Source organism: Sabethes cyaneus, chromosome 1, assembly GCF_943734655.1.
Source record: "Sabethes cyaneus chromosome 1, idSabCyanKW18_F2, whole genome shotgun sequence".
NCBI classification, from domain to species: domain Eukaryota; kingdom Metazoa; phylum Arthropoda; class Insecta; order Diptera; family Culicidae; genus Sabethes; species Sabethes cyaneus.
Genome location: NC_071353.1, coordinates 98,573,352 through 98,697,035, shown reverse-complemented (window position 1 = coordinate 98,697,035; position 123,684 = coordinate 98,573,352). Strand labels below are relative to the sequence as shown.

Here is a 123,684-nt window from a genome sequence, read left to right as displayed (position 1 = left end):
TACTCCCCTGCAGGTTGTGGGAGTGAGCCTTGGTATGTTGACGCTAGGTGCCTGTCTTAACTGTCCTATTACATTTTCAATTATTGATACTGAAATTTCGAATTGACTTACGTCAATAAGATGTAAAAGTCTGTCATGTCCGGTCATTATTCTCTCTTCTCCCCTTTGCAGAAGCAACGCTCCTGTGTTATTGGTAATGTCGCGAGTTAACAATTTAGGGGCGTGATACCCTTTTTAAAAAAGACTATTCGTCTTCGCTGTCGAATTAAAACTAACTTTATTTCTCTTCAATTATTAAATCGAACCCTAGCTATAGTTCAAACTGCTGGCTCTGCAGTCCTCCCGGTGGTGCCATCGTTCAATTTCCAGTCGTTGCTGTCACCAAAGGTGCCGTACGTAGCATTCTTGTTGCTACCTGTTTTTTGTCACCGGATATATGAATGCTGAAATAAGCATGCCAGCCGTGTGGCTTCGTTGTTAATTCGCGTAGTATAGTCTTAAGCACTCTTTGATTGCCTCCCACTCAATGGGAGTATTATTGGCAACTAGCACGTCGCTAGCCTCATTTTTGATTTTTCTTCGCATTATTTTTATGATCAGATGATACTGGAATGTATCTTTGCCATCGTCAAACAATTCGAGGATGTCTTCGACATCCAGAATCCACTGGGCAAGATTTCTTGCGTTACCGGTGAACTCGGGTAAGTCTGCGACGATCGCAGGAATTCTTCCTCTTTCGTGAAAGCTATAAGGTTCGTGTCGATGGCGAACCTTCTATTAGGGATTGGTGCTGGGACTGCAATCGGGTTTGGTGTTCGAGGTGTTGGTTGTGCCATTTTCAAAGATAATTTATTGAAGATTTTCGTTAATTCTTCAATTTTTTGAATTAAAATTATGTTTTGAATTAATTTTTTTTAAATTTGTTACGGGACTTTATGTTCGTTTAATATGCTGTCTATCGCATATGCCTGTCTTAAACACTTGTTTCACTTTCACTTCACTTACTTAAATTTCTGGTTAATTTTCTCTTCACTTAAAATTAATTGTTATTATATTTTTTCTTTTGAAATTTACTTACAATGCTACTACAAGTAGGAGACTATTCATCGTCGCGGGGCAACGCCAAATCCTGTAAGCCCTATTTATTGTCGGGTGAGCGGGTGTCCTTTTTGCTTCCTTTGATAGTGCAATCCTTCGTCTAATTTGGAACCGCAAGTCAACCGGTCGGACGGCTGATGGAGCTGTTTCCGGATATCCAAACTCCTTGGTGATGGAAACTCAGATTGGCTTCACTTGTTGGTCTTCTGACGATGCACCAACAAACTTATACAATTGCTATCACTTCGCGATTAGGGTCCCGATTTCGGGCGCCAGTTACGAACACAAGTCGTTCGGAAGGTTTTTAAAAAATTAAACCGATTCATTCGGAAGTCAAGACTGAACTGATTTATTTTATTGCTATCAAATAATTTCTACCTACCGAAAAACCTATTTTGCTAACTAAGCGAACTGGCGGAAGCACAGTTCTTGCTATGGGAATTTGGTCACCTCGTGGCAGCTGATTCAGCATACAACGTGCGCCTTGGTGCACAGGTTCGACCGTGCCCGGCTTCGGTGATGTGCTGTGGTACTTCCAGGTGTAACTTGTATTTACTTGAAAACATTGTTCATTAATCAAGTTCGTGCTATTTGGTGAATAATTTGTTTTGGTATTTCGATGTGAGGTTGTTGATTGATCTGAGGTTGGCCATGGCACTGTTTTTGGCCCCCAACTTGGCTCGGTTGTGGAGCCGGCTAGTTTCCCGACTGTGCCACGAAAACGCGTGTAAGTTTGGTTTTATAACCATTTCTGTTATGTGCGCTCATGTAAGCCGAATGTGATCTGGGGTGACATTGCGCATCTCGTTTCAAGTGATTTTGGTTCGTTTCGAGCACGTTAAACAAATGGGCGTCTCGAACGAAAGTCACTCGAAACGAGTTGCGCAATGTCACCCCTGGACTGGTTACGACCGTAGATGTTGCTGCGGTTAGAATTTCCACGATTTCTGTTCTGAAAAATTTCAGAAAAATCGCGATATCGATTATCATGCAAGGGAGCGAAACAATTCCTCCGAAAAAGACCATGTGGGCCACTTGATACTGTCGGTAGATAAACGAATAGCGTCTAATTCTTTTCTTGTCTCCATGTGCAGGTTATATAAGTGCTCCATGCTGAGATTAAGAATTTCGTGGTGTTTCTTTACTTCGATTCCTTCTAAGTGTAAATTGATCGTGTTTCCTGGTAACGTTCTGGTTCTTGAGGTGTATAAGACGTCATTTATGTATAATTGACAATTTCTGAAAAATATGACATATGCTCCAGAAAGATTTTATTGTGATAAGTCAGTTCTCGTTTTACCTTTGTTATATTACCTTTGTTATACTATAACAAAGGTTTAAAAATTGGTCGAAAAACACGAAATGGATCCGAGGCCCGGAGGGCCAAGTCACATATACCAATCGATAGAGTTCGACGATTTGAGCAATGTCTGTGTGTGTGTGTGTGTGTATGTATGTAATGATTTTTTCTATCGCCTGTTTCTCAGAGATGGCTGAACCGAATCGTTCGCTATTACTTTTGTTTAAAAGGTATTATTGTCTAGTAGATCACTATTGAGTTGTTTCGTGACACGACGTTTCGTTTAAAAGTTATAGACAAAAATGTGAAAAATACATGACACGGGTTTCTCCAGAACTACACGACCGATTACAACGATCTTAGTATCAAATGAAAGCCCTTATTAAAGCTAAATTATTCAGGATTTTTTAATTGAAAACAAACAAGTAGTTTAAAAGTTATGCTTAAAAAATCTGTTTTGACAAGGTAATAATTATCGCCTGTTTCTCAGAGATGGCCAAACCGATTTATGCGCTATTAGTCTCATTTGAAAGATAATATATCCTAATAGATCACTATTGAATGATTTTTTGATTGGATGTTTAATTTGAAAGTTATGAGCAACCGTATACATCACACCAAAATTAACAATAATTTATAATGATTTTAACCAAGATAATTTACCTAATTTCAATTATTTTAATATCAAACGAGAGGTTTTGACACTACGAATATATATGCAAAATTTCATTAGAATTGGTGGTACCGGTCAAAAGATATTAACCCTCGAACACTCGCGCCTACTTTTGTAACACAGTTACTCGCGCGCACAATAGCCTCAAACCAAAGAAAACGTGCGTACTAGAGTTTTGACTGGGAAAACTTGGTTTTAGGTTTATCCAACCTTTAGAAGAGTTTCTTGAAATTAAAAGCTCTATCGTCTGGTGGAATCTAAATTTTGATTAATCCCCCTAAAAGTGAAATAAATAAATTTATTTTTCTTCACTGTCAATATAACACATTGATGTGTTCTGCAAAGTTATAGAGCATATTATTACAAGAAATTTTACTAAAAACTGTAACCTTCTATCTCTGCAGTGAAGATAGAAAAATCTTATTTATTGTATATGAATATGTAAAATCAGGTTTTATATTTTTGCTCTTTTTGTAATTGTTGTATGACTTTTTCATGTATTACAAAGTTGTACAAATGATAAAAATAAACAACTTTGCTGAATATAGTATACCTCTATGTTTGCTTGTTTAGGAACTGTAGAACTTTGATTATAAAAAATACCTTAATTTTGACTACGAATTACTCGACTACCAGCAGACGGATACATTTTAAACATTTTACATTGGCTAGTTTTGCTGCATACAGACACCATTTTTCCGTATAAAGAAACGAGAGAAAATTCCAGTTGGGGTCAATTGCGGTACACCTCGCATGCTGATTCTGCTTCGATTCTGTGATTTCCCAACAATTTAAATTATTAATGCATTGAATAATTATGATATTTTGCTCAGAATAAGTTTATTGAACAATATACGTTAGTTAAACAACGATTTGTAATCTTATAGCAATATGGCGTTGGAAAACCTACACGTGTTGTACAAAATACAACAGCGTGAGTAACCGAAGGTTAATAAAAATTGACGAAAATTATTCAAGAAAACTCTATTGATGTGAATCAAATAGAATGGCATTACAGGAAATTATTTATAGTCCAAAAACCTATACACTAGACCTTTACAAGGCAATGGATATGTTAAATAATAAGATTTCCTCTTACAACTTACTTTTATTTTCACTTCTCAGATTAATAACAACTTACTTCTCCTTACTCAGCAATTTCATGAAAAAAGGATCTATCAAAATTTAAAAGTGTTCCTATTTTGTTCAAATTTTGTAAACGTATTCAATTTTCAAAAATTTTATGTAAACCGACGCATTACGCAACGTTAACCAATAGATGAATTATGTTCTGAAAACGTGTCGATTTCTAAATCAAATAGCACGTAAGACCGTATAACAAAGGTTCCTTTCACCACTAGGTGGATTAAATCGGGTTTTGTTTTTCATTTAAATTTTTGAACGTCTTTTCAATCAATTTCTGGTGTTCTTGCGGAAGGGAGAATGATTTCATAAGGACTGTGTTTAGTGGAACTATGAATTGAAGAGTTATATTTGTGAAGCGACATGAATAATAAATCGATTACCGAGGCCGTGGGATTTTCATGTTTTGTTATGCGATAAATCTCTAAAATAGTTGAATGAAACCTTTCAACGATTCCATTCATCTCGCTTCTACCCGTCGCCGTTATGTACGGTTGAATATTGGTAAATTGTAAAATTTCGTTAATTCACCGGTCGCGAATGATCTCTCACCATCCATGACAAGTATATCTGGTTTTTTATATTTTAGGAGAATTTCTTTTACAGCTGAGGTTATGTCAACAGCTGCACTAGATTCGAACGGTCTAATCTGGGAAAAATTTAGAAAATTTATCTACGTAGGTGAGAAAATGACAGTTTTCGAGAAACATGATATCGATGTGTGCAATTTTGAATGGGGCATCTGGAATGGGGGTTTCCTGTAGTGAAAACTTTATCGGGTTTCTGTCGTATTTGTTTTTTTATTACATACTTGACAGTTTACGATAAAATCTCTGATCATTTGGGTAGCTTTGGGGGAAATAGAATATGCGGAACAATTGTTGCTTATTTTCATCAAGTGCTCTATGTGCACGCTGGTGATTTTGTCGGATGACATTCCATTGCTCGTCTTGATCAGTGACATCTTCCAATAATTTTTGAGTAAAACGGACTTTTAACATCTTTGTTCTGCCACAATGCTTCCTGTAAACTTTTTGAAGTTTGCCCATGATTTCTTCAGATGTTAAAAGACCGTTTACCTTAGAAATACCAATATTATTATTTAGAACCTGTAAAAGAGAATCATCATTAATGTTTGATAAAGTAATTTCCACTCGAGTGTAGTTCTGAAACGGATTTGTGGTAATTGTTTGGTCTGGACCTTGCTTAATAATAACTTGCTGACGGAAACCATTTAATGGAGCTTCTGTTGAAATAATAAAAAAATCATCAGAGTCGTGAGCTGAGTATTGTGTACCTGCCAAAGAAAGAACGACCCGACTCAAGGCATCTGCGACTACGTTTGCTTTTCCGGGTTTATATACAATCTTGTAGTTGTGTTCTTCCAAATATGCCTTCCACCTTTTCAGTTTTGCATTCGTATTTTTTGGCGAAAGAGCAAAGGTTAATGGTGATCGGTTAGGATTTTTATTTTCGCTCCATATAAATAATTCCTGAATGTTATCAAAGACCAAAATATAGCCAGCATTTCGTTCTCTAGTACTGAATACTTTTCTTCAGTTTTAGATAATGTTCGGGACGCAAAATGTATTGGTTTGTCTCGACCGATTTCTCCTTGCGAAAGGACAGTACCAATAGCAAAGTCCGATGCGTCAGTCGTTAGTACGAACGGTTTACTAAAATCGGGGTATATTAAAATATCCGAAGATGAGTAGACATTTTTTCAAAGCACAATTTTTCTTTCTGTGTTATATCAATTTTTCTGTTTGACTTAGGGTTTCCTTCCCCTCGCAAAAGGTATGTTAATGGTTTTGCGATTTTATCAAAACCCTTAACAAATTTTCGGTAGTAACTAAACATTCCAAGCAAGGAATGCAGCTCCTTGAAGGTACGTGGCTCTGGATATTTCCTAATTACATCGATTTTGTTGCCATTAGGTTTTACTCCGTCAGAACAAATTATGTATCCTAAAAACTCCACTTCCTGACGCAAAAACTCTGACTTGTCTATCTGTATCCTAAGCTTTGCATCACTTAACGTTTTTAGAACTATATTTAAATTTCTCAAGTGTTCTTCTAAATTTCGCCCCAAGACGATGACGTCGTCGATATAGTCATAGCCAATTTTGCCTATGTGATCTCTCAAGACATCATCAACTGCCCTCTGAAAAATGGCTGGTGCATTTTTCAGTCCAAACGGCATACGAGTGAATTCGTACTTGCCGTTGTTTATTGAGCTAGAATAGGAAAAGAGAAAAAAACTTGGCTATTCAAGAACAATCAAATAATGACACTTACCAATAGAAGCGGCAGCGATGAAGCTCCAAAAAGAACTGAACGAGCCGCACCGACAGAACATGTGGTGTACCCGAAAAGTTCCAATAAAATTAATTTCCAAAATTGGCTATATCGCCCGACACAGCTGTGCCACAAAACGAGCCGAAATTTAGCATCAAATAATTTATGAATTGACATAATGAAGAAAGTGAAAATACCGAGAGGCAACAGAAAGACTAATTAGCAATTCACTATTGCTATATTACAGGTGCCTGCTGGTGTGGATCACGGCAGCAACAGTGAGTGACCTGATGATCCGTTTCACACCACTGCGAGATACGCACGTAACGAAAGGACGTTACGTGCTAAAACTGGTGCTTTCAACGAAACCCATAAACTCAGAGGAGGCTTTTCTGAGAGATGCAGGGGAGCGGTTCATCAACACAGAACGAAAAAATGATCTCACATTCGACGTGAATTGAAATTCGATACATTTTTCCATTAAATAAAACGTAAACAGCCTAACCCGTTTTTAAAGATATATTTTTACATCAATTTACACGTAATAAACAAGCCTTTAAGTGGAATAACACGTAATTTTATATGCTTTGTGATGTTCCATTTATGTGCAGGTCAGAAGACGTAAAATTACAAGATTTTTTCGAAGTGTGAAGGTATGATAAACCCGCTTCATTGTACACAATCCACACAACATTTACAATCAAAAATTCAGCAAGAACAGATTGCTAAAAAACGTGTACAAACGGAGATCGCGCAGAGGCGTATAGTCCGCGCTAGGCGCAATGGACTCCGCCGACCGACAAAGAATCGATGGTGACATGGGCCATCTACGATCAAATCAAGAACTAGAAAAAAACACGATCCAACATCAGACGGATGTGATGAACGCAACTTATGCATTCGTCAACCGTTCGATGTTGGATATGAATTCAAACCTGGTTCGAATACATGACAACTTTATGGCCCTTGAGAAGGCCGTAAGGAAGTCAGAAAACTTTACAAACAATTTCAAACGCATAGCGGCGCTAGAAGCAAAACTTCTAGAGATGAATTGGGATCCCATTGGCAGCCGTTGCTTGTACGATATTGACGGCGGCTGCTTCGTCGGGGAATGTCCCCTGCGAAACATGAGCTCCAACGAGCTTGCTGGCTAGCTTCTCCATTTTCTCTCCGAAATCCGAGATACCCAGTGCTCCTTGCTTGAGGGCAGTCATCTCTCTCTGGACGGCTTTTGGTGTCAGCTTCACTGCAAATGTTTGCTTTAGGACAGCCGTTGCCTGTTGTATCGTTTCCGCCGAGTTGATAGTACCATGCGCAGACCCCGTTAGCCTGGTTCTAGCGAATGTTAGTATCTCATTCTCTGGCACATTCGAGAGTAATTTTTCAGTAACTCTAATGTCTCAATGAAATTCAAAAGTTTTGATGGTGCTCCATCGTATTTGTCAACTAATTTTAGGGCAGTGTCCAAGTCTAACTTCGCGGTCATTTTAATCGGATTGTTTTCCGTACAATTTTTATTTTTCGCCTTTAATGTTTTTCACTTTGCTGCTAACGCCGCCTGTCGACGTGTCAGCATACTTTCCTAAAATCGTGACATTAATTGAGTTATAAATTCACTTATTTATAATTGTAAATACTTCCCCCTCTCTCTTTTATTTTGTATTTGAGGTATGTTGTCTTCTTGTTCCTGGATGATTCTATTGGTAGCTTAGTTTTCGATTAGTTGGTTGCTCTCCGACGCCGAAAACAGCAACGAACTTCCTCCTTGGCGTCCATCCGATCCTGCACGATGCCGACGTTCCGCAGCTTACGAAGAATTCGGCAGACATTCGTATGTTTCTTCAACTGTTGTTTTTCGTTCAATCGATGTAAGTTTTCAGGTTTCACGGCTATTACTTCAGTTAAATTTTTTGGGATAGGAGTTTATCACAGTCTCGAATTTTTATTCACAGACCACAACCAAAAATGTTCCTACGAAAATGCACGTATATAATCCGTTTAAATCAAAAACGTACTTTTGCCACTTTTCAATTGAATTTTTTTTTTGTCTAAATTTTTCGGGACGATCCAGACTGGAGAATTCCAAAACGATCTTGAGAGCCTCCAGATTCAATTAACTTTTTTATCTGTTTATCTACCTCGTCCTTGTAAGCCATAGGGTATGGGTATATCTTTTGGTAGATTGGTAAATCATCGGTGGTACGAGTGTCACATTTAACATTCGTAACACATAAAAGGGTAATATCGGGGTTGTGAAAAATTTCTTTGAATTCTTTTAGAATAGGCCTAAGTGTTGATTTTTCTCTGTTATTGCCGAATTAATATTTCTAGGCTTGAGAAGTGTATGGAAATGAATTGGAATGTTCATTGTATCATTATAGGTACTTTCAAAAAACGTGTGGAAATCAATTTTTTTGCTCTCTAATATGCTATAAATACAAAAATGCCACAGTGACCTGACACCCCCTTTCCCCCCACCCCCCATTTTTTGATGGCGGGACCGACCGGCCGGCTTTTGTAATTTTCAGACTTGACAACCCTATTGCCACAACATCCTTTTGATTAGTTAGTTTGTTAAAGATCTCGGTAATTTTATTGGCTTCCATAATTAAGTTCTTAGTTTTGATCAACTTATTGTCGTTGGACAGTTATTACGTTGTTCTGCTATTGACAAACAAAAACATTTTAACTGTTGTTGCGCTACCTACGTTGAGAAAAGAATAATAAACGCGACCATGCGCGTTTTGGTGACTTAAACAAAATGACAAGCTAGGTCAATGTTGTGCGATTCGGAAAAGACTACCGGTCAATATCTTCCGGGACTTAAACCCGGGGTATGTGCTGATTCAGCGATCTAGCTTGTGTCGATCGCGCCATGGAATTTTCAAAGTAATTAGTCATCAAAAAATGTATCGCTGCACTTCGCGTGACTGTGTGCCATGGTGCTGCTTCGAGTGTCACGATTACTGCACCCCCTTTAAGTGTTGGACCTCCTGGTTGCAATTTCCTGAACGTCAAAACTGCCCTCGTAGTTGATAATAATGAATATTGTTACTGGAAGCTCAGCGTGTGCTTTTTGTGGTTCTCCGCTTAATATTTGAACCGAAGCTTCTCGATGCTTTGCCTAAGGCCTAAAAACGTAAAGTGACAAAATGATGATTGCAGATGTGGTAAGAGAAATTTCTCCCATTCCTTGACATTAATTGTTGTTTGTTTGTTGTTTAATTGTTGTTGGATTTGAACCCACAACACCCGCCAGGGCGTATAGCTCGCTGGTACCCGTGTACCTTTGAACCATAGAGGCGCTGGACAAAAGGAGACTGCGCAACCCGCCTTATTAATGTAGCGACGTATCTGGTTTTTGGGTTAATTTTAGACACAAACCAAGACACAAAAACCAGATACGTCGAAGTCCGGGGGGGTTAAATCAGGTGATCTGGGTGGCCAGTCAATATCTCCTCTTTTTGACACCAGACGTCCCGGAAATTTTCGTTGCAGAAATTAAATTGCTGAATTCGCAGTGTGGCATGGTGCACCGTCCTGTTGAAACCAGTTACCTTCTAGACCTTGTTCGCGCATTCGTGGGCAGACATAATGAGCCAACATTCACCGATATCGATTTCCATCGATAGTTTCATTTTCTTTGAAAAAATATGGACCAACGATGGTTTTGGCGCAAATCCCATCCCACACAGTTATTTTTCAGTTCTTTCGGTGTGAAGCGATACATGGCGAAATTGTACTGAAATGGTGTTTCCAAAACATATCTAATGAAAGAAATCGGTTGGTAAATGTGAAAGTTATACAGCGTTTACATACCGACATAAAAGGTGGAGCACCCTGTACTTTACAGCAATTAAATTTAAAAGCTTGTGAAGAATTCCAGGGCTAGTCTTTAAATAAACACTAAAAATTTGTGCCACATGCTAGAATATTCCATCTACCACGTTTTTATTCAAGACTTCAGTTTAGAATATACTTTTATACTAGGGTACCGGCACCAGTTTTCGTCACCCTAGGGGTTCAAAAGTGTTTTATTTCTATTTGGAATGCCATAATTAGCATAACATATTGTATTCAATAATTTAGACATAGTTATGTACTGAACCAATATAATATGACTCCAAACCCTTAATGGTTAGGTTATAACTCAATTTAGCATTATTGTTAGTTGGTGTCGTCATATTGAAATGATTTAAACATGATCCACTTTTCGCCATTGGCGAATTTCAGTGGACCGTTCCTAAGCACATCGCGGGAACCAGTGATGCGGTTGTTTCACAATGGATATCGATTCGTTTTCACTATTCAACTTAAAAATTATTTCTATTTTTCGATAAAATATAAATATAAATCAATTTTCAGACTAGAACAAGATACAAACGATGCTTCTGGGAGTGGCGAAAACTGGAGCACAGAAATAGCGAAAACAGGTGCTATATCATAAATTTTACATTTACAACTTTTTCAAATAACTTAGGTTTTATGCTGAAAACGTAGCGAAAATGTTTCTGTTTAATGTAGGCTAAACAATTCTCATCGATATGGAACTATATGACAAAGAATCTAGGTTTTCTTGATTGCTGTCTGAAAGAGTGGCGATTTCTGGTGTCGTTACCCTCTGTCGATATAATCGGTTGAAGAGGAGAGGTAGGTGCGTTCTTTTCTTCAGCGGTTTACTTTCAGGACATCAACTTTGTCTAAATTTAATGTTCAAATGAAGATCGATCGAAAGGTAGGGATCATTGAAGGATAGTATTACGCTTTTACACACTTGTTTACTTTCAGGACATCGAATTCATCTAGGTCCAATGTTTAAATAATAAGAGCAAGAGTAGTTTCGAATCTTTCCAAAAACTGTTTACCTTCAGGACTTTGTCCAGGTTTGCTGGTAATGAGTAATTCCTGTCCTGTTGGAAATCAAGATTATCGTACCGAGCCTGGGAAGCAAAAGTGTGCTTCCATGTGATTGGCTGATTCGTTCGTTTTTGACAATGCCTACTGTTTATCGTTTTTTCAATAGTGATTTGACAAATTATTTTTATATTTGCTCTAATAATCAATTTTTAGACAAATTTATCGATTGATTCAAATAACCCAACAAACATTTTTGTTTAAGAGTAGTTTATTCAACTATTGTATAGCTAAATCCAATGGAACAAGCGCTTGATAAGCTGCTATACAATAAAAATGTTCCTTGGGTATCTCTAAAATCCATTGAAAAATGGCTGAGTTATAAGCGTGCAAATCATAACCACTTTTCGTTACATGCTCATTTCTCGAATTTCTAAAGTGCACCCCCAATATAGAAAACAAAAACGTAGTTCTGCGTTAAAATTGATTAAATCCTCAATTGTTTCTTAGTTTATATTTTCCACACTCAGAGCCGAAATTGATTATTTCTTCGTAATACAAATTTCCAATTTCACTCGCGCACTTTATTCTACTTTTCTAGCTATTATATTTTTTTGTTTCAATGATATATTTGATTTCACTTTGTTTAAAATTATGTTACGTCACTCGCGCACTTTTTAATTTTAATTGTTGGTATTGTGGTTTGTAATACTTGCAGCAGCAGAGTTGTATACCTCTATCGGGGCTTCGATTTAACTCCAGATAGCATCTTTGAGTTGATTGGGTAAATCATATGGGGTATCCTTCTCGGCTTCTCGCAAATCTTCGATCCTGGTCGAAGACAGTGTTAGAACCGGATTAGTCCTTCAGTGCTTTAATCTACTTTATACTATTAGCGATGAAAGGTCCGAACTTCGCGCGCCGGTTACAGCCGTCGTCGTGTTTCGGTGTTTTTAAACAATACAATTCGCAGCTGGAGAGTCTAATTGAATTTGATTTTATTTCACATGATTGAACTTACTGCTACATGTTTTTACTACATGTCTGCTGATTTAGCGATCGAGCTTATGTAGCCCCCTTCTGGCTAAGTGGCTGTCATGGGAGGAGTAAATGTATTTCCTTCAAGTTCTTTGATTTCCTTTCTCATTCTTCACAAAAGTATATTTACTCCCCTAATAAGTAAGTAGGCGTGCTGAATTGTTTTTAAGTATGGTATGTTGCTACATCGTCATAATTGCGTTTTCCCGTCCTATCCAACACAAATTATTAAAAATATCAGCATTTTTATGACACACAATGCAAAACTAGTTATTCTCTACTATTTTAGTTAGTTGTCTATCATACGCGATCAATCAAAGCGAGCTGAGATCTATTTAAATCACCCCATCGACATCTCTATATCGAGCTGCAGTAAACGTCAGCGACAGCATGTCCGGGGCTCAAAATTTGACAGCGGGCCCAAATCAGACTGCTAGCAGTTGAGTGAAACGCAGTGCTGAATTGCTATCTCATTTTCGCACACACGAGATGTTGGCGGCGAGAACATGGTTGTCTGCCATGGGCTTGATTTAAATGCTTTTTTTCATTAAAGATGTCCTACCAGCCAAATTCCCTACGTTTTTTCGTGTGACGAAGAAGACAATCCCGACTAATCGTTTTAATTTCCGTCATTCATAGATGAAAATAACTCACGCAAGGCATTGTTGTTATTCTACAGCCTGGAAATCTTGCCTGATCTGCAGAAATTTTGTAGAATAACATTTGTCATGCCGTCCTACACAAATACATGCGCGTTAGCTTCGTAAACATTGTTGTGATTTTTTAGTTCGGACGATGAAAAATTTTGATGGACGGATTTTAAAACGGTACGACGAATTTTAGAAATAAAATCAGTTGCGTAATTTCAATGGTATGCTTTAATAGTCGCTTTTCAGTGATTTCAAAGTTCACGGATCGGAAGGTAAGTGTGTTTTAGTCAAATCAGCACAAGAACTTTTGGAGTATTCATTGAATCCATCCAACAAATGATGAAAATTAGAATGGCTTTACTTATTACGACGGGAATTAGAAAAAAACCCTAATTGTGTTTTTTAGGAAATATTGAAGATGGAAGATTTTCATTTCCGCTTCCACAAGTGGCATCATCTGTCTCTTTCTCGCATATGCAGGAAATTTTAATAATCGTGATTACCATTATATATCCGTAAATCAACAAAAAAGGCTCACTTATATTGGTAATAGTTGTTTTTCAAAAACTTAAAACAAATGCGTTTGATGCACATAAAAATATGAAATCTGCAAAATAAATGAAAATATATATGAAAAGATAACGCTATTGATGTGATCCACAGAAACTAAAAAGTATTGATTGGAATCAAATTTAATTTGTTGTTGAAGCATAAAACAATGGTAAACGCAGTAAAATTTATAAGTGTACATATTAATAAACAAAATAGACCATTTTCCTAGATGACTAGTTAAGGCAATAGGATAAAAATATCATCGGACTATTTGCCATGTTACAAATTAGTTAGATAGCAATTAGTATTGTGGCCACGCGTACACTAAAACAGGTTTCATAGGCCATTACGCGCAACATGTTTTTGCTTAACACTGTTTTGGTAAAAATTTCTAAAAGTGGTATTTGTAATGCAAAACTGTCACTTATTATAACAGTTCAAAACTAATGTATAAAAAAAAATCATATAAATAACATAATTTATACGGTATACATACTCATCGCTGAGAATAATCGTGTTGTGCACACTAAAAATGAAGACAAAAAGGAAAAATTCTCGGGGCATTTAAAACTAATAAACGAAAGATGCAGAGATGGTAGAGAGTCCTATATATTTTCTCCTGTAAAATGCAAGTCAAACTACGTGCCTTTTTGAAAACAAAAGTTTTTATTTTCTCAAAGAATGAACCGCGTTAGTACTTTGGTACCGTAAACCATATGCCTTTTTATATTATTAAAGAGATGAAATACCAAACCACATAATAGATTGGCAATCTAGCTCACAACAACACAGTCACAAGAACAAGTCCATGTTTGGCAAATTGCATTACTGTTTGTACTGAAATGTATGATGTATGTGAATGATATAGTATCAAGTATTTTATTATTACTAGCGTAATTAAGAAGAACGAACGAAGTGTGAAAAAGTACTGTAACAATGATTGTCGAGAGATTTTGTTTGGTGATTTTATGCACAAAAACCTGGCAGTGTGTAGAAATCTAAGCTTTGTTGTAAATCAATGTCAATCTGGTTGAAAAACAAATAAATACTGACTATTACAATTATATACTTTTGTATATGATTATTTAAGGTAAGCGTATGTTATCTTTAGTCTTCTTAAGAATAGGTCAAACAAATTATTAAATTTTCTTTTTAAATAAGTGTTTCACACTTTCCGTTGAATTTTATTCGTTTATTTGTTGAACTTTGTTTAAAAACTGGATGAAATTCCACCCTCAATAATGGTGGATTTAGTTACTGCTATACACCAATGATTCGCTAATTGACGGTTCGTTGATTGGGTGGTTCGTTAGTTGGGTGTTTGCTAGTTGGGCCATGCTCCAACTAAAAAGCACTTGCAATGCAAAATGGTAAGCAATTTTCGAGTTTAGACATCTCTATCAACTGTCAGTGACTTAATTAACGAATTCAGGCTGTATATTCGCACATCCGCGTAAAATCCGGAAATCGCGTAAAAATAGTCGCATAAAAAACAAACCGCGTAAAAAGCTACTTCAGTGTACTATTGTTATGGCTTTTTATTTTTCTCTTCAATCAGGACGAACAGTGGGACCATTCTGAAAAAAGACGGTCAAAAGTTTTTTTCTATCCTGACGGTTTCAAGTTTAGGGGTCTTTGAAGACATTTCTCAAAATTTTCTTTTGCATCCTATGTTTTTGACGTAGGACTACATCTTTCAGGAAGGTAGCTGGTATAGGGGGTCATTCCAGAAAACCGAAACCGTCACGAAACATGAAAGATTTTGAGCGCTTAGCTTAGCGGGTTTCCGATCAATTTTCTATATTTTTGCACCAATCGATCGGAAATAGTGATATCCGTTAATCGTTCGATTAATTCAACTAATTAAATAACACAAGAAATATTCGAATAATTTTTAATCGAATACTGCCAGCACGAGCAGTTGAATCCCAAGTAGCCGCTAAGCACTGAATTAAGCTTGAAAACTGCTCTGTATTTGCAAGTTGCATGCTGCCAGATATAATTCAGCATTGTCAATGCGTAGCAGCTTTAAAATAACATTCTCAATGCTGAATTAAAAGTTAGTTGAAGTACTATAAAATGCTGATTAGATGCTCTAAGCGAGCTTTAGTGCCATTACCGGCAACAAAAGAGATTTTGAACGCTGCTCACTCTTGCTGTTCTCATTGCTGCTCTCATTGCGAACAGTGAACGAATGTGTGATGATAGAAGGAAAAATGCTTCCATCTCTTTTTATCTCACGTAAAATCCAGCACCGCTGTTAGAACAAACATCATCATGAATATATATATGGAATTTGCATGCGGATAACGTGCAATCAACATTTCTGTTAAATATATGTATGCCACCACATAAAAACAAAATAAAAGGTAGGGAATCCCCTCAAAATTGGATCTATAGAAGAAATGGGAAAAATAGAATCTTTCCCTACATTTCACCTTGCTATGCAAATCAAACATCCTAGTGAAGAATTTCGGTAGTTTAAGTGGAGCTATTGGCAGCTGACTCTCAACTACTGTTTACAGTTCAACTGGAAAAGGCGTTGCACTAGTCCTGCAAAGTCACATATGGGAGTGTAATTGACAGATTGGCGGTTCAATTCTCACCAAAGAAAAAACAATCACAGAAAAGCAATCTTGAAACATCAACAGAGGATAAGGATAACAGAGAGGGGAGATAAAAAAGGACGAACATAAATTTTTTCCATTTTTTATACTCAGCGATTAATCGTTACGCAACAAGCGTAACGTTTTATGACATTTGTAAATCTCCAAGCTCTAATGCGGCTCTATATTTCGCCAAAACCGGCTTTTTAATAGCGTTTTATATATGTATGTATGCATGTATGGGAACTACCACCTATCTTAGCAGAACAACTGTTCATAGCAATGGGCATATCTTGACAAGGGGAATCGTACAGACATAACGATTGGTCACGTTTACCAGCTCCTGTATGAAGGGCCAAAAGGGAATCGGTCGGCAAGCAACATCACTTGCACGTACCAAGGGTATTTAAGAATCTCCTTCCAGAAACTAGATCACGTGAGTCAATCGTTGAGTAAGCCCTCCCAATGCAGAATGGCCCCAATAGGTGGGGTGAAGGGCCCGCTCATTATCCACAATGTGTTGTTAGCCGGGTTAAGGTTAACCTTAGGAAGTTGAACACTTCACTCTCCCTAAGCTAAAGTTACCAGATTTTTTTGGATGAATGCGGGACATATTGGATGGCTTATTTGCTAAATCAGTTCGGTAGTAAAGATGGGATCATTTAGAAATTGGGCACTTCATGTTGGCTCCCAGTGGCCGTGGAAGCTAGCTTTTGGTAGCGTTGTATTATTTTTTCGCAGCTTTAAGGTAACATGGCTTTGAATATTCATCATGTAGGAGAAGAAATAAAAGTAATTATGTGCGGACACCTGCAGGATTGTCGAGCTAATGGGGATCCCAAAAAAAGCCTCAAACAATAAACAAAGGCTAGAATCCGGTCTCGTGGGCCGGGCGGCCAGGTGGTGCCGAAATGCGATGCATGGGTCTGACCTGATGATGAATAAGTTTCAGAGAAGGCCGATTTCAGCCAAAACCCAGGGGTTCAATTCTTCATGCTCTGGCTCGCGGTAGGGTTTGTAGCAGTTTCGAGATTGGTTTTTGGGATCGGTTCGAAATAAAAGGTCATGACTTGGCACGGAATCTGTTTCATTGGCATCCGTGTGAAAACCAGTACTTTATGACGGATAAGAATTCGGAGATACACAGGGCTAGGTGCCTTCAAGTCTTTATGCTACAATGGACAATGGACTTCAGTTCATCTCAAAAGAGCTGAGTGCATCAAATGATCCCCGGGTTCGTCCCGTTGAAATATTGGGGGATAATGAAATGAAAGTTCAAGATGAAGAGAACAGTCACCAGCGACATTGGTCAGATGAGGAACTCGACGTGCCGGCTGGGCGGGCCGTGACTGGGGAGGGTGTGCACCGGCTGATGAGCGGTGTCAGCAGTAGTTTTTTTCATGCAATGTAACATAATTTCCTATGTTTCATCTTTAGAAACTTTTTCGATTAAAAAATTAATCAATGCGGGACATTTTCCGGTACACTTAGTAATCCGGGACAAGCCATCCAAATCCCGCATAATCCGGGACGTCTGGTCAGCCTACCCTAAGAACACTGCTTTAAACAAGTACCCTGATGGACCCTCCCATTCATTGATGTTATTGTTTTTGTGTACTTTAAAGATATGATTTTTAAGTGATTTTCTTTAATTACTTATGTCCTTGCACTTATTTCTTGTCTTTGGGTTATAGGTCATAGTTGAATGCTTGCTTAGATTGTGGATATATTCAATATAAATATTTTCAATGTGAGTGCTTTGGTTCTTACAACCCGTTTTCTGTCATGTAGGTACTATTATTTATTCTTTTTTATGATTTTTTTGTGTTATAATTGTGTTACTGGATCATAATTATGTTTAAACTTTACGATGCTTTCTATTTTGTTTTTTTTTTTTAATATTTGGAGTGATTCCATTATGCTTTTCAATTTTAAACAATTCCGAAATATTGATATAAAAAACTATGAGAAATCAGTTCACCGATACCGAAGGTTATGTGCTATTAACCTATTCGATTTGTCCGAAACAGCGCGAGCAGTTATTAGATACCGATAGATATTTGTTGCTATGCCCGAACGCCGTCCTGAGACAAACGTATCAATTTGGTAATTATATCGAAAACTATGGTTACGTGAGTTACCTTTTGGCATCCTTCGATCATAAAAAAATACTTAAAAACCCTGACTACTTTATCAGGGAGTTGTTCAAAAGCTATCAAGTTTTTGATATTAGATTATCATATAATAATAGTCACGCGCGCGATATTCCTAAGTAATGATTTTACGTATCTAATGCGTTGTTTAAAACGCTTCAATATACGTTCTGGTTTGTAAACACGTCATTATTAAGTGTGCCCAAGTCAATTTAATGATCTTCAAAAACCACCGTTGTCGGAAAAATGCAACGAGCGAGGCACGAAAACGAACAATGCTAAATTGTCATACGAAACGACACTCAGTATGTAATCACCAATTATATGAGACATTCGAAAATTTTCTTGTAAAGTCATAATTACGAAAATTAAGATATAAAATGTACCTTTTTTATAAATTGGCCATAAGCCGTAATTCAATTTGTATCGAAAAATAATGTGCACATGCAAGAGTTACTGAACCACGTGAAAAACTTGAATTTATTATATCTGAAAATAAAAATCAGGCATTATGAAACGAATCAATACAGTCCCTAAGTTGATAAGCATTTCCTCTTACCAACGCTAATATGCAGAGATATAGCGCCCTACACGCTTAATAGCTTTTTAACCCCTCTAAGGTCTACATCATTTTGGCACTGCAAAATTCACTAAAATGGCCGTAACTTTTTTATATTTCAATATTTTCCACCAAGTTTGGGAATTTTCCCGAAAATATTTTCTATTTTCATAATATCTACAGATAATGGCCATATGTCATATTGTCCCGTAGTAATTCCGGAGTTCCTTGGGGGACCGTGACATGGCTTTTTTAGATAAAGTTGCCAAATATGAAAATTTGTTTGAAATCTGTTGATTTTTGTAAACATATCATCGACTGTGAACATACCAATTGCTTTGTCGCAGTTACGAGCCATGGTGCCCGTCATCCGGATCCGGGGGAACACTATGGTCCCGGAACCGGTTCCCATAAAGGGACATTTCAGCATCAGTGAAGTATGTCGTGTCGCATATCAAAAAACATCAGCACTCGACAAAATAGCGATTGGTAATCATCTCATGTCTTTCAGAGGTCATATGACCGGCTTCGGGCCCGGGGAGGGTTTCTTTTCTAATTCAAGCACGGAGTGGATTTCGAAGGAACTTGTCGGGGTTTAGAATCGACCAGCTGCGACAAAGTAATTGGTATGTCCCCAGTCGATGATATGTTTACAAAAATCAACAGATTTCAAACAAATTTTATATATTTGCCAACTTTATCTAAAAAAGTCATGTCATATTTTAGGGAAAATTCCCAAATTTGGTGAAAAAATATTGAAAGATCAAAAAGTTACGGCCATTTTAGTGAATTTTGCGGTGCTAAAAATGATGTAGACCTTAGAGGGGTTAATAGCGTTTTATAAGCCTATATCGGTCGCACTAAAAAATCAGAATATTTTCTGCCCAAACATGCGGATGAAAATTTAGATTCGACAAACCAACTAATTTAACCCCCTTCCACCTCTGTTTACGCTACAGAAGGTGCAAGCCTTACAAGCAGGGATGCCACATATAATTCTGTGTTTTTTCTTGAAAAAATCTGACAATCTGTACGGCGAGGAAAAATATCTGTGCAAAAATCTGTCCAATGCAAAACAATGAGAGTGAAAGAGATAGAGAGTCATTTTACTGACTATTTCCGCCTCTTTCACTCTCATGTAAAAGCTTAAAAATCTGTTTAATCTGTGTAATTTGGCAAAAATCTGTATTCTATGCATACAGATTCTGTACAGGCGATTTCTTTCAAATATCTGTTAAACACAGAATAATCTGTGCATGTGGCATCCCTGCTTACAAGGCTGGACAAATATGATGACCGTGAGAATGTACTGTGGTGATTTCCGAATTGGCGGACATTTTGTTAAATGCGAACTGCGAATAAACAAACGTCTTTACGCGACACAAGACTGAGTTTATTTATCCTTTCTCCCTTCCACATCCACATCCACATTCCCTCTCTTAGTGCGGAGAGTGCGTGACCCTATCTCTATACTGTTTCTTAGTTCTCAACCACAGACAAACAAACAATATTTTTGTCTTAACGCCCCGCTCGATCCCTACATCTTCCTCTAACTCTACTCTTTAGTGCGGACTTGATATAAGATCATATCCTTGATTTTTTCAGGTTTCCGGGTTTCTCTCTGTGGTCTCTTCGGGATGAGATTTCCGTTACTAGCTAGTCCCAGTGGTATAGTGGTCGTAGCGCAACTAGTAGAAGTAGTATCCCTTTGGTCAGCGTTAATTGTCGGAATTATCTTATATATAAAAATGGATTTCTGTCTGTCTGTCTGTCGGGATGTAGATAGAATCAAAAACTACTGAACCAATCGGCGTGAAAATTTGCATGTAGAGGTTTTTGGGGCAAGGAAAGGTTTAAGTGATGGTTAGAGACCCCTCTCCTCACTAAGAGGGGGGGCTCCCATACAAATGAAACACAAATTTCTGCATAACTCGAGAACTAATCAAGCAAATAGAACAAAATTTGGCATGTGGGTGTTTTTGGTGCCGAAAATTTATTCTACGGTAAATTGAGACCCCTCCCCTCTTTAGAAGGGGAATTATAACTTCTCTCCCCTTTAAAAGGGGAGCTTCCATACAAATGAAATACAAATTTCCTCATAACTCGAGAATTATTCAATCAAATGGAACCAAATTTGACATGTAAGTGATTTTGGAGGCAATATTTTTTTCTATGGTGAACTGAGACCCTCTCCCCTTTAGAAAGCGAGTTATGACCCATCTCCCCTTTAAGAGGGTGGGCTTCCATACAAATGAAATGCAAATTTCCTCTTATCTCGAGAACTAATCAAGCAAATGGAACCAAATTTGGCATGTGGAAGTTTTAGATGGCAGAAATTTTTTCTATGGTGAATTACGACCCATTCTCCTTTTAAGAGGAGGGGCTTCCATACAAATGAAATTCAAATTTCTTTATAACTTGAGTACTAATTAAGCAAATGGAACCAAATTTGGCATGTGGGGCTTTAGGAGGAAGAAATATTTCTATGATGAATTAAGACTCCTCCCCTGTTTAGGATGGGGGGCTCCCATACAAATGAAATTCAAATTTCCTTTTAACTTGAGAACCAATCAAGCAAATGGAACCAAATTTGGCATGTGGGAGATTTTGGAGTCTTGAATTTATTTTATGATAGTTAGAGACCTCTCATCCCTTCCCTGTGGTAGGGGGATATGGACTCTCATACAAATAAAACAGAAATTTTTGCGAAACTCAAAAACTAATCGAACTCGAGAAATTGGAGACTCTTCCATAAAACATTAGTCAATAACAAGACCACAAAAACTATCTATAGTAACACTAGATCATTCAGGACGAGACGGCCGCGAGTATTGCCGGCGACCCGCCTTCGGAAGCGCCGCCCATTGGGGGGAGGCAACTTCCCGCAGAAATCATTACTGTCTAGGTTTATTTGTTTTCCTAGGTCTACCCGGGTTTCCTGGAACGAGCGACTGCGAGTAAGGAGAGGATCGCGAAATGGTACTTTCCACAAAAAAGTTTTCCGTGAAATGGTACATTCCGCTTAAGGTTTTTCGCAAAATGATATTCGGCGAAATGTTGTACAATCATGGCGAATATTACTATCCGCTTTCTGGTTCTGCTCTGAAGGGACAGGGGAGTTGTTTTCTACTTTACTGTGAGGAAAAATGGCAAATTTGTATATTAAACTACCCATGCCAGGTAACTAACTAATAAGCATGAACATAAGCAGCAAATCAGCGTATCTGGCATTTTACACTGCACTTTGTTGTATGTTAGCTTTTTGATTGCATAGGTGTTGTAAATTGGCATCCAAAATTGTATTAAAATTCTTCATATCGGTAATTAGCTGTAAATTAGCATTGTCAGCACTATAAGAAGGTTATCAGTAAAGTAGCTGTATATTTTGCCAAAATAGCAAGTAGCGTTTAAGGCGACTTAAATGCTTATTGGCCTATATTTGAATAGAATTGGTGATGCTTATTGGTTACCTGGAATGCTTTCATAGTTACGTAACTGTCAAAATGAATCATCTAAGGTTGAACTCCTCAGAAACTTGCAAAACTCGAGATGGTGACAAAGATCATCCGAGATTCATGATTTATGTACAACACAGGTTAATTTGTGGCAATACGAAGTTTGTCGGGTCAGCTAGAATCTGAAATAAAAGATAAGTTGATAAACTAGTACATTAATATGCTAAAATAACAGCAAAAACCGAAATAGCGTCATACTTAAGGTTTGTTGAGAAATATCTTTTTGTAATGACGATTTTATACCAGTATCTCAAGGTGACTCATCTGGAAAACGCTTGACATCTTGTATATTCCGAACCAATCTGGCACCAGTCTCCCCAATGATGACTACTTTAGCCCTTTCTCTTGTTAAAACAGTAAACTTTTCCATAGAAAATGTAGGATCAGTCTTAGTTCTCTACGGAATAGCAACAACTACTCTATCATCTGCAGCAATGTGACATTCTTTTGCTTCTCGGCGACTATCAGCGAACTTTTTACTGGTTAACTTGGCCACTGCATCGTCCTCACGAACAGCATTCCTGTCCAATGTTTCATTGCGACTCCAAAGGCTTGGAAAAGTCTCGCGATACTTCCCAGCAACTAGCAACTCAAATGGGGTGATCCCTGCCTAAACGGGAATGATGCTTCTGTGTGTTGTGGACGTGTGCATACTCATCTAGAGCTTCTTTCCAACTTCTATGCTCCTTTTTTTGCTGCAGCCAAAGCTTTGATTACACCTTGGTTTTGTCGCTCGATAGCCCCATTGGACTGTGCACTCAAAGGAATTGACTTCCGAACTCTTACCCCTTTTGCTTCCCAATAATCGATAAATTCAGCGCTTTGAAACGGAGGGTCATTATCGCTCTGTATAATTAATGGTAATCCCCACACCATAAACATCTTACATAAAGCTGCGTTTGTACTTCGGGCATCCGTGTGCCTCATTTCGACTACGTGCAAATAACGAGAATAGATGTCGACACTCAAAGGAAACTGGCCACTGCCACAACCCTGTATAGACAAAAATCTAATTGTAAAATTTCCCAGGGACCATTGGGAAGTTCACGGCTAGAAAGTCGGATTAGAGGATTTTTTCTGGAAATTGTTAGACAAGTCTCACATTTGCTCACGAAATCCGTTGCTTCTTTAGCCATATTGGGCCACCAGAAAAATTCTCTAGGACTCGTTTTGTTGCTCCGCAACCGATGTGTCTCTGATGCGCAGTCGCTAACGCCTTTTTTCGAAGTTCCTTGGGAAGAACAATCAAATCATCTTTGAAAACTAGCGAATGAAGCGTTTTCAAGCATTTCGCCTGAATCTCGTAGCGCCGAAGTCGATCAGACCACTTGCCTGTACGAATACCCATACTAACTTCCTTTAACTCCTTGTCAGTTTCAGATGCGTTTTGAATTTCCATCCACGAAATACTCATGGTCGCTGCATCTAAGGCATACAGCATATGTTTATTATTCATCGTCGAATGGCTCATCCACTTGTGACTTGCTTGTTAACCGGGACAGCGCATCGGCAACGTTAAGATGCCCAGGAACCCGTTCTATACGGAAATCATAAGGAAGAAGCCGTAATGCCCAAGCTTCAGCGCGTGAAATAACCCGTCTACTAGTTCGATGAAATCCTCCGAAAATAAACCCGTTTGCCTCCGAATCGGTCCTTATAGTAAAGTGAATGTTGATCAAATATATAGCGAACCTTTCAACACTCCAAACAATCGCAAGCGCCTCCTTTTGGGTCTGAGGATAACGTTGCTCTGCAACAGTGAGAGCCTTAGATGCGCAAGCAATTATACGTGGATTTCCTGCCGAATCAAATTGAGTAAGAACTGCTCCCAGTCCGATTGGCGATGCATTGACATACAATTCAGTTTTGTCCTTATGGTCAAAATAACCAAGTCTAGCTGTCGATTTCAAAGCTTCGTGCCTGAGAAAAATGAATTCCTGTTCTTCCTCCTCCGACCACTAAAAATTATCCGACTTAATAAGTGTTCTAAGCTTTTCAGTTTTCTCAGCTCTGTTGCGAATAAAGCGCTCTGTGAAATTCATTAGCCTGAGAAAACTTTTCACTTCCGATAGAGATTCAGGTCTACGGAAATTCTCGATAGCTCTACGTTTGTCGTCTTCAACTCTCCATCCATCATGGGAAAACAGTAACCTATAAATTTGACCGATTGTTTACCGAATGTACACTTGGTGGCAGCATTCAACTTAACATTATGCTCGCGGAGACGACGAAGAACTATTTCTAAGTTTTTATATATATTTTACTTTAGTTATATATTTTACTGCACCAGGGTAATCAGCCAGCACTACGGTTTGCAGCAACTCCTGAAATATGTCTGGCGAATTACATAGACTGAAAGGAAGTCTTTTAAATCTGAACATTCCATCTCCTGCAAAAAAATTCGTTAAATGTCTGCTATTTTCATGTAGCATAACATGAAAAAATGCACTGGAACGGTCTATTGTGGAAAACCATGACGCTCCGTTGAGATTCGCGTGTAGGTTGGTTGATTCTGAACGGTGTTCTAATAATGCATTTATTCGGACCTCGAAGATCGACAACTAGCCGAATGTCATTTTTCCCTTTGGGAACAACCAAAAGTGAAGAGCAGTGCATTGTCCATGCACTCAGTAACCCGCTCGATAATTCTAGAAGATAGCAAATCTTCCAGCCTTCGTTCAGCCTCCTCTTTATAAGCTGGGGGAATACAAGTGAAAACATTCCTAGATGGCGGCATATTTTTATCATACGAAAGCATAACAGGTAGCACATCGAAAATGTTGGAAATTCGCCTTGATTTGTCAACATAACAATTTCTTCCGGTAGGAGACGTATTCGATTTCCTTCCGGAAATTTTAAAACTGGAACATTTAATCCAAGTTGAAGCACGCTATACCTCAACGCTGTACTTCTGCCAAGCAGGGGTTTAGCATTTCCATTGACGTAAAACGTTTCCATAAGTTTAGGACGATCATCTGAAATATATAGCTCTGCAATTTCATCTGAGTATTTCATCTGAGAAACCATAAACTTTCAACGGTATGTCTCTACCGTTCTTTAAGCTAAAAACCGGACTTCTCACTGGGTCACTACTCATCACACTATCTAAAATGACTTCACGGTGCTCCAAATAGCGTTATTATAAAAAAAATTCTCCATAAAATTCGAGTATACCAGTCGATTTGTATTACTTTCCACCATCTTCAGTCAAAATTTTAAAAAAATCGTAGACACAGTTTTGCAGAAACGGCCATTTGAAGTTAAAAAGGCATAAATCTCGTAGAAAAAGACAAAATACATATACACAGAGGTGGGCACCGCTAGTCAGCTAACCGCTAACCTTTTAGCCAGCGAGTAGTGCGTTCGCTAGGTTTTAAATGTGTTAGCGCATTCATTAGCTTCCAATATGGTAAAGCCCCACTAAATAAACTACTAGCCGCTAATTTTTGAAAATAATAAAAAAAATAAGTGTGCGATTTCTTGCAAATTGATTAAATTGGTCGCTGCTGTTCGCGACGCAAGTAAATATAGTTCATTCATGGATAGTTGTTCTATTTCCGAAAATTGTTTCCAAAAATTAGTGGCTGGTAGTTTATTTAGTAGTACTTATATTTATCGCAAGCTAATAAAAGCGCTAGCCCATTTAAATCTTAGCGAACGCGCTACTCGCTAGCTAAAATGTTAGCGGTTAGCTGATTAGGGGTGCCACCCTTTGCATATACAATTGTGCTTACACGGTGCTCCCCAGACCGTTATTATCAAAAAAAAAAAATCTCCATGAAATCTGAGTACACCAGCCGATTCGTAGCACTTACCACTATATTTGGGTGAAATTTTAAAAAAAGCGTAGCCACGGTTTTGGAGATGTGCCCTTTTAAAATGAAAAGAGCATAAATCATAAGGAAATTGACGCAATAGCTATACAAATACGGTTGTTTAGTACGCACAAGAGTACCAAATATCGGTAGAAGTATTTTAATATTTTTGAGATATGCTGCATGCAGTATAACGGAAATATGAATGATTTAAAGAGTTTTGAACAATAATAATGCGACTTTAACAGATACGTCCGTTTTGGCTAGGACTTGTAGCCTTCTTTAGTGAGTGGCAAGCTTTAGACATAAAATATTGTAGTATTAAAAATTTTGCTTCAATTAACTGCATATTTGTGAATATGTGTAGAGTAAAGAGGGGCAAAACTGTGATTCAATGCTTTATCAGTGCAGATTGCGCGTAATTTGACAACAGTATGAATGGTCGAACATTGAGATAGCTTGAATTTATCGTAAGCATTTGTTGTTCATGAAGCATAATTGCTGAATGTTACTTTGGAGCGGTTTTGATGTAATATTTAATTATATGGCACATACGGCTCCTGTTGATATGGAGGCTAGTGCTTGTTGAAACATTGCAGCAGCGTTTCGCATCACTCAAACACCTTTTGCCTTTCTACTATATGAAAATATAGTATAAAGGTATAGAAATCACTCGGAAAACCGAAAATCGAAAGAACGCCCAGCGGGACGAATGTCAAGTACCATTCGACTCAGTTTCGAAAACTGAGCATTTTCTGTGTGTGTGCATGTGTGTGTGGAACGCTTTTTTTCTAACTCAATTTTCTCAGAGATGGCTGGACCGATTTTGATGATCTTAGTGTCAAATAAAAGGTCTAGTTGTCCCATTTTTCGCCATTGAATTTCATTTTGATCGGACTTTTAGTTCAAAAGTTTTGTATAAAAATACGAAAAATCTAGGATTTCATTATCTCATAGGACCCTTAATCGATTTGAACAAAATTGATTACAAATGAAAGAGTAGCCTTTCAAAACCTTAACTTATAAATTTCATGACGAATGGAGCTGTGGTTTGAAAGTTACATAAAGAAATGTTTAAAAAAAGTGTTGAAAACATATTTTTGTTACATATAAACATTAATTCAATAAGAAAGATTCTACAATTTATTATTATTTGAGAATTACTCTTGAGATCTATCAAATGAAACTGAGTTTTTAAAAATCGGACGATTTATTCAAAAGTTATTCAAACTTAATCATTTGCGTACCTTATATTAAACCGTTCTTTCCCCTACCGTCCCTTTATCAATTGTAGGACCATCGTTTCGAAAAAATATTAATATATGTATGACCACATTTCAAGGTCAAGACTAAAAACTTGAGATTAGTCTATTTCATAGGAACGGGGCCTTCCCTCGAAAACCCGCACCGAGAATCGCGGCTAACACACGCTGACAGACGAACAACGTCACGTACAGTACCTTGCAAGTCGTAAGGGCCTGCATTCGCTATGTAAGCACAAATCGATCTCTTGTACTCTCATGGAACTGCCATATGGAAAGTTTGTGAAGATTTGGTGCAAAGTTTTGTCTATCCTTTTCACTCTTTAACAAACCTGTGCACAGACTTCACAAATAGAACAAACTTGGGAAGGTGGCAGCACCTAGGGTTGCCAAGTGGCCGGTTTTTCACTTGCAAAGCCGGTGGCCGGTCAATCCGGCAAAAAGGCCGGTTTTCCGACGTACGTAGCCGGATTTGTACTTTTTGCCTGGTTTGTTAAATTTTCTGATAAATTTATTAGCAATCCTGAACAGTGGATCATTGACGATAGCTAGTTTTGCAGTGATAATACCTTGTTTCTGGCGGTAATATACATTAAACTGTCCACCAGCGCCAGAAGCAGCTAGTTGTCACTCAAAAACTAGCTATCTTCAATAACTTACACGGGAAACTGTCAAGCGACTCCCACTTTCTCTCTATGCCGGTTACATGCTACCGGCGACTGTAATGCACACATTACAGACAAATCCTCTGAAATGCTGCCACAACAACCCCCCCCCCCCGCCGCATTTTTTGAAGGCAGGACCGACCGGCCGGTTTTTGTAATTATCAGACTTGGCAACCCTAGCAGCACCGTTTCGCGCACATAGCGAATAGTGTCGTCGTCCTGCCAGTAAAAACTAAAAATACTCCGAGGTGAAAGAAACGCGGACGCAGCCATCTTGGGAGCCAATCGAGCAGCGAGAATATTGTCAAAAGGGAGCCAACCGAACACGCACACTGTTTGCTTAAATGTTTGATTAACAAGTATTGAAATAGTTATGAAATCTACTTAAGCTATTGTCACGCACCTTGAATATTATACTCGGACACAGTGTATATAAAGCTTTGCAATGCATTGTTTGCATGAGCAATCGTTCAAACGAACGGGGGTCCACTGTATCGCTCTATAGAGCTTTCTGACAGCTCAACCTCAAGCACCCACACTAGCGAACACGAAATATGCGTGTATATACATGATGTTTACCTCATTTTGGGGAACAGCTGATGCTGGAGGAAAAAAACCGAAAAACAGCGATTACTAGTTGTGTTTCTCCGTCTTACACACTGCAGAGCACATATTTCGGTCAAATTTTCCATCCAAATTCAAATTCAAGCACATATTTTGAAAATTTGCTGGTATTTAAGCCAGCGGAAGACGAAATTCATTCTGTACCTTGGTGACAAAGGAATGCATATCTTTTGTTTACTGTTGTTGTTTGCCTCATTTTCAAGCACCAATACACACATAACTGGAAAGCTCTATTGTGCTAAATTGATGTTTATAAAACAGAAGCGGATCATGTTGAAAACAATCAAGTCACACTGTAACAGCATTTTGCTCCGCATCAAGTGCGGGCAGTTTTTGTACACTGATGCCAAATCGTTGGCTTTAGTTTCCGCGTATCTCTTACTGTGAGTATTTCTAGTAAAAACCAGTTAAGGCCCACATACACGTAAGTACATGTTGGCCGAAAATGTTGGAGAATTCATGTTCGTCCAACACGCTCGCCGGTGTGTGAGTGCCACGAACTAAACTGACAACTGAATGGTCGTGGGTTCGAATCTTAGTAGAATCAGGCCATTCGATGTCAAAATGACTTTAGCATGGGTTTATTCTCTGGCCCCTCATCACCCTTCCTTCATGCTGAGTTCTACATTATCCCGAAGACGCTTCTTATGGTTAGTATACTGCTATTGAGCACCTAATGAGGTAATGGGTTTGAACCTCAGGAGGACTCACCAGTGCTAACTATAACGAGGCGAAACAGGTTTGGTATAGTAGGACATGCATCGAAGCATGGGTAAAACCCTCAACACATAAGCACGCATAAAACAAATAAGCTTATCGTTTACTCAATAACGATAAAGCACAGAAATGCAGTGCAGAATACAGCATACACCCGGGCAACATTACAATAGATCAATAATATTGTGGTCAAAGTGATAAGCCCATACAAAAAAAACTGACAAAAGAAAATGTTCGGCTCTATGGTTCGAAGGTACAAGTACCAGCGAACCACATGCCCTGGCGGGTGTTGGGGGTTCGAATCCGGTTATAATCTCAGATTATAGCTTGGTTCGACTTGGTTCGGATGCGCCTTCCAGCATTGGACAAAAGGTAGGAGTCAAAATGACTACTTGTTAAGCGTAGCTACCAATATCCCCCCTCCTTTCCTTTCCGCTCTTCTCCTCCTTCACCAAAATTTTTTATTTCTTTCCCCTCCGTCCGTTCCGTTCATCAATTGTAGAACCATCGTTTCGAAAAAATATTAATATATATGAATGACCGCATTTCAAGGTCAAGACTAAAAACTTGAGATTAGTCTAAAATAGATTCAATCAATTCATGGATATAACTCCAAAATCGGTTGAGGATTGAACGTATACAATGTTACTACTTTGATAAACGTTGCGTATGTAGGTTGTATACATGAAAAATCGTATTACGTACATGGATACATCCTACTATCGCTACAAAGAGACGTACGTAGTTCTACGTCACCTATGCGGTCGTGTCTTGTGCACAACCCCTCAGAATCTGATGTTTACCGATAAATGCATCTACTGAGCCTGAGTTAGCACTAGTTGAATCTATGTTAATTACAGGTCTGCAACAGCGGAATTACTTCGTAAATGATAATGGCAGGTTGCTCGATTTGGTTTTCACAAGTATAGTGCAGCCTTTGCAGATATATATTTTTGAACCACCGATACCACTGCTGAAAATCGACCGCCATCATATGCCGATTGTGTTAAAATTGTATTGTTGTTGCAGTTGAAAACCGTAGTTATCGTTGTGCAACATTCGGTTTTATTCTTGTTCTGTGTGTCGCAACTACGTCGCACGTGGTGCGCTGTTATCGCACTTTGATGCGCTATACAGCGCACTACCTGCGACGTAGTTGCGACACACAGAACAAGAATAAAACCGAATTCACACGTCGATTATTACGGTTTTCAACTGCAACAACAATATATTGAGCGTAATTACAAAGAAGAAGAAATTGTAAGTTTTAATTTCCATCGATGTGATATGGCACGGCTGAATGAGTTAATTCAACAAGTGAACTGAGATCAATTATTAGCTATTGGATCCATAAATGATGTAGTTGTCCGTTTCTACGAAGAGCTGTTTCGTATCTTTCGAACAAATGTACCGCTGAGAAAAAGGAAACGTGAAATTCGCAAAAATCTGCCGTGGTGGAATGTGAACCTTCGGAATCTTCGTAATCGTCTTCGGAAAGCAAGAAAGCGCTACTTCAAGTGTCGAAGTGAGTCGCGAAAAATTAAAATGCGTGAAATTGAGGCTCAATTCAACTCTTTGAGGGCTTCAAGCTTTCGTGATTACATGTGATCTGAGAGAGATTCGCGGATAGGAAAAAATCGTACGTCAAATGCAGCCAGTTCGAACTGTCAAATGCAGCCAGTTGTTATTATTGGTTAGAAATGGAAAAGTATTGGTGACTCATACAAGTTTTCGCCTTGTAGTTCTTTAGGAAAACACAGATAAGAAATTAAATTGGTATTATTTTTTCGTTGGGAATTAGCTAAAAAACGTTTGATAATATTTTACGCTAAGCATACTTTCGAATTTCTCACAAAAGTACTCATAACGTGTCATTTTACATGCAATTAACTATGCGCTTCCGATTTATCGTATGTTGCATACAGTATTTTTGCAAAAGCTGATGTCCCATAGACCAACTAGCACCAAAAAATGTTACTGCAAGACACGCACTTTTCACGTCCAATGTAGAGTTCACGCACCCGCTTGAACAGTCAGCCCGAAAATGAACATAAACATAATAATAAGAAGAAGAACTGTCAAAGAATAAGAAAAAGAAAACCGTCTTCGCGACTCTCTCTCAGCATGTGATTACATTCGTTGCATTGAATCAAAGTAAATTGATATATACCAGGTATGTGACCATCGAGGGTTGCATTAGTGTGTGTAGAAAGAAGAAGAAATAGTTCTGAAATATGGTGGAACTTGCATGAAAATTAAAACTAAATTAATTGTAATTAATGAATGCAGCTATATTATTCCAGAGAAATATTTGAACATTTACAATGAAATGTAAGGAATATATTTTAAAGTCATTTGCACTTGTAGCCTTCTTTATTATGCGTAAAAAATTTGAGAACATGGGTGACTAACTATTTCGATGTGCAATTGAAAAATGAATTAATGTTTCTAATACTTCACGATCAATACGGTATAAGGTTGCTTAAATTAAAACACGTTCCATCCAACATTTTGCTTGGATGATGCTCTTAAATATGCCTTTGATGTCTTCTTTTAAAAAATAGTTTTATTCGAATAGATGCTTGTGCTACTGCTTGAAAATCCTTAAGTTGAAGTCACTGTTCCAAGATGATACCTTTTTATCATAAATTTACCCGTCTCAACACTACGTAGAAAACCATAAAAAGTAATCTTAGATTGCTACAAAACGGTCTAAGAAGATAATTAACACTTTAAAAGCTTACCAGAAATCAGACGAAAAATATCGCGGGCGGATAACAATGTTGCTCATGCTGCTTATTGAACAATCATGTCCGAGCATTTTAAAAAAAATCTTTTTTGTTTTACTACTTGTAGGAAAGCGATATAACGACATTTCTTTGAGACATCTTGATACCGTTTTGACGAAAAAATTTCCGCTTGCAATTTGGAATGTTGCACTTCATTGTATTCATGAAAATACATACTAGAAATAATGTTCTAAGCATAAACATAAAACTGTGAGAAAAAAAATAGACAAATCTTGCGTATCCAACGATTTTTTAAAAAAATTAACTAATTTTCCATATAAAATGCTCGAAATCTCAGAACTAGTGTAGATGTGTTAGTGCAAAGTGTATATGACAGCTCGCATTGTCATATACCTGGTATATATCAATTTACTTTGGCATTGAATGGAAATGTACAAGCGCATCTAAAATCGTTCTGGAGCTACGTTAAAGACCGTCAATCTACAAAAGGGATACCGGAAAACATGCGTTACCAGGGAATCGATGCGGCCACGCTACTCTCCTGTGTTCAAGTGGAGACCTTTAGCTTGGATGTGTTCTCTGTGCTAATATTTACTAAATAATACCACTAAATGTCTTCTTCTTCCACACCTATTTAAATCTCATTGGGTTGTGATGTGTCTTACAGCTGTCACTGTCATTCATGGACAATCTGGATCTGCCACTGCCACATAACATTTTGGTGAATTTATTAAATAGAATGTTATCATAAAGTTGGTCAATTTTACTTGTTTACTTATTTTTTTTATTACCAGCACAGGCCGTAGATTATGAATAATATGGCTGAAACGCCTAGTGAAATTGGCAGTACTCCTCATGGCCTGCGTTTGGACGAAATCCCAGCTTCAAACGTGAGTCAATCCAAACCATTAGATATATTTAATCTTATAATCTTTATTCAATAAAAAAAGGTGCGTTCCAGCTTGGCAGAACTGGAGGCACAAGCATCTCAAGTTCTTAACCGTTTAGAATATGTAAAAGTTGCTTTAGAAGAGCAACAGCAGCAATTATCGGCGAACCACGGCTCCCTGCAACCGGATAAAAAAACAACTGATGAGGTGCTGACTAGTTTGGAGACATTGATTTCTCATTTCGATGTCGAAGATGAGCCAGAATTTATACTTCCACCATTGGATGATTTTTCGCAGTTAGCAGTAATTACTCATTCAATAAGTGCCTATCTCTCGGCATTAGATAAGCAACATTTAAGTCGCGTTGTTTCTAAAGTGATAGCAGATACTAATCGATGGCTAAGTCATATTTTTCGATTCATGGATTCCAACTCTAGTTACCATCGTGACAACGCAGAGTGCATTCTTCATGCTGTTAGAATGGCAATAGCTAGCCGTCTACCGGAAACAGAAAATCGCTTGGTTCAGCTGCAGAGTACTACGCTGTACGTTTCGGCGTCTGGGTCATTGTTTGCGTTACAAAACGCTTGCCGATTTCTGGGTCTTCCAGTTGGCAATATTCGTGTTATTCCATGCAATTCGATGCTAGAAGCACGCGGAGCTATGGATACTATGGAATTGCAGAAAATACTGTCAGCCGATGTGGAAGCCGGAAAAATTCCCTTATTTCTTATTGCCGACTTGGGTTCTTCTGTTTGTGGAGATGTCGACAATTTAGCTGCAATAAGAAACATTTGTGCGATAAACAATATTTGGCTGCATTGTCAAGGTCATTGTTTGGCAGCTTTGGCCGTCACACGGGGTACACTTGCAGGGGTAAGTACTCTAACTTAACTTCTGAAATCTTACTTCTTATTATTAAACTGAGATTCGATTATTAGTACCGATTTGAAAACAGCAATTAGAGAATAATTTTTTTGCGTTTTGCGTAATTTTGTGCTTGCATTTCGAGTAGAACCATGGTAATTTTTAGTCGGTTGTAAAAGATCGATCTATATTACTATTACTATAAAATTACTATATTACTATTTGTCCAGTAATAAACGATAATTCTATATAAGTAAAAAAATACGAATTCATTGACTTTTTTAAATATATCCCTTCAAGATAAAAGCCATCCCGGATTCAATAACTTTGAATTTGGGAACCTGGTTGGGTATCACTGGAATACCATGTGTGCTGATGTACCGCCAAGTATCAGTAAATATTTTTACACTCTTCGATGTCGATCCTATTTTATCCAACCGTTTAACCGCTCTTGGGTTGTGGACCGTCATACAAGTCATGGGGGTGGACTCCATCAGTGAAAGGATTTACATGGCTTTTGATACGTGTCGACAGTTGTACGAAATGTTGAAAAACGTTGAGGGCCTTAGGATATTAGTAAGTATAGTTATCAAATATGGAGGATTTTACCTAATTATATTTTTTACAGAGCAAAGCACCCCGCCAGGAAGCTGGGAAATCTTACCGAGCTCTTTTAAATAACCCAGTATATTATTCCGTATGTTCACCTCCGTTGCATATTTCAATCCTTGATTTATAAATTCTTTTTTCTCAGGTGCTATTCGAAGCCGCTATTCCTGTTGTTGTATTTCAGTTTGATGGCAGTTATACGAACAATGACACAGCAGAAAAGGCTGACTCGGTATTATCTCCGCCAATTATGTCTGTGCATGCTCTTAATGAAGGCACTTCAACCCATAGTCTTGTTAACGCTGAATCAGATTCTAAAAAGGCAAACCATACAATTGATAGAGCTATTGAAAAAGTGTCCAACTCCTCGTACTATGATCGTTTAAATGGGTGGCTTGGTCAAATTTTGTTGCGCGACTGTGCCCAACTGAATTTAGAAATCGTAAACCATCCAACATTCGGTACTTGCATACGTTACTCTCCATTTTCCGCTGGATACGGGGAAATGTTACCAGCGAACGAAGTTATCGACAATGTAGCGCAATTTATCGAAGCACAAATAGAAATCCTGATGGCTACCGTTAGGCACAAAAGTCGCTTCAATGAACTCGTCGTGGAAAGCCCAGTATTGCGCTTGATTGAGTTAAATGATTGGGCTGGTCTAGGAAGTGTACATTATGTTCCCGAAGGTTGGGAAACATTACTGACGGATCAGGCAAAAACAGAACTTAACAGGCTAAATTCAGCATTAGTAGACATGTTAAAGGCTCATGATAATGCATTCTCGCTGGGCGAGGCTAGTGATGGACTGATTTGTGTTAGGTAAGTATTACAGCAATATTTTTCAACACGCGCATTTGTTTATTTGATTGTACCTCCGCGGCAAAGCTTAATTTGAAAAAATTATGTATGAGACACTCTTAGAACTAGTTACCTTCTAAAATATTGCTAAATTATCAGATAAATGCACCTGACAAGGCACCATATTAGTGTGCGGCGATTTTTACCAACCTGGCATAAATTGGGATCGGATGTAACTCGAAATGTATCTACTACACAGCTGCTTTGTGCTAGTGCGGCTTTGATAGATGGTATAAGTTTTTTGTTTCTATCTCAAATGAATACGCAACGCAACTATCGGGCGATTATTAGATTTGGTTTTCTACACTTCTGGATTCTCGTTCTCGGACAATAGTTGCGTCGCACTACTGCTTCCTATACCGACATGCCTCATCCGCCGCTCATAATATCGCTGCCATTCAGGCTTCATTCTCGGTTTTTTGCTCAGTAGATGCTCATTTGACTACAGCGCCTCAACTAAACAGAATTCGAAAAAGTATCGTAAAGGGCGATTGTAGAGCTAATTATTATCTACATTATTGTTGAAGGAAGCCTCTCAGTTGGTTTCAAGGTATGACGCTGGCCTAATAAGCCAGTCGTCGTTTGTTCGAATCTCGACTGGGAGAGGCCATTAGAGTCAATAAGATCGTAGCAACTGGCCCTGCAATTGACCTGCACTCTAACAGCTGGCTGCGAAGTCTGTCGTATAAAAACAGAAGGGTAAGCTTCGATAACGTAATGTAGCACATAGGCTTTGCTTTGCTTTATTGTTGAAGAAAGTATAGTTCTATCTTTTGTATTTACGGCGCTATGGGGCTGCTACCCCATTGGTAACAAAAAGAGTGCTCATTTGGCTACCAACGGGATAGCAATCGCATAGAGCCGTAAATACAAAAGATAAAACCATACTTTCTTCAATAATAATGTAGATAATAATAAGCTCTACAATCGCCCTTTACACTACTTTTTCGAATTCTGTTTAGTTGAAGCGCTATAGTCAATTGAGCATCTACTGAGCAAAAAACCGAGAATGAAGCCTGCTGCAATTCACCATTCTTTTGCGCACGATTTTTAATGAGTATTTCGAACAAAGTAAATTCCCTAATATTGGAAAGCAGTCATTTACGTTCCCAGTATACAAAACAGGTGACCGTCAAAACTTAAGGGGCTGTCGCGGAACTACGAGCCTTTCTGCTACGTCAAAACTGTTTGAGATAATCGTGAGTGGAGTGATTTTGTCCCGCACTAAGAACTGTATATCTACAGCGCAGCATGGTTTTATGCATGGTCATTCCGTTTGCACGAACTTAATGGAATTGATTTCATTTTACATTTCGAAAACGGAGAACAAGAAGCAAGTTGATGTAATATAGACGGATTTGAAAGCTGCTTTTAATAGAATTGATTTTGCCATATTGTTGCGTAAACCTGCTTTGCCTATGGAACCAGGATTCTTGTATGAGTATCCAAAAGGCGAATCCCCAGGATACCTATAACTCGGTAAAGGAATCTGCTTTACTATGAAATATGTCAAGATTCTGAAATAGGAATCCAGTATGTGTTAGTAAGGGTAAGCTCGTACTTGCGCGGAAAAGTATTGTGTGTGAAGCTTGGTGCCTGTATTTTTTCACAGCTTACGAACAGTACCACAAGGTAGCAATATAGGCCCGATACTCTTATAGCTGTTTTTCAACGATGTCACCATGTCACCTTCCTGTTGGGTACTGGCTACAGACTTGTATATGCTGACAACCTGAAACTGTTTTTGGCTGTTGAAAAATGTATGATTGTCGCCGCCTACAAGCGTTGCCCGATGTATTTGTTAAATGGTGTAAACAAGGGCCCAATTCTCACAGTCACCTCACCTCACCTAAGGGCTCCCCGTTTGATTTGTACAGTTACCTAGGTGAGCGGGGTCACCTAGGTGACTGTGAGAATCGCAAATTGTCACCACGCCTGAAAAATTTAGGTGAGGTGACTGTGAGAATATGGCCCGAGAGCTGCCTTATCGGATTAATGGAATTGAATTGCGCAGAATCGATCATTGACTGACTTAATGAGAGAGTAAATGTGTTTTTTTGTGAAAAATGAACTTTGGATGAACAGGAAAAAATGATATGCAAACTGTCAAAAAAAATTGACTGTCCAGGTGTGATGTATTTTCACCTCACATTTATTTTTTTCTCGTGTGAACTTATCACTGCGACCAAAACTAGATCTATTGTGATATCGTCCGGGTGTTTGTTATAACCTGTGCACTGCATATGCTTACTCTACTCACCTCGCTCCACATGACAATGCTGGCCTCAATTATAGCCATCCCTGGCGCAGCTAATCAGTGTATTTAACTATAAGAGTCATAATAAGAGACAAGCCAACAAATTATCCGTGACATAAATATTGCGCCTCCGGCCGTCTTCTACGACTACGCCCATGCTGATTTTGGGGATATTCTAAATGTTTTAGGCAGCATCAACTGGAGCACAGTTTTAGATAATGACGATATAAACACTGCTGCCACAACCTTCTCCAATATCCTGAACTACGTTATCGATCGTCACGTTCCCAAAAGAACTGCTCCCGCTCAGTACCAGATACCCTGGCTAAACACTATGTTGCGACGTCTCAAATCCGAAAGGAAAGCGGCTCTAAAGAAATTTACGAGGCACAGGACCCTAGCCCTCCGCAACCACTACCTGTCGATTAATATAAGATACAAACGCCTGAGTCGTTCCTGCTTTCGAAACTACCTGAGAAATGTCGAGCGAAGATTGAAGCGTAACCCCAAATCCTTTTGGAAATATGTCAACGAGCAACGGAAAGATGACGGTCTACCCTCGGTTATGTTCCTGGGTGATAAAACGGCAAGCAACTCTCAGCAAATTTCTGAACTGTTCTCGATGAAATTCTCCAGTGTATTTACTGATGCAAGTTTGACGATTGCAGAGATATCCACAGCGACCGAGTGTGTTCCTTTCCTGGGTCATTCATTGAACAACCTCACCATCGACGAAGTGATGGTTACATCGGCCGCCGCGAAGTTGAAACTTTCTCGGGCCGTTGGACCGGACGGTATACCACCTGTGTTCCTGAAAAAATGCATCCACGCTATCGCTGCTCCAATGAGTCATCTTTTCAGCTTATCCGTTAACTCAGGTGTCTTTCCCTCAGCATGGAAATCGGCCTACATGTTCCCTGTGCATAAAAAGGGAAATAGGAAAAACGTAGATAACTATCGAGGAATCTCTGCTCTAAACTCAATTTCGAAACTGTTTGAGCTCGCCCTGTTTGAACCAGTATTTGCATTTTTCAAACCGTACATCTCTGATAACCAACATGGATTTATGCCCAAGCGCTCCACGACTACCAATCTCTTGACTCTCACATCCTACGTGATAAATAGTTTCGATGCTCGGTCGCAAACAGATGTCATTTACACTGATCTTTCCGCGGCTTTCGACAAATTGAACCACCAAATCGCTATTGCTAAATTGGATAAGCTTGGCATAGGTGGTCCGTTGCTGCGTTGGTTCCGTTCATACTTATCCGATCGCCACTTAAAGGTGAACATTGAGGGCAGTCTCTCTAGATCGTTCACTGCTCATTCTGGAATACCACAAGGCAGCCATCTTGGTCCTTTAATATTCCTAATCTACTTTAATGACGTCAACTACCTGCTTAAAGGTCCGCGACTCTTGTTTGCTGACGACCTCAAGTTATACTCAAAAGTTGAAAATCTATCCGACGCCGCTGTCCTTCAGGAGGAACTATCGACCTTTGATAAATGGTGTGTCGACAACCGAATGCTGCTTAACCCCAACAAGTGTGAAGTCATCACATTTTCCAGAAAGCTGAGCCCGTTCGCTTTTGACTACAAGCTGTCAAATACGCCATTACGTCGTGAAAACTGCGTCAAGGATCTGGGGATACTGCTCGACTCTAAACTTACATTCAAACAGCACATCGCGTACATCGTGGACAAAGCCTGCAGAAACCTCGGATTCATTATGCGCATCGGCAAGAACTTCAACGATGTTTACTGCTTGAAAGCTCTTTATTGTGCATTAGTCCGCTCCAACCTTGAATACTGTGCTCCAGTTTGGAGCCCATACTATCAAAATGGAGTTAGCCGAATCGAGTCAGTGCAGCGGAGATTCATTCGTTTTGCTCTTCGGAAACTTCCGTGGAATAACCCTTTCCAGCTGCCAAGCTACGAACAACGCTGTAAGCTCATCGACCTAGACCCCCTTCATGTTCGTCGCGATGTAAATAGAGCAACAATTGTTTCCGATTTATTGACCTCACGGGTGGATTGCCCGTATATATTGCAAAACCTTGATATTCACGTCCGGAGTCGTACATTACGCAATAGCCACTTTTTACACGTGCCGAATCGACGGACTAACTACAGCAGCTTCAGTACGATTACCGGTCTCCAACGCCATTTTAACCGCTTTTACACCAGCTTCGAATTTGACGTCAGCCGTAACGTGCTGAAAAATCGCTTTTTTTCAATAGCGCGTAGTTTTTAGGTTAAATTATCATTTGGGCCACAAGGCCTGTTGATGTACAAATAAATAAACAAACAAATTTTGTTACTGTCAATAGACTTCATCGGGATAATATAGAATTCAGCATAAAGAAAGGCTGATGAATAAACCCATGTTAAAGTCACTTGATGCTACTATATATAGAGGGTGTTACTTTTGCATCTTTTCGGATATATATGACACTAGCTGACCCGACAAACTTCGTATTGCCACAAGTTAAAATGTGTTGTACATAAATCGTGAATCTGTCACAATCTTGAGTTTAGCCAGTTTCTGAGGAGCTCAATCTTAGATAACTCATTTTGGCAGTTACGTCACTATGAAGGCATGGGTAGTTTAATTTACAAATTTTCAATTTTTCCTCACAGTATAGTAGAAAACAATATCCCCGTTACTTAGCCAGATAAAATAAAGCGGATAGCACTTAAATGTTCGCCGTGATTGTATAACATTTCGCTGAATACCATTTCGCGAAAACCCTTATAACATTTCACGGAAAACTTTTTTGTGGAAAGTACCATTTCGATCCTCGGGGTGATACTCTCCCAACCTCATACTGATACTCTTCTGACCCAACCCCAACCGAAGGAAAGTAATAGAGGTCACTATACCTAGGAAAACAAATAAACCTAGACAGAGGTGATTTCTGCGGGGGGCTGCAGATAGTTTTTGGTGGTCTTGTTATTGTCTGTTATGTTTTATGGAAGAGTCTAAAATTTCTCGAGTTCGATTAATTTTTGAGTTATGCAAAAATTTCTGTCATGTTTGTATGAGAGTCCTTATTCCCCTACCACAGCGGTTAGGGGTCTTAAACCATCATAAAAAATCCTGCTTACAAAATCCCCCACATGTAAAATTTGGTTCTATTTGCTTGATTAGTTCTCCAGTTATGAGGGAGTTTGTATTTAATTTGTATGGGAGCCCCCCTCTTATAGGGGGTAGGGGTCATAATTCCCCTCCTAAAGAGGGGAGGGGTCTCAATTCACCGTAGAAAAAAATTGTCACTAAAACACACGCATGCCAAATTTGGTTCCATTTGATTGATTAGTTCTCGAGTTATGAGAAAATTTGTATTTCATTTGTATAAGAGCCCCTCCCCTCCTAAAGTAGGGAGGAGTCCTAATTCACCATAAAAAATTCTTGTCTCTAAAAACCTTCATGTGCCGAATTTGGTTCCATTCGCTTGATTAATTCTGGAGTTATGAAGAAATTTGTATTTCATTTGTATGGGAGCCCTCCCCCCTCCTAAGATGGGGAGGGGTCCAAATTCACCATAAAAAATTCAAATCTCTCAAAATACCCACATGCCAAATTTTGTTCCATTTGCTTGATTAGTACTCGAGTTATGCAGAAATTTGTGTTTCATTTGTATGGAAGCCCCGCCTTTTAGTGGTGGGAGGGTAGTACTGCTCTAATCTGTTATTAAAAATATTATTCCAGGTTTGGCATGGTTACTAGTGAGACCGATGTAGAAGAGTTGTTGGACTTAGTAATTCAAACTGGTCAAAAGATACAAGAGAATTCAAAAATTCTTGACACCATGTCAGAGATACTGAAGAAGGGCATTGAAGCAGCGACGCATGATTTGCAACGAGAAGCTGAAGAAAAACTTTGGCAAGACGGCATACTACGGCAGGTCCCTTTGGTAGGACGAGTTGTAAATTGGTGGTCACCTCCAGCGAAAGAAACGGGAGTTAAGGGAAGAAGTCTAAACTTGACCCAGGGAGTCGTTGAAAGCACAGAAAATATTTACAAGTAAAAAAGGCCCATCGAATAGATAAAGGGATTGGTTTCATTACTTAGTTTTATTTTTTAAGGTATCACATGCAAATGACAGCCAGGCATCATCAGCTACCAGGAAATAAAAACCCACCAACGCCTCTGGTGCAAACTCCGATTAGCGCTGATAGTAAAAGTTTACATTCACGTAGCGCAAGCTCTAGTAGCCAACAGTCCAATATTTTAGCATCTCAACAGCCTTCGCAGCAGCAGCAGCAGCAGCAACAACAACAACAATATAGTAGTCAGCCTAGTACGGAAAATGCGACAACTTGAAGACGTTGAGAGCTACTTGAATGCAACGGTAAGATATTGTCATAATAAAAAAAACTTGTATTTTTACCAAAGGCATTAAAATCCAGTTTCGAAGAAAATCGGATTTATTCCATTGCGATATGCTAGAGCATGCCGTCGATGCAAAAATATCTGTCAAGATACAAAGATTCATTTTAGAATAGAAAACTGTGAAGTGCATTGTTTCTTAAGTTATAAAATCCAATAAATCTATTATGTTTATTTATTATACAAAGCAAATCGTTGTTATTGAAATAATCAAATCAATGTGTTTTTTACGGAGCAAATACGATGTGTTCGTTTGTACATGATTAACCTCAAGTTTGTTCCAAGTTAATACGTTAGCAAAATTAAACTGAAGGCGCATCTTAAGTGAAGCTTTCAAAAATGGGGTTAACCTATAACATAAAAAGCCTATAATACACCAAACCCTTCGAATGTTCACCCGAAAACACTCTGCCATATAGGAAAATACACCAAAAGATGTCCATATAAATTTTTCTCCATTTTAAGATAAGCACGAAAGTAGTTTATTTACATCCTAATATCCTTTTCTGTAATTTAGACGGAGTTTGTTCGCAAAGTTTTCCAAAAATATCAAACCTGAACTGACCCATATTGATATCATTACATTATAAACACCTTTATTACAAGTTGAGGTAACCGGCAGACAATATTACTTGATAAATACAACATTTTCCTTATTTCAGGTATCAAAACAGGAAAATGTTTTCCTATCCTATCCTATTTCAATCCCTGGAGGTTCTATATGATTCTTTTTATTTGTTCTATTGCAAAGTTATCATCACAAATGAGTTGTTTTTTCACAAACAGTGTATACATGAATTTAAGGAACTACCATCATCATTACTTACTACATTACTGCGGTATGTTAAAGCACAGGTGTTCTTTTGACGTAGGACTACGTCTTACGTCAAGGTTTGGTTGGATAGGGTGTCATTCCAGAGAAAAACTTTTTCAAAACGTGGTCAGGCGTTGAACGATAATAGCTTAGCGGTGTCCCGATCGTTTTTAAATATTTTTGCACCAATCGATAGGAACATCTTCTGCGGCTCAAACTATTAATTCGTAAGTGTCACTATTGATAATTGAAAACAATGAAGCATTATCTAAATAGAAATCCTAGCATCCGTATTGGTTGGAAGAAACGTCATCAAAGTTTGAATGCGTTTTTTGCAAACAAGTGACAGAAACTCCCTGCACCAACAGGTCGAAGATTCTTTACGACGTTTAAACCTATACCAATTTGATATCTGTGCTTGGGAAGTACGCCAGAGGTAAAAACCACCACTTTTCATCAACCGACGTTATCGTTTCAACATTCAACCTAATCCAAGTTTTATGATGTCCTGAAAGTAAACAATTTTGTTAAAGTATAAAGTCACCCCTCCAAGCGAGTTTATCTTTAAACATTGAAAATAGTCCAAATTGATGTCCTAAAAGTGAAACGTCACAAAAAAATCTGAGTGGTTGTGCACAAGACACGACGAGGACTACGTAAGTGTCTTTGTAGCAATAGTAGTATGTAATAATACGATTCTTCATGTATACAACCTACATATGCAACGTTTATCCTAGTAGTAACATTGTATACGTTCAATCTTCAACCGTTTTCGGAGTTATTTGCATGAATTGATTGAATCTATTTTATTAAAACGAATCGAAGTCACACTAAACCAAACAGTAAATAAATTTTCATGATCTGTTTCTACGTTGAATAGTGCTTTTCCTCTGGTAATCGGTAGACGGTACGCGCGAGTTTTCAAAAAGCTGAAAAATTTGCGCAAAAATTTTCTGCAATTTACAAAAAAAGAACACTGATAATAAAGCATTTACAAGCTGCAAACGTTTTGGAAGTGGCAGAAAATGTCGCCCGTGACCAGAAAACTTATTCCCGCAATTTGTTGGTCGTCCGCAACGGCAAAAAGAGCAACTTTTCCCTTATTGCCTGTATTATTATGGTATTAACTGGGCAAGAAAATATAATAAACTCTTCGTTGTGTGATCCTTAAAAGAATCGATTGTTTAATTATCATAACTCTAGCTTGCACTAACGCACCTAACGTAATTCTTTTTTCGGTGGATTATATTGGATTGGATAACAATTGGATTGGAGCGTTTGGATTGAATTGAATTCCAGTTAGATTGGATTCGAATTAGATTGGATTCCAATTGGACTATTGGATGGGTCAAGGGATTACTATTAGATTCCTATTCCAAACTGAAACCTATAATTGGAGCGAGTAGCGATTGGATTGGATTGACATTCAGTTAGATTGAATAGATTGGATCCCAATTGTAATGGATTCCAACTGGATTGGATTATGTTGGATTTCAGTTGGATACGTAACTATCGACCTAAAGTTTATTCAAACTGGTTTTTCTAACGGGACAACATAACTGTATCAGTAAATATCAATAAAATAGCAGTTTGCTAATTCTTCCGTAGGACTCTTAAACAAATTCCGTATGACTTTAAATGCATGTGCGAGGTACGTGTATAATCTTTCTAGATATTCCCACGTTTCTCACTTGCATAAGTCTCTGCTAGGTTGTAACTTTTCGGATTTTTACAGGTATAGATCCTGTGTAGCTATATTCAAGATAAAGCATACTAAAACACCAGAGTATCTCTTTAGGGGCCGTCCAGCTACCACGTGGACTGAAAAATACCTATTTTCAACCCCCCGTCTACATCCATGTGAGTCTAATGCATTTTGAGACATCAGTTTTGCATGAATCGGTTGCCGGAGTCACTAGCTAGCCAAATGTTTTGAAAATTTTGTTTTTAATGCATTAGTGTCGCCGTAAACAGCGGAAGAGAGGAGACACGAAGAGAATCTCTCATTTGCAGATACGTCGAAATGAAAAAGTACCCGAGATTTGTGCTTAAAAACAATCACTAATCAATGGTGCTAATATGTATAATCAATTCAACATTTCTGTGAAAAAAAAACTTGTCCACGTGGACATTTGCCATACCCCCTCCCCCCTTCCGTAGACAAGCATGGACATTTCCACCCCCCTCTAAACTGTCCACGTGGTATATGGTTGGCCCCTTAGTAACTTGCAACCGAGAATTTGCGTAGGGTTTATTTCTAATTCCGTCGTAGTAAGTAAAGCCATTCTAATTTTCATCATTTGTTGGATGGATTTAATTAATACTCCAAAAGTTCTTGTGCTGATTTGACTAAAACACACTTACCTTCTGATCCGTAAACTTTGAAATCACTGAAAAGTGATTATTAAAGCATATTATTGAAATTACGCAACTGACTTTATTTCTTAAATTCGTCATACCGTTTTAAAATACGTCCATCAACATTTTTCATCGTCCGAATTAAAAACCACAACAACATTTACGAAGCTAACGCGCATGTATTTGTGTAGGACGGCATGACAAATGTTATTCTGCAAAATTTCTGCAGCTCAGGCAACTTTTCCTGGCTGTAGAATTACGACAATGCCTTGCGTGAGTTATTTTCATTTATGAATGACGGAAATTAAAACGATTAGTCGACATTTTTTTCTTCGTCGCACGGAAAAACGTAGGAAATTTGGCTGGTAGGACTTCTTTAATGATAAAAAGCATTTAAATAGATCTCAGCTCACTTTGATTGATCACGTATGATAGACAACAAACTGAAATATTAGGCAATAACTAGTTTTGCATTGTGTGGCATAAAAATGCCGATATTTTAATTATTTTGTGTTGGATAGGACGAAAATAGGCAATTAAAATGAAACAGCAACATACCCTTCTAGAAACTTTTCCGTGCCGCGTCATAGCACTAGGGACTATAGTTCATCACTGTTTGTTAGAGGCATTGTTCTCTGGAACTTGCTGCTAACATCGGTCAAATTTTGCTCGAATATTATAGTCTTTAAATGACAGTTGCTTGCATGGCTCAATAGCACAAATTAGTATTACTTTTAAGTTTATTAAGAGGAAACACAACAATAAGAAGAATAAATTTAAATCGAAAAAAAAGTATAGTAAACCAACCTGCAGTCTCGTTGTAACATTTTGAAAAGGCTTTGCCTTACGTGTACATGTACAAATAAATAAATAAATAAATAATATTATTGCTTACTGATAACTATCAGTAGTTAATGATAGTTTTCCCATCCCTATAATAAATTCATCGTACCTCATTTCATATGTTAGTATTGTTCACACATGGCATTGGTTTGTGAGCTACAGATTAAAGCAGGAAATAAAGCAATGCATTGTCTAATAAAGATATATTTTACTGCTTCAATTTTTTAGTCAAACAATCACGCTGCATGTGACCATTTCCTTTTTGTGAATCCTGAGTTTTGGGCCGTCAAAGTCTAATACCCCGATTTAGTTCAAACTTTGCGTACTTGTTCCTTTTCTTAAAATTTTATATAATTTTTTATCTTGCGCTTAGGATACCCCCTAATGAGTTAGGGTGGCCCTAAAAATAATTGAGACTATTTTTTTTATAAACTTGTATTGTCAATTGCAAGAAAAATTGTACCATCCAAAGTGCGCAATCGCTCATAAAAGTGCTATTTTAACTTAAATCGTTTCGGTCTCTTCGGCGCACTTATTGCTTGGAAGATAACGAAAAAGTGCACCGAAGATACTGAAAGGATTTAATGCAAAATAGCACTTTTATGAGCGATATCGCACTTTGGATGGTACAATTTTCCTTGCAATTGACAATATCTCCAAAACAAAACAAGATACGTTTTTAAAATTTTGATATGTTATGTAAAAAACTTTCAGAACAAAATATAAAAACTGGGATCTTTTTAGGTATTACAACATGAAAACACTAAAATTCAATGATTTTAAAAGTAAACAAAATTTTGGGCTTCGATCCAATATTTTTCACAGAAAGCTGATTTGGGCTACAATTTTTCTTAAAAGCTCATCATCATATCTTTCATTTGCTATCAAAATTATTAAAATCGGTCAAGTGAATCAAAAGTTATGAATTTTTTTTAAAAAGGTGTCATGGTAAGGGTGATGATTTTTTAAACCACCCTAAGTCAGAACGGGACCCCCGTTCTAAGCGCAAAATAAAAAATATATGCCATAAATTTTCAAAAAACGAACAAACATACAAAATTTGAGCAAAATCGGAGCACTTTTTGTCATGGAATTACTAAGCGGGTACACCTGTACCCGGTTGATCAGATTGCGTTGATTTTTTGATTGATCAATTGAGGTTTAACGATACGATGGGGTGCATGTGCTCATCGATAATGAGGAATCCTATAGGACTGTGTTTTTAGATGTCTGTTTGAACAAAGTCATATTTTTGAGTGCTACGAAGGTGTAGATTTATCACATCAAATTATAAAGAGTAACTATAATTCATGAAAAGCTTTCGACATACGCGAATTGCAGCTGGTTCGTATGTGGAAATTATAAGCTGTTCATTTTGATTGTTTACGTTGAAGAGCTACATCGGACTCACCTCTTTACCTGTCTAATTTATCCAGTTTTCTGTATTTGGTCGCAAATTTCGGAATAAGACAGTGTACGTTATTTTTGTTTATAATTTTATTATCTTTAAATTACGCATGAAGTCTTTGAAATTCTACATAATTATTTTTTATTATGTTTAGATGATTTCCACTGAAATATGCTCTCAATATCATGCGCGAATGGTCATCAACTATATTCTAATGAAAACTTTTGCTAGGCTGCACAAATTCCTTCGTTTACTATCCTTTCATGTAACATTACAAGTAGCATTCAACACACTGCGGTTAGAATGCGTATTGTGGTGTCGATCATTTAGTAACTAAACGTACGTTCAGCCGGGATTCTACATTCAGATGTTTGAACCTCTAGCCGTGGGTAATGTCAGCATACATTTTTATTGATAGTGGCGTGACTTTTTGCTTGCTCTGCCACTGTCGAAGAAGTTGTATATTTGGTATATCTATGATATAGTATGCTGCTTCATTAAAGTATCAATATATTTGGTTTTAATTAGATAAATGATAATCGCAAATAAAAAATAACCATGTACAACAGTTAGTTACCTCTCTACATTTAATATATTTAATTAAATATTTTGTTTAAGTAATTTTTCACAATGCTGTTCATCTGGTTCATCGCTGTTCTACAAAATTTTTATTATCTTTTTCCTAATACGCAGATAATGGCTTTGCTGAAATTCTGTAGGTATGTCTTTTGCTGTTTCTGAGTTACGTTTAATACATTAATATGCATATCAAAAAGAGTTAGTTTGGATTCACTTGGATTTTATCGTTATTTTTGTTCGGCGATAAGTTATTCTTGTTGTTTTGTGTTAGTCTTGTTGTCTAGAGTTAATTTAAAACAGAAAAAAATCACTTTTTAGATGAAAAAGGAAAATTGAGAAGAGATATCTGAAATAACGGGAAATATTCGATTGTTTCAGTAAGAAGATTTTCTACTATTGATTTCTCTTATTCTGTTATTGTTCGTGTGGAAAATGTGTAAAATGTTTCAGCATTTATTTGAGCATTTATTTCTCTTGGACTAGAACAAATCTTTGGCGTAGATCATTACGACGTGATAATATATGGCTCAATGTTATCCGTCCATTCTAACTGGTAACCAATTACAAACGAGATCATTATCTCATGAATGTGTATGAAATAGACACTGATTCATATGGTGCACTTAAAAGAAAATAATGATTGGTGATGACGATAGAGGATACATTCTTTTTTGTTACTGTTACTGAATGTCATTGCATCCTTACAAAATGTCCATGATCATTGTTTTTGATGTTTTTTTGCTAACATTAATATACTGTTTATGGTTCTCAGAGTTACTAAAACTACCCTGAGTAACCTATATATACACATCATATTCTTTTCTGTGGTTGAAAGTCTTGCTTTTCAAGTGGTTTTTTGTCTATTGAGCTAAAACCTAGTTCGATAGTAATGGAAGGGGAGCTCATGTTTTCGATAATACTAGTCAATAATGGTGATGCTCCCGTCATCTTATGTTTATTCAAAATTCCATAAACTTGCTGGCTGCATTTAACTGTTATGTCTATCATTGCTGCCAACATGTTGTTGGTATTCCGCCTGTAACGAATTAACGCTCTGTATCTCAGTCACCCTGTTTCGAAGTCATGCTAATTTAACGAGTTTAAAGTTCAGTAACTGCATAGAAACTACTTTCATCACTATTGTTGTTCGTATTCGTTGGGTTCGTAGCGGCGTTTCCAACCGTTCCGCTGTTGTTGCCATTTGATGCGCCATTTGCATGAGTATTAGTAATTGTTTTAGTAGCGTAGATCACCTCTTTAGTGTCGCCTTTGGTATTGTTCATATTTGTGGAATCATCGTGATCGACGATTTGTCCATCGTGATCAACCGGTGGTGGTGGTGGAGGCAATGGTTCCTCTTCTATTAATTCAGGCGGCGGTAGTGGTAGGGGTAGAGATTGGATTTGGGTTGCGGTCATGGCATTCATGGCTGTTGTCACGGGAGGTGGCGGTAAGTTGTGTTGGGTGCTAGTCGCATCTCCGTTCGCTGTACCAGTGGACTGATGTTGCTGTTGTGCCAGTTGGGCAGTTTTTTTCTTTTGAGCTTCAATTTCAAGTGCCTCTATTTTTGGTAGGGGAATCGCTTTCAATGTTGCAAACTTACTATTTTGGTCTATCAACTTACGTTTAACATAAATTTCGTCTTTTGGGCCCAATGGCTGGGCATTTTTTGGAATAGCCGGTAATGGTGTGTTAATAATCGATGGTAGTGGCTTTGTTGTAGTTGATGGTGTTGAATTGAACGTGGTTTGATTTTTAACGGTATTGGTAGCTGATTTCATTGTACCATATGGGTTGTTCCCATTGTTGTGATTACTGCTAGAGTTTGTGTTTGTTTGACTGTTATTGACGTTACTGCTATTACTGCTATGAGTATTATTGTTCGTTTTGTGATTGTTTGGATTTTTTAAAGTGGAACAAATGTATATTTGCTTATCTCGCTCATTCACGGAACTGTCGTTCAGACTTGGTATTGCTTGAACTGTGTCTAGAGCTTTCTGTGGATTGCGTAGAGGCGGCAGTGGCGGCGGATTATCTTCGCTATAGTGACTTTGCTCAATCATTTTTCGATTCATAGTCATAGTGTGATTTGGATGACTCACTGGATGCTGATGATGTCTTGCATTTGGTGCCAGATGCGGCTGCTGTTGCTGAAGAAGTTGCTGTTGTTGTTGTTGTTGTTGTTGTTGATGCTGCAACTGCATTTGCATTAGCTGTTGTTGTTGCTGATGGCTTAGAGTGTGATAATGTTGTATGTTCGGCGGGTGAAACTTCTTATCGTTACAGGCGGCGTAACTTCAGTAAAAATCGTTAGCATCCAAAGTTTTGCAGTGCTTGCTCAGGGTGGCATATTTGCCATTATTTGGTCCATGCATATGAGTTGGGCTATTGTTATGAGAAGGTAAACGTCCGAGGGTATGAGTTCCACCTGGTCGCATCATAGCTTGATGATGGTGGTGCATATGAGCTTGCTGTTGTGGCGTCATTTCATGCTTAGGATTACGCGCTGGATGCGCTAATGTATGTGAACCGCTGATCACCGGTGGACTGAAATTAAATGTTTTAGTTAATAGTAAGTCAACTATTCAGAAATACGGTCTTATTATACCCTTTATGAATATGTGGCATTGTTCGCGTATTTGCGTTCTGATGGTTTTGTGATTGAAGTTGATGGGCTGATACGTATGATTGTTCTTCTACTTGAGCATAATCGTTCCTATAACAAATGAATTGTATATTTAACATATTTCAGGAAAAGCATCTTAGTCATTGATTAATAAGCATAAGTTAGACAAAACTATAACCATAAACTAACAGACGAAACACTGGAGTCTCGTGCTATTGCCAATAAAAACGATTATTTCAATTTTTCACTGAAGCCGAGACTTAAACAGTCAACTGCATAACCTACCAGTCCATTATTGTAATCACAGGAGTAATCAAACATCGTTCCTTCTTGAGTGAACTGAAGGGCAGTAGCCGAAAGATAACAAACTTTGCTTGACGAACGAATGGTCGTGATTTCAAATCTTAGTATAGTAGATTCAAGGCTACCGTAGCTTCATTATCGTTCGTTACTTCATGCTAAAATTTATATCAGCTTGCGATGACGTATTGCTCAGAGAACCTGTCGAGAAGTCGCCATATTTGAGAATGCAACCGCAAAATGAACTGGCAGCATCATTGGATGTAACGCAGCAAGTCGGTTCGAAATGGCTCAAGGCCATGGGAATGAAGCAAAAAATTGAACTCCCGAAATCCCAAACGCGAAAAATTTCGGGAAAGAACATTTTTCTTCGACGACGATTCGGAGCCAAGCTCAAATTAATCGCTATTTCCGGAAAGTGGCGATTTTAGCCGGTGGCGGAAATAGCGGCTAAAGCGCTTCGAGGGCCCCAAAAATTTAAGAATCATGCTGTACAAAGTAAACCCCGTCGCTTCAAAGATGATAATTTCGACATTGATGACCCTCCACCGCCCGTAGAAAGGTTAAAAACTTCGAGGACGCTGAATTGGAGATATTGCTCGATAAGAATGTAAGAAGAGCTTGTTTTAGCGTTAGGAGTTACCCGCCAAGCTTTGAGCGGTCACATGTGTTCGAAATAATTCATAATCAAGGAACTTGGGTCCCTTATGATTTGAAACTAACGGACGTTGAGCGTCGTTTTTTGTCTGTGAACAACTGATTCCGTGGCAAAATGGATTTCAAGAATTTGGGAGGAGGAGAAACTTCCGGAGGAGTGGATGGAAGATGTGATTTATCCTATCTACAAAAAGGGCGATCGGCTAGATTGCTGTAATTACTGAGGCATTACGCTGGTCAACGCCGCCTACAGGGTACTCTCCCAGATTTTGTCACGTCGTCTGTCCCCAATAGCAAGGAAATTCGTAGGGTAGTACCAGGTGAGTTACTCTCCGATAAATTCTCGATAAATGTCGGGAGTACAACGTGCCCACGCATCATATTTTCGTGGATTTGAGGACAGCATACGACACAGTCGAGCACTAACAGCTATGGCAGATAATGCACGAGAACGGTGTTCTGGACAAGCTACCTTGGAGACAGTGATGTGTTATTTGGGTATTTCGGAGGCACTCTCGAGTCTGTTTGAATCGCGCAGAGGGTTGCGGTAAGCGGGTGTACTGTCCTGTATGTTATATTCAATATCACTATTGAAGGTGTGATCCGGCAAGCGGGGATCAAAACGAGAGGAACGATCGGCAGCAAGAGTAGCCATCTCCTAGCCTTCGCAGATGACCTCGACCTCATTACTTGAAACATTGCAGTGGCGGAGGCAATCTACGCCAGACTAAAAACGGAGACTAGGAGGATTAGGTTACAAAGCAATGCGTCGAAAACCAAATGGTGGGAAGAGGCTCCAGAGAAAACAATGTCGCCTCCCACGGACGGCGTGTTTCGAGACGCTCAACGGATTGGCGACGAGTAACCCAGGACCGACTACGGTGGAGAGGAATTTTTTTACGGAAAGAGCCACGCCGCTCGTCGGAAGGAAAAGGCTACGAAGGTGTCTCGTAAAAAAATCGCAGGGCACTGAAATCGGCACAAGCAAGCATGGATATCCTGCGGGTAAGCCGAGATATCATCGAGCTCCTTAAAAAGCCTTTCTTACTTACTTAATTGGCCTAACGTCTTACGACAAGGCCTGCGCAGTATAATTTCTCCATCTGTTTCGGTCCATGACAACTGGTCTCCAGTTCCGCGGGCACCCAGTGCTCGCCAGATCTCGCTCCACCTGGTCTTGCCACCTCGCTCGCGGTGCCCCTCTTTGTATTTTTCCCACCGGATTCGATGCGAAAACCATTTTTGCAGGATAGTTGGTCCGGCATTCTAGCAACATGTCCTGCCCAACGTATCCGTCCAGCTTTAACCATTTTCTGAATACTTGGTTCGCCGTAGAGACGCGCGAGCTAGTGGTTCATTCTTTTAAGGCCTTTTTTTGGTTCAAGCTTTTCAATATACAAGATTCGCTTTGCGTTGCATGTAGTTGTATTTTGTATGAATATTTTGTTATAGCCTTAAGCTTGGTAAAGTTAAACAAAAACATTCAAAATGCTTAGAAAAAATGGATTGTTCTGATGAATTTCTATTATGTTTACCCAGGGCCAACTTGCCCCGAAGTGGTGTCCATCTTGCCCCACATGTGAAAGCAGTACCCAACATAACTATCAGTTTTTGAATACACTTTTTTGTGTTATTTAATGTTTAATTCTCAAGTTTTCTCCGTTATAACTTTATACACGCAAAATAATCCACACATCCTTTCCACGTGAAAAAACACATAAATTTCTCTACAGGGAGTTAAATAACAGATAACATCTATCTGATTTTCACATAAATGCACGCATACTAATGCAAACTACGCTGAATTCACGTAACTAGTACGGGAAAAGTGGGATGGAAAATATTCACATAAGACACATTTCAGCGTAACGGGACACTATCCCTACTATGCAGATCGGTCGCTGTTTCATCAAATCCCTGGTATTTTAGTGGAAGATAAAGTACTGCATGACTGTACAGCTTGAATGAATTGCTCGGCTAGACTGCTTGAATTGACTGCTGGAATCGACTGTTCGACTCGACTGCTCGACTCAGCTGTTTGATTCGACTGCTTGATTCGACTGTTTGATTCAACTGTTTGACTCGACTGCTATACTCGCCTGCTCGTCTCGATTGCTCGTCGCGATATCAACGTGCCGCTCATTTGAATTGGTTCGCGGCAGAAAATTGACGGCTCAGAGTTACTTACAGAGACTATCGATTACAGAGGCGACAAAGCACTCAAAAACCGCCTAACCCATTATGACCCGGGTATACCTAAATTTGGACCAAATGAAGTGAAACTTTGTAATCTATTATATTATGGCTCGAATGTGTCGGAAAACACAAAATCGTAATTTGGAATGCTTTCAAGGCCAAAATATCGCAGGTTTAATATTTCATAAGCTCAGTTTCAAACAAACAAATCACAAAGTTTTTTACAGATTTCTTATCGAATTTTGTGATAGACTTTACATATAAATACCAATTTACATGTCAGGTAATGTTTCGTCACTAAATGTAGACTTTTTCATGCGTTTTGGAGACAAAGTTTTTTTCGCCATTTTTCAACTTTTTTTCCGCCATTTATCACAAGTTTGCACTGTTGAAAATACAGATGAAATGAAAAAAACTGACAAATTATATCACACACACATCAGATTGATGTCTTATCTCTCTTGTAGTGATATATTAACAATGCTAACTATTGAAATTCAGCAGTAAACAGGTTTTGAAGACGAGGTATGATATATCATACGCTAGGACATAATGGGTTAATTGTGAATATCTGAATTTTGAGTTTTTGTAGAGTCACTCACGCAAGAGGCATTTTGCCAGCACGGTGAACATAATGTTTTTATTCAGTTATTTAAATAAAACCCAATGCGAGCATAAAAACTATTTGTTTCAGTTTCAGGCTATGACTCTTTTGTGTACAATATCTTAAGTGATGGCCTTCGAGACAATTCGTGCGCCCCACAGACTGACCTGAGGGATGATGGACTCATGAGTAATTTTTTAATAGAACAGGAGTCCCTCAGTTTAGTCGTAATGCCTCGTGCATGTTGTGGATCTGAATGCTTTTCGGTTTCAATTTTGTGGTGATTTCTAGAAAATGGTCTTTGCTGCCGCATATTTTACATTTTGGTATGCGTAGGAATCGCCAGAGATTATCGCGACCCGCGGCATTCATGGGGCGGTCTGACTTGACCCGCACCATGCTTGTGCCTGGGCACCACTGTTAGAGCTATATTACTATTATCGTAATATCTTCGCATGCCGTGATGTAAATAAATCTATACGTATGAAAATGGATTTCTGTCTGTCTGTATGTTTCTTATAGACTCGGACACTACTGAACCGATCGGCGTGAAAATTTGCATGCAGGGGTTTTTGGAGCCAGAGAAGGTTCTTATGATAGTTAGAGACACCTCTATCCCCTAGGAGAGGGGGCTCCTATACAAATGAAACACAAATTTCTGCATAACTCGAGATGTACAGTCGAATTTCGCTGGTTGGGCCTCTAATACTTGGGCACTGACGAACTGACATGACACATAGAAGAAAATTCTTCAAAAACCATCGTCCTACACATTTTGCTTGCACACTAGCGCCCTCTGTAATGCATGTTGTGGAGTAGCTTGCATTTGCAGGGTTTTATACTGTAGGTTTTTTACATTTGCGGGGTTTTAACTGTAGGTTTTTTTTACATTTGTATGGTTTTATACTGGAAACTCGAAGCAACACTCGAGCGCCGCGGTGTGGACATGTTGCGAAACATGCTTTTTTTGAAAAATAAGTTGTTTTTGAATGGACGATGGAATTAACGCGAGTGTCTCGTCTGTTTGTCTGTGACTTGGGCTTCGTTTTAGTTGGGCCTTCGCTAGTTGGGCTATGGCCCAACTAAAACGAAACTGGATGTCAAAATTGGTTGTCAAGTTAGAACTGACAATCACTCGTCAATTCTTTCAAGGGGTAAGCAAAAGCGTTTCAACTTGTAATTCGCGTTAATTTTCAATAATTAATTTTTGAAATTTTCAGATTAATTAAAAACATCCGCAAATTATCCATTTCGCTTTACCAAACTTCGATTAGTTCAAAGAATTTAAGTCGCGTAGCTTCCGATACATTGTTCTCAACGTATTGAATGATTAAACTCGGCTAAGTCTACGGCTATGCAAATCCGCTTTAATACATCAGCATACTTAGGTCTTTTTGAAAAAGTAGTTGTTGTATACGGCACGCTTCGCGCAGGTAGAGTACAGAGCTATTGCAGTGTTTCTTAGTGCAATCCTTCTTTAGATATCTGGCGTAGCAATATATTCAACTCAATTATATATATATGTATATTTATGTCCATTTTACACCTGTTTTCAAAACAAACATCTCATTTTATGCTTCAAACAAACAAAAATCCGATATTAGCTCAATATCGATTCGATATTTTACAAAATTGTAACACCAACAAAAAACGATGCATGCACCCCTCATGAAATCTTTCCTTTTTGTCAGTTGGCCCAACTAACGAGTCACTTTCCCTAGTTGGGCCGAGATGGTGGCCCAACCAGCGAAAGACGACTGTAATCAAGCAAATGGAACCAAATTTGGCATGCGGGGGTTTTAGTATGCAGGATTTTTTTCTATGGTGAGTTATGACCCCTCATCCCTTTAAGAGGAGGTGATCCCTTATGAATGAATTACAAATTTCCTCATAACTTGAGAGATCAAGGAAATGGAACCAAATTTAGCGTGTTTGGGTTTTTGGAAGCAGGATTATTTTGGTGAATTAGGACCCCTCACCACTTTAAGAAGAGGGCAGCCCCCCCCGCAGAGATCTTCCGCAAAGTGGTATTCGACACAATGTTATATAATCATGGCGAATATTTAAATACTACCCGCTTTTTATTTTATCAGGCTAAGCAATGGGGGGAGTTGTTTTCTACTAAAGTGGAGGAAAATTTGTATGTTAAACCATCCACGAACTCCTCAGAAACTTGCAAAACTCGAGATTGTGACTAAAGTCATCCGAAATTTACGATTTATGTACAACAAAGTTTGATTTGTCCCAATACGAAGTTTGTCGAGTCAGCTAGTCTAACATAAAGCTCAAAGAACAAATACAAAGGTTAAACATCTTCGCAAACACTGGCAAATGGAATGTATCTGAAGTTTTTTTTGACAGACATTTAAATTTTCCGGATCCGTAAGATCAGGGCCCTAGCCGAAAATGTAAACAAACCGAGTAGGGGGTCATTTTCCTATGCTAATTCAGCAAGAAATAATTCTCACTCGGTTTGTTTACGCTTTGGACTTGGGCCCTTTTCAATTGTTGGTCGAGATTTTGGTATAGAAATCGCTGATAGTTGATCCCAATTTTCCAAATTTTCTTCTTCACTTCACTTGTGATGGATTGACCCATAGATGACTGTCCCAATCGAGATCAGAGGTTGGAATAAAACCAAGGTTAGTAAACTTATCAACATAGTCAACGGTACTCGGATCGGTAACAAATTATGATTCTTATTCCTGGAAAGAAACATCGCCTTGGTTTTTTCTACGTTAATAAGTAATAAGTTATCCTGTGACCAACGATTTATCCTCTATAGATCATGATTCAAGAATCTCACTATCTCTTCAATTATATTTGGACATCATTAGCGTATATGTGTATTGTACCAAATTTCAACATATCCGTTAAATTGTTAATATATAAGGAAAAACATAGTAATGTTAACATAACTGGGAACGTTCCCAGTATAGATCCCCAAGGTACTTTAGATGTTATATTAATTGAGAAGTGGCTAGCCATTAACTTCTCGAAATTCGGAAGCAATTTTTGGGCTCAAAACAAAAGCTTTGGTTTTAGAACTGTAATCACTACATTCTTCTTGCCAATCTGATCCCTGTGCATATATTTTCATGACCTTAATTTTTATTTCAAACAAAAAAACTGCTTTTGAAATTCACAAAACCAATAACGACTAATTTCTCCTTAAAGCAATGGGAATTGTAAAAAACTAATAAAAAAAAATTAATTATTCCTGACCTCATTATAAAGTCAAGACAGCAAAACATGAGTTTGGTCTATTCCATAGGAACGCAGACTTCTCCCGAACACCCACGTTGAAAATCGTGGGTAAAGAACCTACTAACGGACGTACAACGTAGCGAGCAGTGCCTTGTAAGTATAGCAAGTAAACGAATTAGATTACAATTTTTGATTCGGCGATTGACTACAATAGACAAGAGAAGGGCGCAATTTTGTGTCTAATAATAACTCAACCCGCCAATGTTGATGAAAAATGAAATACGACGCAAGCTTAATAACCTAAGTAACATTATTGTTATATAATAGCTTATCAAACTATTTGGAAAAGATTTTTATAACTTTTAATTTTGTACAGAAAACACAACCAGAGAAAAAAGAGAACATTTTATGTTTTCAATCATCTTTTTACCTTTGTTATACTATATAACAAAGGTTTAGAAATTGGTCGAAAAACACGAAATTGATCCGAGGCCCGTAGGGCCGAATCACATATACCAATCGATAGAGCTCGACGAACTGAGCAATGTCTGTGTGTGTGTGTATGTGTGTATGTGTGTATGTGCAGCTCATTTTCTATCGCCTGTTTCTCGAAGATGGCTGAACCGATTTGATCGCTTTTACTTTTGTTTGAAAGGTATTATTGTCTAGTATACCACTATTGAATTGCTTTGCGGTCCGACGTTTCGTTTAAAAGTTATAAGCAAAAATGTGAAAACTACGTGACACGCGTTTCTCCTGAACTACGCAACCAATTTTAACGATCTTACTACCAAACGAAAGCTCTTGCTGTTACTAAACTTTTTACCAAGTTTTATTGAAAACGAACAAGTAGTTTAAAAGTTAGCCTTAAAAAACCATTTTTGATAAGGTTCAAATGATCGCCTGTTTCTCAGAGATGGCCAAACCGATTTATGCGCTATTAGTTTTATTTGGCAGGTAATATAGCCGGATAGATCACTATTGAATGGTTTTTGGATTGGACGTTTAATTTGAAAGTTATAAGCAATTGTATACACCACACCAAAATTAACAATAATTTATAATGATTTTAACCAAGATAATTTACCTAATTTCAATTATTTTAATATCAAACGAGAGGTTTTGACACTACGAATATATATGCAAAATTTCATAAGAATTGGTTTTACCGGTCAAAAGATATTAATCCTCGAACGCTCGCGCCAACTTTTGCAACACAGTTACTCGCGCGCACAATAGCCCAAAACCAAAGAAAACGTGTGCACTAGAGTTTTGACTAGGAAAACTTGGTTTTAAGTTTATCGAACCTTTGAAAGAGTTTCTTGAAATTGAATGCTCTATCATCTGGTAGAATTTAAATTTGGATTAATCCCCCTAAAAGTGAAAAAAACTATTTTTCTTCAGTTTCAATATAACACATTGATGTGTTCTGCAAAGTTTTAGAACATATTATTACAAGAAATTTTGCTGAAGACTGTAACCTTCTATCTCTTCAGCGAAGACAGAGAAATCTTATTTATTGTTTCTGTATTTGTAAAATCAGTTTTTCTATTTTAGCTCTTTTTGCAATTGTTGTATGATTTTTTCATGTGTTACAAAGTTATACAAATAGTAAAAATACACAACTTTGCTGAAAATAGTATACCTCTATGTTTGCTTGTTTTGGAACTGTAGAACTTTGATTATAAAAATACCCTGATTTTAACCCCGAATCACTCGGCTACCAACTGACGGATACATTTTAAACATTTTACATTTGCTGATAGTTTTGCCACATACAGACACCATTTTTCCATATGAAGTAACGTGAAAAAATTCCAGTTGGGGCCAATAGCGGTACACCTCACATGCTGCTTGCTTCGTTTCTGTGCTGTCGGTTTATGCTGATCTATTTTCCTAACAATTTAAAGTATTATTGCATTGAATAATTCAGACATTTTGCTCATAACAAGTTTATTGAAAAATATACGTTAGTTAAACAACGATTGGTAAATATGGCATTCAAAATCCTACACATGTTGTTCAGAATACAACAGCGTGAGTAACCGAAGGTTAATAAAAATTGATGAAATTTTTTCAAGAAAACTTTATTGATGCATAGTTATGCATAGTGCAAAAACCTATAAACTAGACCTTTACTACGCAATGTATATGTTAAAGAATAATATTTCTTCTTACAACTTACTTACTTTGCACTTACCCACATTAGTAACAACTTACTCAGCAATTTCATGAGAAAAAGAACTATCAAAATTTGTAAGTGCTTCTATTTTGTTCAAATTTTGTAAGCTTATTCAATTTCCAAAATTTTTATGTAAACCAACGCACAATGCAACGTTAATTAATAGATGAATTATGTTCCGAAGACGTGTCGATTTCTATCTCAAATAGCAAGTAAGACCGTATAACAAAGGTTCTTTTCACCAATAGGTGGATTAAATCAGGTTTTTTTTGTATTTCTTTGGCTGTGTTTTGTTGAAATGCCCGTTTTTAACGTTATCTTTTTTCTAATACTTAGGACCAGGCAAAATTATTCTTCTTTTTTATTTTGGATAATCCGTTAGTCACACCGGATGAAACGCAATATTCAATGCAAATTATTTATTTTTAGAATGCACCTACAAAGCTCCATCAGCGGCACTGTTGATGTTTTTAAAGTATTTAAAGAGAAATTTATACCTATGTGATATGTTTAATACTTTATCATGACTAGAGCATATAATGTGTCTGATAATAAGGCCATTACAAATATTTAAAAAAGTTTTTGTACCTCCAGTGTTGGGCCACTGAAGGGGGGGGGGGGGGGGGGGGGTGAAAAAAAAGAGAATTTTTTAATCGAGCAAAAAAAATAGACTTTAGGCATTTTTTTTAAGTTTAAACGTGAAAACTAAATCTATTCTTGCTTTTAATATATACGTTGTTAATTTCAATGCAAAAATCTACGAAAAAAAGACAAACACGAAAGATAATTTTTTTGGCCGATTTTCGGAAATTCCGCTGTTTGAATTTCCATTACTATTTCATGCTAGAAGCGTTAACTCAACTCGTATACTCATTTTTCGAGTTTTTCAGGCTGTAGAGCCCACAGACAATTGATTTTATAAAAATATTTAACTCATATCCATTTTTTTGCCCCCCGATTTTTCAAGCCTATTTCCAAGGGTTGGGGGGGGGGGGTGGGGCTCTGACAAAAACTTTCAAAATGATTTGCAATGGTCTAAATGCAAAATATGCTCACAATAAAACATGAATTCCAATCAAATAAGTTTAGATGGTGAAAAATGCAAAAATGTAATGATGCTAAGCGAAGCTATGCTTGGAATTAACACACATTATAAAACGTATATTTTACCAAAAACACACCAGTCTCGTTTTAGTTGTCTCTGATTCTGTCGCGGTTCAACGTAAAATTTTTGGTAAATTGTAGGAGCGTTTTGCGAGAAGAATGGTAAAGAAAAATATATTGAACGACCAATATATTTTTGACCTCATATCGCAATTTCCCAGTTTACCATTCTTCTCACTAAATGCTCCTCCACTTTACAAAAACACCAGCCTCGTTTTACCTTCGGGTGAGCTTAGCCTTAATTTCCTTATTATATTTGACATCTATGTACATACCTCTTTCTGATGTAAATCCATGTGTGCGAATCAACCCAAACCATGACAGTCAGTAATATGGCAGCCATGAAACTGGCAATAAGCATAAGTACAAGCCCTAGGAGTCCTCCTTCACACAATCCGCGTGTTGCATTGAGATAACTGTAGTGTACTGCTTTGCAGTCCACCAGTGCCGTTAGACCCGTCAAGATTCGTTCACACAGTTTAATATCCGCGTTAACAGAACCCAGCTTCGGTCCAAGTCCAGCGTTCTTGAACAGCACTGGAGAGATTCTAAAAAATATTTTGATTAGAATGCACTCGATTTTTTTGAGAAAAGCTTTGGTTACTTAGAGACAATGCTCATTGCGTTTCGGGCATTATTGATTGCATTTTGTGATTCCCGAAGCCGCTGAGTAAAAGGGTTTGAGCGTGCAACATCACATTGAGTGTAATATAATAGGATATCAGATGGCAACTCATTTGGTGCCTGATGAACCAAAAAGTCAGCAGGATCGTTGCATAAATCTCCCACAGCAACTGACGTCGAAAGGTACAAACCAGACATGAGCCATGATCCAGTAACTGCCAACAGTCCGCAAACACTGAATAGGATTAATGCACAACGTGAGTGTCGTGCTACGCCAACAAGCAGTACCGCACAAAGAACGAGCAACAGAGCCAGAATTGCAACTGTACCGGGCCACCTTATTAGCTCCCATTGATCTCCTTTCTGGAATAAAATTATTAATTATGATTAAGAATGTTATTTTCAGGACATTACCGATAAAAAATCCGTTATAGTCAATCCAACCAGTGGCCGACGGATATCATTTGCTGCGTTTTTGGCAATCGTTACATTGCCTTTGGTGATGGCTAGTGCCATCTGGAGCTGTGCCAAAGCTGTTTGGTTATTTGCTTTAGCATCGAATATGTCTTCCAGTTCGGTAAGTTGTTGTTGAATTTTCATAGTCAAAGTGTTCTCCAGAATAAAAGTTTGATTGCGTACTGATGACACAACGTTATCTACCTTTCGACCGGCTTGTAACACTTCCAGTAGACCGTTATGAAGATCATCATTACCGTAAAGACCGAGACCGATAGCCGCACAACACAAGACAGTCACTATCGATAATGTTACTTTGAGACTGGTGATCGAGTGCGCCGGACGGGGTTTACGGTCGCAACATCTGGTTAAAAGATACAGCAGAAGCCCGAAAAGTGACACAATCAACAGCGCAGCCGGTATCGATCCTAGGATTCCCAGACTCTGTAGCAGGATAGGAAACAATATAGTTATTAGTGAAAACAATTACCACGTTAAAGAATAGAAAAAAATAAAATAAAATCAACAAACACGTTTTGAAATTTGTAACAAAACCCACTCTAGGCATATCACAAACATATCAAATTATGATATAATTTGATCTAGTTTATTTCAAGATAAGTTACAAAAACCAGCATTCTGCCCGCTTTTTAACTAAAATGTAACAACGCGTGTTAAGTGTAGCAGAACGCGATTCGCTATGTGCGTGAAACGGTGCTGCCACTTTCCCAAGTTTGTTCTATTTGTGAAGTGTGAAGTGTGCACAGGTTTGTTGAAGAGTGAAAAGGATAGACAAAACTTTGCACCAAATCTTCACAAACTTTCCATATGGCAGTTCCATGAGAGTACAAGATATGTGCTTACATAGCGAATAGAATCTTTGTAAAATATTTCCTGTGTCGCAAGTTTGGCTATCACATTTTTATAGAAATATCAACCGGAGCTACAATAGGACACCGCCTCTAGTTTCTGCTAATAAATAACAGAAGTTGGTGCTAGTGTTTCATCATGCGCCATGCGTGAGAGTATGCTTGAAACTATCAATGTTTCCCTGTTGAATACAACAGGTGTCGTTACTTTGTAACGCATGTTGTACATTTCGGAAACAGCTACATTTTGCGCGACAATAAATTTACTCAACGCAGTAACATTACTTTCTCATGCATCTCAGTTTCTTTTGTGTTTATCGCTAATCGCAATATAACGTTTGACACCTGAACCAATAAATATTTGGAAAACATTGTTTTTATTTATTGCGTTCATGTTGCAAAATTTAATTTTTTCGAATTGAAATGTCGCAATATATTCAGCTCCTGGCTCTCGTACGGTATCAAATCACTTTTCCGGACTCTCGGATGAATGGTAGTAAGATGCTAAACGGAGAGGTATAGGGAAAGTTTGTTTTTTATCAAAATTAGGCAGAAGCCATGAAAATTAAATATAACAGAGTACCTGTACCACAAATAAAATATGATTAGTGATTGTTTTCCAGGTAGGTAAACACAGATAAGTGAGAAATTTTGATTTTACTATCACTAGAAAAACCCCATCTGTTGAAAAACAATGGTTCGTATGGTGTCCTGTAATATTCTTGTTAGAATCATCTGATCGGGTAATGCGTATGAAAATGTACACATTCAGGAAAGAATCATACATTCAAATATTTTTTTTGTGAATTTTTTAACCATTGTTTTGCAATGAAAATGTATACAACTATTTAGAATCGGTGTTGTGTTCCGTCGGTAGATGATGATTAATGTTATTCGATCTTAATCCGTGAAGCAGTATACGGGCAGCTAAAAATTCTCATTCTAACCGTCACTAGATGGCTTCTCACGAGCGGTGTACTGTCGTTGTATTAAAATTTCAACCACTTTGTTCGATTTTCAATTTATCGTTTGCTATGCGTCACTTCCTCTGTATATCGAAAACATTCATGTCAACTGCAAAGCTTTAAAAACTACCGCTGCATTGTAAATCTATCTACCGGTACCATTGTAAATCAGACTTCAGATTGGCATTTCACGTACAGTCAACTTACGTTCGTTGGGCTATCTTTAAGTGGGCTACGCTTTATTCGGGCTCCCGTTAATTGGGGTATGAAATTGTCGTATGAAATTACTCTTTACTTGTTAAACAATCTAGAAATAAATTTCCACAGCGAAAAGATTAAGTTTCACTTGGACTCCGTGTTTAATAAAGGTATATATTTTTATAAACCTTTCTGCGACGATTGCGACAAAAACAATCGATGTAGCCCTCGATTTCGACAGCTCAGCCCAATTAACGAAAGTCTTTCACTAAGTGGGCTAAGAGCTCAGTGCAATTAGCGAAAGTTGACTGTATCCGTAATGCAGTTGTCTCGTATCCAACCCTCAACTTTAAATAAAATTTAGTCGATTTTATACAAGTCCTGAGGATAATTTGCAATAGTAAACGAAATATACATTTACAAATACAAAACATATCTGATTTTTGACGTAGGACTACGTCTTACGGCAAGTTTTGAGATAGGGTGCCATTCCAAAAAATCGAAAAATACGAGCGTCACGAAAAATGATAGGTTTTGAGCGCTAATAGCTAAGTGGTTTTCCGACCGATTTTCAATATTTTTGCACCAATCGATCGAAAAATTTTCTACGCATCCACACCAATCAAGAAACTATTGATTTTTAAGTGTGCACTATTGGAAAATTGGATATAATGGAGCATTGTCCACCTAGAAATTCTCGCTTCGTGATTGGCTGTTGGAAATGACGTCATCAAAAGTAGTAACGCGTTTTCACACTTCGGCTTATAATTCAGTTAATTTTCAATAGACCAAATCAAGGTGACGTCATCTGGCAGTTACTGGTGCCCTTGTTTACAAACAGACTGCAGAGTCCAACAAAGTTTCAGCTGTTTAAATGGCAAGTTTGTTGCTAAACAGCAATATGACTAAATTAGAAAACCCATTATGCCTGTAAAATGTTAAATGCACACGCTACATTCGATATAAACGAAAAGGAAAATTGTCCAAAATGTAAACATGGGCACCAGTATCTGTCAATTGACGGTATGGTGATTTGGTCTATAGATTTCCAAAATATTTACACCCGTCGATCGGAAAATCGAATTGGAAAATATAGAAAACTATTGATTTTCAAGGCGCGTCATTGAAAAATTGAAAATAACTCTTAACTCGGTCTAACTAGAAATTGTCGCTTCGTGATTGGTTGAAATAATTTCCAATTATTTTCGAACAAGTCTTGGTATAATTCAGGAATCGACGAGAAAGTCGATGGAAAATTCCATTTATTCTACTATAACAAAGTTACAAGAGAACTAAATAGAATCCTACCCTTTCTCGTTGATTGCTATTTGCTTTGATAATTCCTTATTTTGCTATACCACCAACGGCAACACGAGCGGTGCCGGTGCCATAGATGCCAGAATCACAGATTTTTTCACACGCATAAATTTGGGACCCACCAATTATGTGAGTTCCTGTGAGTTCTGGTTCTACCAACGTGTCTGATCATTAAAGTACTTTATAAACTATGTATGTTACAGAAAAAAATACGCTAGAAAAATTAAATATTGCGGAGGAAATGATAGGGCCCCAAATTTATGCGTGTGAAAAAATCTGTGAAATGGCATCTATGCCGGTGCCGCAGATATTTTAATTTCAATAATCGTCACATTGAAACATTGTCTGCCGTGAACAAGTGATAGCGATTATACCAAGTTAACCCCAGTTAAACTCCATTGGTATGTCTACGTCTTGAAAATAAGACGATAGATGGTTTGCTCGGATTTACCGAAAGTGCAGTTTCTCGGAACCACGTTTCCACGACGCGTGGTACCTGCTGCATTAAGTCAAATAATGTGCTTATGCACTTTCCAACTACAGTACCACCCCGCTAATCCAACAAATTTATAGCCGGATTAGCGAATTTTGACTCGATAATCCGACAGTCAAACTGACGTCAGCGTGAGTTTGAAATGTGGTTTTGTTTACATCCATACGTAAACAACTCCGGAAATTTTTGAAAATATTTGTCGTAAGTACCATGCGGTATCGAAATCCGTACAGCTTCGAAATCCGTACACCTAATACAATTTGCTTGATTATATGTATTAAAAAGTCTAAATGCAAAATATTAATAATAGGCCTAGACCCGTGGTTTATTAGCATTACGTCAATGTCAAAATATAGGTAGTAGGCCATCAAATACAAGTAATAAAAATTAAAACGTTAATGCCTATCAGATTTCCCTCTAAATTGGCTGTGTTGTTAGCAATTTGCTAAGAAAATAACTTCCAATAAAATGAAGTGTAAAGCGCACTTGAAGTGATTTTCCTATTTAAAATCCCGAAAATCAATTTGAACTAAAGGTGTTTATCGTTCTACAGCTTAATTTCATTCATTATGGCATTGAAATAATATTTATTCATCATAATTAGTACTGTACGGATTTTGATTCAGTTTTCCTAGTTGAATCTAAATCCGTACACCTGTGTAGTATCCTTAGTGATCCAACTCTATTCTATGTTTTGCCAAACAAAATGGAAATAACTAAAACTAAATATATGTCGATAAACTGGAAGATGGCAATTACGATAATACATGGTGGATAATCCCTTAATAAAAGCATCGAGATAGTTTAAGTTCCAGTCACTACGATAAGAGCTACTATATTGTATTGGTACTCTCGAAATACCGGAGTCTTTTGTGCAATTTTTCAGCTTTCCGTATAATTTGCAACAAAAATCAAGAAAAAATGTTATATATTGTTTATAAGTGAAGTTAATTTACTCTAAAATGTTAAAAAAGTTTGTTTCTAAGCCTAATATTTCCTGAGGCATAAGGAAAAGAATGTAAGAACATTTAACACAAACGAGGTTTTGTTACAAGTGGGATGGATAGAGGCAATATTTAATCAGTACCAAACCTGATATTTTAACTTTCCGACCGAAAATAAACAATTACCCATAATTTGGCTTAAAAACAAAAAGATTGATTCCTTGTAGTGTTCCTACTGTGCGTGTGAACGACGCTTAGATGAGCAGGACTAAAATACAATGCGTCAATTATCGAGAAAAGCATATTTTTTAAAGCAATCAGTCAAATAAAGAAAAACAATTTAGCCACAAACTTTAAACTCATTTCGATCAAGCTTACACGGATTTAGATTCAAAATTATGCGGACCTTGATTGATTTTTAACATGGTGTACGGATTTTGAGTCACAGGTGTACGGATTTTGAATCAGGCATAAAAAAGTGTACGGATTTTGAATCAAGAGATGCACATTTTGATCTCGTTTTTGCCTTTCTACTATATAAATATATAGTATAAAGGTATAGAAATCACTTGGAAAACCGAAAATGGAAAGAAGGTCCTGCGGGCCGAATGTTATATACCATTCGACTCAGTTTCGAAAACTGAGCATTTTCTGTGTGTGTGTATGTATGTGTGTGTGTGTGTGTGTGTGTATGTATGTAACGCTTTCAATCTCACTCACTTTTCTCGGAGATGGCTGGACCGATTTTAATGTTCTTAGTGTCAAATGAAAAGTCTAGGTGTCCCATTGGTCGCTATTGAATTTCATACTGATCGGACTTTTAGTTCAAAAGTTATGTATAAAAATACGAAAAATATGGGACTTCATTATCTCATAAATCCCTTAACCGATTTGAACAAAATTGATTGCATATGAAAGAGGAGCCTTACAAACCCTTAACTTCCAAATTTCATGACGATTGGACTTGTAGTTTGAAAGTTACATAAAGAAATGTGAAAAAATAGTATTTAAAACCTATTTTTGTAACATTTAAGAATTAATTCAATGAAAAACATCACACATTTTATTATTATTTGAAAATTACTGCTGAGATCTATCAAACGAAACCGAGTTATTGAAAATCGGACGGTTCATTCAAAAGTTATTCAAACTTTAACACTTAAGCACCGTATATTAAACCGTTAAAACGTGTGAAATCAAAACATATCAATCAAATGTTGATTGTATTCAATGTGTGCAATGTATGTATGTATGTATGTATGTATGTATGTATGTATGTATGTATGTATGTATGTATGTATGTATGTATGTATGTATGTATGTATGTATGTATGTATGTATGTATGTATGTATGTATGTATGTATGTATGTATGTATGTATGTATGTATGTATGTATGTATGTATGTATGTATGTATGTATGTATGTATGTATGTATGTATGTATGTATGTATGTATGTATGTATGTATGTATGTATGTATGTATGTATGTATGTATGTATGTATGTATGTATGTATGTATGTATGTATGTATGTATGTATGTATGTATGTATGTATGTATGTATGTATGTATGTATGTATGTATGTGATGACAATTTGCTATGAAATTCAAGAAAAGTGAGAAACATGTCAATAGTCTGAAGTTTTTGAAGCCTCTTAGTGGAATACGAACTCTGAAATAAAAGAAAAAAAAATTTTAACCTACTAAACTGCCCATGGATGCATAGTTGACGTAAAAACCAAAATGACCAAAAAGGTACTTTTTCGGTCCTACGCACTCTTAACTATGTTGTTCACATGCCCAATACTCAAACAACATATGTTTGTTCGAAAATATTCGAGAAATTTAGGAAAATTGAGTTACTCTGCTATTGGTTTCACGTAATGCTAATGGTTGACGTAATTTCCTGCATAAACAATCAGCATAGTAACCTATTTGTTTTTGTAGCTTGACGCCAAGTTATGGGAATAATCGTTCAAAAACCAGTCTGTTTATTCACATAAACTGGCGTTCGCATTTTTTATACACAATAAATGAGGAATGAATCATGAAACCCCATCAGTCCTCTTTTGATTAATAAACTCTACTAAATAGACAGATTATTCGTTTGAAAAAGTTTATAGCAAAGATTATATGGCTTTATTTCACGATAAAAATGCGTTTTCTCAAAAATCATGGTGCTGGTCGTTACGTCGACTATGCATCCATGGGCAGTAAATCCCACTATTTAATATTTATTCGCGACAGATACGTATACGCTTTGAAATAAGACACTGATGAAGCCTGCACGTCGTAGGCGAACTCCGTATCTGTCGCAAATAAATATTAAATAGTGGGATTCAATCGAAAAGTTTTTTCTTTTCGTTTTTAGATTTCAATAGTCATTTTCTTCACTTGCTGTTACTCACAATTGTACAAGAAAAGCAAAAAGCGGAGAAAAGCAGTTAATTTAAGTATATAAGTACATATAGTGGTGTATAGGATCAAAATACTAGTGAGTTGATTTTTCCAAATAAATTTATACAAATTTCATACAAATTTTGCGCATTAATAGATGCTCTTTTCAATCCATAGATACTAGAGCTTAGAAATGTTATATGAAAAATAGCAAGTAAACGGTGCACGGTAGTAATTTTGTAAGATTTGTTTTCGTTAGTGACATTTTAGAGGACAGATGTCTTATGTCATGTATCATATTTTATTAATAAATCAAAAATGACAAGCACTGGAAATCATATTGATCATATTTCTCATTCTCAAGCATGTTTATGGCGCAGTTTTTGCACTATTTTTCGACCTCATCTTGTTTTCCTAACCCTCTAACATTGTAAAAACGATGTGATCAAGTTAATGACTATCTTTTCATGAAAGTACATTCAAAAGAAGCTTAAGTTTTGATTTTCATGCAAAAATAATTATCTGAAGGAGCGCCAGCTAAGAAAAAAGCGAAGTATAATAATAATTTTTCTGAACTCTTGTTTTTCAAAGATGCTAACTTTCGAACGCATGGTATTAATATCAAAATATCAAAAAAATCTACCCCAAAAACCCACTAAAAAAACCACTCAAAAAAAATATCAAAAAATCTGCTATAAACACATATTTCATATTGTCAGTTCGAAACAAGTTTCGTATGTGGCTCTGAAACCCGAAAGTTAAGGCCAACCGATTATAAAACTAAATAAGGTGTTCATCAAATAACATAAATGACGCTTAAAGTATTTACGCACTCAAGGAAAGAAAATATAATTATTCTGCGCAATACGTTGTGAATTTTTCTGGCAAATAAGGATTTTGAGGAATACGGAACGGATATTTAAAAATATAGTACGGATATTTAAAAGTTAATTATAGATGTTCCTGAGAAATTAAATAATGATTATTGTGGCAGTAGAAAGGCTAGGTCACGCCGCTAGGTGGATTAATTCGGGTTTTTTATAACTAGGATTAATTTTAGCTTCCTGTTATTCCAAATAACGTTAAAATGAGCATTATACTGTCAAAAGAAAACATGACGAATTGCTTATTACAATATCATAATTTTATATTGACCATTTAAAATTGTCTAGCTCTTAGGTGTACGGATTTCGATACGGCACGGTACGCAATAACTATGTTTTATACTCAGTAATGCTCAATTTCGTCAACAAAATACTTTGAAATTCTTAGTTAGTGTCGAAATAAGTGCAAGCACATCAGTCTATTGAGAATAGCAATGGAAATATTATAGCCATAGCAAATGTGAACGTAGTTAGAAGCAGCACCATGTACCATTTCCATTTAGTTAGAAAGAGTACCATTCTGACGCCAAACGAAGGTAGTGTTCGATTGAAAAAAGTCAAGTTCAATGCTTTTTAATTCGGAATTTTCCGGATTAGCGAGATCCGGACTATTGAGTCGTCGGATTATTGGGTGTCGGATTAGCGGGGGGATACTGTACTAGGATGAGATAGTCATAGATAGCCTAGACCATTGAGTTTCCTCAGTAGGCCATCCGCCACAAGGTTCCATAAAAGAGGCGAGAGAACGCCATCTTGTGGACATTCACAAATACTTTGATTCCAAATGCTTGCTTGCCGTAACGATGAAAAAAGCAATCGATTACTAAGCATTTGTTCTATCCACTTTAAGATTATTGAAGGCACATTTTGATAACGAGTAGCCTCCAAAATGGAAGCGAAAGATATGTTATCAAACGCACCTTCAATATCCAAAAAAGTTCCTAAGCAGGATTCCTTCGTGAAAAAGCAACCTCAATTTTATTCACCACAACATGTAATAAACTGGTTGTAGACTTGCCACTTTGATAAGCATGTTGTGCTGAATGAAGAGGAACTTCTACGAAGCTTGTTTCGCGGATGTGGTGGTCAACTATTCGCTCAAGTGATTTAAGCAAGAAAGACGTTATACTGATCGGTCTAAAACTTTTTGCTTGCTCATATGTCGCGCGTTCACCTTTAGGAATAAACTTAATGGTTATTTCACGCCATTGAGTTGGGATGTACCCAATAGCAATACTACACACGAACATCCTTTTCAGAATGTGTTTGAAGTATTTAAATGCTTTTTGCAGTAGAATAGGGCATATTCCAGCTGTTTCAGGAGCTTTGTATGGAGAGAAGTTGTTTACGGCCCACTCAATCGCTTCAGTTGTAACAAGTCTCCGAGCGAAAGCCCATGAGTCTAAGCAACCTAAAACGATTTCTGGATCGTTTCGAACTTCAGGTTCCACACAGCCTGGAAAGTGACTATAAAAGAGACATTCCAAGATTTCATTGTCATTCGAACAGTATACGCCGTTCGAACTTCGAATGTTATTAACTTGATAATCTTTCGATTTTGACAGTATTTTATTAAGTCGACTTGCCTCGCCGAAACTGGAAACGTTGCTGCAGAACCTGTGCCACCTCGTGGGTGCTGAAGATCGTAGAGCCTTTGCATAGGCTTTCCGAGCCTGCTTGAAAGGCTCCACGCCATCCCTACGACGTCTATTCCAGGCTCTCCTGCATCGTTTCTTTAGTTCCGCGAGATGAGAGTTCCACCATGGTATTCCTCTACTCGTTTTAATAGTTTTTACCGGGCAAGCTACTTTAAAAGCTTCCGCAATAAAAGATGTTGTGACATCTACAGCCACATCCAAGTCGATCGATGACTCAATCGTCGGTTCGAATCCTTGAAATTTCGTCGCCAGTTCCTCCTCAAAGAGTGCCCAGTCGGAAATTCTCGGATTGCGAAAAGTTGCAGCGTTCAAGAAGACACCCAAATGATCAAAATATATAAAGCAATGATCAGATATTGGTGTCTCATTTGAAACATGCCATTGTGCCAACTCATGACTGATCCTGTAAGAGCAGAGTGTTATATCTAACACTTCCTCTCTGCCAGTTCGTATGAAAGTTGAACAATTGCCAATGTTGAGTATTCCAAGGTTGGTACCACTCAAATATTCCACCAAATCACAGCCTCTCAGATTGATATCCGAGTTGCCCCAAATGATATGATGGGCATTGACATCACTGTCTACAATGAGCGGAAGCCCATTTGATTAGCAGTATCTCACCACATTTCTGAAATCGTCGCTGGGAGACGGTTCGTCATGTGGTAAGTATGCAGAACAGTAGACATAACGCCTATGGACATCATCCACGACGAGTTCTACTGTGACTGCACAAATATCTCGAGTAGTCAACTCAGAGATAAGGTATGCACTTATTGACCTATGCAACAATATGCATGCCCTGGGCATGAGTTGTCATACGAGTTTTACTGAAAACAGCAAAATTCCAATATCCAATATCCGTCGAATGACTTCTAAATTAATGCGATGGTGACAGAGCCATTAAAAGGTTTTCGCATAAATACAAATTTGCTGCCCGGTTGTGTTGAAGATTTATTTGTGCAACTCTAACTGTTTGACTAGCGGAGTATATACACAAACAATCTCCAACACAGATCAGACAGTAAATTGTAAGCGAAGCCAATTATGTTGGCCAGAACGCACTTGGCGTAATATCCATAAGGGAAATGGGATAGGAGTCCTATGTTGTTCCCACGAGACGCCGTACCAGAGCTCCGCCTGGCACAGTAGGGGCAAGATGCCCAAAGCACTCCGTTCGCGACTAGCATGTTTTCACCCCTCCAGCTATCAAGTCATCGGCACGGAGTTACACCTTGACTTTGAGGCTCCTGATTTGCCGACTTTCAAGGCAGGGTCAGATCCCGTGGCTCAATTTTTGCCTAAATGTACAATTCGGCACCAACCGCCAAAGGGCACAACTGCAGAATGTGTAAACAGACCGATTGAGGGTCTCTCTCTATGCTAATCCAGCAGAGAAAATAACTCTCCCTCGGTGTGCCCACACCCCTCAACCAAAAACCACACCCTCCGAAAAATCGGCGCCGAACTGCATGATTAGGTAGCCGGAAACCACACGGCGATTGTTCCACCCTCTCTGGCTGCGTACGACAACCAAGGTTGTGGCGCTCAACCTTGGCTGCCATACCCCAGCCGGCACCACGTGGAGGCAGAGATAGGAGTTAAGAAACAGAGGTGATATATTTGCACATGTTCACTCATATGCCAGCCCAAAGTTCATGTAAGTTGCTGTACACAAGTTTACACGATTTTTCACGTGAATGCGACGCGTGTATTGTGTGTGTGTGTGTGTGTGTGTGATCATTTTTTATCGCGTACCCAACTTTTTACGAGTCATAATATTTGACATTTCAGTAATATATCGCACGTTTCCTTTCCGTACGTTCTTTTGGTTTTACCGTGAACGTTCGGAAACAAATCGTGCCATGTATTACGTATTACTGAAAATGTCAAATATTATGGCTCGCAAAAAGCTGGATAGATATTGTTCTTGATTGTATTTGAAAGAAATTAAGGTGAAATTAGTGATCATTAAGATATCATCATTTTATATTTGTATTGTTTTGCGAATAGAATAGAAACTGTAAGCGACAAATAACTATACGCATTGTGTGTGTACATGCAGTTTGACGAGCAATGTTATTCGAGAACGGGAGTATTGATGAACATTTCAGCTAAAGTCACGAGAAAGCTTAACACAAAATTCGCTGGTATTCTTTAACCAACGTAATGTTGCCATATCAGCATCTTTGGCTCGAGCAGCACGTTCCTCACAATCATGTGGAAGATTTGTTGCCATATCTTCCGTTAGATTTCTTCGTTACATGACGAAAAAGCAACAATCTTAGTATTTTGTATGGCACCACTGGCTTACTACGAGCAAGAGGTAAAAGAAAGAGTACGAAAATCGCCCTGCCGCATGAAATAGATACTCTGAAAAATCGATACGTTGATTTACCGGAATAATTTTGGAAACATCTGGTTTGCAGTGGGCATTTCGTCTTATTTTAAGAATAAAGGAATTTATTTCCTTGCCAGATTTTTAGATGAAATGACTTATATGAGTAAAAGAAGCTGAAACACAAATTTTAAGTGAAAAGTTCGGTGGATGAAAACTGCGCAAGTTTTTACGCCAGTTGTACGTACTGATTTTTCATAGTGCATGCAGAGTGTCTTTTGCATGCGCAAATGTAGATTAGGTGCTCGTGGGCTTCCATATTTTGTGAATTTCTGCCAACTGCGAAGATATATTGACGGAAAGTGAGCCAGATATTGATGTTCTACAATTAAATGTTTTTAAATCCTGAATTTCAAGTGAAGTGAATGGCCGGTTTAGTTTAAAATATTCAAGTCAAACGCGAAACGCGATGAGGTTAGTGTTGTGTGTGTGTTTTGTGCTTTATGTTTTATGCTGAGATAATTTTGAAGTGCATGTGCTCATAAGCAGTTTTCTCGTCAGACAAAAAACAATTTTGTCGATGGAACTGAGTTGCACATTGAAGATTATCGATAATGTAAGACAAACAATTATTTATCCTAGTGAATCTACTGTACTACATTTGAAAAATTGTAATTAAAGAGCTATTAAAACCTATTAACTAACACACTCAAAGCTATCATTGTAGTCATGAATACATGATGAGGGCTAATTTCTCGTTAATAGGGTAGATTGCTGCAGGTTCAGACTAGCTGCAGATTGAGAAAATCAATTATTTTTAAATGAATGTAAATAGCACCCCAAATCTTACTCGAAACAGCAAACCTAAGCCTTCCCTTATATTCAAGTTGATTAAGAAGAAACTAGATGCATACTTTCTTTGTAAGCCGAGTGTGTCATAAAAAATGGCAAAAAAATTTCTGGAAACTTTTTCGAGCTAATAATTTTTTGTTTTCCTTCAAGAATTGATTAAGGCTTTTTATGTATTTGATAAGCTTTGATGTGCTCTTCAACATCAAAGACTATTTACATATATATGTATTGTGATGAAATTAAAAATGGTTATGTTAAAATGGCTTGGTAATGATGATGATGATGGTCCCACCTCATGCCCCTACAACGGTTTGAGCGAGACGATTTATCTATTAAGATATTTATGTAATAACAATGTAGCCAGGTGTAAAAGCAAATAACGAACTGGCTTCTAATACAAACATATCAAACTTTCAAGTGAATATCACAATTTCAAACAATGTCCAAGGCTCGTCCAAAACGTTTCCAACCCGAAAATTATCTGGACTTGATTAGGAATTGAACCTAATATTTAGGAGCTCAAGCTAGTCAGAGTTGGTTCTAGATAACGATCTAGAACTACGAGGGAGATCCTGCAGAACTTTGGTGCTCGATATACCACTCGGCAACAAAGCGATGGTATACGAGTTCCAAAGTTCACAAGCAAACCCAAGCCCGTCCAGCTTCCGCTCTAAACCCTTTGTTCAGGACTTTAACCTGATCATTCATTTTCCAGATTGTGTATGTCTGTTCCCGCGCGCGTGACTCAAACATGTGTAGCCTTCTCTATACTTTTTTAATTAATAATAACAATTTCAAATCCATCATCATCAGTGAACATGATAACTTAATATATCCACTAAATATACAAAAAATAAATAATTATACAATCTTCTTTAAGTAATACAAAAAATCATCAAATTGTGTCTATAAAGTAGATTTTATGTGTGAAATGCAAAGCCTCTTGAATTCCGCCATTGTTGCTGCACGTTTTATTTGTCTTGGCATCGAATTGAAAAAATTTATTCCTTTGTACAACAGAGAGTTCTGTGATCTTCTAAACAAAAAATGTGGTGTTCTTGCATCTTCCGCGTTTCTAGTGTTGTACGAATGTAAATCTCTTCCTCTTTCAATTCGATCACACAAATATCGAGGTAGCATCCCATTAAGAATTTTATATAGAAACACCATTGTCAAAAAATAAACTCTTTGCTTCACAGAAAGCCATTGCAATGCGTCCAGCATAATATGTGAGGAAGTGTATCTATTACATCTTAAAATTAATCGCATAACTTTATTTTGCAAGCGCTGCAACTTCAATATTTGTGTATCGTTTGCAAGGAACAGGATGGATGAACAAAAATCTATATGTGGTGAAATGATTGACTTATATAAAAGAATTTTACTACTAATCGTCAATTCATTTTTTAAACGGCACAAGACACCGTACTTTTTCGCCATTTTTTTGATGACATTATCAATGTGAGACTTAAAAGTTAACTTGTCATCAATGATTACTCCAAGATACTTTAGTTCATTTACGCGATCAATAGTCTCACCATCAATTTCAACGTTTACGTCTGGCTTGAAGTTGGCTGAAATAATCATATATTTTGTCTTGCTAATGTTGAGTTTAAGTTGTTTAAATTTTAACCAATTCGAAAGATAATGTAAATCTTGGTTTAAATGTGATACAATTTCATTAGGGTCCTTAGCCGCAATGAATAGAACAGTGTCGTCCGCAAACAAATTTATGTCGCAGAACCGTAAAACTCGTTTCATGTCATTGATATAAATTATAAACAAAAGGGGCCCCAATACACTTCCTTGCGGTACACCAAGTGTGTTGGCAAGGGAATCAGAATTCAAATTATCAAAGCGAGTTTTCTGAGTTCTGTCACATAAATAGCTTTCAAACCATTTATATGCCATCCCTGCAATACCACATCGCTTCAAGGTTTGTAATAATAAAGGCCTAGAGATTGTTTCGAACGCGCGTTTTAGATCCAAAAATACAGCAAGAATAGTTTCTTTAGCTTCGATTTTTTCTTTCCATTTTGCTAGTACCAGATTTAATGCAGTTTCACAAGAGTGTCCCTCTCGATAGCCCGATTGCTCTGGAATTAGCAAATGATTATAATTTAAGTAACTCATAAGCTGGCCTTTGACAACAAGTTCTAAAATTTTCTCTAATGTGTGCAATATGTTAATAGGACGGTACTCTTCGGCTTTATCCGTTCCATTAACTTTGGGAATAGGAATCACAAGCGACTCTTTCCAAACTTTAGGCACGTGCCCGGTTTGCAACGATTCATTAACAAGGTCCAGCAAGTCGTGTCCAATGACATGAAAGCAATCTTGTATTACTTTTGCGTTGACATTGTCGATACCAGCCGATCTCTCTAAAGAAAAACAAATATCTTTCAACTCTGCAAAAGTAATTGGGCGGAAACCATCAAATCTAATATTGCTAAGGATCGGTTGTATTATTTCGTGAGGTTCACTAACCAAATCAATACCTTGATTGATCAGCTGAACACTATCAACGAAATAACTGTTAAATTTATTTACTATAACTTGCGTCGATTGTTCTTCAATGCCATTGAAAGTTATGGATCGCGGAGAATTATCTTTACTCTTAATCAACTGTTTTAAAATTTTCCATAACTCTTTACTGTTATGTTGATGGTGATCAATCTTCCGTTGTATATAATCACATCGAGCCTTTTTCAAGGTGCGTGAATATACGTTACGAGCGGCTGTGTACCTAACCCAATCATCACTATTATTGCTTCTACGAAACTTCTTGTACTTTTTATCTCTTTCACGTTTCAAACGTACTAGATCTAAAGAGTACCAGTTGTTTGTATTACGTAGTTCCACATACTTATCAAAAACAAGCTTATTGGTACACTCTTTTAGCGTGTTGGTAAGCACAGCTGCCTTATGGTCCAAAACACCTGTTATTGAGAGAAAATCCAAGCTTCTCGAAACAAGCTGAGACACTGCCTGCTTCGAATATCTATTCCAGCACTTTATCTTTACTTTATCATCACATGTTTGGTCCTTCTCGATTAAAATAAAAATTGTCTCATGGTCAGAAATTTTACAATTGGCCTCTGTAACAGAATGGACCTTGTCAAAGTTTGAAAACACGTGATCAATTAGTGTTCGACTGTGTCTGGAAATTCTAGTAAATTGACTAACCGTTTGCCTTAAATTGAAAAAATCTGCTAATTGCTTTAATTGGTTCGAATTTGATCTATTCAGCCAATCAATATTAAAGTCACCAGCAATAATATTTAATTTATTTAAGTCAACAAAATTATCCCACCAGTTGTCTAAAATTTCCAAAAAGCGCTGATTATTTGAACTAGGGGAATGATATATTACTCCAAAATTTCCAATCGTCATGCCTCTTTCAACTGAAATACCTAGAAACCAATTGTTCTCAACGGATTCGTTGGTACGAACGTTGAATTTAACTGATTCCTTGGTTTTGCTGCAGGTTGCGAAGTCCAAACGTTTGCTAGTCGAAATTTTTCCTTCAACATTTTATCCGTTTTTACGATTGTATCTACTATATAAGCAAGTTAAACTTGTTTGCAATCATTTTTATGCATTTTAATGCTTAATACTGGGTTGAAGGACAAATAAACATTGGCGTCCCTAGGTTGCTATTGTCTCGTCTTGTCCGTTATTTTCGAAGGAAATTGGTCTAAATTTAATGCTTGATGTTTGAAAAATACCATACCCAAGTAACAAATTCAATTTTAAGATGCATTTGAAGAGGTTTCCAGCATTTGCTCCTTAAAACCGAATATAAAACTTGCAATTCTACAAATCTGCGATAACACCCATAAAACCCTTATAAATCTAGGGAGGCCCACACTCAAGAAGGTTCTCAAGAATATTTCCAAAGGTCTTTTTAAAACTTGTAATTCTTGTCGATATGTATTTATAATGACTTCCAAGAGTCGGTTGAAACTAAAAGAAAACCACCACAAGTGTTGATGATTTTATGGTTGTCGTCTCAAAGAACACTTGCAAGACATCATACACTTTTCACAGTCTTAATTTTTTTAAAGTGACTAAAAGCTATAAGAGAAAAAGCATTCACAGATATTGCTTTTCCAAAATAGATATAAATGAAAATTGAAAATAAAGCAGCTGCTTTGTTGTCAATGAAAAATTTTTCATGTCACGCTCAGTTTGTCGATGTTTTGTGACATGAAAGTTAGAAAATTTTAACGCGCCGGTTATTTTAATTTAATTAATAAAGAAAAATTCAATAATTTTATGAAGAAGTTGATAGCTACCAAATTTTTAACAAATTGCGGCAAAAAGTCTTTTAAGTGTCCGAACATTTATTTAAAAAGATAAGATCACTTATGGTATTGCATAACAACATATTTATAAACGCCCATATGCAATTGGCTAGAATTTCAAAAGTAATCAAAACAGTCCTGTTCGCCATTTTTTCAATGGTTTTATCTAAATCAATCTGAAAGCGCTTATAAGACTAACATTTCTTGCACAAGACAAAGAAAAATTTTCCAAGAGGTCGATAAGTTCATCTATACTTATTGTATTTTTGAAGAAGACAAGTTGTGCGTGAACAAGAATTGTTTAAATTACTTAAGCGGACCCAGTTTTTTACAAGATAATCATTCTAGTATAAACAAAGAAAACGTCAGCAAAGTGTCAATGTAAGATGTTTTTTGTGCTGGAGGTTCACCTACCACAATGAGTTTAATATTTTTTAAGTACAGCAGTCATTATGATTACCAATATAAATTGGTTTTAAAAATAGAGGACTGCACGGCAGTTCCATGCGTAAAGTTAAATCTGCAAAAAATGTTATATACTTTGTCGTTACAACCGTCTTTAAAAAACTACAATGTATACAGCCCTAAGGGTTGTACGAAAGGGTGACGTAGGACTATATCAGATCATCAAATCAAAGACTAATGTAAACTGCATTTCTGGCATATGTATGTTTATAAGAATCTGTGAGCGCCATTGTTTAAGTGAATGTTTAAAAGAGAAGAGCGGAATATTCAGATTCAATTCTTCAATTCTTCAATTCTTAATGCAATGGTGGCTTTAAAAATACGTGGACGGGGATGCATAAGTACAACACCTGCAGAAATTTCTTTTAAAAATTACTTGTGTGCATCATAAAGGTTGAAATGGTAATAAATGACCAATTCCTGTTTTATTTGTATGGGAGTCCTTATCCTCCTACCACAGGAGTGAGAGGCTCAAACCATCATAAAATAAATAAATTCAAAATAAATTCATGCCTGCAAAAAACCCCACATGCCAAATTTGATACCATTTGCTTGATTAGTTCTCGAGTTATGAATGAATTTTTATTTTATTTGTAACGGATCTCCCTTTCTTAAAGAAAGCACAGGTGCTAATCCACCACAGAAAAAAATCCCCCCCCCCTATTAAAAGACGGATGGGTCTCATTATACCATAGAAAAAAATCCAGTTCCGTTTGCTTGATTAGTGCTTGAATTATGAGGAAATTTGTATTTCATTTGTGTGGGAGCCCCCCCCCCGTCTTACGCCCCCCTTAAAATTGCTGTTTTTTACAAATAACATTGAAACCAAAGCACGTTCATCGCAAATATGACATGCTATTCGAATGTCCTTCTCTTTTGAGCATCTTTTGAATGGCAACAAGCACGTAAGTTAACGGCGTCGATTCACTGTCTTTTTCTCCGAGAAGGTTTTACTAGTATCACAGCTTACCGCTTGTTACATAGGAGAAAATATGGCACATACGCAAAAATTTCTGTTTTATTTGTATGAGAGTCCTTATCCTCCGACCACAGGGGTGAGGGGTCTTAAGCCATCATAAAATAAATTCATACCTCCATAAACCCCCACATGCCAAATTTGGTTCTTTTTGATCTTCATTTGTATGGGAGCCCCCCCGCTTAGAAGAGGAAGAGGTCTCAGCACACTATAGAAAAAATTATCACCTCCAAAAACCCCTACATGCCAAATTCGGTTCCTTTTGATTGATTAGTTCTCGAATTATGAGGTAATTTGTATATTATTTGCATCGGAGCCCCCCCTCGTAAAGAGTAGAAGGATCTCAATTCACCATAGAAAACATTCTTGCCTTCTGAAACCCCTATATGCCAAATTTGGTTCCATTTGCTTGATTAGTTCTCGAGTTTTGAGGAAATTTGTGTATCATTTTTATAGGAGCCCCCCTCTTACGCCGTCCATAAAATTGTTCTCTCGCCACCTCCATAAAATTACTGGTCATTTGATCTTTCCAACGACATATAAATTGTTCAGTTTCGTTCAGTAGTTTAGTAGTTATTAGCATTTGAAATCTTTCATTTCAACGTTACACTTCTATTTTCGTTTTCACAAAGTGCTACCCAGTTCCAGATAGTAAACAAAGACGTAGTCCTACGTCAAAAAATGCTTCAACTGCTTCAACCCCTTCGAACATTTTCCCAACACCGGCTAATGACCTCTATATTCCGCCAAAATACAATCGAACCAAATTTTCTAATAACATACAAATCTACCATTGATGCATCATCACCGGCATAGTCCTTCCTCAGCTCATTTGGACATCTTCATTGTTGTTTGATTTCGCTGATTGTTCATATGAAATCTTGCTAAAGTTTCAATTAAAAGATCCATATTTGTCCAATTTTCTCCTGGTTCAGACGCCCATTTTGACAGATCAGTTGTTTACACTAGAATGTTCTTTCTTCAGAGTATGATTTTTCTTACAAGAATATACGGTTTTAAGACGGTTTTATGGTAGTATTGTTAAAACAAACCAATCTTGCAGAAGAATGCCATAAATTTTTGTCAAAACTATTGCTAGGTTTCAAGGAGCGTCGTTTTTGAGCAAAAATCAAGTATCCTTTAAAACCGCTTATAAGGTGAATTACACTTATTGATATTTCAGTTTTATGAGTGTTTCTTCAAGTCTCCTTCAATCATACTTCAGAAATGATAATCAAATAAGATAACATTCACTTGTGGAAAAACATTATAAAACCTGATAGATTTTGCAATGCTTTGATAAAACTACTATAAGAAATGCATAAGACCAATTTGCTATTGGTTTGTTACTTGGGTATACAAATAAAATGGATTTTATTTTCATTACTCAACCTGCAGCAGCAATTTTTTATCGCAAATTTTTGGGGCCATCATGGAAATTACCATAATTTCTTTATTTTTCTAATTTTCTAATTTTGCAATTTTTTCTGTATAGACAATAGAAATACCTTTCCAATGATGTATAACACTCATAATGAAAACATTCTGATTAAATTTTATGGACCGAAAACAAAATTGGTCTCAACCTGCAGCAGTCTCCCCTATTAACATGCGCAATTTTCTGTAATATTAAACTCCAGTTTTTACTCCAATCTGAATATAGGTCCCACTTGCCCTGGTAAATGGGGCAAATGGAACCTATCGCCATGTTTTTAAAAAAATTCTCAGATTCATTTTATGTAAATCGATAGTCCTTCTTTGTAATTAAATCTTCGAAGTAATATCACTGAAGAGTTTCTGGGCCGCAAGAATTTTAAAATTATCATACATGTGTATTATCTACAGTCGAATAAACTCTAACTATGCAATTTTTTGGTCCCACTTGCTCCGGGGTACCTTATGTGATGTTTAAGTGACCTTGCAATGATGAGCCACCTGACAAAGAAATGGTCCATTTCGAGCCTTGATAAAAAATATAAATTATTCGAAACGTTGGTGAAAGAGAAAAACACCGTTTTTCTGCTGCAATTAAGACTGTAAAGCCGAAAGAAACTCCATTATTTCTCATTACTATATGAAGCCATGTCGTAAATTTAATTTAGATTAAATATGCGGTTTGCTGTTGACAATCACCTGAAAATGATGGCAATAAAATTTACTTCAACCCACCCGGATATGAATTGAATTTGAAAGTGCCAAAAAATGACTACATATTGTGAATTCGATTTTGCAATGGATCACAATCAGCACTTACAAAATGTTTTTAAACAAAAATGAGTAGTTTTCAGTATCCTTGAAAATGCAAGTTACTTAAATACAAAACATGACCTCATACTTGTACTGTTGCTTATTCATATCTAAGATATCTAACTTGGAATACTGGCAGCGGTCAGTTTGTAAGGTCTATTGGTATTAAATATTTGAAGTGCAGTTAATAAACCATTTCTGTTTATGAGTTACTAGCACCCATTAGGTTATTTCTATACAATGTATCGCTTTTCTTCACATATATGACCTAATAATTGCGTTCAAACATATATAATAATGACATACCTCGAGATAAACTTCATTTGATGGTCGAAAAGTGTTATTAATCCGATGAAACGTAATGTTGTAATGAGGTAGCGCATGTAATAGTTTGGCGATCAATGGCACTTTATATTGATCATCATCTTCAGGATAACCCATGATTGGTGGTGTAGAGCCCTGCATTGTGCCAATCAATCACACATATACACGCACTTATACTACGTTACACTCGGCACTATTTTAACTAATGGATGACTCGACTTCGCAAATGAATATCCTGTCTTCAATTATGCAAACGAAGGGAAGGTATTACTTCTCTTGCGCTGTGTTACATTTTTGTCGTTCGTGCACGATTGGAGAGATTTTAGTCGATAGTACCCTCGGTTCTTTTCGCAATCATCAATACTTTTGTAGAAAAAGAAAAGAAACCAGGACGTGTTGACCAGGATCAGAGACACAGCATGCAGCGACGAGAAGGGGAAAATCTCATACGCTACCAGCAAAGCACCCACTAGATTTAAGTCATCTTTTACTTGAGTTTTTCTGCAGCACACACTTAGGACGTTATTAATTGTCCTTACAGACTTAATTAAGTTCGTACTCCATGTTACTAATACTCCTTGCACGTTTACACACTTTTTGCGCTATTAATTAGAGCTCTTGAAGCAGTCTGGAAAGGTAAATTACAATTTTTTTCCTCGAAAAGTGAAGAAGAAAACATTTTATGCTCTCGGTCACACCCTTGTTTTCGTTCTTGGTCCTGGCAGCATAGTACATAGCATATCTATGCCAGGCAAACCAAACTCGCAAAGCATCTAAAAAGAACATAAAAGAGGAGAGTTTGTATGCGGCAGCGCGAAAGATGAGAATCTCTTCGAGAGTGGGATATAATGCAAAACAAACTCTCTCACATGCTATCAGCTCATGTTCACTTATGCGCGAAATAGAGGGAAGTGAGAAAGATTGTAGGGTAAAATTACCATTAGTGGACACTTCAGTGCTTGAGTTTTCTTCTATGAATTATTTTTAACTGGTAATGCTAAACACCCAACCTAAGGCACTTACAATATTAGTAACTTTCGATTAAGCCCGAAAAAGATCAATTTATGTTGTAAATCTCTATATTTTACATATTACATACATTGCATATGGTACATATTACATCACAACGCAACAAAACATTTTATTTGAAGAGTAGTTTATTCAACCATTATATAGCCAATATCCAGTAAACAAGCGCTTGAAAAACTATTATACAACAAAAATGTTTGTTGGGAAGCTGGAATATCTATTATCTATTTTTTTTGGACTCTTGGGGTTTATGATAGGAGAACGACCAGGTCCATTATAGGAATTCTATTGTATTTTGCTTGGAGACGATCCACTAGTGGCAACATGTTTTACATTAATATCCTGTTATGGTACCTCACTTGTTGATAATTTCGATTTTAAGGCATTAGTAATTCTTTGAAGCTAAAATTTTATAAACTGAAATGTGTGTTATATTTAATATTTTCTGTTTCATATCATATATCCTCAGAAATAAGAAGTACAAGCTAATAAACGCCAAAATTGTACCAGAGGGTCCATTATAGGTAGAGGGTCCACGATAGGTTAGCTTGCCCTACATCCAACTCTCGATTCGTCTTTCGATGTTTCAATGTATATACATAAGGGAGTATCTCATTTCTCACTGCCGTTGACGAATGGTTTCGAATTTGTCAAACTTTTGGATGTCACACACACACCATGCTAGTTTAATCGCCCTGCAAGTGCTAAAAACGGGTAACTGCTTCAGCTTGTGAGAAACCAGATTGCACAAAGTACATCGGGGCAAGTAGAAAAAGTCTCGCGTAACATGTGAAAAGGACCTATGTGCAAATGAGGGAGGCATCCGTTTCATGCAGAATTAACGGGAAACTAGCAGTCATTAACTTTTCGTCGGAAAGCCCAATTTCAGAAGCAGTTTTTGGGCCCAAAAGCTGGATTCTGTTTATAAAAATGGAAATACTGCATTCTTTTTGTCAATTTGAACACAGCGAATTTAATTACATGAACAGATTTTTTGTTTCAAACAAAAAAAACTGCTTTTGAAATTGGCAGAATCGATGATTCGCATTGCGGACGATTTGCATCGTCGTGAAAAGCGGAAGAGAGGAGACACGAAGAGAATCTCTCATACTTAGTAGCGTGTCTCTCATTTTTAGCGAATTCATAAATTAACCTGGGTTCGTGCTAACTCGTACCCGAAATTTATGAACGATACGGGCAGTTTGACAGATCGACCCGTAAACCGCAATGCTAGACAATTTTAACCTGCGCTTCAAACTGAATGCTGTCAGTTGAACCGAAATGTTATCTCGGTTAATTTATGAACGCTTCTTTGGCAGCACTTCGATTAAAACTGAGTGCTAATAGACCTGAGCCAGGTTAATTTATGAATTCGCTATTTGATACCAGCACAAACGTTTGTTATATCACCAAGAGCCAACTCAAACCAAAAATTTTGTTATTGCTGTTGTTCTTGATTCGAAAATTGTTAAACGGTATTTATTCTAATAACCAAATTTTTTGTACCTGCGAAGAAAACAAGTGATTTTTCTACATTTCTATTATAACAGCACCTGTTCGATTTTGGTACGCTTTACTTTTGGCAAGAGTTCGATTCCAGCCCATGTGCCAAGGGCAGTTTTTTTTAAATTGGGAAAAATATACTTAACTGATTAAGCCCGAGAAATAATTGAGTGCAAATTTTATTTGCATCACTAAAAAAAAATCCCATGCATTATTTTCGGGCATAGGGGTATTAGGGGCATAATGAGCACCCTAACTTTTGGCTGATTTAGGCACCCAAAATGACTGAATTTTTAAAGTGTCGTCATTGCAAAACATACATTCACTATCGATAATTAGAGGCATACTGTTAACAAATTGAGAAATAATTGACATGATGACGAAAACTGCAAATTAAATTCATGCTTCAAAAACTAAAAATCGGTCAGTGTGTGGGGCACAATGAGCACCCCCTGGGGCATAATGAGCACCCTTATAAACACATGCTTGAAGGGTGTATATAAGTATAACAACCACACACACATACACACACATGCATATACACATACATACACACATACATACACATATACACATACACACCTATACATACACAAACATAAAACGAGTCAAAATGTCGAACAAACTATTGACCGCAAGCCGCTTAAAGCCAATTGAGCCGCGGAGGTTGCCTCTGGAGCACACAAGGAATGTTTCGGATGACGCTTAACACTAGATATACCAGCATTTTAAATATACCTATTTATACCAAGACCAGTCAAAATGACTGGTGGATAAGAAAAGGTTGGTGAACGACTAAATAATGTGCAACACAGCCCTATAGTGGTCCTTAGCCTCTTATCCAGCAACTTCTATCTCCACTTCCTCGTGGTAGGGTAACCAACCTGTTTTGGACCCCATCTGCAGCTGTACATAATTTGGACACTTCCATTTGATTTTGCTGTAACTGTCCAAATTATGTACAGCTACAGATGGGATCCAAAATAGGTTGATTACCCTACCAGCCGGAATAGGAGTAACCTTAGCGGAGTTGTGATTACCAACCCTGGTGGAAACTAAGGTCGTATACCGACAGGCAAGGAGGCACTGTCTTGTCTCGGCACTATACGATGGCAACCCCATCATGAGACTCGGTAGCGTAACCCTAGTAAGGCAAGCTATTTTTATCTAAAATATTACGAAAAATCAAGAAAATTCAACTCGGAACATTTAGCATGGACAAAGGCGATGAAACAAGGATTTGGAATGGATGCTTCCTACCTAGAACTGTAAATCACTAAATTTCGTGGATGGCGACAGGATGTTGCTCGTTCAGTTAGAACCGCAAAAGTTCGGCATTGTGACACTACAGGAGATATGTTGCAAAGGCGGGAAGGTGTGGGGGATCCGTGGCGGCAAGGCCCAATTTTGCCACAACAGTGGAGCAACCAACGAGCTGAAAACGGGCTTCATAGTGATGGGCAGAATGCAGGTTCCCGAGAGGATGTGTGTGTTGAGGATAATAGGCCGTTTCTTCAACTACACCATCATAAACGTGCACTGGCCACACGAAGGTAGACCTGACGACGAGAAAAAAGCGTTCGAAGTCCAGCTAGAGGTAACATACGATAGCTACTCGCCACGGGATATGATCATCATTGGGGACATGAACGCTCAGATCAACAGGGAAGCAATATATAGTGATAATGGCCAGCGACGCATCAACTTTGCAGCTTCCCGAGGCCTGGGGATCAGAAACACATTCTTTCCCCGCATAAATCTACAAAACCACCAGGAGATCACCTGACCAACTAGCATTCAACCTAATCGACCATCCCAGGTAACCAATAAGCATTACCATAAGCAGTAAATCAATCGCTTATTAGCATATCTGGCGTTTTAAACAGCACGCTGCTGTATATTAGCTTTTTGAATGCGTAGCTGTTGTAAATTAGCATGCAAAATTCTATTTTAAATCTTCTTGTAGGTAATCAGCTGGTAACAAGCATTGTCAGCATTATAAGAGGGTTAGCAGTAAAGTAGCTGTATATTTTGCCAAAGTAGCAATTAAGTAGCAATTAAGGTGACTTAAATGCTTATTGGCGTGCATGTAAATAGCATTGGTAATGCTTATTGGTTACCTGGGATATTCTCATCGAAGGCCGGGTTTTCTCGAACATCACCAACGTACGCTCCCTACGGGGTACGGATATCCACTCAGATCATTACCTAGTAGCAGTACACGTACGCTCAAAATAATCGACGGATATAGCTTGCGACAAACCCACCCTCCTCAGTTAAACATTTGGTAATTAGGCAATCCGCAAGGTGCTGAGAATCACGTGCGTACTACGCGCTTTCCTCTGTGGCCAGGTGCTTCGACCCTCGAAAATAAAGGGAGCAGGATACGTTTGGCCATCAGTGAGGCCGCAAAACGCCAGAAGGAGAGCTAGCACCACTATTTCAGGCTAGTGAGATTCACAAGTTCTATGAGAAGGTAAACCGATCTCGTAAAGGATACACACCGAGGCCTGATATGTGTAGGAACGAGCAGGGAAACCTGGCCACAAACGAGCGCGAGGTGGTTGGTGAGTGGAGGCAGTTCTTTGATAGGGATCTCAATTGCAATATAGCAAAAGGAAATGGAGCAAAAGTCAACGTAGGAGAGCCTATAGGCGTTTTGACTTCCGACCTCAAAGAGATCCGGCGAGAAATCGGTCAGTTGAAGAATAGAACCGCCGAAAAGGACCGACTCTTGACAAAACTCTGCAATAATGGCCAAGAACCATTAGGAACAGCACTTCACTGTATAATTTCATGTTTCGGACTCACCGTTCTCCCGAAGTGCTACATTTCTTCATAGAATCTTGCACCAGTCATTTTGACTGGTGCTGGTATAAATGGCAAAAGCAAAAATTATATTTGTTACTAATATATATAAAGTAACATCAAGTTCATCAAATGTATTCTTTACTTATACCTACAAAAGTCATAACATCGTTTCTGAAAGCAAACGTTATATGTTGTAGAAATTTCAAATTGAAATTGCACGACCAGTCAAAATGACTGGTCTGGTACTAGTATATCTAGTGTTAAACTAGCTGTGTTTTAGTGTTGAAGACATATGCTTTTCCGTTTCCCCCTGCCAGCTGGTATACAAGGGTTCTGATTTCACGGGTAGTAATACATCGAAATAATATACAAAATATGGACCACCAGGTCTTGTTCTGTTGCGGGAACGAAAACAGTTTTGAAGGAATCAATTTGGTCCAACTCCTGCCCCGAGATTGCCCTTTCGTATGGCCCCACATACCGAGCTAACGTCTGCCGCAGAATGCCGTGGTACTTGGCGACTTGCTTTGTGGATATTCCGTCTAGCCTTATAGTGGCCAAGGCCGCTTGCAAGGCCTTTTTTGATCAATTATGTCTTCCGTATTCCCTTGGCATATTCATACCATCACTGTAAACAAGCATTGATGCGATAAACAAAGAAACTGACAGGTTAGTTAATGCGACATAGTGCTCGTTTCACCCCACCTAAGGGTGCCCATTTCGCCCCCAGTCAAGTAGTTAAAGTAAAAATGGGGTTTTACACTAATTATAGTATAAAATCAAAACTTTAATGAAGGTGAAATTTGAGATATAATGTATACATCATTTTGCAGTGTGCACTTGATAGATTAAGATATTTAAATGACCGTAAAAGCTTATTTGGTAGTGCACCAAAATTATAATTTTTTCAGCGTCTGGGAACCTAGTTAAGTTTTTTAATATAACTCCGTGTTTTAAAAGTAGAGATCACCCATTTTTTGATAATTTGATGCTGTAGTACCTACAGCAGTGATTCGCATGCCATATGATGTTACAAAATGCGTATTTTCGTATAAAAGGGGGGTGCCCATTATGCCCCTAATCCCCCTATAATAAATTATTTACCGATTTTTCTCACTAAGCGATATTAAATTTATCATCAACGTAAAACATGTGTAGACATGGGGTAGCTATGACATGGTGAGAGTTATTTTTTGTTAGAGAAAGCATAGAGAAAGAAACCCTCATTCGGTCCGTCTACATTCTGCAGTTGCGTCCCTTTTGGGCGGTTGGTACCGAATTGTAAACTTAGGCACAAAATTGAGCCACGAGCCCCACGAGCAGCACTCTGCGTGGGAGTCGGCAAATCAGGAACCCCGAAGTAAAGGTGTAACTCCGTGTCGATGACTGAATGGCTGGCTGCAGGGGTGAAACCTACAGAGACTATGGATTACAGAGACGACAAGGCACTCAAAATCCGCTAAATTGTGAATCAAAACGGAGAGTTACTTTTATTTGTGATAGTACTCTTCGTTTTAATTCAAAATTTAGCGGTTTTTGAGTGCCTTGTCGCCTCTGTAATCAATAGTCTCTGTAGTGAAACCATGCCAGTCGCAAACGGAGTGCTTTGGCCATTTGCCCTTACTTTACCATGTGGGGGCTATTACGGTCGGTCTTTGTTGTCCCTAGCCCAACAACATAGATATTTAGTCCCATTTCTATCGACCTTTTCGCGTGCCTAATGGCGGTTAGTTAAAGCCCTATAAAGATATACATTTATAGGGCTTTACGGCTAGTGGGTACAACTATCGGAAAAATAACATGCTTTTGGCAGCTCTGCTCACGTCAAATTGACATATTCCCCCTTGATTGTTGTTGCAAAAATATCAAGCGTACGTTAGCAAACTTGCCAAAAGCATTTAAATATTTTCCAAAAGTTGTGCCCACAAAGCCACCATTGCATTCAATGAAGAATTGAATCTCAATATTTCGCTCTTCTCTTTTAAACATTCACTTAAACAACGGCACTCACAGATTCTTATAAACATGCATATGCCAGAAATACAGTTTACATTAGTCTTTGATCTAATGATCTGATATAGTCCTACGTCACCCATTCGTACAACCCTTAGGGCTGTATACCTTGTAGTTTTTCGGATGGTGATAAAAAAACTAAGGCAGCTAATTGAATTTGGTAAATTTCCCATTGAAGGTAATTATATAAGCTTACTTGTAAAAACTACAAGGTATACAGCCCTAATGGTTGTACGAATGGGGAAGGGGAAGAGGTCTCAATACACCATAGAAAAAATTCTTACCTCCAAAAACTCCCACGTGCCAAATTTGGTTCCTTTTGATTGATTAGTTCTCGAGTTATGAGGAAATTTGTATATTATTTGTATGGGAGCCCCTCCCTCCTAAAGGGGGGAGGGGTCTCAATTCACCAAAGAAAAAATTCTTGCCTTCTGCAACACTCACATGCCAAATTTGGTTCCATTTGCTTGATTAGTTCTAGATTTATGAAGAAATTTGTATTTCATTTGTATGGGAGCCCCCCCATTTTAGGAAGGGAAGGGGTCTCAGTATAACATTGAAAAAAATCCTACCTTCTATAACCTCCACATGCCAAATTTGGTTCCAATTACTTGATTAGTTCTCGAGTTTTGAGGAAATTTGTGTTTCATTTGTATAGGAGCCCCCCCCTCTTACGCCGTCCATAAAATTGCTCTCTCGCCACCTACATAAAATTGCTGATCATTTTTTCTTTCCAACGACATATAAATTGTTCAGTTTCGTGCAGTAGTTTAGTAGTTATTAGCATTTGAAATCTTTCATTCCAACGTTACACTTCTATTTTCGTTTTCACAAAGTGCTACCCAGTCTCAGATAGTAAACAAAGACGTAGTCCTACGTCAAAAAATTCTATGCCCTTGCGAGCGGCCTTCCGGCAGTTAACCGAACCATTCGCCATGGCGGACGAAATCATGCGTGTAGGTATATGGCGGACGAAAACACCCAGTTATGACCCGAGTATACCGAAATTTGGACAAAATCAAGTGAAACTGTATTATCCATTATTTTATGGCTCGAATGTGTCAGGAAACTTAAAATCGTCATTTGGAATGGTTTTAGGCTCAAAATATCGCAGGAAACTTAAAATCGTCATTTGGAATGGTTTTAGGCTCAAAATATCGCAGGTTTTTTATTTCATGCGCTCAGTTTCAAAGAAACAAATTACAAGTTACATTTAAATATTTCTTATCAAACTTTGTGATAAACTTTACATATTTATACCATTTTACACTTCAGCTAATGATTCGTCACAAAATGTAGACATTTTCATGCATTTTGGAGGCAAAGTTTTTTTCGCCATTTTTTTAACTTATTTGCTGCCATTTTTTACAGCTCTGCACTGTTGAGAATACAGATGAAATGACAAAAACTGACAGATTATCTCACACACACATCAGATTGATGTCTTATCTCGCTTGTAGTGATATATTAATAATGCTAACTATTGAAATTCAGCAGTAAATAGATTTTAACCGTTATGTGTACGGGAAATTTAACACCCATAAGTGTTCGGATGGGTACCCGGGTACCCACCGAAATGAAATGCTTCTAACTTTATCAATTCTTGACCGATTTTGGATCTTGAACCGTCAAAAGATTGGAAAATTTGTCTATTTTTAGAGCATGAGACTTACCAAGCCTGGGACCTCGTATGGTTCCCGTAAATCCGATTCTCCAGGACCATGTTCCGGATCCAAACCAAATATGTACAATTGTCAATAAAACCACACAATATTGGTATCAAAATTCATGAAATCACTCCAGGAGTTGATGTTTATCCATTTTGAGTCCATTTAACGAGTTGTCTTCGGAATGGCCATTCCGGAGCAGATTCCTGTGGGGCCTTATGAGACCATTAACCTGTTTGGACTGAAACCCTAGCAATATGTATATCAAAATTCACGAAATCACTCTAGGAGTTGAGTTTTATCCATTTTGAGTCCATCTGATGATTTGTGTCCGGAATGGCCACTCCAGAGCTTGCTGTGGGGCTCTATGAGACCAGTAACATGTTTGGATGGAAACCCTAGCAATATGTATATCAAAATTCGTGAAATCACTCCAGGAATTGAAATTTATCCTTTTTGAGTTCAGTTGATGACATGTCCTCGGAATGGCCATTCCGCAACAGGTTCCTGTGGAGCCTTATGAGACCAGTAACATGTTTGGTTAGAACCCCCAGCAATATGTATGTCAAACTTCATGAAATCACTCCAGGAGTTGATTTTTATTCACTTTGAGTCCATTTGATGAGTGGTTCCCGGAATGGCCACTTCGTAACAGATTCCCATGGGGCCCTGAGGCCACTAACATGTTTGGGTAGAAACCCTAGCAATATGTATGTCAAAATTCATGAAATCCCTCCAGGAATTGATTTTTGTCCATTTACGTCGATTTGACGAGTTGTCCTCGGAATGGCCACTCCGGGGACAACTTGTCAGATGGACTCAAAATGGATAAAAATGAACTCCTGGCGTGATTTCATGAATTTTGACATACATATTGCTAGGGTTTCTATCCAAACATGCTAGTGGCCTCATAGGACCCCACGGGAATCTGCTCCGGAATGGCCATTCTGGAGACAACTCATCAAATGGACTCAAAGTGGATAAAAATCAACTCCTGGAGTGATTTCATGAAGTTTGACATACATATTGCTGGGGTTTTTATCCAAACATGTTAATGGTTTCATAAGGCTCCACAGGAACCTGCCGCGGAATGGCTATTCCAAGGACATGTCATCAACTGAACTTAAAAAAGATAAATTTCAATTCCTGGAGTGATTTCACGAATATTGATATACATATTGCTAGGGTTTAATTCAAACATGTTACTGGTCTCATAGAGCCCCACAGGAACCTGCTCCGGAGTGGCCATTCCAGGGACAGCTTATCAAATGAACTTAAAATGGATAAAACTCAACTCCTGGAGTGATTTCGTGAATTTTGATATACATATTGCTAGGGTTTTCTATCCAAATATGTTAGCGGTCCCGTAAGGCACCACAGGAACCTGCTCCGGAGTGGCCATTCCGAAGACAACTCGTTAAATGGACTCAAAATGGATAAACATCAACTCCTGGAGTGATTTCATGAATTTTGATACCAATTTTGTGTGGTTTTATTGACAATTGTACACATTTGTTTTGGATCCGGAACATGGTCCCGGAGTTCCGGATTTACGGGAACCAGACGTGGTCCCAGGCTTGGTAAGTCTCATGCTCTAAAAATAGACAAATTTTCCAATCTTTTGACGGTTCAAGATCCAAAATCGGTCAAGAATTGATAAAGTTAGAAGCATTTCATTTCGGTGGGTACCCGGGTACCCATCCGAACACTTATGGGGTAAAAAAATTCGAAGGCCCCCCCCTCGACCCCCCCTGCTGCTACAGGCACACTGTTGATGACAAATGGTTTATTCCCACTAGTTAGGAGCATTCTACGAGTTTTAGCTGGCTGAGTTGTCGTAAACCTTGTTTTTCGAGGCTATAAAGTTTCAAAAGGTACCCGGGTACCCAGCCGAACACATAACGGTTAAAAACGGGGTATGATATACCATACTCTAGGACATAATAAATTAATTAACTTGGTTAAAATCGTTATGAATTACTGTAAGTTTTAATGTGTTGTACACAATAGGATTGGGCGATACCGTATCGATACCCGCGATATCGATACTCGAAGGCCGATATTTCGATATATTTCATCGATACTTACGACGTCGATATTATGATAAATCGATAATTTCATCCCGATACTGTTTTGATAAAGCGGGATATGCAGCTGAAAAAATATAGACTAAAACTAGGCCAGGAAAGGCTCAAAAAAACAATTTTTTAGGGTTTTTTCTCGTGCTGTTTTCTTTTCAGGTAACTACTAAGCTTAATTCTCAAATTTACTTTATTGGAAACTAGCTGACCCGACAAACTTCGTATTGCCACAAATTAACCTGTGTTGTACATAAATCATGAATCTCGGATGATCTTTGTCACAATCTCGAGTTTTGCAAGCCCCCCAGTGGAAGGCGCTTCCGACGGCGGGTCACCGGCAACACTCGCGACCGTCTCGTCCTGAATGATCTAGTGTTACTATAGATAGTTTTTGTGGTCTTGTATTGACTAATGTTTTATGGAAGAGTCTCGAATTTCTCGAGTTCGATTAGTTTTTGAGTTTCGCAAAAATTTCTGTTTTATTTGTATGAGAGTCCATATCCCCCTACCACAGGGGTGAGAGGTCTCTAACTATCGTAAAATAAATTCAAGACTCCAAAATCTCCCACATGCCAAATTTGGTTCCATTTGATTGATTAGTTCCCGAGATAAGAGGAAATTTGCATTTCACTTGTATGGAAGCCCACCCTTTTAAAGAGGAGATGGGCCATAACTCGCTTTCTAAAGAAGAGAGGGGTCTCAATTCACCATAGAAAAAAATCTTGCGTCCAAAACCACTTAAATGTCAAATTTGGTTCCATTTGCTCGATTAGCTCTCGAGTTATGAGGAAATTTGTTTTTCATTTGTATAGGAGCCCCCCTCCTCTTAAAGTGGGGAAATCCATTGAAAATATACCATAGAAAATATTCTTGCCTACAAAAACACCCACATGATAAATTTGGTTCCATTTGCTTGATTAGTTCTAGAGTTATGAGGAAATTTGTTTTTCGTTTGTATAGGAGCCCCCCCTCTTAAAGTGGGGAGGGGTCCTTATTCACCATAGAAAATATTCTTGCCCTCAAAAACTTTCACATGCCAAATTTTGTTCCATTTGCTTGATTAGTTCTTCAGTTATGAGGAAATTTGTATTTCATTTGTATAGGATCCCCCCTCCTAAAACGGGGAGGGGTCCCAATTCATCATAGAAAAAATTTTTGTCTCCAAAAACACCCACATGCCAAATTTGGTTCCATTTGCTTAATTACTTCTCGAGTTATGAAGAAAATTGTGTTTCTATGGTACAGGATCCCCCCCTCTTAAAGTGAGGAGGGGTCCTAATGTACTATAGAAAATATTCTTGCCCTAGAAAACTTTCACCTGCCAAATTTGGTTTCATTTTTTAGTTCTCGAGTTATGAGGAAATTTGTATGGAAGCCCCCCCTTTTAAAGAGGAGAGGAATTATAATTCCCCTTATAAAGAGGGGAGGGGTCTCAATTTACCATAGAATAAATTCTTGTCACCGAAAACACCCTCATGCCAAATTTTGTTCTATTTGCTTGATTAGTTGTCGAGTTATACAGAAATTTGTGTTTCATTTGTATGGGAGCCCCCCCTCTTAGTGGGGGGAGGGGTTTCTAACCATCACTAAAACCTTTCTTGGCCCCAAAAAACCTCTAGATACATACTTTCATGCCGATTGGTTCAGTAGTTTTCGATTCTATAAGGAACATACAGACAGACAGACAGAAATCCTTCTTTATAGGTATAGATGACCTCGGCACAGCCGTTTTTATGTTAGACGACTTGAAACGAGCCGAACTATGCCGATTTCGGTACAAGTGCCGAACTGCAAGATTTGTTAAATTCGTTATAATCTTATCGATCTGGCAACCGTGCGAGATGATTTTGACACCTGGCGGTGCTCCCATTTCATATGTAAAATTGAACCGGAGATGTGCCGCTTGATATCTTTGAAGTGCCACGGCACAATGTGCTGAATGTCCGACGCCTTGGAATTGACTCTTAGGTAAAATCTTGAACAATGTCACTTACATGTTTAACGCTTATTGAACAGTAAGTGCGTACGATATGCGATTTTCAGCAATTCAAAACTGACCAGAGAGCACATAGAGTAGTATTGGGCGTTGAAGGCATTAACAAAGACTTTCCAGCTTTTTACGCGCCATAATAGCGGTGAAAGTGGCAGAGGTGGGACAGAGATCGAGCAGAGCTAGAACCGGAAAGGAGCAACTCCCGGTGGAACTCTGCAGGAATGGCCAAGAACCGCCAGCAACGACACATCACTGGATGGTTTCAGGGGTTTGGGAGAGAGCTGCCGGATGAGTGGATTGAGGGTGTGGTTTGTCCCATCTACAGAAAGGGCGATCGGATAGATTGCTGTAATTCCCGCAGCATAACGCTGGTCAAAACCACCAACAGATTTTGTTACGTCGTCTATCCCCGGTGGATGCAGAGTTCGTAGGGTAGTACCAGGTGGGCTTTTGAAGGCCCGTGCTACTACGGATCAAATTTTTACTCTTTGGCATGTCATCTAGATGTGTCGGGAGTACAACCTATCATATTTTTGTGGATTCCGGGGCAGCGTACGATTCAGTCGAGCGTGAACAGCTGTGGTGCGGTTTTTCATACGAAGCGACGTGTCCGACATAGAGATGTACTAGAGCGTGTGATGTGTTGCGTGCGTGTTTTGGAGGCACTCTCTTTGCTCAACATGTTTTTTATTGATTAATTTTTATGAATCCCTTTTTTGAGTAGCATTTCCTAATCCCAGAATGCCGCCTTAAATAGTATCGATAAATCTAATATCGATGCTTCACGAGCGATATATCGACGGTATCGATAAAGCGGCGGATTTGATATTGATATTCAATTATCGATACTTTCGGGAATTTTGCCCAATCCTAGTACACAATTGCTCATAACTTTCAAATTGAACGTTCAACTAGAAAAACATTTCAATAATGATATATGATGATAATAATGAAATTTTCAAGTGAGACTAATAGCGCATAAATCGGTTTGACCATCTCTGGGAAATAGACGATTATTATTACCTTGTCAAAACACATTTTTTAAGTATAACCTTTAAACTACTTATTTGTTTTCATTAAAATTGCATGAAAATTTTATTGATTTTAAAGAAAGAGTTTTCATTTGGTACTAAGATTGTTGAAATCGGTTGCGTCGTTCCGGAAAAAATCGTGTTACGTAGCTTACACATTTTTACCTATAACTTTAAAACGAAACGTCGGACCACGAAACATTTCAATAGTGATATACTAGGTATTAATTCCTTTCAAACAAAAATGATAATGGACGAATCATTATTGAGAAACATGCGATGGAAAAGAAGCGTTCTGCACATACACACACAAACAGACACTTTAGTTCTTCGAACTCTATCGATTGGTATATATGACTCGGTCCCCAGGGTCTCGGATCCATTTCGTGTTTTTGGACAAATTTATAAACTTAAATGCCCATATAGCCCTAGCTGTGCTGGCGGCCGGCCAAATGGGAATAAACTTAAATGAATCCCCCTTCAGTGTTACCTTGCCTTTTTATTGGCCAAAACTTAGGCCATTACAAATATTTAAAAAAGGTTTTGTCCCTCTGGTGTTGGGTCATTGAAGGGGGGGTTATAAAAAAGACAAAGAGAATTTTTTAATCGAGCAAAAAAATATGGATTTTAGGCATTTTTACTTAAAGTTTAAATGTGAAAACCAAATCTATTCTTGCTTTTAATAAATACGTTGTTATTTTTCATGCAAAAATCTGCGAACAAAAAGACAAAAAGGAAAGAAATTTTTTTTGGCCGAGTTTCGGAAATTCCACTGTTTGAACTTCAATTTCTATTTCGTGCTAGAAGCGTTAACTCAACTGGTACACTCATTTTTCGAGTTTTTCAAGCTGTAGAGCCCACAGACAATTGATTTTATAAAAAAAAATTAACTCATATCCTACAAATTATTTTTTGCCCCCCGATTTTTCAAGCCAATGTCCAAGGGCGGGGGACGGTTTGACAAAAGCTTTGAAAATGATTTGCAATGGCCTTATTACAAATATTATTCAAATTTAAATAAATTTCGTTTTGCTTCGATATAACGTAACGAAACTGAAAATAAAGTTGCTTTATGTCGAGGTAATACTGTATTGCAATTGCCGAATTGATAACACACGAAAAGCATAAAAACATTTTCATAAGGATAATTAGGAGATTGTAAAATACTTTTTGTCGAATCGTACCAGTATCTCATTCTTTTTGCCTTGCTATTCATGGCATTCAGGTGTTATCATGTACCATGCGCCTACATTGCCTACATTTTCATACAAACTTCGAATTGCGTTTTCTTAAAAATCTCCTCAGGATACATCTACATGACCAGTGCTGTGAAGTTGTAGTTAGATAGGACTAATATGGTTAAGTTCAAAGTCTGTGACCGATAGTAATATTTCCTAGTAAGAGAATTTCCATGCAGGAAACGATATCAACCCTTATTGTGCTGGTGTAGTTGGTTTTCATATTCTTTTAAATTGGCACATGTAAAAACACTACCCATTTATTTCAACGTAATTTCAATGTCTTTTCGCATCCGATAATTCAATAATAAAAATATGCATTTGGGTTTTGCTGTCTGGTTTTATTGCAATTCGACTCTCCATGTGATAGTTACGTAGTGTTTAAATGGTGGCGGAGGAAACAATATTTCCTAGAAAACTGATATTTGATAGCCACTGTACCGACGAATCATTCTCGACAGAAGCATTATTATGTCCTAGATCAGATTCAGACCTATTGTTTCTTTTCTTTGTCGCTTCGCCATTAGTAGTCAATGGCTACCGTTGAAAATACTACAGTAGGCACTATAAAAGTGACGGCAAATGTTCACGACTTCTTTAGTTTCCCAATAATGATTCTAACGGTAAGAAGTAATCGTGTGTTGCAAGCATATAGATACTATAAGATAAAGTTTTTCAGATTGCATTGTGTATTTCTGCAGTGTTATGCATATCGATACAGGGAAAACAAATGGATGATTCGTCGCCGTTGTTTGAAAACATTTTTTTATATTCCGATTATGATCCAACCAAGCTCGAGGATTTGTTAGACTCTGGTGCCATAAAGTGTTTCCCGCCAGCGGATCGACGACATAAATATGAATGGGCCGGCGGTTTTAATCAAAAACATTTTCTTGATGAACTGAACAATAGCGATAATGATTCAAATATGGACAACAGCTTGGAGGACAAACCACTAGCGATAAAACAGTTGGTCAAGAAAAATGAAAAACAGAAGACACTCGAACATGTATGCGCTTGTCAAACAAAGGTTAGTGCGAGGAATGATAATCTTACGCGATTAAGTAAGAGTCTACAAATATTTCAAATAATCGCGAAACAATACACAGGAACTTATATCTGATAGCGATTGGCATTGCGAGGTATACTAATTTGCTTTAAAAAGACTTAATTTGCAATATTTTTAAAATTATCGTATAAAATGGGCCGAAAGTTTTTAGAATTTTATGAAATTTTGTACGTGAGCATATTTAAAAGATTTATGAACGAAAACAGTAACTTAACCATTCATAGTATCTTATTTTCTCTGAAAACTAGTGGGAAATTTTCCGATTTTATTGGAAATCATTTAAGTATTTCAAATTATAGAACAATCGTAGAACAAAAAATTTTCAATGTAGTTGTAAAGAAAATTTTCTCAGTAATTTAGAAAAAAATATTATCTAGAAAGGTTGTTCATGAAATTTTCCATGATGATGAAAAACTTGAAAAAACGCCGAAAGAAGTATTCTACAAAATTTTGTGATAGTGTTTTTTATTGTTACAGAGTTATGATTGGAATATTCAATTTTCCTTGACATGAAAATTAAATTTCCTGTCTTACGAAGCATCGCACAGAGGAGTAACTAGGGCAAAAAGCTGGCCAAAATAAGAAAAACATTTTTTTCGGTCTTCTAATATAATATATATTTTTTTGTATGCTTAAATAGATGCTGCACAAAGTACTCTTAGTCAAAACATGTAGAAACATACCTGTAAGTTTTGGCAGGTGTACAAACATTGACAATATTTGAAACATTTTTTTGTTAAATCATCAAGCATCAGGAAACAGATTCCATCAGAAATAAACAAAAAGATTAATACAGGATATTTATCAAAACATAGGTTCATCATAAGTAATTCTAACTGGTTTGTAGGAAGAAAATTTTAATTTTGAAAATATGACTTGTTTTCAATAGTTTTGTCGAACAACTATTTTTTTGCAATTTTGTGCTTTTTCAATGGTAAAAAAGTTATCAAATCTTGCAGAATCTGGTCATATATTCTATGGAGGAATGAATCTTTGTGGTATTCTGAACAAATCGGTACGTAAAGCTCATCCGGAAACGTCCGGACTGGCATTTGCGACCCTTTTGAAAATTATATGTTTCACACTGTTTTCAAGGAAATTTCGACAATTCGCATCTAGTTGCGTACTATCTTTTGTGCAAGATAATTTACCTTGAATACAATGGGCACATTAGCCCTACTACATGTCTAGGGATTATGAGGCCTGTTCTCCAGATGTGTCACTAATTGAATCAACATTCCCATTCAACAAAATTCGCTGACAAAAATAGTAGGAAAAATGTTAGTTGAGTAAAGACGGTAAAGTATGTTATAGTATGTATGGCGTGATTGTTATTTGACAAATTTCATAACAGAGGTTTTATATCACAGAGAAGACAACTGCGTTGATTTAGCGTCGAAGAATCAGTCTACTCCACTATCAACAATTTGGTATTAACCAATATCATTTTTTTTATATGAATCAGAGACAAACAAGATACTTATTGGTTTGCTCAGTAGAATCCATGTATAGCCAGTGTGTCTGCAGTGCTCGTGGTAAACATCGCCCATTTGAAAATTATGTATTTACATTGTATGCGCATATGTGTGAGTGATCGATTCGAAACGGGAATCTGATTGTCAAACTAAAAAGGCAACCCAATGAAAAATCTTTCTGCTTTTCCGTAAACCACGTAGGATAAATCACCCGATTTGGTCGTTTTGGGGTATTTCGTCGGCAGGAAAATATTCTATTGGATAATCTGACAATGTTGTTCCCGTATCCAAGACACGAATCAGCAACATGTTTGCCACCAAAATATCCATGAAACACCAGCGACACTGGCATTCTATATATATTGATTATACTGTTTGCTCATGCATTTGTAGGTTTTGGAGAAGGCTGCAAAATAGTGACTAGAAGAAAAGCAGAATCTGCACTGATAAGTGAATTGAAATGACTAGTAATGGCACCAGTTTGTTACAAAATTAACTATTTTTACTTTTCACTTCATATTCGAGCGAAATATTACCTAATACATAAGAAAATAATTTTGGCCAGCTTTTTGCCCTAGTTACTCCTCTGTGCATCGTGCAGTATCAAGTTTTATATCGAAATATAAGTACATTTCCTAAGCACCAGCATTCGAAGCTTCGATCCTGGTCTAACAAGCCAGTCGTCGTATGTTCGAATGCTGCTAGATGGAGTCAGTAAGATTGTTGCGCTAGCCCCGTAATTGTCCTGTACTCCAAAACCCGACTGTCTGTCGATAACGAAGGGTTAAGTATTAGAAAGACCTTTAAGCCCAAGGCTTTTTTTCAAAACGTCAAAAAGTTCTTCTTTTAGTAAAAATTACCGTGCTGCATCAATATTCGGACACTTGTAGGTCATATTTTTAATATGCTTCGTAAAAAATAATTTCGCAACATAACGATAAATCAAAGCTCTGTGCTATAATCAAGTATATCGCTTGAACAAACAATAACACAACAATTTTAATCTTATTCTTATTAATACCATCACAGCCACAATTAAGGATTCCTGGAAACAATTTTTATTATTTCTATTTATAGAAATAATTCAAATTATTTTCTTGTCTGAGATATATTGCAAATGTTTAATCGGGCAGGCCAACTGTGAAGTATTGCCGCGAAGACAATTTGCGAAATGATTCTTGGGTGAATAAGTTATTCATAAAAAGGTGCATTTCAAAATCAATAGGGGAAGAAGAAACGGGGACGTCTCGTACCAACCGTTTCTGATTAATGGTAACTTTGGCTTGTTGGGAGTAAAGGTTAATAAAGGTTAAGTGATACTCCGGACCCTCAGGGATGAACTCATGATATTTAGACCATAAGCCCGGTTGCTAATGGCCAAGGTTATAGCGCCTCATTTCGCTCTCTGAAAATAAAAAAAAACCCATCGAGCTAGCTACCAAAACATGTTAGCATAAATTAATTAATTGGTTACCCGTCAAAAATTAAAGAATAATGGAATAAATTAATAAAGGAAAAGCAAACAGTTATAAAAGTTGAAGTTGAAGGTGAAGTTATAAAACGATCTCACCGGGATTTCCTATTTCCTTTCTCATTCGTTCCATTTTTTGAGAATTTCTGAACTGTCACATAAGGCATGAAGTATTCCACCGCGCACACATATAAAGATTTTTTGACATTAGCTGTGGACCTCGCTGAAGCTGTTTGCAGTAGGAATAATATCAAGAACATCAAATTCCAAACTCCTGGATCCTCTCCTCCACTCTTTGCTCCCTTCTCACTCCTACATAAACGATCCGCAGCTAATTTCATTCTCGTTAGTGACGAAACCGCAAATTACTTCATTGAATATGTCTGGTATTCCTACGGATCCAGTCAACAATTACACATTAATTTTATAATAAAAACTCAATAAAATACATTAAAATAAGAGAAATAAAAAGGCTTATGCTGTTCATCCGGACAACTCACATCTCAATGAATCAAAATCCGGACACTTTTGAATCGTTTTCCGGACAGGCAATATCTAAGAAATTTATGCCTACAGGCAAACAATTTATCAATTGTGATAAGAAGCATTAAATAAACATTCTTCTATATATTGTGAATTCCACTTTTGTGTCAAGTACGACACTTAAGAAGTTACCTACCTAGTCAGAGAACGAAAGTGATTAGCATGGAGTATTCTACAAAATTTTGTGATAGTGTTTTTTATTGTATTATTTTTAACGAAAGTGATTGGCATGGAGGCCATGGAGTCAGTCCCGGTGTAGTGGTTAGTATTCACGTCTTTCACGCCGAGGATCCGGGTTCAAATCCCAACCCCGCGGAAGTCACGAATGAACCAAGATGTTAATGTGGCTATAATCTAACAAAAAAAAACAAAAAAAAATTTAAGGCATGTATGTGACACATATGTATTCGAACAAAAACATGGTCACATATTTTTTTAAATAATTGCTTTATTTCGGATTTTAGTTTTAGAAGTTGTTTACCCATGCATACAGAACGCACAAACAATCATTATTCTATTGAATCACCTTTTGCCTGGATAACACACTTCAAACGCTTCTTAAAGTCGTTACACGCGGCACGCCCTACTTCCATCGGAATATCATCCAATATCTTGTTGATAACTAACTTAAATTCGTCTAAATTATGATATTTATAATCCTTGAGCTTCTGCTGCATGTACCCCATTTATAAAAATCCGGTGGGTTCAAACCAGGAGAACTTGGAGGCTATTCGTTTTTCGGTATGAAATCCGTCAGATTGGCTTTGCACCACGTCTGCACAAGATTTGCAGTGTGGGCTGAAGCTCCATCTTGTTGAAAGCAATAATATTCTTCACCATACACTACCCGAACATAAGGGATCAAATTTTGTTCTAAGACCATTTCTAGATAATATTTTGCATTAACTTTCACATCCTAGTCAATAAATACAAGAGGAAGTGTCCCTTTCTTTGAAATGCCTCCTTAAACTCCTTAAATGCCTGTCCTATCGAAACCGACCACAACCGATCATTTTGAGCAAGACGCGGGGTTTGAAGAACAAACAACTTCTCATCAGAAAAGTTCACTTCGAAACAGACAGTTTTCACAGATCCCGTCTTGACAAAACTTTTTGCTATATAGTATGCAAATCAGAGGTGGGCACAATTCCGCTAATCCGCTAACAGCTAATTAGCTCAGCTAACATTTTGGTTAGCGGTTAGCGTTTTCGCTAATTTTTAAAACCGTTAGCGTTTTTGTTAGCTTCCGCTAAATTTATGTGCCGCTAAATAAACCGCTAACTATTTTTTAGCAAGAGGAAAATTGTTATGAAATATGAAATTTTTCTTTTAATTTAACTGTTTAGCTATTATCTATCAATATTATCGCATAGATCTGGAACGAAAGATCCCAAACCTTATAAACTTTTGTATGCGAGCACGGTTGATGGACTCATGAAATAAATTAATAATTAAAAAAGATATATTCTTAGAAAACCTCAAAAGAAACTTTCCGATTTATTTACTTAATTAATATCGCATACATTATTTTAAAAATTCATAAGTATTGAAGCATCATTTCAAAAATATTATGAAAATGAAACCATTTGATTTTTTGTAATGTGGTTTTAACTAGTGTGTCATTCACCACACAAGAAAATGTAACCAAGTTTACACAACAATCCAGCAAAATTATTATCTGGAAAACAGTTTTTCACAAAATTTTCCGTGGAAGCGAAAAACTCCATAGCAAACTTAAATTTCCAAAATATTTTTTTGTTTCTTATTCTTGTTTTACAAATTGGCCAATATGTGCTTGTAAGGGATTAAAATTTCACGATAGTGTTATTTTTTATTTCTGAGTGATGACCAAAACGGTCGAATTCCTAAGATATTCATAGACAGCAGTCCCTTAAATTAGGCGGTGAGTGGTGCTACATGCCCACTGCATTTTCTTAGTTTCCTGTTAGTCAATTTATTTGTTTTTTGGTAGTTAACAAGCTCATAACGGGCTCTAATAATATACCCAGAATCAGTTTTGTTGATCGATAGATAGCTGATGGACGAACAGCATCACGCATCGCCTTATTCGGAGAATTCCTGTACCACTGACAATTCATATCTCAGGAACCAAATGTGTGGTAGAGCAAACATTTTTAAATGAAAATGTAAGTAAATTTTTTGGCAATCCAGAAAAAATATTGTTTGGAAAAATCTTTTAAAAAAATTTTCACAGAAAAAACTATGTTAAAATCAGTTATGCCTCATGGAAATTGCCCTCGTAATTTCATTTCATCCATTTTAAATGTGGTAATGTTCTTCAAAACATTTTTTTGTGAATGCCTGCAATTTTTTCACGAAATTATTTCATGTTTTTCCAGTATATATTTTTTCTTATACCTTTACAACGAAGATTTTCTTTTTTTCAAAATTGGATTTTTAAAAAGTATTGCTAAATTTGTGCTGCTAACAAATTTAGCGATTAGCGGTTAGCGTCAGCTTCCGCTAAATTTTTGGTTCATTTAGCGGTTAGCGGTTATCGAAGCTAACGTTTTGGATTAGCGGTTTAGATGTTAGCGAAGCTAAAATTTCGGTTAGCGGTGCCCACCTCTAATGCAAATCGTCTTTTTATGCCGAGATGTTTGAGGTCATGAAAAATAGTGCTGCATGTAGCACCGTTTCGGAATTTACTTATTATCAACGACCGTAACTCGAATATTTGTACGTGTACACCGAACGAGATACAACACGAAAATGAAACTACGTCAAGTAAGACTTAAGTCGTGATGACACACACACATGATATTAGTTTGATTGTATCTATTGTATATGCCGTTGCAAGCATAAAATGATTTTTGTTCGTATATATATGTGTCACACTGTAGATCTATTATTTTTCTTAAGGGGTTATATACAGTTTTATTAAATCGACTTTTTTAAGCCTTCTATTAAAAAAGTCGATTTAATAAAATAAAATTTTGTATACATCTTACAGTAGCTTTCGGTTGTATTTTTACATATTTCGTTTTTGAAACAAGTTATTGAAATAGCTCTGCTTGGAACTCTTCTAAAATAAGGTGTCTTGCTGTGATCACGATATCTTTGGACTGAATCATCGGGAGTTGAAAAACCAAAAAGGAATCGGTGATATAATATATTATCCAGTGTTGGGCACCGCTAATTCGCTAATTCGCTAACCGATGCAATTTGCTCGATAGTCGTGTAAATTTCGCTAGTCACTAATCGCAAACTGCAAATTAACAGTAACTGTTTATTTTTGAACATATCGCAACCACTTGCATTGTAATCTATCGCTGTACAAATTATTTGTAATTTACATTTATTACATGACTTTTCTTAATTTACCTAAGATCAAAACCTATTATAATGGATAAAATGCTTTACAGCTTGTTAATTTTCAAATAAACAGCGGCACTTTATTTGCAATCATAGCCCAGCAACAATTCGGCTAGTCTGAGTATAAATTATAAAGTATAACTAGCGTTTCTCGATTAGTCGGTTAGCGAATTAGCGGTGCCCAACACTGATATTATCTATAGATGGATCGAAGGACTTGGCAAAGTAATCATTTTTGACGTAACGGCGGCTTCTTAAACACAAAAAAGTCGACTTTTGGCATAAATTTTATTTTTAAATTGTCCATAAAATGAGAAATATTAATCGGTGAGGAAAAACCTTCGATTAATCTCTAGAATATATCCTTAGAACACTTGTGTCAAAATTTGACGTGATGCGGTTTAGCCGTTTTCGAGAAATCTTGCTCACCGACTTTGAAAACACGGTTTTGAGAAATGTGCGTTCAAAGTTTCGTGTTCTTTTTTCAATCGCTCTGACACATCGTTACAAATATGCGTATAACTTCGATAATATTTGCCGAATTGGCATGAAATTTTCTGTGTGCATACTTAAAGTACACTACGATCATGAAATAAACAGGAAATCGATTTTTCGAAAATTATATAACCCCTTAATCATAGATTGTTTGATCATAATCTCAGGTTGCTAAAATCGTCTGAACTGATGCATTCACGACCGGGAGATCCGTTATCTTCCACTTCTCAAGACATTTCACAGCGTCTCATACCTTGTACCAATATTTTCGCAGTGACCAGATATCCAGCCTCTGCATCTCCAATAACGTAATCCAAAACGATTTCTCCCCATCATTTGATCGCGCAGCCTGAATGTTCTTTCGATCTGCAGCATATATCGAATTCACCTTATCTTCAAGCGTAGTTTTTGAAATTCCTAATTTTTTTATGGTTCTATGAATCGAGACTCCTCCACATATAGTACCACAGCTTCTGCCTGGTTAAACGTGTCCTCTTGCAATTTCTGACAAGAACAATAAGCAGTTTACCATCAAGCATGTCCGGATTTAAAAACATGTTTTAAAAGAGGAAGCATAAATATATTTGAAAAGTTATCTACATAGCTACACCTCATAAACTGCACATATTATTGTCTAATAAGGGTAAATTAATGAAGGTTTTCGGATACTGGTACCGCCCGGATTTTGATGCAGCATGGTATATCATAGCGAAATTGAATTTTTGATTGAATGTAATATTTGGAAAGTTATGAACAATCATGGTAAAACATATTTTTCACAAACCACAACTTACAATAATTTGATTTTAACCAAAATCTTTAATCTGATTCTAATTCTGTTAGTAGCTAACGAGAGGTTAATTAACACTGAATACTTTTGCTGAATTTCACACGAGTTGGTTTTACCGGTCGAAAATCATTAAATAAAAATTTGATGAAATAATTAAAGTGAACTTTATTGATATGAAACAAACAGAATAGCATTACAGCGCGGACTCGGGTATCAGGGTATGTTATGTTATGTTTTTGTACTTTTGGGTACCATAAATGTCTTTTATTACTGATTACCCTTCCCAAAATAAGAAGATTCTTTTCTTACGATCTTTTTCGCTGATAATGACGATGATGATAATGTGATGATGATGAATTTTAGCAAGCAATAATTTAAGGGGGCATAGTACTTTTTACACCATATTTTTTGCCTAATTTCAAATATTTTATTCTCGATAACGCGAAAAGCGAATCGATTCGGGTTTTTTGCATTCCAAACATTGCACTTTATACTATATTTACAATTTTGTTTGCATATGTGAACCTCTTCCCCTCTCCCCTACGGCTCATTGAACATAATCGTTCGAAAAAAACATGATTTGTGGTACCATGGATTGGCGCTGGGGGTCCTATCAGAATAGAAAACTTCCAAAGCGACATGGAAGTATATTAAATTATGTCGTGTTTGACCCATCCTTTTTTTAAAATTCGAACGCATAACAAAATGGCGGACATTCAAACATAAAAGTAAGGTTTTTAGTCGAAAAAATTGACTTTAAACATTTCTAAAAAATACAAAATAGTAATATCAAAAAAAGGATGGGTCAATCACTAGATAATTTTGTTGGCTTTAAAACAAAAAAAGAATCATGAGAATTGCTTGAGCCGTTCTTGAGATATTTATGGTACCGACTTTCAAAGCCTGGTTTCGAGAAAAACGACGTTGAACTTTTTATTCGCCGTGTAATCGCTCCAGACATGCGCGGTACAAATAGCTGTAACTTTGTCAATTTTTGGAATTCATTGAAATGACTTGAAACACATATGGTCAACATGTTAATCTTTCGAAATAATCAATAAAAAAAAATTGAAAAAGTACTATGCCCCCTTAATTGATACTATTACCTACTCTATAATCTGTATTATCTACTAGTTGAGCCCGAATCTTACGACCCGAAAAATTTAAACATCTGTCAAGAAAACTGCGGATACATTCCATTTACCAGTGTTTGCGAAGATATCAAATCTTTGTATCAGTTCTTTGAACTTTATAGCAAATTTATTTGTATCACGGCATGCAAATATCTCACGATTACAATAATATAACTCTAAGATGTTGTCCAAAAAAAGTCATAGCCTGAAATTGAAACAAATAGTTTTTCTGCTCGCATTGGGTTTTATTTAACTAAACAAAATCATTATCCACTGTGCTAATTCTATAGGTGGGCAAAATGGCTCTTTTGTGTGAGTGGCTCTGAACCGTCCGTTTTCTGCCGCGAACCAATTCAAATGAGCGGCACGTTGATATCGCGACGAGCAATCGAGTCGAGAAGGCGAGTCGAGCAGTCGAGTAAAGCAGTTGAGTCGAGTCGAGCAGTTGAATCAAGCTGTTCAGTCAAACCGTCCAGTCGAGCTGTCAAGTCGAGCAGTTAAACCGAGTGGTCTAGTCGAGTAGTTGAGTCGAGCAGTCTAATCGAACAGTATAGTCAAGCAGTCTAGTCGAACAGTAGTCTAGTCCAGCAGTTGAATCGAGCAGTCGAATCGGAGAGTTTAATCAAGCAGTCGGATTGAGTGGGTAATTCGAGCAATTGAATCCAGCTGTTCAATCGAGGAGTTGAGTCGAGCCGTCAAGTTGGGTAGTCGAACCGAGCAGTTGGGTCGAGTAGTTAGTAAGTCGAGTAGCTAAGCCGAACAGTTGAATCGAGGAATCCAGTCGAGCAGTTTAATCAAGTAATCTAGTCGAGTAGTTGAATTGAGTAGCCTAGTCGAAAAGTTGAATCGAGCAGTAGGGTAGAGCAGTCCAATCAAACAGTTGAATCAAACCGTCCAGTCAAGCTGTCCAGTTGAGCAGTCGAATCGAATAGTCTAATCGAGGAGTTCAATCAAGTTGAGCAGTCGGGCTTAGTTGAAATTAAGCCAGTAAACAAACAGGTGATATCCAGCAGAGCAACAGGTGTACATGGTATTTCAACCGAGATGCTGAGTATTGTCAGCGTAAATGTTGCATCAGCTCTTGAGCACTATCTGGGAAACTGTGCCTGGATGCAGGACATCTTGGTGAAAGTCCTCAAGGAAACCTATATATGAATGTGGCATCACGTTGCTCTGTATCACTCTCAAAGTATACTGCAAAGCGATCCTTAGCCGGATCCAAAAGGAAATCGACGGTATTCCTCGGCGGCAGCATGGTGGACTTCGTGCTGGCCGATCATGTGTGGATCTTATCACGACGCTCTATATTATATTGGAAAAAATCAATGTTTCTCATAGGCGTGTTCTTTTGGTGTTTGTTATTTTCGAAAAAAACATTGCATTCCGCCGACTAAACAACGAAAATATCTGGGGCGCACTAAGGGTCAAACGAGTCCTAAATAGGCCAGGTCATTTTATTCAGTCTTAATGATAATTAGTTTATTATAAATCTTCGACATATGAATATCGCACAGACATATTACTTATTATCTAACTAACTCTTAGTTTAAATGCACACTTTGTCATACCAAAATCAAACATATGAGTAACTTCGTTAAAATGGTTACAGCACATTGCTAGGGGGTTGCTCATTCCGTAGTCAACAGTAATAAAGAAATGCATTCAAAGTGGAAGAAACATGTTGATTCAGTCGCATCTTCAATTGTGCAGGGTACAATGAGTTCTATTAAGAAAAAAAATCGAGATTTTATCAGAACCAGAGAAATGCAATAATGTAGCGCTGCGGAACTTAAGAGTTGAATAAAAATACTGCAATCCAGTCAATTATGGGTATTTCTACGATACTCGAGTCCTGAGTTATAGATTGTTCTATGTATCCAAATTTACTTTTAGCCAGTCAAGGCGTTCTGGAGTTATTGCGGAACATACAAACATACAAACTAGAAGATAGAAGATAGATCAACAAAAAGGTTCATATTTTGGCACGAATGTGGATGCTTTTCAGACTGAATGTTAGATCAGATCGGCTATCAAATTGAAATCTAATTACACTGTTTTATAAAAAAGATATAAATCAACAAATCAATGTAATTACAGTAATTAATATTAATACAAAATATATTTTAAATATTTTCTTAACAGCACGAACTAGTTGATTTGGGGGATTGGCATTTCCCACGCTATATCGTTAATGCAAGGTGCCAGAATCGTAACTTAAATAGTCAGAAATGTTTTCGAAAACTACGCTGCAAGGAGATACCATATAAAATCAGAGTGCTAACCAAACGTTTCGACAGTGGAATTAGCGATAATGATTTGCCGGAACCATTACGTGATATTTGGCGTTTTGAATCTGTAACAATTGCCGCAGCTTGTCAGTGCTCCGTATGAAGAAATAAATCAGAAAACTCAATTCGATTAAAAGCAATTTAAATACACATGCGTAATGTAAGTTTAAAAACATGTGCAATACTATTGTCATATTATGAACTGTTAAAGAAATTCTTAAAACAAGTTGTAGCCTATATTGAGAAATAGCTGTGCCATTCGATCAACTAAAAGTCAATTGAACGTACCCAGGGATGACACGATCAATTTAACTCAATTTTGGTTCCTTTGACAGTGCATTCTCAGCCAAGCAGCATTTGTCATGTATGGGGCATTTGTGGAACTAGTGATTACCTACAATATTGCTGAAAAAAGTTGTACATTGTAAGTTGCACCCTGTAATTTAAATTGGACGAGTATCCCTTTTTCGTCTTATGAGGCCCGCTGCGAACTTATAAATATCGTGACATTAAAGGTGCGTCGTGAATTTGCAATGGTATTATTTATTAATGAGTTAATCTCAGAACGTATTGACTCTGCCGAACTCTTGTCTAAATTAAATTTTTACGCACCTAGAAATTTACGTGTACGAACACTATTTACCATGGCCATTTTATCGAACTAATTATGCTAAATTCAGATCCATAAATCAAATGATGGTGCTTTAAAATCAGCATTGCAATTTAATTGACTTCACAATTAAAAACCGATTTAATCCACCTAGTGGTGAAAGGAACCTTTGTTATACGGTCTTACTTGCTCTTTGAGATAGAAATCGACACGTCTTCGAAACATAATTCATCTATTGGTTGACGTTGCGTAGAGCGTTGGTTTTCATAAAATTTTTGGAAAATTTGAAACAAAATTTGAACAAAATAGCAGCACCTATAAATTTTGATAGATCCTTTTTTTCATGAAATTACTGAGTAAGGGAAAGTTGGTTGTTACTCATTTGAGTAAAAGTAAAAGCAAGTTGTAAGAGGAAATATTATTCTTTAACATATACACTGCGTAGCAAAAGTCTAGTTTATAGATTTTTGAACTGCGCATAAATTTCTGTAGTGCCATTCTTTTTGATTGACATCAATAAAGTTTTCTTGAACAAATTTCATCAATTTTTATTAACCTTCGGTTACTCATGCTGTTGCATTTTGTACAACACGTGTAGGTTTTTGAATGCCATATTGTTATAAAGTTACAAATCGCTGTTTAACTAACGTATATTCTTCAATTAACTTGTTATGAGCAAAACATCATAATTATTCAATGCATTAATACTTTAAATTGTTAGGAAAATAGATCAGCATAAACTGACATCACAGAAACGAAGCAATCAGCATGTGAGGTGTACCGCGATTGGCCCTGGAATTTCTCTCGTTTCTTCATATGGAAAAATGGTGTCTAGATGCAGCAAACTTTCAGCAAATATAAAATGTTTAAAATGTATTTGTTGGTAGTCAAGTCATTCGGGGTCAAAATTAAGGCATTTTTTTAAATCAAATTTCTACAGTACCTGAACAAACAAACATAGAGGTATACCATATTTTTTACTATTTATACAATTTTGTAATGCATGAAAACGTCATACAATAATTTCAAAAAGAACTAAAATAGAACAAACTGATTCTACAAATTCATATACAATGAATAAGTTTTTCTATCTTCGCTGAATAGATAGAAGGTTACTGTATTTAACAAAATTTCTTGTAATAATATGTTCTAAAACTTTGCAGAACACATCAATGTGTTATATTGAAACTGAAGAAAAACATTTTTTTTTGTTTCACTTTAAATTGCACCAGACGATAGAACTTTCAATTTCAAGAAATTCTTCCGAAGGTTCCACAAATCTAAAACCAAGTTTTCCCAGTCAAAATTCTAGTGCGCATGTCTTTTTGGATTTGGGCTACTGTGCGCGCGAGTAACCGTATTACAAAAATTGGCGCGAGTGTTGGAGGGCTTATATCTTTTGATCGGCAAAACCGATTCTTCTGAAATTTTGCAGATATATTTGCAGCATTAAAATCTCTAATTTGATGTCAAAATAATTCAAACTAGATAAATCATCTAAAATAAAATCGTTATAAATTATTGTAAATATTAATGTGTTATATTCAATTGCTCATAACTTTCAAATTAAACGTCCAATCAAAAAACAAATCAATAGTGATCTATTAGGTTATGTTACCTTTCAAATGAGACTAATAGCGCCTAAATCGGTTTATTCATCTCTAAGAAACAGGCGATAATTATTACCATGTCAAAACAGGTTGTTTAAGCATAACTTTTAAACTACTTGTTTGTTTTCAATAAAATTTACCCGAAAAAAATAGGGTTAATAAGAGCTTTCATTCGATACCAAGATTGTTGAAATCGGTCATTTGGTTCCGGAGAAAATCGTGTCACGTAATTTTCACTTTTTTACTTATAACTAAGTATAAGAAAGGTAAAACAAAGGTAATTATAGTATAACAAAGGTAATTATAGTATAACAAAGGTAATAAAACGAAATCGAAGCAATATTTTGAGACAATACGCAATTCAAATTCAAAAATCGATTGTAGAGTTAACATTATTATAATCATAGGTTAACATATTGTATCACGGTCTAACGGGTGGCAACTAAATTTTTGGAATTTTTTTTTTCAAGCTGTCAAAAAAAGATAAGCATACATAGGGTAACCAACCTATTTTGGACCCCTTCAGCAACTGTACATAATTTGGACACTTCCATTTGATTTGGCTGTAAGTGTCCAAATTATGTACAGCTGCTAAAGGGGTCCAAAATACGTTGGTTACCCTAAAGAAGATATGATTAACCGAAATGAAAGATACATTATCCTTTGTTGAAAAAAAAATTAATGTATATTGGAAAACGGTCCATAATCGGCGTTTCGGCGAAGCTTTCGTTTGTCGTTGAAACAGGAGCGTTGTACGGCCGTCATGTCAAGTTTGCGAATGTATCTCTTGATTCTACCAATCAACTGTTAGCAATTCGTGGCTCTCCAGTTATTTTTACACACCAAGGAGCTCAAAATCCTGAAGAAATCTTCGATTGGGCGCACTGAGACAGATTTTTCGGGTCGTGGTTTTTGGGTAAAAATGGGATCGAATGGGAAGAATGCAACCCTTTTTACTTATTAGAAGAATGCAACCCTTTTTACTTATTTGAACCTCCCCTCCTTGTTAGGGATTCCCCCTTTTGTCAACCTGCCAGTGCTGATTCCCTTATATCAAGTCAATCGGTGGAATATACTAACAAACAAACTCACACTCACACTCACTTTTATATATATACTAGCTGACCCGACAAACTTCGTATTGCCACAAATTAAACTGTGTTGTACATAAATCATGAATCTCCACAATCTCGAGTTTCTTGCAATCTCAGAAACTTGCAATCTGAGGAGTTCAACCTTAGATGATTCATTTTGGCAGTTGCGTAACTATGAAAGCATGGGTAGTTTAATATACAAATTTGCAATTTTTCGTCACAGTAAAGTAGAAAACAACTCCTCCTCCCATTGCTTAGCCAGAAAGCGGGTGATAAAGCGGAGTGAAAGCCGACAAATTACTTTTAAAGCTTTTGAAATTGGCTTCAAAAATCGGAGGGCAAAAAATAGTTTGTGGAATGTAGGTCGAATTTTTTTTAATAAAATCAATTATCTGTGGACTCTACAGCCTAAAGAACTCGAAAAATGACTCCATACACTCATGTTAGCGCGTCTAACACCAGACAGAAATGGAAATTCAAATTTCAAACAATAGAATTTGCAAAAATCGCCATTTTTTCTTTCTTTTCGTAGGTTTTCGCATGGAAAAAATGCGTTAGCTTTGCTCGATTAAAAAATTCTCTTTCCGTTCAGTTGCCCAACACTGCAAGGACAAAAACTTGATATCATAAATTCGTAGTAGCCTTATTGACTAATGTTTTATGGAAGAGTCTAAAATTTCTTGAGTTCGATTAGTTTTTGGGTTACGCAAAATATCTGTTTTATTTGTATGAGAGTCCTTATCCCATTACCACAGGGGCAAGGGATCTCAAACCATCATAAAATTAATTCATGCCTCTAAAATCCTCCACATGCCAAATTTGGTTGCATTTGCTTGATTAGTTCTTGAGTTATGAGGAAATTTGTATTTCATTTGAATGGGAGCCCCCCCCCCCCCCTCTTAAAAGGGGGAGGGGTCATCATTCACCATAGAAAAAATTCTGCCTCCTAAAGCCCCCACATGCCAAGTTTGGTTGCATTTACTTGATTAATTCTCGGGATAAAAGAAAATTTGTATTTCATTTGTATGTGAGCCCCCCGTCCTAAACAGGGGAGGAGTCCTCCCCTCTTAAAGGGGAGAGGGGCACGCTATGTCTGAAGGGTGCGATTATGCAACTTTGATGTACATAAAATTTTCTTTCACAAAGTGTTAGCACAGGTCTTCACGATTCAGAATATGCCAATTTTAAAAAAATCCATCGGGAAAAAATTGAATAAAGTCAATTTGAATATTTTAGCTATAATCTACCGGGTACAGATGAACGCTAGAGTGTCCCAAAATAGCACTATGTCAGAAAACCCGGGGGCTTACTCTTCAAATGATAGCTTAGGATGTCACAACAAAACTTTTATATGACGTCAACATTGGTTGACGCGATTTAGGGGTCGCACATAGAAGTTTTTAAAAAAAATGGCATTTTCAGGAGTAAATTTAAAAAAATATTTTTAGAAATGTTAAAGTAGGTGAAACAAGGTACTTAACTATTTTTTCACAATCATTGAGATCTGATACATTCATAAAAAAGTTATGGTGGCATGTCTGGAGTCATATTTGGTTACAAAAATTTATTGAATTCGGCAAAAATTGAAAATTTTCGTAATTCCATTTAAATAAACATCAAAACAGGGTTTCGAGCAGTGTCTCAGAGCAACATAGCTGTACTGTATAGATGGGAAATTTTATGATGAACAACTTTGCCGAAGAAAGTATGGACGTATGTTCAAATCTCGCTGAGGTATTCACGTTTTTTTGAAGGCGGAACAAAACATATTTTCACAATTTTTAAATTTTAGCAGTTCCACTTGAAAAAGGTAAATGATAAAACTTGAACTATTTATTCTAAACGTTACCTACGTGTTTAATAGGAGGAAATATGTACCTTACACAGAATTTAGCACCATTTAGGCTCAAGAATCACTTTTAAAAAGGGCGTATTTATTTTAATAGGTACTATGTTTGAAAAATCGCATCTCCCGAAACTAGGGTTGCTCCGTTCAAACGATTGAATAGAAATGAGTATCAATTGGAGGTTAAAACGAGACCACTACGGACAAGGGGTCTTTAAATATTGAAATTTTTATGCTTGGGTCACTGAAAATAACTAAAAGCTTAGAATTACACTTTTAACAACTTGAAACAGTGGACCCCTCGCTCACCAGTTTTCAAAAAAGTTTATTTTTAGCAAATCCTGACAACTTCGTAATGTAATATATCCCAAATTTGCTATTAAATTAATTACAAACAGAATAGTTTTGTAAAGAAGAAAGATAACACTTTCAAATTAAGCGGAAATAATGTTAGCGGTCATCTTAGATAAAACCGATTGATGTGACAAAAAGTCGATTTCTTGGTATAATCTAATAAGGCGACATTTGGATTTGGACGCTCCAAAAATGTTTTACTTAATTTGAAAGCCTCATCCTTTCTTTTTACAAAACTGTGTCATTTGTTATTTGTTTATATAGCAAATTTAGGGAATATCACACTATAAAAATGTTGAAGTTAGCCAAAAATCAACTCTTTTTAATACTGTCTGGCCACTTGGCGAACGAGGGGTCCACTGTTTCGAGTTATTTCAAGTGAAATTCTCCATATTTAACAATTTTCATTTAATCAAGCACAAAAATTAAAATATTTAAAGATTTCGTGTCAGTATTCAAAATTGGCATGGAAAGGTTAAGAATTCAAAAGAGAATGACACATTCCAGCGTTACGGGCCCTATTATGCAGATCGGTTCCTGTTTCATCAAATACCTGGCATTCTAGTGGAAAATGAGGTACTCTTTAAACAACTATTTTAAAAGGTATTTGTCAAAAAATTGGTGAAACAGAAGACGATTCACAAAGTAAAAATGGGTGCGAATTGTGTCCCGTAACGCTGGAATGTATCAGGTGTCATGATTATGATGGTGAGGTTTGGGACCACCCCAAATCAAGAGGGGGCACCCTAAGCGCCAAATTAAAAATACGGGTCTAAAATTTTCATAAAAAGAACAAATCCACAAAGTTTGAACAAAATCGGAACACTTTTTATCATGAAATAAGTGCATACACCTGTACCCGGTTGATTATAGCTAAAATATTCAAATTGACTTTTTTCAATTTTTTCCCGATGGATTTTTTTTAAATTAGCATATTCTGAATCGTGAAGACCTGTACTAACACGTTGTGAAAGAAAATTTTATGTACATCAAAGTTGCATAATCGCACCTTTCAGACATAGCGTGAGGGGTCATAATTCCCCTCCTAAAGAGGAAAGGGGGTCTCAATTCATCATAGAAAAAATTCTTGCCTCCAACAACTCTCACATACCAAATTTGGTTCCATTTGCTAGATTAGCTCTCTAATTATGCAGAAATTTGTGTTTTATTTGTATGGAACCTCCCCTCTTAGTGATGGGAGGAGTCTCTAACTAGTATAAGAACCTTCCCTGGTACCAAAAACTCCTGCATGCAAATTTTCACGCCGATAGTTTCGGTAGTTTTCGATTCCATAAGGAACATACCGTCAGACAGACAGAAATTTTTATAGGTATAGATATATAGATTTTAGTCCCATTCCTTAACGATGAGACAATCAAATACGGCTAAGCTATTGGATAAGAAATGTTTATTTTATACAGTACACACTTGTTTTTCAGTGGTACAAGGTCTTAATAAAAAATTGTAAAAACTATTTCAGTGGGTATATACAAGGCTCATTTTTGCAACACAACTGATAAATGGCAAAATAAGTGCAAATTTCAAGAGTTTGGGTCAGATTAGTATGTCGACACGCAGATTAATTCTGAACAAATGTTGCTGCGAGAAGCTATCGTTGCGCGAATTAGCGAAAATCGCAACGTAGGAACGGACCAGTGGAACAGAATAAAGAGCTCAAAAGCAGTTCAGCTCTTAACACCAAATGTTACGTATTGTGTTCGTGATATTTCCAAAAAATTGAACCAAAGCATCGGAACCGCGCAAAATATTTAACCATATTGTCAGTAGATTCTGAAATAATGATTACCTACAAGGACCTGCACCTACAAGCAAATTTCCTCGAAGAAAAGGTCACGGATCTTGTGTAACCTTATGCGGGAATCCGATCGATGCGTTTTGATGGAACATGAAACGTATGTCAAATTAGACATAAGTATACTTGTGGTCTCGCAATTTTTTGACGTTTTACAAAGAACTAGCACGGGGTGTAAGGGCCGATAATGGGAAAAGTTGAAAGGAACGGCAAATATAGCTCTGTCTCTCTCAAGCCCCTACCTAGCATCTCCTGGTAGATCTAAGATAAACCACGACGACCGATGGGCATACCTGGAAATGCTTCATGTACATACTTTAGCAGCTAAGTTAGGAGGGCGGCTGAATATGCAACGCTGTATTCCGCAAACACCTACGATGGCTGACCCATCAGCGGAATGTAGGTATCGTGACCACGGTAAGGTAGTATATCGAAAAGCGATAAATGAGCTATGGGACACGGCAAAGAACAGGGAGACGTTTAATGGATAACGATTGGAAACTTGGTATCAGGAATATCCGAACTATATCAGCACGCTCTATCAGCGAACTCACATCGGCGCGAGCTGGCTTGCTTGCTCGAGAGCTACATCGACTCGGAGTGAAGATCACTACTATTCAGGAAGTTCGGTGGACAAATTCTGCAGAAAGGGAGTTCCGCGCAATAGACCCCTGCAATAGACTCTATACTGCGAAATCATTGACTTTACAATTTCTCGGTATAGACCTAAACAATAATTTAATTCAATACATATATGTAACGCGTAGAAAACGAAATAAAAGAATAGGGGAATATTATCGGTTATGAAAAAGGTTTTGTTTTTTGGCCATAGCTTTTGATCGGATCATCCTATTTTAAATCTTTTTAAAGCATTGAAAAGTTTAAACGTTTACCTATCTTTTTGCCAAAGAAAGTATATCGTTTTTGTGTAAACCACAAAAGTTATAGCAAAATTTCAAAACAGCAAATAGCAAATTTCAAAAATTTGTTTTTTGGCTAAAACAAGTATCCCCGGTTGTAAAAAACATCGGGAAATCGTTAGAAAAGAAAAAATATAGAAATGTTGAAGGAAAATCAAACATTAAAATCATTTTTTCATGGAAAATACTAAAAATACAAAATCATTGATCAATTTCTTCGTTTAATCGTCTAAAGCTGAATCGCAATGAATGTATGTAAAAAAGCAAACAGTTATATAGGCGCATTTGAAATGCACTGGCTTGTTATATGTGTTACAAGGAATTGAGTTTTTGCTAAACCTAAATGAATCCTACTGCCATAAAGACTCATAATGCCCCAATTAAAGCAATGTATGATCATTGAAGTCTCCCAGTTGACCCCGAGGTATGATGCTGGCCTAATAAGCCAGTCGTCGTATGTTCGTATCCCGATTGGGAGAGGCTGTTAGAGTCAATAGAATCGTAGCAACTGGCCCTTTTTTTTAACGAGTAGGGAAATCTGCTCAGCACCTTAGAAGATACGGTACTATCAGACACCTGAAAAGACAACTCAGGGAGTGGGGTTTGTTATCCCGACCCCCTAATGGGGCGTGAGGACCCAGACCCACTAAAACCCTACTCGAGTTTCCAGCCTCAATCCCCCCTGGCACCACCTTATCGGTATTACTTTGGGGAGGGGCTATTGTGCTTAACGCACCCTCTTAGACAACTACTGGACTTTGGTAGTTAGGCTATTTACTCACCGTTGATCGGCTCTCCAGCGGTTTTGTAGCTCAAGTAAAATCTGGGTAGCAGCCGCATTGACCGCTCCCCAGACGTCCGAGCTAGAACACATCCTTTGGACTAAGTTGTCCGGCGTAGTGTTCTGTCCGCTCACTGCCTACATGTTGTTTCTCGCGCCCACGAAACGAGGGCATATAAAGAAAACATGTTCTGCAGTTTCTTCAACATCCACGCATTCGGGAAACGCGGGGGACTCCGCATGTCCGAACTTGTGCAGATACTGTCTAAAATAACTATGCCCTGACAGAATCTGTGTCAGGTGGAAGTTGACTTCGCCGTGGCGCCTGTCGACCCACCCGGATACTTTCGGAATAAGTCGGTGTGTCCACCGGCCCTTTGTGGAATCAGACCATGCCCGCTGCCATGTGGTCATCGAGGCCGATCTTGTGGTACTCCCGGCTTCGGCAATAGGACCAGGTTCTGTCGCTTCCATCTGTCCGGGAAGTGGCCATCTTCCAGGCATCTACTCATTACTGCTCCGAATAATTCGGGAGTCTCCAAAATAGCCGCTTTAATGTCCAAATTCAAGATTCCGTCTGGTCCCGGTGCCTTGCCTACCTTTAGGGATTTTGCGATCTCAATGAGTTCCTCATTCGTAACCGTCGCTTCCTCCCCAACCTCTAAGCCGCCGTCGCCCACGTTACTTTGGATTGTTGGCCTCCATGCCACGCTATGGTCTGAGATACTGGAACGTCGGTCGTGGGACGACTCAGCGGCTTGAGGCCAGGGCCTTGGCTCGTGGCGCGGAAAGAGGCCCTCGATGATTCGCTCCAGCATCTCTGGCGATCGCTCTGCGGGCGTCATGACGCCCTTGGTCTTTGCCATTACGACCTTGTAGGTATCACCCCACGGGTTCGCAATGGCACTAGCACATAACCTTTTAAAGCAGTCTCAATTACTAGCTTTTAACCCACTCTTAAGCGCTGCGCCGGCAGCAACAATTGCTACTTGACATTCAGCCCTTCCTTCGTCCGAATGAGCTCTTTGCATAATTCTCCTCGCACGATAGCACGCTCCGCGGAGTTCCGGCAATTTCAGCTGTCCCCCAGTAAGCCGGTGACCTGCCATACCTGGGTCGGCTTTTCTTAGGCATGGCAGCGTCACACGCTCGCGACAGTACCTCAATCAAATGATCAGCGTTCGGAGCGGGCATACCGCGATCTCTTCGGATCGCTTCCAAAAATACTTCGGGATCGAAGCATGATGTCTTCCATCCACGGGTGGTTGGAGTGTCGGCTCTACTCGCCGCCTGTCGCCTCGTTATCTGACCGACACTATAGCGGACCGCCTGATGGTCACTGTGAGTGTAGCCATTGTCTACCCTCCAGTCTCCTATCAGAGCAGGAATGCCTATCACGTCGATGATAGACTCCGCACCGTTCCTACTGCAGGTACTTGTGTTGCCGACGTTGGCCAGATCTACGTTAAGCTTTGCCAGAGCCTCAAGCAGAATCCGACCCTTATGGTTCGTGCGACGACTTCCCAACTCTACCGGCCAAGCGTTAAAGTCGCCCGCCACAACCACCGGCCTTAAACCAGTCAGCACAACTGATACTCGGTCTACCATCCGCGTAAACTGCTCGATAGACCAACTCGGCGGAGCATACCAACTGCAGTAGAACACTCCACCCACTTTGTCAACCGCAAATCCCTCGTCTGCAGTTGACACAACCTCTTGAACCGGGAACCTGCTTGTCTTCCATATAGCCGCCGTCGCAGACCTATCCGAGACCCAGTTGCCGTTTCCGGCAGGGACGCGATATGGATCCGAGATTATGGTCCATTGCTGACTCAGAAACTGCTTGGTGTAACAGCTGCTGAGTCATGCTGCTCGCACACATCGGTGATCTCAGCCAGGTTTTTAAGCTGGAGAGTCATTTCTGGTGTGAGAGCACGTACCTGCACTTCCTCCCCGAGCACTCCTTCCGCAACCGACATGTATGCGGAACTCTTCTTGGTGGCATCCTTCTTTAACTCGAGGATCATTTCGCCAGTGCGTGAGCGGTGGATGCTCCGCACGTCCGCGCCCAGATCCCTGAGTAGGGCATCTCCTCTCATGGCCTTCAAAACCTCCGAGTATTTCGACTCGTCGGTTTTCAGGCTGAGAGCGTCGCCCTTCTTCGCTCGCTGCTTTTTCGGTTTAGGTGGAGCTTCCTTTTTCTTTTATTTTTTTCTTCTTGGCCTTAATTTCGATCCACGGGCCACCCGTCTTGGTGCTTCCCGCTGGTTGATCGATTGACTCCGCCAACCCGCTCACCTGGGAGCTTTTATCGATCAGGCGTTTTTTGATCCACTAGGGGTGCCAGCTCCCGGGGACTGTCCCATACGCTTGACGGATGCCTACGCGCTCTCCGTAGCTTTCTCAGCCGCGCTGGGACACCCTGTCAACGGGTAAGCATCCGTGTGTACTGACTTCCACGCCTTCACGGTCCCCTTCTTCACCTCTCCAACACGCGCCACGAGGTCGTTGTGCGTTTTGGTCGCTGCATACAAGGTTCTCCAAAGCATGAGCAAGCTCAGGTCCTTGGAAAAATTGCTGCGACCTGACGTGAACTCAATGATTATATCGAGCTGCTCTGACGCTGCTACCACTTTAGGTAGTTCGTCCCTATTCTTTCCCATCACCCTGATTAGCGCTGGGCCGTTCATCACTGTGTCTGGCGTGGTAGGCATTCCGCTGCCTTTGCCACCCACACTAGCGCTTTTAGTTGCATCCTTCTCCACCCTTGGTGAAGAACGCTGGATGCCTCCTCCCGCGAACGGATTTGCTGCTTTTATTAGCGACAGGCTGGTCATCGCTGCGTCCGGCATAGATGCAGTTGGAGCAACAGGTGTGTCGCTTCCTTTTCTGCTTACGCTGGCGCTTCCACTTGTAACAATCGGCGGAGATCTCTGGATTCCGACTCTGGTGAACGGATTATCTAATCCGTCCACGCTCACTGAAGTTAAGTTTATTATGTGTTTGCCTTTCTACTATATGAAAATATAGTATGAAGGAATAGGAATCACTCGGAAAACCGAAAATCGAAAGAAGGTCCTGGACGAATGGACGGATGTCAGGTACCATTCGACTCAGTTTTGAAAACTGAGCATTTTCTCTCTATCTGTGTGTGTGTGTGTGTGGATGTGTGTGTGTGTGTGGATGTGTGTGTGTGTGTGGATGTGTGTGTGTGTGTGTGGATGTGTGTGTGTGTGTGGATGTGTGTGTGTGTGGATGTGTGTGTGTGTGTGTGGATGTGTGTGTGTGTGTG

General features: G+C 37.7%; 4 protein-coding genes across 6 annotated transcripts; 2 read left to right on the top strand and 2 right to left on the bottom strand.

The window, feature by feature from the left end:
• Nucleotides 1-32,957: 32,957 nt before the first annotated feature.
• On the top strand, nt 32,958-42,300 carry LOC128734129 (pyridoxal-dependent decarboxylase domain-containing protein 1). Of its 3 annotated transcripts, none has more exons than XM_053828176.1 (8): nt 32,958-32,992; nt 33,071-33,161; nt 33,233-34,037; nt 34,329-34,604; nt 34,657-34,725; nt 34,783-35,459; nt 41,468-41,782; nt 41,845-42,300. In XM_053828176.1, the coding sequence occupies exons 2-8, from the start codon at nt 33,127-33,129 to the stop codon at nt 42,080-42,082; spliced, it is 2,415 nt and encodes an 804-aa protein (XP_053684151.1). In that variant the 5' UTR covers nt 32,958-32,992; nt 33,071-33,126; the 3' UTR covers nt 42,083-42,300. The 3 variants fall into 3 exon arrangements, with proteins under 3 accessions (XP_053684151.1, XP_053684134.1, XP_053684143.1); XM_053828159.1 differs by having other exon boundaries at nt 32,974-32,992; nt 33,222-34,037; XM_053828168.1 differs by lacking the exon at nt 32,958-32,992 and having other exon boundaries at nt 33,003-33,161; nt 33,222-34,037; nt 41,845-42,110; nt 42,169-42,300.
• Nucleotides 42,301-49,250: 6,950 nt separating this feature from the next.
• Nucleotides 49,251-50,354, bottom strand: LOC128746002 (AAC-rich mRNA clone AAC11 protein-like). Its single transcript, XM_053843056.1, has one exon. It carries the CDS (start codon nt 50,352-50,354, stop codon nt 49,251-49,253), a length of 1,104 nt encoding a protein of 367 aa, XP_053699031.1.
• Nucleotides 50,355-50,447: 93 nt separating this feature from the next.
• LOC128734146 (protein tweety) lies at nt 50,448-83,539 on the bottom strand. The gene is made up of 6 exons (XM_053828189.1): nt 83,381-83,539; nt 62,125-62,610; nt 61,691-62,073; nt 61,362-61,634; nt 50,759-50,866; nt 50,448-50,697 (listed from the first exon to the last, which is right to left on the bottom strand). The coding sequence occupies exons 1-6, from the start codon at nt 83,537-83,539 to the stop codon at nt 50,448-50,450; spliced, it is 1,659 nt and encodes a 552-aa protein (XP_053684164.1).
• A 15,955-nt stretch (nt 83,540-99,494) lies between these two features.
• Nucleotides 99,495-111,489, top strand: LOC128746001 (uncharacterized). Its single transcript, XM_053843055.1, has 2 exons — nt 99,495-99,794; nt 111,219-111,489. Exons 1-2 carry the CDS (start codon nt 99,495-99,497, stop codon nt 111,465-111,467), a joined length of 549 nt encoding a protein of 182 aa, XP_053699030.1. The 3' UTR covers nt 111,468-111,489.
• The last annotated feature ends 12,195 nt before the right edge of the window (nt 111,490-123,684 follow it).

Excerpts from the sequence above, each read along its gene's own strand:
- LOC128734129 (XM_053828159.1), top strand. The coding sequence starts at position 33,081 with ATGAATAATATGGCTGAAACGCCTAGTGAAATTGGCAGTACTCCTCAT. Across the intron at positions 34,605-34,656 it reads TTGAGGGCCTTAGGATATTA|AGCAAAGCACCCCGCCAGGA; the intron begins GTAAGTATAGTT and ends TATTTTTTACAG. Across the intron at positions 35,460-41,467 it reads GATGGACTGATTTGTGTTAG|GTTTGGCATGGTTACTAGTG; the intron begins GTAAGTATTACA and ends ATATTATTCCAG.
- LOC128746002 (XM_053843056.1), bottom strand. The coding sequence starts at position 50,354 with ATGCAGTTGCAGCATCAACAACAACAACAACAACAACAACAGCAACTT.
- LOC128734146 (XM_053828189.1), bottom strand. The coding sequence starts at position 83,539 with ATGCAGGGCTCTACACCACCAATCATGGGTTATCCTGAAGATGATGAT. Across the intron at positions 62,074-62,124 it reads CTATAACGGATTTTTTATCG|AAAGGAGATCAATGGGAGCT; the intron begins GTAATGTCCTGA and ends ATTTTATTCCAG. Across the intron at positions 50,698-50,758 it reads ATGCCACATATTCATAAAGG|TCCACCGGTGATCAGCGGTT; the intron begins GTATAATAAGAC and ends ATTTAATTTCAG.
- LOC128746001 (XM_053843055.1), top strand. The coding sequence starts at position 99,495 with ATGGATGATTCGTCGCCGTTGTTTGAAAACATTTTTTTATATTCCGAT. Across the intron at positions 99,795-111,218 it reads TATGCGCTTGTCAAACAAAG|CACGAACTAGTTGATTTGGG; the intron begins GTTAGTGCGAGG and ends TTTTCTTAACAG.